General features: G+C 46.5%; 9 protein-coding genes and 1 pseudogene across 14 annotated transcripts; 2 read left to right on the plus strand and 8 right to left on the minus strand.

Annotated features, from left to right (window-relative positions):
* Window positions 1-2,120: 2,120 nt before the first annotated feature.
* Window positions 2,121-30,242, plus strand: PSKH1 (protein serine kinase H1). The gene is made up of 3 exons (XM_080937095.1): window positions 2,121-2,246; window positions 13,241-14,267; window positions 28,035-30,242. Exons 2-3 carry the CDS (start codon window positions 13,311-13,313, stop codon window positions 28,350-28,352), a joined length of 1,275 nt encoding a protein of 424 aa, XP_080793221.1. The 5' UTR covers window positions 2,121-2,246; window positions 13,241-13,310; the 3' UTR covers window positions 28,353-30,242.
* LOC308436245 (small ribosomal subunit protein eS17-like) lies at window positions 5,280-5,687 on the minus strand (the record flags this gene model as incomplete). The annotated part of the gene is made up of 1 exon (XM_080937106.1): window positions 5,280-5,687. The coding sequence occupies one exon, from the start codon at window positions 5,685-5,687 to the stop codon at window positions 5,280-5,282; it is 408 nt and encodes a 135-aa protein (XP_080793232.1).
* Window positions 30,243-30,488: 246 nt separating the features above from the next.
* CTRL (chymotrypsin like) lies at window positions 30,489-32,290 on the minus strand (the record flags this gene model as incomplete). Its single annotated transcript, XM_080937103.1, has 7 exons — window positions 30,489-30,650; window positions 30,731-30,864; window positions 30,936-31,116; window positions 31,242-31,323; window positions 31,432-31,511; window positions 31,601-31,704; window positions 32,239-32,290. The coding sequence occupies 7 exons, from the start codon at window positions 32,288-32,290 to the stop codon at window positions 30,489-30,491; spliced, it is 795 nt and encodes a 264-aa protein (XP_080793229.1).
* Window positions 31,688-36,476, minus strand: PSMB10 (proteasome 20S subunit beta 10). 2 transcript variants are annotated; one of them, XM_080937102.1, is made up of 10 exons: window positions 36,320-36,476; window positions 36,038-36,125; window positions 35,854-35,951; window positions 35,601-35,741; window positions 35,203-35,318; window positions 35,037-35,095; window positions 34,292-34,443; window positions 34,066-34,208; window positions 33,531-33,616; window positions 31,688-31,704 (listed from the first exon to the last, which is right to left on the minus strand). In XM_080937102.1, exons 1-8 carry the CDS (start codon window positions 36,373-36,375, stop codon window positions 34,097-34,099), a joined length of 822 nt encoding a protein of 273 aa, XP_080793228.1. In that variant the 5' UTR covers window positions 36,376-36,476; the 3' UTR covers window positions 31,688-31,704; window positions 33,531-33,616; window positions 34,066-34,096. The 2 variants fall into 2 exon arrangements, with proteins under 2 accessions (XP_080793228.1, XP_080793227.1); XM_080937101.1 differs by lacking the exon at window positions 31,688-31,704 and having other exon boundaries at window positions 33,530-33,616; window positions 33,972-34,208.
* A 1,522-nt stretch (window positions 36,477-37,998) lies between these two features.
* LCAT (lecithin-cholesterol acyltransferase) lies at window positions 37,999-41,161 on the minus strand (the record flags this gene model as incomplete). Its single annotated transcript, XM_080937094.1, has 6 exons — window positions 40,896-41,161; window positions 40,040-40,196; window positions 39,847-39,962; window positions 39,655-39,750; window positions 39,348-39,572; window positions 37,999-38,573 (listed from the first exon to the last, which is right to left on the minus strand). The coding sequence occupies exons 1-6, from the start codon at window positions 41,047-41,049 to the stop codon at window positions 37,999-38,001; spliced, it is 1,323 nt and encodes a 440-aa protein (XP_080793220.1). The 5' UTR covers window positions 41,050-41,161.
* A 104-nt stretch (window positions 41,162-41,265) lies between these two features.
* On the minus strand, window positions 41,266-62,420 carry SLC12A4 (solute carrier family 12 member 4). 4 transcript variants are annotated; one of them, XM_080937075.1, is made up of 24 exons: window positions 62,257-62,416; window positions 57,336-57,430; window positions 56,228-56,359; window positions 52,771-52,917; window positions 52,623-52,677; window positions 51,238-51,368; window positions 49,411-49,652; window positions 49,055-49,269; window positions 48,338-48,502; window positions 48,160-48,258; window positions 47,856-47,913; window positions 47,334-47,508; window positions 46,856-46,974; window positions 45,601-45,699; window positions 45,279-45,398; window positions 44,859-44,963; window positions 44,523-44,691; window positions 43,832-44,027; window positions 43,548-43,717; window positions 43,334-43,465; window positions 43,129-43,236; window positions 42,208-42,392; window positions 41,939-42,072; window positions 41,268-41,836 (listed from the first exon to the last, which is right to left on the minus strand). In XM_080937075.1, exons 1-24 carry the CDS (start codon window positions 62,375-62,377, stop codon window positions 41,745-41,747), a joined length of 3,264 nt encoding a protein of 1,087 aa, XP_080793201.1. In that variant the 5' UTR covers window positions 62,378-62,416; the 3' UTR covers window positions 41,268-41,744. The 4 variants fall into 4 exon arrangements, with proteins under 4 accessions (XP_080793198.1, XP_080793199.1, XP_080793201.1 ...); XM_080937074.1 differs by having other exon boundaries at window positions 41,269-41,836; window positions 62,263-62,420; XM_080937072.1 differs by having other exon boundaries at window positions 41,266-41,836; window positions 52,623-52,917.
* Window positions 62,421-69,666: 7,246 nt separating this feature from the next.
* DPEP3 (dipeptidase 3) lies at window positions 69,667-75,093 on the minus strand (the record flags this gene model as incomplete). Its single annotated transcript, XM_080937092.1, has 10 exons — window positions 69,667-69,921; window positions 70,863-70,998; window positions 71,350-71,425; window positions 72,113-72,197; window positions 73,053-73,229; window positions 73,349-73,418; window positions 73,688-73,829; window positions 73,919-74,048; window positions 74,502-74,628; window positions 74,816-75,093. The coding sequence occupies 10 exons, from the start codon at window positions 75,091-75,093 to the stop codon at window positions 69,667-69,669; spliced, it is 1,476 nt and encodes a 491-aa protein (XP_080793218.1).
* Window positions 75,094-82,851: 7,758 nt separating this feature from the next.
* Window positions 82,852-89,661, minus strand: LOC308436230 (dipeptidase 2-like). Its single transcript, XM_080937089.1, has 11 exons — window positions 89,584-89,661; window positions 88,509-88,823; window positions 87,926-88,052; window positions 87,550-87,631; window positions 87,276-87,417; window positions 86,976-87,045; window positions 86,679-86,855; window positions 86,050-86,134; window positions 83,872-83,947; window positions 83,279-83,414; window positions 82,852-83,161 (listed from the first exon to the last, which is right to left on the minus strand). Exons 1-11 carry the CDS (start codon window positions 89,586-89,588, stop codon window positions 82,916-82,918), a joined length of 1,461 nt encoding a protein of 486 aa, XP_080793215.1. The 5' UTR covers window positions 89,589-89,661; the 3' UTR covers window positions 82,852-82,915.
* Window positions 89,662-91,146: 1,485 nt separating this feature from the next.
* LOC308436248 (large ribosomal subunit protein eL8-like) lies at window positions 91,147-92,000 on the plus strand (annotated as a pseudogene). Its single transcript has one exon. The product of its transcript is annotated as a large ribosomal subunit protein eL8-like (transcript).
* Window positions 92,001-94,794: 2,794 nt separating this feature from the next.
* On the minus strand, window positions 94,795-105,718 carry DPEP2NB (DPEP2 neighbor; the record flags this gene model as incomplete). Its single annotated transcript, XM_080937135.1, has 2 exons — window positions 94,795-95,081; window positions 105,652-105,718. 2 exons carry the CDS (start codon window positions 105,716-105,718, stop codon window positions 94,795-94,797), a joined length of 354 nt encoding a protein of 117 aa, XP_080793261.1.
* Between the last annotated feature and the right edge of the window lie 685 nt (window positions 105,719-106,403).

Below are 106,403 nucleotides of genomic sequence, written 5' to 3' on the forward strand. Positions count from 1 at the left end.
TTTCCCTGTCTCAGTATAACACTGGATTATTGCCTACATCCTAGTGACAATTCCCAAATGTGGACCCCCTCAAAGGTAAAGGGTACGTTTTGTGACTCTAGCTCCCAATCTAAGAATAAAGAGTGCACCGTGGAGAATGAGGAATGAAAGAATCTATAACTTCAACACAGGCATTTTTAAACTCAACATCAGTTTGTACTAAAAATGATTCCAGGGCATGTCATCTTGGGACACCTCCCTCAGCCTGTGCGTATGGTTGAGAGGGATGTGCTGGGGCTTCAGATCCTGATAGTTTTCTAGACCTATTAAATGTCCAGGAACAGCATGCTTCTGAGAGCAGCAATGGCTGCTCTGGCCAGCCATTGTGGGGGGATTACAATCCTCCTATAGTGACCTACTTTTACCCTGATGTTTTGCTCCCTAAGTCCCTACTCTTCCATGGGCCGGGATGGGAGGATGAGTGGGGGAAGAATTTGCTCTCTGGCCAGGGGCTTAAAGGCTTTATGGGTTTTATCTCAGAGCTAGAGCAGAGGGCTGGGATGAGAGCCAAGATGCTGGTGCTTGGGCACAGCTGCCTAGGTCTAAGCACATGGCTACAGTGTTCTACAGCTGTAGATCTATAGACAAGGTGTAGTTTACTGTTCAGATAGCCTGGGTCCAGTTGCCACCACACCAGCACACTTTCTCCTGCCAGGCTAGTGCTTTTCCCTAGAGCCCAAACCAGCACCAGGATATAGGATACCATATTGACTTGCCAAATATCTTATCAAATGAAAGCATATAGATTTCCGAGTGTCATCAACTTTGAAATTCTATATTATTTTTTATTGTGAGGTTAAAATTATGGTTATAATATGTGTATAATCATTAGAAGGATAGGAAATATGTATCAAAAGGCTTGAGGGTGACATCTTCCCTAAGAATTCATATAACTGTGGAAATCTCAGAGCTGAAATTGAATCCCAGATTTGGCCCCAAAGTCAATGCTCCTTTTTTTGTTGTTGTTGTTGTTGTTATTAAATTTATTTATTCATTCACTTTACAACACAGTTCAACCTATCAGTCCTTCCCCTTGTCCCAGTGATCTGTCACTCAAGTCCTCCCCCTTTCCATCTTCCCTGTCTCTTCTGAGAAGCCGAAGCCCCCCATCTTGTGATATCACCCCTCCTCATGCTGTCTTTTAGGCAAGGTCTTGTGCAGCAGCCCTGGGTATCCTGTTCTATAGACAGACCATGCTGGCTTTAAACTCAGAGGTCCATCTGTCTCTGCTTTCCAAAGCACACATGCCAGGTTAAAGTCCATGTTTTTAGTAATTCCATTACCCTTTGGGAAACAAATTTCATTGTTGCTATTTTGAGACATTGTCTTAATCTGTATCCCAAGAAAACCTAGAACTCCTATTACCCTGGCTGTTTTTGACCTCACTGCAATATCCTCTTAGATTCCTGAGTGCCAGGATTGCAGGAATGTGGGAACACACTGATAATTTGTTTATTTAGATAGGGCCTTAGTATACAGGTTAGCCTCAAAGTAAAGTCTTGCTGCTGCTTCCAAAGTACTACGATTACAGGCTAAAAGTACTAACAACATACTAGGCTTTGAAACAACTTTTACTTTTTTTGAAAGATAAAATACTGTTAAAGCTTTAACAAGCAAAATAGGCAAATGATTTCTTTTCTTTTCCTTTTTTTTTTTTTTTTTTTTTTTAAAGAGTCCTGCCTGAGTGCTGGGATTAAAGGCCACTATGCCCAGCTTGGTAAAAATCTTTTTTTTTTTTTTTTTTTTTTTTTTCTGTCTCATGATTCATTTAAATGTTTTTGCATCGATAAATTAAAAACAAATTATCCCGGGCGTGGTGACGCACTCTCTTTCCCTTCAAGAACCCCTTCATTTCTAGAATTTTGACATTTCCCCCCCCATTTCTCTCAGTCATTACATTTCCCAGAACTCTTCCCTCCCACAACCTGCTCCCCGCCGCCGATGAGCCGCTAATAGACCCACCCGCAGAGCCCTTCGCTGCCCCAAAGACGTCGATTGGCAGCACTCAGAGGACGCCCACCGAGTCCGCGTCCGGAGGCTCCGCCTCTCTTCCTCCCCGGGGCCGCCCAAGTTTGTTTTGGCGTCAGGCGCGCGCGGTAATGACGCCACCACGCTGACGCGGGAGGATGGCGGCGGCGCCCGTGGCCTGGGCTGGGAGACGGTGGGCTGAGCCGCCGAGACTCCGAAGAGCCCGCCGCCCGCGCGAGGTGAGGCCTTCCGGCTCGGGGCTTCGGCCTGACCGGCGTGAGGGGCCGGCGAGTTCGGCCGCGGCCAGGGCCTGGCGCGACTCCGAGCCTTCGACCCCTGTGCACTGGGGCCTGTGGGCTGGGGAGCAGGCCGGGCTGTGTCTACCCGCGGTCTCCGGGCATGGCCTCGAAACCTCCTGGCGCTTTAGGCCCGATGGGCTTGGCCAGCTGCCTGTCTGCTGCCCAGACGTCCCGCGTCCAGCGCGGGTCAGGTTGTTATAACGTTGTGTGCGGCGACTACTCCACACCCTTCCCTTGCGACAGAACGCCAGGGTCCTGCGGGGGGTCATCGATCGCTTCCATGTACTGGCTGGAAAAAGGGCCAGAGAGTCCAGCTGGGTCGCTTGCAAGGCAAACCTGTCATACTTACAAGGAGAACCCCGCTCAGTCCTCCGAAGCTGCTGCATGGATAATTCCCACCAGAAAAATCACTAGTTAAAATTGCCTCCTTTAGTCACTGTAGGGAAAAACTAAGCCTTGGAGCCTGCAGCATTCATAGCTCTTCATAATTGGATGTGGCCTGTGTAGCCCTACAGTGAACACCTGGGCACTTGTTGAGGCATGTGAGCCTCCTGTTAGGTCTGTGGTTTCACACCTTCCAGGTTCAGATAGCTGCTTTCTCTGTGAAACTTCCTTTATTTCCACCCTCACCCACCAGTATAGGAAGTTTACCTGTGTCCTTTTAAATCTACCATCTATATCTTTTCCTTGGAAAACTCTGCCCTGCGTTCACACAGCAGTAGTGTTTAGTTAAAGCTATTGGGACACTGACTTTTGTATGGATACAGATTAAGCCTTAGGAAACATCTGTCACAGCCAGCATCTGAGATAGTCACAGCAAACAACGACATGTCCGAGTAATTTTTCAAGATGCATATTCAAGAATTTTTCTCTTAGCTAAATATGGTGGCCTACACTTCTTATCAGTAAAGGCCAGTTTAGGTTACATAGCATGTTTAGGACAAACCTGGACTATATGAGACCCTGTCTCAAAAACAAAAATTCCTAAAGTCTTGGTATGGTAATGCTTCCCTGTGATCACCACACCCTTGAGACAGAAGCAGAAAGATGTCCAAAAGTTAAAGGGTAATCTGATTATAGAGGCTGTCTTGGGGAATTTTTTTTTTTCACTATTTCTTTTCTGTTGTTGATAGAAATTGAACTCAGGGCCTGAACCCTTTTCAGTTATCTACATGGTCAGTTTATAGTTTGATTTTGGAAGTTGTATGGTAGCTTAAATGATGTAACTCCAGCATTTGGGAAACAGGAGCAGGATTGCCATGGATTTGAGATGATCCTAGATTGCATATCAAGTATCAAGTCAGCCAGGACGACAGAGTGAGACCCTATCTCAAGCAAAACAAAGAAGGAAACAAGATATGAGATAGAAACCAGTGCTTTTAAGGTTGTTTTTAAGTCTCCTTCCTCCTCCTGTTTGGTGATTAACCCTGGGCATTTTGAATTCAACCAGCTGAGCTGTATCCCCTTTTCAGAAAAATTTGATAAATGACGAAGTCAGGGCATGGTTGTGCACACCTTTAGTTCCAGTATTTAAGGGACTGAGACAGGAGGATTGCTCTGAGTTTGAGGTCAGTCCTGCTTCTATAGTGAGGTCACCAGTCAGTCCAGCCTGGGCTATAGAGTGAGACTCTGTTTTGAAAATAAGATAGCATAAGCTAATGACATTACTGTACTTCTTGGATGAAGATTTGTTTATTGCCCCGGAAGCTATTGGTCTCATAAACTCATGTAATGGATTGTTGCCCATACCTTGGAAAGACTTTGAAAGATCTAAATATATGCCAGTTATATACTGTTGAGGAACACCCTGATCCCAGAAAACTTCCCTGTCTGTCTGTCTGTCTGTCTGTCTCTCACTCTGTGTGTGTACAAGCCAGTTCATAGATAAGTAGGTCAGAGATAATTTTTGAGAGTTGTTTCTCTTAATGGTTCTAGATAGAATTAGTTTGTCAGTCTTGGTAGCAGGTACTTTTACCCACTGAGATCTTTTGCCAGCCACATCATGGTTGAAGTTTTTGTTTTGTTTTGTTTTTTTCTAGTACTAAGGATTGGACCTATCAAGAACTAACTTTGCCACTGAGGTAGAATCCCAGCTATCTTTCTCACTTTTGATTTTGAGATGGGGTTTTACTATGTTGCCTAAGCTGGTCTTGAACTCACTCCGTAGCTAAGACAGGTCCTGGGATTTTCCTGCCTCAGCTTCCTGAGTAGTTTGGATTATGGGCCTTTCCCACCATTCTCAGCTAGAAAATGTCATCATTTTCCCCCTTTGGTTTTTTAAGGTAGGGTTCTTTGTGTAATTCTGGCTTTCCTAGAACTCACTCTGTATACCAGGCTGACCTCAAACTCACAAAGATTGCCTGTCTCTGTCTCTTGGGTGCTGGGATCAAAGGTGCATACCACTACTGCCTGGCAAAATGTCTTTTAAAATTGTTCTTCATATTGAGCTATGTGTAGGATGATGCCTTGTGTTTGGTGTTTTCTTCAAGGTTACTTGTAGATATCAGAGCTCTGAAAACAGCATTTCTTAACAGATAGATGCTGTTGATTACTCCCCTAAAGGGCTTTGGGATGCTAATTTACTAGTGGATGAATTTGCTGAATTGGCAAGTTTTCTAAGTCTAATTTTTTTTTTTTTTCCTCTCGGATTTTTTTTTTTTTCCTAAGTCTAATTTTAATCCTATACTTAAGTTGAATAGATGAGCCAGAGAAAGTGCAGCCTTCAGGAAACTTGCTTGTCTCTGACACTGAGGTATAGTTTCACATCTCAGATCTTCTTGTTACTTGGAACAGAATGCCTTTGAAGATCCGAGTGCCTGTGGAATCTGAAATGGATGCTAAAGTCTTGAGTCAGTCACAAGGTGATAGTTGAATGAGTGAAAGTTTGGTTTGGCCTTTTTTTTTTTTTTTTTTTTTTTTTTTGTTTGTTTGTTTGTTTTGTTTTCAAGTTTATTGAAAATATGGCATCACAGATTAAACAGCTCCACGTGGCGTTTTCAAATTCATCCCAACTGTAGGCTGAGTGACCTGGAGGTTAGAGAGACTGCCAAAGTCCAGAAGCTTCAGCATTTCCTTGGTGTCAGGATCTACCTCAATGATCTCCTGATCTAGGGCAGAGACCTCAGGAACATAGTTATCTCTCCTCTTTCTCTCCTCTTCCTGCATCTTGATAGAGATACCTCTCACAGGACCTCTCTGAATGCGCTTCATCAGATGCGTGACATAGCCAGCTATCTTGTTCCGAAGTGTCTTGCTGGGGATAATGGCCATTTCCTTGCACATGCGCTTGTTGGTGTGGAGGTCATTGCCCAGACATGTGTAGTACTTCTCCATGATGACCCAGGCCGCCTTCTTCACAGTCTTGGTGCGAACTCGACCCATGTTGACGGGTCTCGGTAAAATAGTTGGTTTGGCCTTTCATTTGGTTTTGTTAGTATTAGCGTGTTCTATGGGCAACTCTGACCTTTCTTGGTGCTTAACCAGCTCTGTGGTGATGTGACTGTGCTGTAAGCAGTTGACACTATTAATCCTTAAACTTGAGGAGAGCTGAGAGCAGCTGTCTTCATTGGCCTAGGGCATCATACAGAATTGTTATTCTCTGTGCATATCTTGGTATATGTAGAGAATTTGAGAAGTAATACCCTAGAAAGAGGTAAGGAATTCTGAAAACTGAGAGCTGGAAAGAGGCTTTTCCTAACACCTTTTACTTTCCAAAAATCTTAGTATCATATTGGTTAGGTCATCACTGAACTAATTCTTGACACAGTCTTTCATTGTCAGCATATGTAAAAACATATGTGATGTTTTCCTTTGCTGTAAGAAGATTGCCTGACAGCAGTTTTTCAGCCTGAAAATTGAAAGTGGCTTTCAGGGTATCATAAGAGTGATGCACACCTTTAATCCCAGCACTTGGGAGGCAGAGGCAGGCGGATCTCTGTGAGTTCGAGACCAATCTGGTCTACATAGTGAGTTCCAAGACATTCATAGCCAGAGCTGTGTAGTAAGAACCTGTCTTGAAAAGAAAATTAATGGGTCAAAGGATTTTATGTTGCAATGTCCAGACTTTAAATCCTTTGAAAGCAAAGACTATATCTTCTTTTTATCACTGTCCTAAGAGTTTTTCCAAGGCAGGAAATTGGTAAACATTTGTGGGCTAGAAAGGAAAACTCAGAAAAAATTACTAGATCTGTATTTCTGAGGGTGGGATTAATAAAAATAATTGCCAGGCAGTGGTTTCGTGAACACACACACACACACACACCCCTTTAATCCCAGTACTGGGGAGACAGAGGCAAGCAAATCTCTGAGTTTGATCAAGGCCAGCCTGGTCTACAGACTGAATTCCAGGACAGCCAAGACTACACAAAAACAAAACAAAGCAAAAGGTTGTTTTCTAACCTCTATATACATGATATGACATAGTGAATGTACCTGTACTTACATATACATCATATACAGAATAACAATAGTAATAATAATAATAATAATAATGTTTTTGAGACAGTAATCCTGGCTAGCCTGGAACTTGCTACATTACCTCCAAAGTGCTGGGAATAAAGGTCTGTGTATATATACACACACGCCATATATATATATATATATATATATATATATATGTATATTCAAGATAGGGTTTGTTTCTCTGGGTAGTCCTGGCTGTCTTGAGCTACAGAGCCTGAACTATGCTGGCCTCAAAGTTAAGAGATCTACTACCTCTACCTCCCTAGTTTTGGGATTAAAGGCATGGATCACCACTCCCTGGCTAAGAAGTTTTAAAACCACAACCACCAAAATGGGGCCAAGATATAGCTCAGTGTTGAGCCACCTTCTTTGAGTGTGTGAAGCCTTTTGATCTAATGTCTTGTATAACAACAACAACAAAATCATATCTAAGAAAGGAGAAGAGCTGGAGATACAGCTCAGATGGAGTGTTTGCCTAGCAGTCATGAAGCCCAAGTTCAGTCCCTAGCACCTCAAAGGACTGGGCATGGAGATGCAGGCCTGTGGTCTCAGAACTTTGGAGTAGAAGCCGGAGGATCAGGAATTTAAAGTCATCTTTACATAGCAAGTTCAAGGTCAGCATGGGCTATATAAGACCCTCTCAACAAGTAAAATAATCAGTGAAAAAAAGTCATTAGGCATAATAGATGCACACACTTAGGTTTATTCTACAGTACATCACAGGTATCGATCCCGGTATATAGTATTGATGTTGATTTACATCATTTTGCTCTCCTTCCTGTTATACTGAGGGCTGGGCTGGCACATATTAGGCAAGTTCTCCACCACTGCACTATACTGAAAGGTTGTAATGTATCTTTCCATTGCATCACTGGAGAGAATTCTGTTGTATGAATTATTTTAATTAATTTTTATGCCCCCTTTTGTTTTTGTTTTGCTTCATTTTTTAGGGTCTCATTGTGTAGCTCTGACTGGTTTGGAATTAATACTCTCATTGCTGACTATGTGGGTTGTTTCTAAGTTTTGCTTTAAAAAACTTTTCTTCTCTTACATTTGTTTATTTACTTTGTGTTAGAGTGTGTGCCCACGTGTCACACGTGTACATGGTGGGGGTCAGGGGACAACCTGTAAGAGTGTGTTGGCTCCTTATCCCATGTGGGTTCTGGTGAGTAAACTCAGAGTGGCATGTTTGAGCCAGCACTCTTAACCTTTTGAGCCATCTCGCTAGTGCCTCTCCTCTGTGAAGCAATCTCGTGTGCCTCTGAGTGGCTTCACACTTGCTGTACGTCCTTCCTCAGTCTCTCAAGTGCTGGGATTACAGACATGTGCTAAGCTACTTAGAACATTTTTTACTTATAGTTTTTTGTTTGTTTCTCTATGAAGCCTTGACAGTCCTGAAACTAACTATAGACAAAGCTGGCCTCAAACTCCCAGAGATCTGCTTGCCCCTGCCTCTTGAGTGCTAGAGTTAAAGCTAGTTATGTTTTTAAAATTTATTTGTTTCGTGTGTGTGTGTGTGTGTTTATATGTGTGTACATGTTTGTGTGTAAGCATGCATGTGCACGTGTTTGAGGGTGCATACACAGATGTGTGCACCTATAAGTAGATGGAGGCCAAAGGTAAATGTCAGATGTTGTCTCTGTTACTCTCACTCTTGCTTCAGAAATATTTTTAAATTTGTTAATTTTACTTTATGTGTAAGATTGTCTACATATGTGTCTGTGGACGTCAAAAGAGGGCATTAGATTTTCTGGGACCAGTTAGGGGTAGTTGTGAGCCACCGTGTGTGTTGGAAATGAACAAGTTCTCTGCAAAAGCAAGTGCCCTAAATCTCCGAGTCATCTCTCTAACCCCTCTGCCTAATTCACTGACACAGGATCTCACTGAGCCTGAACCAGGTGGGTAAGGATTGCAGGCCATGAGCTCCAGGAATCTTCCTGCATCCCCTGTCTTCAGCGTGTTGGCATTACATTTTTGTTTCATAATGCCAGCTTTCCACATGGTTGTTGGGGACCCAAATTCAGGCTCTCGTGGTTTTAGGACAGATAGCTAATGATAGAGCAGTCCCCATGCTCTAATTCTCCAACTTAAAAAGAATTACTTATGTTGTGCTGGGTAAGAACTTGGGTATAAGTTGTATTTCTGGCCCCTAATTTTTCATTGTGTTGATGAATGTACCATGAGTTTTCTCATAGGGATATGTGTTCCCTTGTGAAAGTGGTTTTGCAGTGTTGTTTCTAGAAATGGAGTTGCTGGGTCAGTCTCCTAGTTGTAGAGAGACAGAGTTCTCCCCATGTCTGCAGCTGCTCCTGTTGAAGAGCCTATCTAAAGGACAGAGTCTTCGGTGTGTGTTTTGTGTGGTGATGATGAGAAGTACAGTTTAGCCATCACCTGCTCCTGAGACCACTGCCTCCCAAAACAGCCCAGGGTCTTCTGGTTATTTATTTCTTTGTAGCTCTAGCTGTCCTTAAACTCAGAGATTTGTCTGCCTCTGCCTCCTGAGTGCTGGGTTTAAAGGTATGTACCACTGTACCCAGTTTGGTTCAGGATCTGTAGAAGTTTAAAGGTTATCTTGCTTTACTGTGGGGAAAAATGGTTGGTGGGTAGTATTGGAGAGGGACAAATGCTTGTTTTTTACCATTGGGAGAGATCCACAAACCAGGCTTCTGTTGCTAGCTCTTTACTCCTGGCTTTCCCCATAAATAAAATTAAGTCTGGAAGCTTGTGGACAGACTTACTTTGAGGTTCAAGTAACCTTTAAAACCCAAATAAAACCTTTAAGACCATTGTTGTTGAGGATGATGAGCCACCATTGTGGCTTCTTTCTAAGTCTTAAAAATAACTTAGAACCTTTCATTGTTGACTCACAGCAAATAGGAAACCAAGTGTCTACCATTGTTGACAGACTGAATGCTTCCTGAGCTTCACACTTTGCCAGGTCTAAGGGTGGCCCTGATTGCTGATAATCAGGCTCAAGGAGCTGACAGTGCTGTAATGAGAGGCAGTAGAGAGTAAAGCTATGCAGCAGGACTGAGGGCGCATTCCTGCAATCCCAGCACTCGAGTGTTTAGCAGGATAACTGCAAATTAGAAGCCAGCCTGCCTACATTGTGAGTTCAAGGTCAATTAGGGAGACATAGCAAGACTTTTGTAGAAAAATAAATCTTTGAGCTGCATTATATAGTTGGTATTTGGGTTTCTGAACATAGGCTCTTGAGAAAAGGGCTCAGCGGAGGTGTATTGACTCAGTACCTTAGTGATATAAGGAAACAGTTCAGGCTTTGATCTGATGAAGTCAAGTTCTGCTAGGCCTATATACTTCTGAAACCTTTACTGTCCAATGAAAAGATCTTTGCAAGGAGAACTGGGAGCCCAGAGTCCATGATTGGCCACTACTACTTGAGTGGCTTTGGATAAGTTCCCCCTAGCTCTCTTGGCTGGTCATGTCTATAGCGTCAGGTATCTCTTCACAGTAGTAAAACCCTAATACAGTAGACATGATTGGAGCTGAGCATATGAAAAGCATAGACAGTGAATTTCTATGGGTTTGAAGCTAGCCTTGTCTACATAGTGAGTTCTAGGCTAGTCAGGACTACATAGTGAGACCCTGTCTCAAGAAACAACAACAAAACAGATGTGATTGGAATGGGGAGCAGTCTTCATCTGGAGGATCTTGCATGTGTCCCCTAGCCTTCAGAGCTGGTACCTCTTCTCTTCCAGTTTCAATCTCTATTTGAGTTGCTAGAGTATTGATAGCAGCCTTCTAATTGAAATAAACATGGTGCCTTATTGCTAACTTTATTTAAAGGGAAAATTTAGGGCATTTCCTAAACCTTAGTTTTTATCATCAAATTTGTTTGGCTAGGTATAGCTAATTGTTGGTAAATCTAGAGTTGCTCTTCCTCACCAGATAGAAGTGACTTCTGAGTGGCCCATGCTAGATATTCATGCAGTTTGCATGTCCTCTCACCCTCTTGTCAGTGGTAGATATTGCTTGAAGATCAGGGGCCAGAGGCCTGTTCTCTGCCTCAGAAATGCTGGCCCAAGAATGGTCTTCCTCCTGGGTTTCAATACATTTGTTTTCCTGAAGGAAGAGACAAGTCTGCAGAATTTTTGGTTCACAGTTTTAATCTTTGCCTTCAATCAGAAGGAATCTACTTTCTAAGTGTCTTTATTTAAATATGATGTTCTGAATTAGGAGGACTGGTCCAGTGACCTGAGTTCAACTCGCAGAACCCACATGGTTGCTTGAGACTTGATTCCTGCAGAATTACTGCAACTCACCTCCCCACACACACAGATGCACACATGCACAAATAAACACATATGTAAATAAGTAAATAAATGTAATACAAATTTAAAATTTTGAAGACTACACACATCGTGTAAGTTCATGTGGACTTACCTTTGCAGTTGGTAATACCAAACCCGGAAGATGAATTGTTTCCTTTCATGTAAGGAAAGGTAAACTTTATTTTGCTGAGTATCATATTGGCATACTAAATGAAATCTTAACTCTTGAGTTGTGCTTATCAAAGTCTTTCTTTATATCTGATGGATTTGTTTTGTTTTGTTTTTCCTTTTCTCTGTGTGTGTGTGTGTGTGTGTGTGCGCGTGCGCGCGCGCGCGCAAGCATTTTACCTTTTTTTTTTTTTTTTTTAATTCCCTCATCCTGACAGATTTCCTCTCCCTCAACTTCAACTCATCCCAGCCCACACACCACCCTCATCCTTTCCAATTCCTACATCCTCTCCTCTGTTTTCCTTCAGGAAAGAGCAGGCCTCCCAGGGATATCAGCTCAACACAGCATAACAAGATGCAGTAAGACTAAGTACAAATCCTCATATTGGGGCTGGGCAAGGCAACAGGTAGAAAAGAACAAGGGTCCCAAGAGCAGACAAAAGGGTCAGAGATACTTCCACTCCCACTCTGAGGATTCTCACAGAAACACAAAGCTAACAACCATAACATATATGCTGAAGACTTAGTGCAGACCAGTGCAGGCTCCGTGATGAGCCCTGTTTAGTTGATTCTGTGGGAGTTTTATGAGTTCTAGTGGGTGATGATGCTGGAAGAGGTTTTTAACACTCTACGTCAGAAAGATGACCCAGAATAATGAGGAGTGATGTTTAACATTTAGGAAATATGAAGTTTCAACTAGAAGGGCCCAGGAAGACTAGAGGGGGGAAAAAGAACCCAACAATGGTGTCTGGTGAACATTCTTGCCCCTCTTAGGCTTGAAAAACAACATGAAATTTGATCTAGTGAGATCAGACCTGGGCTTTTTTTGTTTGTTTGTTTGTTTGTTTGTTTTGAGACAGGGTCTCTGTAACCTCTCAGAACCTATTCTAGCCTCACCTGGTCTTGAACTTATGATAATCTTCCTCCCTCAACCTCCTAAAATTTGAAATCATAGGTGTAAGTTATTACTGTACCTAGCTTCTGTACTCTAACATCTTTGTTTCTATTTGTTTTAATTTTTTGTTTGTTTTTCTGGGCAAGGTTTCTCTGTGTGGCCCTGGCTCTCCTGGGACCCGCTCTATAGACCAGGCTAGCCTCAAACTCAGAGATCTACCTGCCTCTGCCTCCTGAGTGCTGGGATTAAAGGCATGAGTCATCATTATCTGGCTTTGTTTTTATTTTTATTTTACTTGAAATTTTTATGTGTATGGGCGTGCTGTGTACCATGTATGTCTATGTACCATGTATGTGTGCCTGGCCATGGGAGGCTGGAAGAGGCATCAGATCCCCTGGAACTGGAATTACAGACAGTTTTTAGCTGCCATACGTGTGCTAGAAGTCAGACTTGGGTCCTCTGGAAGAGCAGCCAGTGTTCTTAAACTGCTGAGCCATCTTCCTATCTCCTACTATAACAGCTTGAGAGGTGAAAGGCATCCCTTTGCAGATAGGTTATTGTTGGTCAGTTTTTGTTTGTTTTTTCAGACAGTCTCAGTATGTAGCCTTGGATGGCCTACAAGTTGCTATGTGGATCAGAACTGGCCTCAAACTTGCATGATCTTCCAGTCTCTGCCTCCAGAGTGCTAGAATTACAGATATGCACCACCATGTCTGACTTTATTCTTTGTTGTTGTTTGTGAGTTTTTAATTGATTCTTTGTTAGTTTTACATCATGCACCCCATTCCCACTCATCTCCCTGACCCTTATCTTACTTCATTCTTAATTAGATTGTATTTATCAAGAAAACAGGAGGGGGCTGGACAGATGGCTCAGTGGTTAAGATCACTGACTGCTCTGCTCTTCCAGGGGTCCTGAGTTTGATTCCCAGCAACCACATGGTGGCTCACAACCATCTGTAATGGCATCCATTATGTCTGAAGACAACTACAGTGTTCTCGTATACAGAAAATAAATAATGCTTTTTTAAAAAAGAAAGAAAGCAGGAAAAGGGATAACAACTGTTCTTCAGGGGTGTCCCTGGCTGTTCTGACTTGCCCTCTTTTCTATTTGCATAGGTGTAGACGGGGCACTGCCTACAGAGCAGGTCCTGCCAGCCTCGCTGGAGAGGATGCCCCCGTGTCAGTGATGGGCTGTGGGACAAGCAAGGTCCTTCCTGAGCCACCCAAGGATGTGCAGCTGGATCTGGTCAAGAAAGTGGAGCCCTTCAGTGGCACCAAGAATGATGTATACAAGCACTTCATCACAGAGATGGACAGTGTTGGCCCCCTCAAAGCTGGGTTTCCAGCTACCAGTCAATATGCACCACCCTGCCCTGGTGTTCCCACTACTGGCCACACAGAGCCTCCCTCAGAACCACCACGCAGGGCCAGGGTGGCAAAGTACAGGGCCAAATTTGACCCACGTGTGACAGCTAAGTATGATATAAAGGCCCTAATTGGGCGAGGCAGCTTTAGCCGAGTGGTACGTGTGGAGCATCGGGCAACCCGACAGCCATATGCTATCAAGATGATTGAAACCAAGTACCGAGAAGGGCGGGAGGTGTGTGAGTCTGAGCTCCGAGTGCTGCGCCGGGTGCGCCACGCCAACATCATTCAACTGGTAGAAGTGTTTGAGACACAGGAGCGTGTATATATGGTAATGGAGTTGGCCACTGGTGGTGAGCTCTTTGACCGGATTATTGCCAAGGGTTCTTTCACTGAACGGGATGCCACAAGAGTGCTGCAAATGGTACTGGATGGTGTGCGGTATCTGCATGCCCTTGGCATTACACACCGAGACCTCAAGCCTGAGAATCTCCTTTACTACCACCCAGGCACTGACTCCAAGATCATCATCACTGACTTTGGCTTGGCCAGTGCCCGAAAGAAAGGTGACGACTGCCTGATGAAGACCACTTGTGGCACACCTGAGTACATTGCTCCTGAGGTTCTGGTTCGAAAACCTTATACCAATTCCGTGGATATGTGGGCACTAGGTGTCATTGCCTACATCCTGCTTAGTGGCACCATGCCCTTTGAGGATGACAACCGCACTCGTTTATACCGGCAGATCCTCAGGGGCAAATACAGTTATTTGGGGGAGGTGAGTTTGTCTTTGTGCTTGTTCTGGGGATGTTAGGAAGACCCCTCAGAATTAAGGTATAACCTGAAGCTCCTGGTCAGAGTTTGCTCTGAGAGTCATGTTCCTAGGAGCCAGGCAGATAGCATAGGCGTGACAGACTAGCAAAGTGTCTCAATTTGTATTCTCTTAAATGTAAGCCCTGAGGTAGAGACCTGGGAGCAACATCCTTATGTGGTAGGTTGTTAACTAGAGGAAGGGAGAGTGACCCATAAAGAAATAAAGTACATCAATAGATGGGCTGGCCAAGCTGGGCCACATAGCAAGTGTCCGGCCAGTTAGTGCTTGTCTTAGTTAGGGTTTTTCTGCTGTGAACAGACACCATGACCAAGGCAACTCTTAAAAAGGACAGCATTTAATTGGGGCTGGCTTACAGGTTCAAAGGTTCAGTCCAATAATAAGGTGGGGACATGGCAGCATTCAGGCAGTCATGGTGCAGGAGGAACTGAGAGTTCTACATCTTCATCTGAAGGCTGCTAGCAGAATACTGGCTTCTAGGCAGCTAGGATGAGGGTCTTAAAGCCACACCCACAGTGACATACCAACTCTAACAGGGCCACACCTTCTAATAGTACCACTCCCTGGGCTGAGCATATACATCACAGTGCTATATAGTGAGATCTGTCTCTAAACAAAACAAAAAGGGGGCTAGGGCAGTGGCTCAGCCAGTTGTGTGCTTGCCATGTAAGCACAGGGTTCTGAGTTCAGATCCCCAGAACTCACTGTAAAAGAGTTAGATGTAGTGGCATGTGTATCCTAGCACTGGGGAGGCAGTGACAGGAGAACCCTCTAGCCAAATTGCCTTGTTCAGATTCACTGACAGACCCTGTCTCAAAAAAATAGGGTGGAAAATAATAAAGAAAATTACCCTGGGGCCTCACACACAAGAACACGTGTACACCTATAAATCACACATACACACACAAGTGGACTGCCACTGTACTTAATCCTACTTTTAAGCTTATGAATGGTTGTGTGGAATGTGTCAAAGAAATGTGTCACTGAAGAGCAAGTGTGTGTTGTGTGTATTTTTAAGTGTAATAATTAAGAGTTAAGAATTTTTTTTGGCAGGTCAAGGGTTGGAGAGATCACTCAATGGTTCAGAGTTCATATTGCTCTTGTAGAGGTCCTGGGTTCAGTCCTCAGATCCCATGTTGGTTAGCTTACAACCACCTATATAACTCCAGCCCCAGGGATCTACCACCATGGTCAGTGTCACAGACGTGTACATACTTCTACACAAACACACACATAAACATAGTTAACAAATAGAACATTTTTAGAATTTCTTTGGGCATTAAATACCTTGTGTTTCTTGCCTACCTTGAATGTTAATGAGAGCCCTCAAGTAGGCAGAGAGATGCAGGCCCTGGCAGTGGGAAGCTGTGACTAGGTTTAGTAGCTACTGCAAGTGAGCTCAGAAGTAGATGTGACCTAAGGGCCTCTCGAGTATCTGTTCCATTGGGTACCACATAAGCTAGGATTAATATGCCCAACCCAGGAAGTTTCTTGCCTCTATTCAGTTCTGCTGTACAACAGTAAGGACCCTATATATCCACATTTTTTAAATCTTATATCCACATTTTTTAAATCTTTCGATTTTTTTTAAAAAGAGAAACTAGATCTAGTCTTAAGATGTTAAAGTTAATTTACTTTTGTTTTGTTTTGAGACAGTCTCATGAAGCTCAGATTAACCTCACACTCAATAACAAAGGCTAGCCTTCAACTTTCGTTTTTGTTTTTTGAGACAGGGTTTCTTTGTGTAACAGCTCTGGCTGTCCTGGACTTATATTGTAAATTAGGCTGGCCTCAAACTCACAGAGATCCTCCTGCCTCTGTCTCCTGAGTGCAGGGATTAAAGGCACATGCTACCATGCCTGACTCTACCTCTATTTCTTGAATGATGGCATTGCATGCATAAGGCCAACAAATGCTAACCTGTGTGCCAGATTCAAATAGCAAGCCATCAAGTTTGAAGATCTAGGCCCATGGATACTTTAATGCTTGGAAAACAGTTATCAGATGTTAGCATTGCTGGTTGCTAAAGGAAAGTGTGAAGAGAAGAGTGTCACTGCTAGTTGATTGTCAGGAGGGTACTGACTGGGAAGATGAGGCTGGCTGCAGTAAACTGCACGTGCTGCAAGCTGAAAATATTTGTGTGCTTATGGATGATTATACCATACTTTGTGGGGGACATAAGCTGAGTTTTGCAAGCCTACAGGACTGTCAAGACAGAGGGAAAGGTACAAGTTACTCCTCTCTAGGCAGCACCTGCCAGGGTGCTGCTGTTGTCTTTGCTTTTTTTTTTTTTTAATATTTATTTACTTTATGTATATGAGTACACTCTTGCTGTCTTCAGACACACCAGAAGAGGGCGTTGGATCCCATTACAGATAGTTGTGAGCTACCATGTGGTTGCTGGGAATTGAACTCAGGACCTCTGGAAGAGCAGTCGTTGCTGAGCCATCTCTCCAGCCCCCCCCTCCCCTTACATCTTTATATGGACTCTGGGAATCACAGATCAGCAGTCTTGAATGGCAAGCACTGTTACTATTGAGTACAATTCAGTGCACCTTTGCTTTGTTTTTTAAGAATATCTCATGTAGCCCAGATTGACCTGAAGCTCTATGTAGTTAGTCAAGGATGACCTTGAACCTCCCAAATTCTGGGATTACAGATGTGTATCCCCACTGTCACCTGCCATTTCTGCTGTTTTTGCAACCTACACAGAAGGGAAGGAGCTCTGAGTGTGAGCAGCTGTCTTCTGTGACCTGGTTTCTTCCCAGGGATTTGGGGCCAGGCCCTCTCTTACCTCCATCATCTGACTCAGAACCATGTTTCTTGTAAGTGTCACCCAAGGGCTTCAAATTACTTTGTTTCAGGGCTCGGGATCTCATACCCTCCCACACCCTCAGCCACACACACAGACACAATGTTAGCTTGCAGATGAAGTTGTGTGATTAGTTAAAGTCATCCTTTCTCAGGGATGGGTTTTCTCTTTTTTTAAGAGGGTCCCTAGGTCATACATTTCAAAGGTGACAATGACTTAAGGACAGAAGCTTTCCTTTTTTATGCAGCTCTGTCACGGCACTGGGGAGGTGACTTTTGCACTGTTTATGAGAGGGATGATAACTGCTAACACCACACCAGAAGAGGGCATCAGATCCCATTACAGATGGTTGTGAGCCACCATGTGGTTGCTGGGATTTGAACTCAGGACCTCTGGAAGAGCAGTCAGTGCCCTTAACCACTGAGCCAACTCTCCAGCCCTCTTTTGTATATTTTAAGGGAATAGTTATGATTCAAAAAAAAGTTGGTTCTTGCATATCTGTGTGGGCTAGTACTAAACAAGAGTATAGGATGCCACAGGTCAGCCAGAGAATCCTGTAGAGGCACTAAGAAAGTTCTGTGGTCTGGATAGGAGGCTTATGGACTTGAGCAGAAAGCTCTTGCAGGAGGTAGACTCAGAAAAGGAAACCCAACTGACTGAGCTCCAGGGTAAACAGAACAGTGGTGTTTATATATATATAATTTATGAGAGAATGGAGCAGAAGTGAAAACGACTAAGGGCTTGTTTTGGGAACTCTGAGCTGCTGAGGAGATCCCCAGCTTCCAGATAGTACAAATGCAGCAGAAAGTGCTCTGGGAGATGCCTATTAATTGGGTGGTGTTACAATTACCCCATCTTGCCTCTTGGCCCTGTTTGAGACAGATCATGGATTCTAGGTACTAGTATCACATGGTTAGGAAAGTGGTGCTAATCCTAGCTCTCTGCAGAAGGAGCATTGGCTTGGAGGGCAGATCAAGAGGCTTCTGGATCATCTATAACCCAAAGAGTATGAAAGCTTCATCCCTCACGTACCTGATTGGGCCCTGTGGTAGTTGTGTTCCACAGTAATGACATTTTGACACTTCAGTCCAAAGTCCAGGCCAAGGCTGCACCCCACTTGTATATATACCACAGGTCCCAGACATTTGCTACAGTCACTCAGCACAGTAAGGTTTTGCTCAAATTGTACCTTTTATTCTTGGTATTGACTTTAGAAATTTATCAGCTATAAAAGGTCCAATTCAAAGGTTGATTTTCTTTAGAATTAATGTTGACCACTGCCACTGTAGAGAGCCTGCCAGATACAGGGTATTGAAGTGGGTGTGCTATATCTAGCATTTCCAATCTCCATCCATTTTATGCATGGTGAAATTGAGACTAGTGTGGTTCAGTAGCTTGCCAATGGTTTCACAGCTAAAAGACAGAAAACCTATGATTGGCTTCAGGCACTATAGTCTGCTCTTCCAACATATGCTTCAGCATGTTGCTTATGTGTTTCAGTGCTTCCTTGTAATGTTGTGTGTGGATACACATCTCCTTCTCACTTCTACAGTCCTGTCTTAACCTAGCTCAACTTTTGCTGGGTTGAACTGGAGTACTGTAATGACTAGAAGGAATGTGCTTCTGGTTTCTCCTAAGGGAAGCGTGAGTGGTCACTGGTGATATTTTGGGAAAGGGCCCACATGCATCTGCTTTCAGGCAAGGTGAAGGAGAGGGCTTAGTGGTTGCATGTATAGGAGACTAAGATCAGAGCTGCCTGAGGGCACAGATACAAGGTTTCATGGAATGCCAAGAGTGAATTTGCTCTTCACACAGGACAAATACAGGACATTGGAAGAAGAGGAAATGCAGGGTGAGATAATACTGCAAAGAGAAATCTGAGAGAGCTTGTTTAGAGGTGCTAGAGTAGAAGGCAGTTTGGAAGTGGAGAGGAACATGTTACTGAGGGGCACGGAAGGCTTGTATGAGGGTGAGAGAAGATGAGACATAAAGCTACCCACAGAGGTGAACTTCCTGTTAAAGGAGACCTTAGGAGGCTGGAGGAGCTGTTTTTGAAGGAGTGAACACAGGACGTGAGTCATCCATCCATAGATTCGTGCTGAAGTACTGTTGGGTGTTTCACTTGACAAGAAATGTGACAGTCATGGCCTGATATCATTGCTTTTGTCAAGGGTTCTATTCCTAGAGGCAGAATGTATGAAAAGCCTCTTGGATTGATGGCAGAATGATGGTGCCATCCGCGGCTCTGCTGTCTTTTGAATTTAGAAACCTGAATTGCCATCCTCCTCCACTTGGGCATTCTGAGCCAAGGATGAGCTTGGGTGACTGTACCAGAAATAGGTGGGCTTGGGCAGAGGCTCACTATAAAGCCTTATTCAGGAGAATAAGTGCCTCTGAGCGGGTGGCAGAGCTGGTGGGAGAAAAAAATCCACTCTGCTTCTGCCTGGGAAATAGGGGCTGGTAGGAGGTAGCCTTCCAGAGATGGGCCTCTAGGCTGTAGGCCAGTGGGCTATCCACCTGGGGCCAAGGGTTATTGAGGAGCAGTGAGTTGGACTAGAAGAACCATTCTGCTCTGATCACCTTGTAGGAAGATGAGTTCCCAAAGTCAGAGTTGGCTGGACATCCCCTCACCTCACTCTTTCTTCCTTGCTCCTCCTTCTTGCACTCATGGTTATATGATGGTTTTTCCAAATCTCTAGCTGCCATTACAAGCAGATACACCAGGACTTGAAGAGCTTGGGATGGCAGGAGAAATGAAGAGATGAATGTGACTTAGTATTCTCTTCCAAGTGATCTGGACCACATTGGACTATACCTCAGTTTTGGGCACCATACATGTACTAGACATAAACAAACCATGTTACCCTCAGACAGGCCTTTCTTAACACCTAGCAACGTGTCACTGAAAGGTGCCCTTGTTTGGGCCATTGAGTATGAGCAGTGGATTCTCAGGGGTTGGAGACCTATCCTTGGTTAGAATCCTCTTTTAGGGAGATAGGGGCTGTTCTTTCTGTGATGGGACAGGAGGCTGGCTCCAAAGGAAGAAGAGCAGAACCCCATAATGTGTTATCTCATAGGCTTCAGGCTCCCAAACTCTAGTCCTTTAGGCATTCTTCTGTTGCTGCTACCCTGGTTACACATTCCCCAGAGAGCTGTATCTTCCCTGTGGTGCTAGAAGCAGCTGCCATTCCTAACACAGCTGCATTTAGCCCTTCCTGTGGAAAGACATTGTTCCAAACACTTCCAACAGCCTGCCAGCCTTGGCCAGACTTACGTTCCCTCTCTGCCATTTTCCACTTTCAGCCCTTAGAGGCCCTCCAACAAAAGGGAACAGTATAGTTGTGTTCAAAGTCATTCCCTGTGCACAAGTGGGTCCCTCCTCCTCTTTACACTCTGACGTCACCTGGATAGTTTTTCTAGGATCCCTAATTGTGGGAGCTGCCAGGCTGTCATCTCTCCCGCATTCTGACTTCTTGAGATCAAGACTGCATGGTCTCACACTCTCCCTCTGCCTCAACTAAGATGTCAGTTGTCTATTGAATGGATGGTTCCATGACCTACCTGGTCCATCTGTCCCCTACTAACCATACCTGTGCATACTAACCTTCCCCACTCAGTTTCTCCATCTCACAGGGCCACTTTTCTATCTGCCTGGAATGCCTTGTTTTCTCTGTGTCCCAGTATATGAATGGTACACCAGATGGAGCTCTGGTCCAATGTGGTCCACATCCCTTGAGCAGAAAGCTGAGTTACCTTCGTTCCTTAACTTATCCTTCTATTCAGTGTTGACCAAGTACTGGACCTAACTATAAAGGCTGCTATGCCTAGGGCTCTAGGGATATAGACCTGAAGACAGGGACCACATCTGTGAGGGAATTTCTAATAGCTAGTGGGCTCCATACCACTTCAAAGTTAAAATGGGGGACTGGGAATGTATCCCAGTTGGTAAAGTGCTTTCCTAGCATACCTGAGGCCCTAGGTTTGATCCTGAGCATTGCATACATCAGGGATTGTGTTTACCTCGAGAAGTGGAAGCAGGAGGATCAGGAGTTCAAGGTCATCCTTAGCTACATAGTGAGTTTCAGTCAGTGTAGGGTCCATCTAAAAGTTTTAGATGGGAAGAAATTGTTTAAAGAAATAAGGGAGAAGGCTAGCTCAGGCTCTGAATGCTTATTGGCTTTGGCAGAACCCTTAAGTGAAACTAAAAAAAAAAAAAATTTAATAATAATTTTATAGCATTCATCTTTATCCAGAACCCTCCGGGGTTGCTTCAGGACATTGTTAAAATAGGCAGTGCTTGGTCAGCTGGCATAGGTTGCCATCCTTCTGGGCACTTAGGTTATGCCCTCTTCTGTCTCTCTTCTTTCCTATTTCTCTGCGCCTCATGAACTCTGAGAAGGAGTATGTGAGGGCACAAGATTGCGTTTTATTCTCATGAGTCAATCTCTTCTTCCCTCACTCTCTCTTTCCCCCTTTCTTGCCCACTCTATTTTAATGCTCAGAATTGAATTCTAGGCCTTGTATAAGCAAGCATTGTATCACCCCTTTACCCCTATTTAATTCAACTTAGTTTTTAGAAATAAGTCTTGAGACATTGGCCTTTATGTTGCCAGGCTAGTCCAAACTCCTGGGGTCAGTCATCTGGGTAGCTGAGATCTGTCTTTTTAAAACTCCTATTGTTTCTTAACATTTTAGCTAACACAGTGGTTCACAGTGCTGCAATTTAAAAAAAAAAATTATTTATTTATTTTGTAATGCAAGTACATTGTCACTTTCTTCAGACACACAAGAAGAGGGCATTGGATCTCATTACAGATGGTGGTGAGCCACCATGTGGTTGTTGGGAACTGAACTCAGACCTCTGGAAATGCAGTCAGTGTTCTTAACCACTGAGCCATCTCTCCAGCCCCAGGACTGTGATTCTTAATGTTTTGAACCTTTAGTAAAGTTCCTCATGTTGTGGTGACCCCCAACCATAAAATTATTTCATTGCTACTTTATAACTAATCTCGCTATGGTTATAAATCACACTGTAAATTTCTGATATTTACAATATCTGATATGTGACCCCCCCACACACACATGGGTTTGACCCACAGGTTGAGAACCTCTGGACACAAATTGAGAACTGCTGAATTAAGATAAAATGCAAACTTCAGAACTGGAGGCATACCACTTGCCTGGTATGCTTGAAGCACTACAGAAACAAAACACCAACACTCTATTTTCTGCTGAATCTGGTTGAAGATGGCCAAGTGGTGGGGTCACTTGAGCTTAGGGGGTTTGAGGTAGACTTGGGAAACACATAAAGAGCCATGTCTCAAAACAAAAGCAAAGACCATCAGGGCATGATGGTCCATCCACTCTTAGAATCCCAACACTCACAAACCTGAGACTGATTTATGAGACCTTGGCTCAACAAACAAACTCCTTAAAATCCTCTGTTCTCGCTTTTTCTGTCTTCAGACTGTCTTTCCAAATCCTCTTCTGTGTTCCTCAATCCTTCTCTTATCACTGAGGAATCTTAATGAGGGAGGGTCAGAGGCTTTGCTGGGTCTACCAGTGTCCAGTTGCTATATATTTGATATATATATAGCTTCTGAGTGTGTTGTCCTTACTGTTACAATGAGAGTTCTGCTCTCCTGAGTAAATCCAAAGCTCTATTTCCCAGAATTTCTTCTGTGCCCTTTTCTCTCTGCTTTCATTCAGGCCCACGTAAGTACAGAAAGGAGGCCTTTGAGGGTGGGAATACTGGGTTTGAAAATATAAAAATACATTTGAGACAAAGCTAAAGGAAGAACTGAGTCATGGTAGCAAGCCCAGGTTTTTCCTTCCTCCCCCTGGCTGCTCTACAGAGGGACTATCTTAACCCAAAGTCATGAGCTGTGTAAGGAACTTCAGGGGTCAGGTCAGCTAGAATATTACATTCTATGCTCCATGCCTTGCATGTAGTCAAGAAGTTAAAATTATGAGAGACTTAGAATTATGATTTATTTAGTCTTTCCATGTTGAAAGTGAGGAAGCTATGAGTTCTCTTAGGTCATACGCAGAAGTGGAATTGGTCATCTGGCTTATAGCCTGATGCTTTTATCTGTCAATGTTATCTAGAAGAGACGTGGGTCAGTTTTTCTCTTCTAGCCTTACTTGAGAGTGGTCAGCCTGCTGCCAGAGGAGGTCTGAGGTAGCAGATGAGCAGGGTTTGCTGCCAGAAGGAAGCAGCTTCCTTAACCCTATGCAGCCAGGGCTGATCAGATGCCTCATTCCTCATTCCCTTTCAGGACTTACTTTCAGGCTTGAAGGGAGACTATATAGTAGCCTTGAGAACTGTTCTTGCCATCTCCTCCCAATCAAGTAGAAAGGACAGGGAGAAAAAGGAAACAAGTCCTCCGATCTGGAACAGAATGCCTTTCTATATTGGTACCTTTTCCTCTAAACATAATTGGAGTCCACGGAGGAATGGCTTTGGCCCAGGAGAAAAGTAGGGGATGAAGAGGGAGTGGTCCCTCTCCACTCCTAGCAGTTGTCCTCTCTGCCAGGGAACAAGGTTTCTGGGGGCCTGTGTACTAGGGGAAAAGCCAGCCAGCTTGATGGTCAGACTTAGAGTGAAGGTGATTCCCTTCCTCCCTTAGTCTCAGCCCAGGGCCAGCCCCACCCATGCAGATGTCCAGAGATTCACCAAGTATGGATTAGTAGCATATGTATTGACGCTGGCTTCTAATCTCTTAAATGTCTACAGGCAGAGCTAACTGACCTCTTAACATTTCCTGCCAGCCCTCACCCTGTCCTGTGTTTCATTCCAGATTCAGTTAGAAACCTCTGGGAGACTAACCAACTGTTACTTGGGACTTGTCCTATCTGCCAGCCACCTGAGGCCCATGAATGCCCTGTCTGATTCCAAGAATTATATACTGAAGTCAGAGTTATGTCCTTCAGCCAGAGAAAGCAGTTAAAACTTTGGAAACTGAAGCACATAGCTTGTTTAATCATTTTTCTTTTTCTCGTGTCCAAAATGCCTCCTGACCAGTCAGTCATAGCCTGGTAGACATACTCAGTCTCCAGAGAAGCAGATGGAATGGGCTGTAGGTACTGAGCACTTTATGGCCAGGTGCTGGATTGGACTTGAGGCCAGAAGTGGAACTGTGGAGGGTGTGGGAGGCCTTACATTTCTGAGCTATGTGGGAGGCTACTCAGCTGCGGTCAGCCCAAACCCCTTCTCCACTGTCTGCAAGCTGGATGCAAACCACCTCCCTGTATTCAGCTTGCTTGACTTCTAACTGCAATTTTTTCCAACACACCAAGATATGGCTTGAGTCACATTGACTTGGGAAGCACTACCAGCATAGCTTGCTTCCAGCTCTTCAAAGATGGGGAGCACTGGGGGCCTTCCAGAGAGCTGTGCTGGCCCTCAGATAAATGAGTTCATTGGCATTCTGTACACAGTGGCACGAACACAGTAATTGGTAAGGCGAGAGTCTAGGGGAGTAGGAAGGGTGGATCAATCTGGCTTGGTTTAGCACTAACAGGCTGACTGTCTGACAAGCAGCAGGGGTCTGTGCCTGGTGCTCTCCCCTGCCTGCTCTAGAGATGGAGATGTTTACACTCACTGTGCGGTCTGGTGAGAGGCCTGTCTAAGACTGTATCAGACAGGTTTCAAGCTGGAGGAGTCCATGATTTAACTGAATAAGTATCTGAAGTGAGGAAGCACCCAGTGCACCCATGTTCAGATTCCTAGCTGTGAATCCAGCTTTACTACTGTCCCACCTTCTGCAGAGAAATTGCTACTCTTTTGTTTGGTGTTTGAGCTAGAGTCTCAAGAGGCCTAAACTAGCTTCAAATTGTCTATGAAGCACAGGACAGCTTTGAACTCTTGATCTTCCTGCTTCCACCTACCAAGTATTGTAATCTTTTGTTATCGTTATCATTATTATTGTTGACTTTTCAAGACAAGATTTCTTTGAATGGTCCTGGCTGTTCTGAAACTCTGTAGAGTGGGCTGACCTCAAAAGATACTCACTTGCCTCTGCCTCCTTGATGTTAGGATTGAAGGTGTGCAACACCACACTCGGCTGAAGCACTGGGCTCTAATGTGTATCAAAATGCCTGACTTAGGATGTTTGGAGTCCCCTGGTCTGCCTTGGAGCTGTACTCCCAAGAAGCCTGGCTGGACAGCAGTATGTTTTTTAGTTACCATAGAGGCCCAGTAGGGCAGCACAACACGGGTATTCTGATCCAGTCTGTTCAGTCAGCACTGGGCTTGCCATGTTCATCAGACACTCTGATAGGCCTGCAGCTTCCATCTTGTAAGTGAGAAGTAGAGGTTGTGCTCAGGTGGCACCAGCAGCAATCCATGGGCTTTCTTTTAAAAAATTATTTTTTTGTAAATGGATATTTCTTGCCTATATGTCTGTCCAGGATGTGCATGCCCACAGAAGCCAGGAAAGGGTGTCAGACCACCTGGAACTTGAGTCACAGATGATTGTGAGCTGCCATGTGCGTGCTAGGCATCGAACCCAGGTCCTCTTAACCATCTCTTAGCCATCACTCCAGTCCTGCATAGATCCTTCTTTCTTTGTGAACCAAAAGCTTTTCTGGCAGTCATCCATTCATCCTCCTCAGTCTCAACACTGGAACCTAAGCTACACACACCCACAGGTCGCAGGACCTGCTGGTCTGATAGGAGGGCGACTCTTAGCACACTGCTCTCCTTCAGCAAGGCTTCTCTAGACCACTGTGCCTACAGGTCCTCAGCCTTGACTTTTTCCTCCTCCTGAATGCTTGAATCACTAGATGCTGACCTAATGGTGATTGTGGCCCTGTTACTTACCCAATCCTTGTTCTAACTAAGCTCAGTAAAATCTAAGATTTTCTTTCTAAAATGTAGGAGAAGACAGTGACAAAAAGACAAGATCCCCACCCCCTTCCTTAGTCCAGATGAGACTTCTCTCCCCATCACTTCTGTCAGAAGTCTGCAAGGGAGTGATCTCTTGTCTAGCAAGAGGTTATGGGAATCAGCAGGTGTGTGCATTTGTTAAATGGCCACATTGCTCCCTGGAGTGTAGACTCTTACAATATGTGCCTGAACACCCTGGAGAACATTTTAGAGGCTCCCCAAGGTGAAGGGTGCCATGGACAGACCTACCAGTAAAGAGAGCAGTGGTACCCCTGGCAACATAGAATCTAGATAGCAGAATAGGGAATCATCTAGTTGCCTATTCTAAGTATCGGAGCCCTTTCTAGAAGGTCTCTTAAGAGATTCAAGGCCCCAGAACCTGTCCTCCAGTAAGGCATCTTAAAGATCCACAACACTTAGCTCCACTAGGCTGAGTTCTATTAGACAGCATCCACTGGTCCTTAACTCACTTTACCTATACCTATTGAGTACCTCCTACATGTACTGTACCAAGCACTAAGGCTCAGTACTGTAAGCATTAGAGGGCTGGGGAGTCATCTAAGGAAATGCCCTTTACCCTAAGAATTTAAGTTCAGCCAGGTAAAGACAAGCTAGGGAGGCTTAGACCAGGGGTTGACAGCTGCTTGGTAAGTATCTAAGACAAGACAGCATTGCTTACTTGAAGCAGAATAGGCTTTCAGTAGAGCTCTGTAGGGGCAGAATGTACTAAAAGGAGGCTTCGCTTAGATATGGTACTTATAGGAATTGTTTGTTTGTTTTGAGAGAGTCTTACACAGACCACACTGGCCTCAAACACACAGACATCTGCCTCTGTCTCCTAAATGTTGTACCACTTGGCTAATCACTGGAGCTTATGTGGCTCAAGACATAGAGCCTCTAAAAAGAGTTGTTATCTATCTGGCCCCAGAAGTCCCTACCTGTCTTAGGGTTCTCTAAAGTCACAGAACTTATGAAATGTTTCTCTATATTGAGGGAATTTATTTTTTAATTTATTTATGTATATGAGTACATTGTAGCTGTCTTCAGACACACCAGATCCCATTACAGATGGTTGTGAGCCACCACGTGGCTGCTGGGAATTGAACTGAGGACCTCTGGAAGAGCAATTGGTGCTCTTAACCACTGAGCCATCTCTCCAGCCCAAGGGAATTTATTATAATGACTTACAATCTGTAGTCCAACTCCCCAATAATGGTGAGCTGTGAATAGGAAGTCTAAGAACCTAGCAGTAAGGCTGAAACGTTCCTCTCTGCTTGGCCTGGTACAGACAATGGTTGTTGGAGCTTAGACATGGTGAGAAAATTTGGATCATTCTCTAAAAATCTATGAGCAGTTAAGAACTATTCTCACAAAGTACCTAGGTTCAGTTCCCAGTATTCACGTTAGAGCTCACAGCTGCCAGTAATTCCAGTTCTATCTGTCCTCCATTGGGTGACACCTGTGTATATGTGGTACATACACATGCACTCAGGTACACACACATGAATGTTAAAAAAAATATCTCCTATCCAGGTATGGTGGTGCATGCCTTTTATCTCAGCACTCAAGAAAAAGGGGCAGGTGGGTAGATCTCTAAGTTATAGGCTAGCCTGGTCTACATATTGAGTTCTAGACCAGGTAGGGCTATACAAAGAGACCGTTTCAAAAAACAAAGTAGTCCCTAGGATAGGTTAGGGGTCTGGTGAGGGGGCCATCCTCTTTAGCCAGGCTTTGGGTGGTACCAAACACTTACATTTCCTTCCAAGGATAGACAGGTCCTTTCTTCCTTGCCAGACTCCTCACCAAGCATCAAGCATCACCTGCTCAGTAGCCTGAGTCAGCATTGAAAGGTAGGGAAAGAGGTTTCAGTGTGCTGCATGAGAGGAGAAGTGCTGTTCTCTAGACTGCACAGATGCCGGGTGGAGCCTAATTCTGTGGTATGGGCATCCATCATCCAGATGGGAGGGCAATATTGGGTCCTCTCACACTAATGCTTATCCTTGGTTTATAGCCCTGGCCTAGTGTATCTAATCTGGCCAAGGACTTCATTGACCGCCTGCTGACAGTGGACCCTGGAGCCCGGATGACTGCACTGCAGGCCCTAAGACACCCATGGGTAGTAAGCATGGCAGCCTCTTCATCCATGAAGAATCTGCACCGATCCATCTCCCAGAATCTTCTCAAGCGTGCTTCCTCTCGTTGCCAGAGCACCAAATCTTCCCAGTCTACACGTTCCAGCCGCTCCACACGTTCCAACAAGTCACGCCGTGTTCGGGAGCGCGAACTGCGGGAGCTTAACCTGCGCTATCAACAGCAGTATAATGGCTGAGCCACCAGCTATGACATGGATACAGTATTGCCTCATTCTGGACACTTTCTGCCATGTCACCTGGGCCTAATACCTTCTCTATAGCTAGACCTCATGCCCAGCAGTATGCAGAGCATGTCTGCACCCAGCTCCTTTCTATACCTTTAGTAGCCCCTACCTCCTCCGATCATGGGCCTGGACCAGTTATGATGGAATGGTGGCTCAGGGCCACTTGAACTGGGAACCTGGTAGGCAGCTGCTGTATTTGAGTTGGAAAAAGGTGCAGGACTGAGTCCCCACTGATCTCCTTAATTTTTGCCACTTTCTTGGACCCAGGTGGGAGGGGCACTACTGTGTTGGGTAGAAAGGGTCCTATGGCTCAGGACTATTAACCCACTACTTATATAACCCCCTTTCCTCCACAAAGCATTGATTGGTCTGGCTCCCACATTCTCTGCCATGCTAATCTTTAAGATTATGCTCCAGTGGGAGGTCTGGCTTGTGCCATAGCTAAATTGCCTCATTAGTCCCTTAGCTACAGTTCGATTCAAGCAACTCTGTTTCCCCCAGACTTGCCAGGACCTCTGGCTGTAGAGACTGTGGCATGGACCTTAATCTCAGGCTCCAACCTCTCTATGAGAGGGATCCTGTCTGTCACCCTCAGTGCCTTCGCAGAGCCCACTGTTGTCTGTCTCTCCCACTTGGATGCCCATTTCACTCCCCAGCTGCCTCCTTCCCAACAGCAAGGGGTTAAAGGGCGCTCCGCTGCTGCTACCTGGGGGATGGATATGCCTGAAAAAGGTTCTCGGAACCTCGGAACCTCGGAACTTTGTCATCAACCTTTGTTCGGTCTATTGCCCTTTGCTGCCTCCCTTCCGGAGCTGCCAGAGCCTCCTTTATAGCTCCATTGCGCCACCTCGTGTCTGATCTGGGTATAGGTGGCCAGGGGAGTGGGTGGTGACTGATGTACAACCTTACAAACCCACAGCCCTCCAAACGGAAGAGGAAAGATAAGAGAGTTGCTGAACTGGGGGAGAGTCCTGGGCTGCTCAACTCCCCTTCTGCTCAGTTTCTCCAAACCTCACCCTGGAACTTAGCCGTACTGTGTTACCTGCCTCTGAACCCTGGGTGCCTTGGGTGCTGACCTTGCTGTAAGAGCTGGCCTTGCCCTATTTGCCCTGTACCTGTTTCTTTTCATAGCATTAACTTTCTAGGCTGGCCCCACTGATTCTCAGGCTAGAGGGAGTCCTTCTGGGAGGTAAGGTAGGGTTGCAGGGGCTGCTTTCCCAGAGGACTGAGCCACAACAGTCCCTATAGCTGTCATGGTCTCCCCTACCACCACGTTAGGCTAGAATACAACCTCCGTCCCTCTGTAGCTGCTTTCAGTGGGTAGGAAGGGGCCAGACAGAGCCTAGCTTGGGCCTTGGCTATATTAAGAGCCTATCAGCAGGAAGAGTCTGGCCCCACTCAGCTCCTCTCAGGAGTTAGCTTTGGGTGAGGCACTCTTTCTACATATGCCACCTCCACTGGGAAACCAAAGAGACCACTCTGTGCCAAGTCAACTGTGCCTTTTATATGCTCTCTTCACACACCCCCTCTCCCTGGATAGGAGGCAGCGGAGAGCTGAAGCCTCACAGCCTCAGAGTTCCTCCACCTACCAGTTCCCCAGGAATCTCTGGGGATGTGAACCACTGGGGATTTATTTTCTCTCTTATCCAAAGTAGGTCTGGTTGTGAGGATAAGACAGAAGGAGTTTAGTGTTTTGGGCCTTTGATAGGTTCACTAGGCCTTCATGCCATGGACTATGGATGGAGAATGTGCAGTTATTTATTTTGTGTACTCTGTAAATGTATCTTCTGTATCCAATAAACAGGCTGCTCTCCCTCGGGGAAGGCTGCCATTTTTTTCTGACCATGCTGACTGTGTCATGGGACTAGTTGAATGTTCAAAAAGAGGAGTGAAAAACACCCTCTGGGCTGATTGTTGTAGGAAGATCCAGGCTCCTCAGTTGGTGCTATACTAGAAGACAAAGTCCAAGTCAGGGGTAGAACCCTCAAGAGCCTCTCCACCAAGCTAGTATGAAAGATGAGGGTACACAGGAGAAACTGAGGCTGGTGTCTTTATTGGATTAAGATGGGGAAAGGATCTGTGGACAGTTTAGTTGTAGGCCATGACTTGGTTGATCCAGGTGTTGAACTTGCTGACCCGAGTGTACATGGCTGGTGCTTGTACATTGCAGTTCGTAGTGCCCCAGGAAACAACACCAATAAGCACCCAGCTATTTCCCTTCTGGCAGACAAGAGGGCCTCCTGAGTCACCCTGAAAGGGAAGAAAAGAGAAGTCAGCATGGCAGTTTGGGGAAGTGTACCACCGGACGGTGCAGAGGACAGGGTGCTTACCTGACATGAGGAGGCACCTGCGCCACCCGCACATATCATGGAATCAGTAATGCGTGAACCCCAATACTGCCGACACTGATTCACAGTGACCAGGGGTAGAACTACTTGCTGCAGACGTGCTGGTGTCACATTTCCTGTGGGGAAAGGAGAGGTGGTCAGGCTGGCCCAGGGTGATCTTCTGGTGTCCCCTCACCCAAGTTCTTACCCACACCACTGATTCGGCCCCAGCCAGTGGTGACGCATGTGAGGCCTGCAGGTAGTGCCTCATTTGAGGAAGCCAGGCAGACTGGTGAGACCTGTGTTGTGTACCGGGCTGGTGAAGCAAGCTTCAGGAGAGTCAGGTCATTGTTCATAGTGTTGGAGTTCCAGCCAGGGTGTGTGATGGCCTGTGGAGCCAGTCAAGAGCCACGTAAAATTGGAGTGGGAACAGGCACCAACCTCAGTACTCAGGCAGATAAGTCCAAACACCCGCAGCCCATTTTCCCTTTCTACACTTGCAGCCAGCACTTACCTTCGAGATGGAGAGTACCTGCACAGGTTCAGCATTGGAAGATCGGTCATATTCCCCCAAAATGACAAAGTGGCGTCCGGGCCTGCAAGGATGATGAGAATGGGTAGCTGCTAAGTGGCTTCAGAGGGGGCATCCAAGGGAGGGGAAGTGGGAAGAGATAGATTGGGCAGGGCAAGTGGAATACACTCACGTGACTTGGCAGTGGGCAGCTGTGACCACCCAGTTCTGGCCGATGAGAGAACCACCACAGAAGTGGAAGCCGGTGCTATCCTAGGGTCAAACGTCAGATTCATGAGTGGGCTTAAGTTACCCATAGGCCTAAAGCACCTAGGACCCCAACCCACCGCTAGGGTGTGTACCTGCAGAGACACTTGCCAAGGCCAGGAGCCGGGCACTGCATTCTCCCCGTTGACAATCCTCTGGTTGTAGCTCAGTGAAGGTGAGATGGTGGGAACACCACAGCCTGAACAAAGGGCTGGCTGGTGAGGATACAATCCCGGCCTACCTCTCCCTATCGTCTTTCTCAAGGTACCCCCAAGCTATGTATTTGTTGGGGTTCAAATCAAGAGGGTTACTCACTAGTCCTTCCCCTGAGAGCCTTTTGGGTATTCAAAGCTATCTTGGTTACCCCATCCCACCATCCTTCATGTCTTGAGCATGTTATCACATCTATCAACCTGGTCCAAATGTTCTTTAGGCCACTTTTCTCTAATTCCTGGTATCATCTCCTTACCTTCTATTTTTCTAGGCTTGAGCAGTCTACCATGCAGCTAGAAAGTTTTGTTAGTCTTGAATGTTTTCTTGAGCCTTCTCAGCTCCCATCTCATTTGTGAGACTGGTTCCTGGTTCTTCCCTTACTCCCAGCCCTGAAGGTTCCTTCCTTTGCTTACACTGTCTGTTCCCTTCTAGCCAGGCTGGCTCCTTGTCTGGGCCCCTGAACAGGATCTGGGAGCTAAGTTGTGCTAGGTTCAGTCAAGGTCAGTCCCAGCCCACTTACCCCAGGAGGAGCCAAGGAGGATCAAGCTAAGGGTTAGGCTGAGCAGTAGCATTGTGGAAAATAAGAAATGACGTTGAGATGGTCTGGCTTTATTTATGGGTATCCTTGTCCTTGGGCAGAAGTCTTGGGCCTGAGACTAGGCCAGCTGTGTGGTCTGGCATAGCCCCACACCTGCTTTTTGGAGAGGACTTCCCAGGCCAAAGTCCTTGGAATTATCGAGTACCCAGGTGTTAGGTTCTCATCTCCACCTTCCTTGGCTTCCTATTGACTTTCTGAACCCCTCCTACCCCAAGTGTTGACCACTAGGTACCAAGGACATATGGCTGAACTGGTTTAAAGTGTCAACCTGGTTGGTGTTTGGGACCTATGAAATTTCCCAGGGCTATCAGGAATACTGGACTCCCAGAGAAGCCTGTTCAAAACATAGGGGTGTTATGACTCGTGGAGGGAATGGCCAGATGTGGCACACGTCTGCCAGGAAGGCCAGGGATGTAGGTTCTGGCAGGTTGTACATCTTAACAGACATCATCTTGGATTTCTCATCAGTATGGAACAGGAGTCAGAGATTTGCCCAGAGAGGGCAATTCTCTTACCAGCACAAGGCAAACCACATGCGTCTGGCTCTCTGAGACTTATATTACTGGTAAGTGTGAGCTCTCAGTGACTGAGAGACCCTGGGCTGAAGTTGGTAGTAGAAGTCTGTTTCTAGACCTCAGACTACTATAGGCAAGATCTGTGCACAGTGCCATTTGTTAATGAGCTCCGGGCTGAGCTTGAACCGATGAAGAAAGGGTGCTTCTGTATGCAGAGATGCAAAGGTGAGTTGGCTTAATTTTTTTAGGCTATCAAAGGCTTTGATGGGCTCAAGAATACCTTGGTCTAGCATGTGAAACTGGTGAATGGATGCATAGAGGAATAGACAGATACAAGATCAAATATGACAAAATATGAAGGCTGGTGGATATATGGATGTTTACTAAATAAGTTCTTTAGCTTTACTATTGTATATACAACTTCTTATAATAAAGTCTTAGGAGAAACACACAATCAGGGGCCAAGGGTGCCCAGCCTGGAGAAGAACCTCTATAGAGAATGTACCTTATCAGTTCTGAAGCCCCATTAGAGCTTAGCTACTCTGAGGGCAGGATATTCCAGTACCCAGAGGGCCTGGCACTCAGTAAAGAAACCTTACTAAGCAACCTTAGCAAAAGTATTGTTAGCTGTGTCATCTTTCCCCATGAGTCCACAACCCCTTCTAGCCCAGAGAACTTGGAGTTAATTTTCCTACTCACAGTCCCACATGTGCAGACAAGATCCAGCTTTTCACAAGCTCACACATGCGTGATCATCTGAAGTGGGGAAGGGATCATAGTAGGAGCTGTAGGTGGTGAAGGGTACTTGGTGAGAACTTGCCCTTAAGAGTCAGGAAGTAGTTGCTCTATCAGCATTTTAGCCTCTTAAGGACCCAGGATAGCTGGTAGAAATAAGTACCTACTGATAAGACAGGGAAAGGGCTAACAGTGGGGGTTGTCCATTGGGCTCTTCCTAGTCAGAGTACCGGTAGGGTACATCTCTACCATATGGAACTATAGTTTGGGGATGACGGGATATAGCTTCCCATCCCCAAGTTTATAGTGCTGGCTAGGGCTGGGATTCTGTATAGATTGATCCCTGAGGTGCTAATGAAGAGCAACTCAGGCCAGACACTGAGAATGAAGTCCTCAGATGGGTACCTCAGCCACAAAGCTCATGTAGCTTCCTTCTCCCACTCCTCTCAAGAAAGACAGTCTTCCGTTTTAAGTGTTTGTATTTCCTGGATTTATTCACCCTTGTTCCAAACTCTATAACTTAGGCCACTTTATTCCACCTCCATGGCCTGCACAGTTTCCTCCAGAAGTTCCAGGGTCAGGGCTCTCACTTCCTGGGTCAGGACAGGTGTGGTTCCAGGAGCAAAGTGGTAACGGCCAGCTCTAGAAGGGACGAGGGCCAGCTTTTTAGAACACAGCCTGTCCCATACACACACACACTCAGCCCTCCCTTCCCTTGCTCCTACCTCTGCACCGGCTCTGTGGGTGAGCTCAATGCTTTCAGCAGTTTGGCACCTCCTGCAGTGATCACACAGGCATTCACACAGCCTCCAGAGCCCAGGTCACCCAGGATCCCCGCTGTGATGGCTTCCACCAACAGCTCCTGTGCAGCCTCCAGCTGTGGTAGTAGGAATGAGGTTAAATGGATCTAGTATTACCTCACTCTAACCTGGGGACTCTGTTAATCTTGAAGTCTAGACAAGTTGTTCTTTATGTAAGATCAACCTCCTTACTCTTCCCTCCATTCAAAATTCCAGTCCCTTGGCCTCTGACTCCCTCTCCCCCAAAACTGTATGCCCTCTACCCACTGTCCTCTGTATCGCTTACACGTGTAGCACCTTGTCCCCCATCCAGCTGACTCCCGACCCATTGTCATGAGTTTCTCTCTGGGCCCTGGTTATATCTGAAGCACATAGTCACTTACTTCTATCCCACTCCAAAGTCCAGATCTCAAACCTCATATATCACCCCACTGAGCTTTACCTCTTCCCTCAGTAATGGTCCGCAGTGAGCTTCGGCTTCTCTCTATGGTCTAAGCTTGGTTACTGACTGGACCTTACCTCTTCAACTTTACTTAGTCTCTACTCAGTAGGCACTTTTACCCCTACAAGCCTTCGCCTTCATTGTTTCTATACTTGGCCAGGGTCCCCCCCCCCTCCCCCCCGGCACTGCCTGCCAGTGAGCATGAAGTATCGGGCAGAAGTCGCTCACCGTCATGTTTGGCTGGAACCGGTCCTCCAACAGTGCCACAGCTGCATCCTGACCAGAGCCTGCAGGTGGAAAGGGGCATCTGAAGTCAGTTGTAGCTGCTGAGGTACAAACCTTGAAGGTAGGGTTGCAGGAGCAGGATTCGTGTGAAAAAGGTAGAGACGCTCACCAAGGGCAGTAAAGGGCAGACGGCTATAGGAACCGTGTGGGTGCACGCTGTAGAGCTGCGGTCCATTCAAATCAACCCCGCCCACAATCAATGATGCTCCCACGTGGCCTTGGTATCTGTAGAGGAGTGGTCATGGTGACTGTCAGCAGGAGCCAGGTCCGCCCATTATACTGCTTTTTGGTCTGAGTCCCACCCCTTCCTTTGGCTGGGAGTCCTACAATTGACGTTGCCTCTTCCGGAACTCAGCTTGATCTGTCTTCTTCCGGTCTCCCTAATGGTCCCAGCCCCGGGTTTTGTTTTTTTGTTTTGTTTTGTTTTTTTTTTCTGTCCCACCTCCAGTCAACTCTACCCATCTGCAGATACCCCCTCTGGGGGTCACCTTAGCCCTACTTCCTCACCGGAAGAGCGTCTGGCGCAGGATACGGGTGACCGTGGCCACCCGAGGCTCGCGGCCGGTGGACAGCGCATGTAGTTCCATTTTGGAAGCTGCCATCCGTGTGGTCATCTCAGTGTCCGCAGCTACTCCAGCCCCACAGCAGCTAAGGGAAAAAGGGATGATGGATGGGGACAAGGAATTGCAGGGACAAAGTAAGGCGTGAGCGACAGTGCAGCTTATGTTTGAATATGGGGACTGGCCCAGGAGATACTGACTAGATTTTGGGAGCGATGAAGTGGATCTTCTCGCAGCTTTTGTCCGCCACAACCGAATCTTCAGTAGCCCGTGTGTCCGCGCCCAGGATGACTCCATCCTGCAGAGGAAGAGCCCAGCCTTAATGCCCACCTGATCTCCACAGTGGCTGCCCTTCTAACCCTCCAGCCCTATCACCCCGCTTACTCGGAACACAAGTCCGGCGATGGTAGTCCCGGTCTTGCGTGCACGAGGTACCCGAAGTCCCGGAAGGGCATGTTCCAAGGACGCATTCCTGGAAACATTGGGGTGATTCGCGTTTCAGTTCTGCATCTAGGGAGGGTCCTTGAACCGGTCCCCAAACCCACCTATTTTCCTCATCTCCTGGGTTAAGCCCCTGCTTGGTCACCCAACATAGGTTCCCCAACTCCACCAATAAAACAAGGCACCAACAGCTTGTGACTAGAATTCCACTCACTCCCCCTTCACCTCTGGCAGTTCTCGAAAGAGAAGCCTCCTCTGTGTTCCACTGCCTGCTTCAGCATCCCGGAGCAGGAAGGCCGATTGAGATTCGGGGGTCTTGATGGGCGGATTAAATAAAAAAAAGCAATGCCAGGGGGAGCAGAGGCGTCTGTCGCAGCTTCTGTGGGGCTTTTCGGAGGACGCTTCCAACTTTCGCTTTCACCCCCAACCCAGTTCATAGGCTGCTGGCTGCATTGTACATCTTCTCTTTCACTTTCGCCTTTGCCTCTAGTCCCAGGTAGCTTGAGGAAGGGGATCTCATATTCCTTGCCTGGCCTTCCTTAGTCGCTCAATCCCCATCTCATCTGACACTCGCCTAAGCACTGCATGCACATGCCTTATATTCAGGTAAAATACTCACACAGATAACTCCTAAAAAATAAGTAGAAATCAAGCCTTTTTAGGCTTAATTATGTGTATGAGTGCATGTGACATGAACATGCCAGGTGCCCACCAAGGTCGGAAGAGGGCATCAGAGTCACTGGAACTGAAGTTGCAGATGGCCGTGAGCCACCATAAGGGTATTAGGAACCAAACCTAGGTTCTCACCAAGTACAAGAAATGCTCTTAACTTCTGAGCTCTCAATCTCTCTAAGGTATCAAATTAAACCTTCTTTAGATGAATGGTCATCCCTTCAGATCCTAAACTTTTTTTCAGTGTTCAGTGCAGCCCTGTGTGTCCTGGAACAAGCTCTGTAGACAAGGATGGCCAGGATGAAGAGATTAAAGGCATGTACATTACCACCTGGCTCTAAACTTTTAAATTTTTTATGACTTATTTTTCTGTGCATTGGTGTTTTGCCTGCATGTCTGTGTGAGGGTATCAGATCCCCTAAAACCAGACTTACCTCGTTTTGAGTGGCCATGTGAGTGCTGGGACTTGAACCAGGGTCCTCTAGAAAAACAGCTTCAACAGATGCTGAGCCATTTCTCTAGCCCCCCCTTTTGTTTTAAGATTTATTTATAACAATACACGATTGCTATCTTCAGACACACCAGAATAGGGCATCAGATTCAACTACAGATGGTTGTGAGCTACCATGTGGTTGCTGGGAATTGAACTCAGGACCTCTGGAAGAGCAATCAGTGCTCTTAACCACTGAGCCATCTCTCCAGCCCTCTCTAGCCCCTCTTATTTTTAATACTGGATATAGAATCCCAGCTGCCATCAAAAAAATTCTGCTTATTTGTGTTTTTGAGACAGGATCTCTGTGGTCCTGGCTATCTTGGAACTATGTAGATGAGGGTAAACCACACAGAGATCTGCCTACCTCTGTCTCCCAAGTGCTGAGTTAAAGGTGTGCACCACCATGCTCTATTTTAAATTTCTGTATCCAACCAGAACTCAAAAGTGGTTTCAAATCATATTTCTCTGTGTTCCCATTCCAACAGCTATACCCAGATCTGAATATTGGCACAGTCCATGAGAAGGAAGGCACAGAGCAAGCTTTCTGAGCAGCTCAACCAGGACAATGAAAACCTATTTACACATCTCAAAGTCAGTCCAATCTGAGACCTTACCAAAGCCCATTGTAGCTCATGTTCCCCTAAACCTGGGCCAGGTGACGCATGGATCAATCTAAGGATCCTAGTAGTGCCTTCCCCTTAACCATAACACACTGAACTTATTTATAACAGCTAGGTCTTTATTCAGGGGGTGGGGGACCTAGGCTGGCAGCTGGGGACTTTGGAGTACCATGGCGGTAGGCACCCAGTAGAATGGCATTGATAAGTTCCAGTGTCTTATTGCTGAAGACCATGTTGAGATGATCTGTCCCGTTCATGGGCAGCAAGTATACAGGCTGTGATTGGCGGCCCTGCCACTGGCCACAGAGCTCAGTGCTCCGTGTGGCTACTGTGTCATCCCCATCTTCATAGAGTATAGCCACAGGGTCTTTGTAGGGAAAGTTGTGGTCATAGATGTAGGTGTAGGGTGTGGGCCTGCCCACACCGTATAGACAATATACTTCTACACCAGGTGCTGGGAGGCCTTCCAGGAGGTCACGAGATTGTAGAAACATATACCAGCCTTCTTCAAAATGGAGATCTGCAAAAAACCGCTTGAAGTCCTGGCCTGTGTAGTTGAAATTTGGTGTGGAAATGAATACGTGGTCTTCAGGCCACACGTGGTGGGCTGGAAACATCCAGGGGGATGTTGTGGTCATGCGCTGCTCCTCTTTCAGCTTTATGTTGGACATGATTGGGATGCCCTGATTGTCACCTGTAGGACGGGGTGGGACAAGGTGGGACAAGGTGGGACAGGGAGCAGGGCCCGGTCCAGTTTACCCCAGTGAAACACTCAACTTTCTCTCTAACCCATCTTGACATAGCTTGATTCCAAGACACAGACAGAGCAGGCCTGGTGTTAAGTGCTCAGTACGCTTACTTAATAAGAGGCTATGTTGGTAAGACAGAGCTATAGGGCCTATAGCATGTATGGGAAGATGTGTGTGTGTGCATCTGTATCTATGTGTGTGTATGTATGTGTGTGTCTGTTTGTATGTGTCTGTGTGTATACGTATATATGTGTGTGTGTGTGTTGGCTATTCTTCTTAGGCCTTCTGCCTATGCTGCACCGTGGTCACAGGATTGTACTTTTGGAGGTGTAGATGGTATGTGTTTTTCATTCAGTCACACTCTGGTGGATCGCTCACCAGACTGTAAATTTCACCGTGTGTTAATGAGGCTTCTGCTCAAAAAGGGAGCAAGAGGGAGCCCTGGGAATTAAAATGTAGCTAAAAGCCTTAGTGTACAGAACTTGGGGCTATAAGGAGCAAGTCTGCGGTTGGCAGACAACAGGGATTGGCCTCCTCCATCAGCACTCAAGGATTCTGGAAGGAGATGTCCCTAGTGGACATGCTTTAAAGGAGCTAAAGGACAGCAGATATGCCATATGCTCACACACAGTATCCCCTGGAGTGACAGCTAGCTCTGTGATCTGTTTCATCCCTCTCTTACCCAGACACCGGATGACAGTAATCAACAGGCTCCTCACCTGAGGCCAGGATCCTCATGGCCTTGATGGAGCCACCCCACGGAGCCCCGAGAGAGATAAAACCATCAATGAAATGGTCCTTCCAGGACTGTGACTGATGCAGTAAGAAATGGAGCACATGTAGGCAGCCAAGGCTGTGCCCAATAAGGAAAACAGGCTTTCCATAAGCATCATACATCTCCTCTACCAGTTCTGCTAGCTTCTGGTAGTATTCGTCCTGCTGGCCTGAAGATAGGTAGATAGGTCAGGGTAGTTAGGGTCTGGGACCACCTGTCACAACCCCAGCCCATCACCTGCAACCACTTACTGGGTGCCAGACGCCAGTCATAGGGTGCGGCCCGCACTGTCTCATCCCTCACATATCCATTGTTAACCAGATTCTGCACCAGTGTGTGCAGGTAGCCTGTGGGGAGGCAGAAACAGAGGGGTCTCTGTCCATTACATCTGCAGGCTAGCCTGATGGCCAAGAAGAGCCCTTGCTTTTCCCAGGTACACACACCTGCTAGTTTGTTGTCATCCAAGTACTCAACAGAATAGGTCTTGCCAAAGCCAGGGACACGGATTTGTACACCAGGGGCATTGGACATGCGCCCAGAGCTGCGGTTGTAGACAACCCTGGGGGTGGTGGGACATTTAGCAGTCAGCAGCCAAGGGTCAACGTGTAGGGGTTGGGTAGACCACATGGGACATACCTGGTATTATCAATCCAGCAGTCCACCCCAAGGGGTAGAAACATGTTGATATCCAGCCAGATGGTGAAGAAGTCCTCTGTCTTGCGGTAGCATAGCCAGTTCACCACATCTGGTTTATCCAGCTTAGCTTCTAGCCGATTCCCCATGCAGCCAGGCACTGTGGGCACCAGCTTTTGTTCTGAACTTCTTGGCTTCTCTCCAACCCCCCAATCCTACCACCAAAAACATCCCACCCCTCCATCTCCTACACCTTCAAGGTTCTAACCGGTACCATAGATTCCAGGCTCCCTTCAGGCAGGGAAGGTTCCAGGAACCAAGGCCACTGACCCCTGCCCCCACAAAACAAACATCCAGCCTGGCTTTCCATTTTTGCCAAAGTCCAAGGGGAGAACAAATAGGTAAGAGGGGGAACAGGGGCCGGGCCTTGAACAGGGGGCAGGCCTTTATGGACCTCTCTTGCTATACTGCTCTAGGATATCTAGGTATCTGGCTGGATATCCTGTTCTTGGTAAGATAGAGGCCAAGGAAGTAGTAAGGCTTAACCCAGTATCCAATGTATCTGGAGCTGGTCATGGCTTGTAGTGCCCTGGCCAAAGCCTCAGGTAAATCTCATCCCATTCGCTGGCCACCATCCCAACCCCAGACTCCCGGAGAAGACAACTTGGAGACAGAAGAGTGTGAAGGAAAAAGAAGCAATGTCTCTGTAGGACAAGCCTCTGGTCCTTCCCCACGCCAAGTCAGGCATGAGTGCGAATACTGGTGTAGGAGAACCTCGACAGCATCCGCTGCTGTCAAGCTTAGGACCCAGGCTCCCCAGGGTCTTGCTTGATGTATCGGGGACCTAGTGGGGGCTTACCGAGGATGACAGGCCGTGTGTGGTTACTGAGTTCAGCCTTGGGCGTGGTGTGCGGGGGGAAGAGCACATTGAGGAGCCAGAAGGACGTGGCATGAGGGAGCAGTAGCCCCAACAGCAACAGCACCCACTGCCATGGGGAGCCAGGCAGCCCCATTACAGCCCAGTGCCTAATGCCAGATGAGGCAGTCCTGGGCTGGTCTTATCTAGATCCGGGAATGGGAGGGGACCCAGGGCCAGTGGGAGGGGCAGAACCGCCAATGGGGGTGGCCAGAAAGGGGCATAGCCTCTGGGATCTGGCTCTGGACTTGGGTTCAGTTCCGTCTTTCTTCCCTTGGCGCCAGGAGAAAAAGAGCTGGGGCAGCAGGAGGCCCAGAAGTACACAATGTTTTATTGAAAAAAGTCAGGCTCAGCTTGGCCAGCTCCATTCCACTTGGCTTGATGAGGGCCTCTGCCCACAGCAGCCTGAGCCAGGTCTTCCTGCAGGCAGGCCCAGCTCAGCTCCCCTTCTTACTGCCCCCTCCTTTCTGTAATGATGGCACCCAAACAATAAATATACAATAAATAGCACTCATGGGCCAGTCTGGGACTTCAAATCCCATATCAACCCTCACCAGTCTTCTCTAGTCAGGATAGGCCTCCAAGTATGGGAGGGAAAAGTCCCTAAATCCTCCAGGGTCCCGTGGGCCCTCGGATCCATTTCCATTGCAAGGCCCAAGCTTGGTTTCCCTGGAGACCTAGCAAAGCTGGTCCAAAAGCAAGGCTGGGCAAAGCAGAACTGGCAAGTAGGTGCAAATTCTGGGCACTGTTGTCCTAGACACCCCAACTCCAGGCCACAAGACTCCACTGGGCTCAGGAATAGATGGTGATGACTTCCCGGCCACCACCACGCACCAACAACACCCGTTCAAGGCCCTCAGTTAGGACTTCAAGGAATTCCATGTCTGCAGGGTTGTCAGGTCAAGGAGGCAACCACAGGACCAAGACCACTTTCCACTCAAGAAGAGGATAGCTCGACACTGTCAGTCTTTACAAAAAAAGGATACAGTTCTCATCGCCCTCACTGTTCTTAGGGGGGCCAGGCATGTTCAGTAGAACCAGGCGGGCATCATGGGAACGTGTGACAATGACTTCATTGAGCTTCACAGCAGTGTGCATACGCCGCACGTTGGACTGGTCCCTGCAGACCAAGTGGCTGGTTACAGGCCAGAGAACTATCTACCTAGCAAAGAGGTCTCTGTCCCTGGCCCTTTTGCACAGCATGCTTGTCCCAGTTCTCCCTCCATTCCAGTGCTCAACATAACCATGTACTTACGGCTTAATGTGCACCAGCTCCCGGAAGTTGTCAGGGGCGTGGCTGGGGTCCCAGGGCTCAGCCATGTACTTGTCTCTGGTCCATGTCATCTGGATCTTGTCGGCCCCTGCTGCAGACTCATCCTCCTCGTCGGAGTAAAGGCTCTCCAGTCTCAGAGCTGAGTGCCGGTCCTTCACCAGCTGGGCCTGAGGACAACCAGGAGGCATCCATGGTAGCCTGAAAAAATGGGGGCCTGGCTGGCCCAACATGACTACCCTGCCTCTAAAAATGGTTCTGGTTTAGGCAGAACAGATGAGGCTCTTTGTTAGTCTAAAGACAGGCTGGTTCTTGCCTCAGCCTCTTTTTGTTGTTGTTGGTTTTTTTTTTTTAAAGATTTATTTATTTATTATATGTAAGTACACAGTAGGTGTCTTCAGACACACCAGAAGAGTGTGTCTAATGGCATTAGATCCCATTACAGATGGTTGTGAGCCACCATGTGGTTGCTGGGATTTCAACTCAGGACCTCTGGAAGAGCAGTCAGTGTTCTCTCCAGCCCTTGCCTCAGACTCTTTTTTTTTTTTTTAAACGACTTTATTTTACAAAACAAAGATAAATGTAAAGATTTTAAACATTTTTTTGCTTAAAATTATACATTTTTGTCAGTACTGTTTTTTCATGCCTCAGACTCTTAAACAATGGAACTATATACCTTTTTGTTTTGTTTTGTTTTATTTTGTTTTTTGAGGCGGGTCCCTTGGCTGGTATAGTACTCACCAGGCTAGCCTCAAACTCACAGGAATCCACCTGCCTCAGCCTACTGAGTACCGGGATTATAGGTATGACCCACCATGCTTCATTCTTAATCGTTCTGTTATATCCACCAGACAGGGTCTTTAAAGGTGTGATCTGGCCCTTACCCGAACCAAGATGGCTACTTACCTCTCGATCCCGCTCGGTTTTGGTCAGCCTCATCTGACGCAGCATCTGAGACCGCTGCTCCATCATTAGTGTCCGCTCGTAGGTATACGCAGAGATGTCACTGTTGTGCTAGGGAGGAGGGAGGTGCAGAATGAATACCAGGCTGCATGATCCTGGGGCGGGCGGGGTGGTGGTCCTCGGGGACAGCGCAGGACAGGCAGCTCACCATCTCTACCACCTCCACTTCAGCTTCCAGGCGGAGGTGATACAGGAAGATGGCCAGATCCTTCTTCATCTGGATGCTGTTGTCGTCCATCTGGGCCACGGTGAAGATGCGCATCCGGCACTTCTTCCAGACCTGCGGCGGTGGATCAGGTTCAGTCCCACCCGGCTTCCCAAGAGCCCAGCTGCCCTCACCCGTGCCCGGCCAGCCGGCACACCTTATGCTGGCGCAGCAGGAAGGGCAACAGCATGAGCATTCCTCCATCGTGCACGATCCACCACACGTCAATGTGGCCCTCCAGGTAGCGCTCGTGGTTGCTGGGGTAGAGAGCTATGTTCTTTGGCACCAGCAGGGCCAGGTGGGCAGCTGTGGTGCAGCGCACAGTGTCTAGGGAGGAGGGGCACCGCTGACTGCCAGCCTGTGACCCTCTGGTCTCTGCCACCTCACTTTAACCCTGGCCCTTGGCCCCTGGCCCAGCTTAGACGCCAGACCCTCACACACCAATAAAGGTCTTCCAGGCACGTGGGTCCTCACTCTGTCGCCAGCCATAGGGCCAGCCCAGCACCACGGTGTTATGTCTCATGCCGCCCAGGCCGCAAGACTGGATGAGGTGGGCCAGCCCCTCTCGAACCTTGCTGGCCACTACTACCTGGCAGAAGCCTTTTACTTTCTCAATCTCCATCATGTTCTTGATTGTCTGTGGGGAATACAAAAACATCGAAAAGCAAGGCCCACTAGTTTCCACCCTAACTGGGATCCCTTCAGAAACCTGGGGTTCACAGGGGAGACCTTGGAGCAAGCTGCTTCACACAGGTCAGATTTACAGAACTTTATTTTATTTTAGTGTGTGTTTGTGTGTGTGTGTGTGTGTGAGTGAGTGAATTTGAATGTAGTGCAAACATACTACATCCTATGGAAGTCAAAAGACAACTCCTGGAAGTGGGTCTTGTCTCTTTGTAGAATTTGGGAATCAAACTTAAGTCATTAGACCTATACATGAGCGTCTACCTACTGAGATGTTTAGCCGGCCCAAGGGCTATGGTTTCTATGTGGGACAACCATACTTATTCAAGCTTCAAGATAATGACAGTGTTGTCCATCTGACCGACCAAGAATGGTTAGGTCCACCCCTCCATGCCTGCTGCACCCCAGAAACCACTGATTTGGCTTCCCACCACGGGGCATTCATTACCTGCTCAGCAGCCTGGGCTTCCCCATAGCTCTCCAAAAAGCTCCCTTGGATGACAGAGCCAACAATTGTCAGACCCTTCCCAGCCTTAAGCTGGGAGGCAAAGGTGAGGAGACGGGGGTACTTCACGTGAAGATCTTCGTCTAACTTCAGCAGCACCAGGAGCTGAGGCCTACGGTAGTCAGATAGTTAGGCGGCCTCTTCTTTCCTTCTCAGAATGTGGTCTCTCACAAGTTTCAGTAGCCCAGACACCCAAGAGCAAGAGGGTCCCCCTACAGTCTCCTGGGGGAGCTGCAGAACCCACCCTGAGAGGTCCCGTCAGTCTGGGCGCTAGCTTACCGCCAGTTCTTGGTGTGAGGAGGCCCTTCCTCGAGTCTCAGCAGTGCATAGCGTGCAGCGCTCAGGGACAGGCCTCGGATCCCATCGCCCCACTCCTTCTCAGCCCTGTGGATGTCACCACAAGCCACTGAGCCGCCGGTTCACCCCCAGATCCCCCAGCCTTCCTCCCTTCCCTCCCTCTTTTACTAAGTGAGTACTTTACTACACTGCTAGCCCTTTACCCAGGATTTCTATGTGAACATAGGCTGCAGGAAGGCCAGGCCTTGAGTCACAGCCCCCAACCACAGACCAAGCCTCCACTGCAGAAGGAAAGCTGATCCAGCCTGCCACTGCCAGCCCAACATCAGACTATCCTAACTCTTCAGCCAGTTGCCTGTAATGTTATATAAGCTATCAACAGGCTGGAGGGCCTTCACTCACCCTTGGTACTCGATGTACTTGTAGATCATGCCGGCAATGAGCATGGCCACTAGGGCATAGTACCAGGAGGAGACAAACATAAGAGCCAGGCAGAGACTCATGCCGAGGAAAGACAATGTCCTGGGACGGGGCGAGAGGACAGAAATCAGGAATCCAGGTCATAGTCTGTCCCATACCCTGGTGGCCCTTTCAGGTCCCAAGTCACAAGCTGCATGTATGAAGCAAGTCAAGTCTCTATTCAGAGAATCTTCCCCCTCATACTCGGAGACCCAGTACCACCAGTATCAGAGGACTTGCCCCAGGCATCCAGCCGGCAACTCACCAGTGATAGTATTTGAACCGGGGCCGCCAGTTGGGGGTCCTCAGAAGTGTCTGCACAGCGCAGGCCAAGTTCACAAAGAGGTAACACATCAGAAAGAACCTACAGGAGGCAGTTGGTGCAGAAAAGCTTCCTTGGTCCCCGAGGCCACATAAACCATGGCTCCTAACTTCAGGAACCCACTCCTATGGCCTGATGCAGACAGATAGCAGTACTAAGAAAATGTCCTCAGAGCCAAGTGGCAGAGAATGGGGAAGTATTCACCAGCAGAGGGGGTGACAAAGGGACCAAGTCCAGGGCTGGAATGTGGAGAAAGACTGGGGGAATGCTCAGTGTGACAGATGATAAGATGCTATATAAGCCCATGGCTCAGACAATCAGTTGAATGGGGCTATCAAGCATTTGGAGGCCAGGGAGTAAGTCAGAAAAAAACAAGGAACAAGGACCACGTAGTTTTTTTCTAAGTGGAGGAGACAAGATGCTGTGTTTCATGTGGAGTTGGGACACAGGCAAGGCAGGCTGTCCTTCTGAGGGATGAGGGGACAGGGTATCAAACTCCATCCTTAGTAATGAAAAGAAAGGGCAAAGATAGAAGAAAGAGATATCAGGAGGCAGGAACTCCTATGGGGGAGTAGGTCCCAAAAGAGCCACTCTCAAGATGTCTAGGGCAAGAACAGCTTGAACAGTATACACACATCTATGGGGAATGGTGAATGCTAGGAAGACAAGAACTCAGATGTGGCAGGCCTGGCTGTGTGGAGGGCTGGAAGGCAGCCCTGAAAGATCTATGAGCTGAGTTAGTGATGAAACAGAGACCCTTCATTACTGAACAAGTAAGGACCATTGACCATGGAGCAGAATGGGTGAGGACCCCAATAAGGGCAGAGGCAAATATAGAAACCAAACGGTCTCAGGGATCCCTAAGGAATCGCGTTGACCAGGACCTGCAAGGTGTTAACACACTCCTTTCCTCAGCTTGCAGGACATTTCAATGACGGATGAGGCAACAGACCAGGCGCTTGCCCTGTTCAGAACGGGCGTCTCTGGCCTTCTGCTCTAGGGAGGTTCCTGCCATGGGACTTAGGATCTGTGGGTTTCTTCAGTGCTGTGGATGTACCAGACTGGCTTCTGAAATGAGGGTAAACAGCCCTGCCAGCTCCCCATTTAGCCCAGCTGATCTCCCAGCAAATCACTGGGAGGAGCCGGGAAACCCAGGGAGCCTTTTCCAGGACGACCCTCTGCCCTTCCCCCAGCTCACATGGAGAGAATGGGGGCCACCATGTCAAGGGAGGCGATGAGGATGCCCAGCTCAGCGATGAGTGCCGTCAGGAGGAGGGCCCACGTTGGTTCACCATTCGCTTTCCCGTGGCCAAACACCTGTAGGTACCAGAAAAGGAGTTGTCCCTACCAAACAAAGCCACTAACCCACATCTGCAGGCCCAAGTCACAACCTGTTTTCCCATCATCCCTCTGGTCCCAGTATTACGCCTGTCCTTTCCCTGACTCTCCTTCTCTGGGTCTCTCTGCTTTGGACGAAGCATAGACAAGCCACAGGATTCAGGGGCTAGACAGTAGTGCTAACAGCAAGCAGGGCCAAAGATGCTCTCAGCAGCTCCTGGATAGCTGCCAAGCCTGGGGCCCCTGTAGGCAAACCTCACTGCATCTGAATCGGCCTCCTCCCTTGCTAGGAAGTGGGCCAAGAGCATCAAGGCTACAAGACATACAGGAGGGCTTACCCGGAGGAAGGGGATGATGTTATCCTTGGCAATAGCTTGCAATAAACGTGGCGCCCCAGTGAGGCTTTGGAGGCCAGCACCACATGTTGAGAAGAAGGAGCCAACCACGATGACCCAAGGCGAAGGCCAGGCCAAGGTGCCCACCACCAAGTTCCTACTGACACCGTCACCATACCTGCAGAGGCCAGGATCAGACCATGCTCCTGGTAAAAAGCCCTCCAAGAATAAAGGGGGGGTCAGGGGTCAGGAAAAATGGAGGAAAGGAGAGGTTCTAGCTTTTAGGGGAGACCAGTTGTCAGCTCTTAGCTTTGTATCTTTGCCCTTTAATTCATCCCTGATCTTAATGTCACTGTCATCTCGAGAGCAAAAGTCAGAGAGGGGCCTGACCTAACAGGTTACACAGATTGTTACTGGAAGCCAAATGTCTTAAGATATGTAGGACCCTCGGGGTGGGGTGGGGGTGAGGGATGGGCTAGAGTGAGGGCAGGAAAAGCTGGCAGGGAAGGGACAGAGCTCACTCACTTGTCCCGGAGCACCACACCGTCGATGCAGGCACCGAACAGAATCACACTGCTGAAGTCTGGACTGTATTAAGGAAGCTAGAATCCCACTAGACCGTATCCCCAATTCCTTCCCCACATTGCAGCTCTGGAATCTTCACAGCCACTGCCTTGACCTGCAGACCTCAGAGGGTCCCATGGCGAACACATGCATATTCTCAATTGTGTACAGGTGAAAAGGGGGTTTAAGCTGCATGTGTGTGGTGCAACTTATATACAGAGAAGGACCTTCTGACACGTGCCCCACCATGCCTGGGAAAGGATACACACGAGAGAAGTGGTAACAATAGCCAGAATGGTCCCCACCGGGATAGACTTCTGGGCATCACGGAGGTCCCCGGAGCGGTTTGAGCCAGCCATGATGCCTTCAGAACCAGACAAGATTCCCTCAGGGATTCTCCAGGATTTGGGGTAGGGCTAAGTGTGTGGGCATGAAGATCTTACCAGTTACAGAAGGGAAAAAGATGCCAACCAGCACGGTGAAGGACGTGGCAATGTCAGCCACCACATACAGGGATAGGCTCTCCTTCAGGCCGAGGGTATCTGTGGATGGCAGCCCATGCTTCTCCACGACCTCACCCTTCTCCAGGTAAGCACTCCATAGGTTTTCTGTAGAGGTAGGAACATCACCACTACAGCACCACTGATGTCCCCATGGAAATTTGGGGAAGCCCAGCAAGATCCTACAGACACACTGAGTCTCTGGCAACTCTGGGGACAGCCTGGGTGACTACGGTATCTGCCATAGAGCTGCTTTGGCCAGAGAGGAAGCTGTTCTGCTAGAGCTATACCAGCTATGACCAAACCTGCATCAGCCCAGACCTCACTACGGCATGATTCTCAGACAGAGGCCCTTTATGACTCTTGTGGGAACATCTCCCACAGTGTCAGCAGGGGCTAGTAGCCAGGGAAAGGGGAATGCCAGAGCTTTATAGGGTATGCTGCAGGCCTGGGATGCTGGCCAAACAGGCTCCGTTCACTCAAAATTCAGTTCCAAGGAGGCAGGCTAAAAGGATACAGCTGAGTAGGGAAAGCAGCCAAACCTGACCCCCACCCCCACCCCACTTGATCCGGGCACACAGGGACAGCTCTGTGCTCTGCTTTCCTGTTCAGCCTGTGGGCTGGGGCTGGGGGGTTTAGGACACAGGAGGGAAGACCCACCCTGGAGCACACCAGCGGCTGCCCCAGGTATGCCAGGAATCTCTGTCACATTGTTGAGCAGGAAGTAGGGGTCACAGGAGTCAGCAGTAAGGTTGGGGCTGTGGCAGAAGAAAGTCCACAGCCGGGTGGCCACTGTCTCATTGTCCACCACAACTGTCTTGGCACAGATGTCAAACTGGTCCCGAGACAGGGTCCTATTGCCCAGCATGCACACCCTGCAGGGAGAGAAGAAGGACTAGTACATGCTCGACTGGAGCCCTAACCTATTCCCACCCAAGCAATCTGAGGGATACAGAGCGTCAAAGGCCTAGAAAGGACGTCAGTGCAATGGCTGAACAAATGCCCTAGTTACTTACGGAAACACGGGAGGGTCAAAAATGGACTTGATGCCTCCCGCATAAATGGAAAGAATGGAGATGATCACACAGGCCAGGAAGAGCGAGGCGAACTTGTTCACATACTTGACACCAACAAACACCACCAGGGTCATGAAAGTCAGGAAAATGGTCCCGTACACCCGCATATTATTCAAGGTGGCACTTGACATGTCATGGGTGCCTGATGGGTAAAAGATGGCAGCTGGCGGAGCAATGTAGGTCTGAAACAAGAGGACAGAACTCCAGTTCCAACCTTCTGTTTGGGGAGTGAAACCTGTCATTTTGGTTTTCTTTTAAAAGTCAGTCTACAAGAAGCCAGTCACAGAAGACCAGCAGTACATGATTCCATGTCTATACAACATCTAGAACAGCAAACCCACAGAGAGAACACAGATTAGTGTCTGTTAAGGGGGAGGGGAGAGAGAGTGTGTACTAGAGAAGTTTTTCTTAGAGTAGTGAAGATGTTCTGAACTGATTCTGGCAATGTTTACATCCCTATAAATATAATAAAAAACAGTAACATGTAAGCTTTCTTCTTCTTCTTCTTTTTTTTTTTTTTTTTTTTTGGATAGTGTCTCACTTTGTAGCCCTGGCTAACCTTAGGAACTCACAGAGCTGTCTCTGTCTCTGGTGGGATTAAAGGCATGCACTGCCACTGCCCCTGAGCTGTGTGCTAACAAAGAAAACAAACATTGATTTATTTGGGGGATATAGTGTGCAGGGGTGTAGGTCAGAGGACAATTGCAGGAGTTAGTTCTTGCCTTCCAGGAGGGTCCTGAGGATTGAGCTGAGATCGGCAGGCATGGTAGCAGGTGCCTGTACCCACCTCATTGGTCCCAGACTTGTACACTCTCAAATGCATAGTGAACTGCTTGCCACGCATGTTGTGGCTCAACAATAGCACCATTGAAAGAAAAGGAAAAAAAAAGAAAAAAAGATACAGACACAGGTGCCAACCTGTGGAAGGAAAGGCCAAAAAGCACCCGTTTGGGCAACAAAGTAGTGACAGTATTGGATTATACCCAATAGCCCAGAGAACAAAATAGGACTTCAGAAGCCCATATAATTACATGGTTGAATAAATAAATACCCTGGGGAGAAGAGACACATTTCCTTACATAATTTCAAATAACACAGAAGAAATGTGAGATAGAAAATAAAAACTCAGAAGATCTAGACAAAGGCTTCTGGTTTGCCGTGCCACTCGGTATCTCTAAACATCTCTTCTCTGGATCTTCAAGGAGGCACCTGTCACCCTGTGTTACTCTCCTTATGTTGCTGTGCCCCTCCCCCACGAGGCCTCTCTCCCATCCCCCAGACCCTTCATTGGTGAGTAAGGAGCTGGACCTAAGACAGCACCCATGGGACCCAAGGACCTCTAGATGGCAGTCCATGACTGTTCACTCTGACTTAAGGACAAGAAGAAAATAGGTCTAAAAGACCCTGACACAGAGTCTGGGGGAGATGAAGCTTGTTAGGGCCACAAAAGGTCAGGGGGCAATCTCTCTGTCATTATCAAGATCTGTCATTCATCTCAACACTTGACAGACCCCCTGCCACGACCCAAAACTGTTTAGGTAGAAGAAACATTTGGTTCAATGAATGTAAAGGCAACCAGGCCTCTTTCCTGCTTGGCCCAAACCATCAGAAGTGTAAAAGGGGTGCGGGGTCAAGGACATAGATCTATCTGAGCAATGAGCCTTCTCCCTAGATGCCTCCCACTAGAAAACCCAAGATGCTGGCCAGGCAGGAAGTACTAGTGGCCTCTGGGGTCTAGGAAGACTGGATGCAACTAGCCCAACTCACCAGCAAGATCTCAATGGCCCCTAGGATATACATGGCTGCAGCAAATGTTGTCCCCAGGTAGAAGCATAGGCCCACAGCACCTCCAAATTCTGGTCCCAAAGAGCGGGAAATCATGAAGTAGGAGCCACCAGCTATAATGGGAAAGTGTACACAGGTCAAGACTAACTTTTCAGTGAGATTTCCCTTGTAGCAAATCTCTACAAGCACCGAAAAGGGCAGACTGCTTTTCTTTTTAACAGACCAGTGCAGAATCTGTCTTGACTGGTTTCTTGTCCCTGTGGCTCAGCCTGAGTCTTTGCTTCTATTAGAATAGAGCACTCCTAGAAAAACGGGCAGTCAATACCGGGCCCCAAAATGGTAAGAGCACAGAGAAAAGACCAGTCCAACACTACTGTTAAATCCTAATAGGCATCAAAAAATGCCAAAAGGTAACACCTCGCTCCAGGAATTCCCTAAAGGAAGCATCAGGGTATTCCAGACTGTTCATGACAACAGAGATGGAAAAAAAAAAAGGGCTGGTGTAGCCCAGCGCATGCCTATAATCCCGGCACTTAGGAAGCAGAAGAAGATCGCTTCAAGTTCAGAGGCAGCCTGGTCTACATAGTTTCAGGCCAGCCAGGGCTATGTAGTGACACCATATCACAAAAGACCAGAAAAAAAAAATGTTGAAAAAGAATTCATAAATAGGACTGTTTCATATACAAGTTATATCCTAGCATAGAATAACCTGCTTTAAAAATTTTTTTTCAAATCTGGGGAAATACATAAACATATATAAGTGCATATATATGGAAAATATCAATTATATATATGCACACAAAGAGACTAAAGTTTGTATGTACCTAAGACCATGTACCTTCAAAAGGCTAGCAGTAATGAGCTCAGCCTGGTAAGGCGGTGGGTCCTTTCGGTTCTCTGTTCTATTTCCTGCCTCTTAGGCTCTCGTGGTAAACATGCACCATTCTTTTCTTGTGCAGGGCACATTACTCTTATATTAACAAAACACAACAGCACTTTCAAAGTCTGTTATGTAGGAATGCTCCTAGCAGGTACTGTCTTAAGAGTCAAGGATAGGAGCTGGAGAAATGGCTCAGTGGTTAAGAGCACTGACTGTTCTTCCAAGAGGTCCTGAGTTCAAATCCCAGCAACTACATGGTGCCTCACAACCATTTGTAAGGAGATTGGATACCCTCTTCTGGTTTGCCTGAAGACCACTACAGTGTACTCATATATATTAAATAAATCTTTAAAAAAAAAAAAAGTCAAGGATAGGACTCTATCAGATATTGCCTGAGGAGGAAGGACAATGGAAGCTAGCAGGCAGATGGAAGTGGACTCTGAGCATGTCCCTTACAACAGGCCCCATGGATGTGGCATTTACTCACCTGGCACCACACCGTTGGTGGCGATGGCACTCATGGAGATGGCTGTCAGCAGGGTCTGTAGGAGAGAAGGCCTGGATGAGCAGCTCAGCCCTGTGGACTCCGCAGAGCCATCTGCCCCATGCCCAGCCCAGTGCACGGGGACACTCACACAGCAGCAGCAGATGAGGACAATGAGAAGAGCCTGCAGCACGCCAGCTGTGCCCACCATCCAGGTCAGCCGAAGGAAGAGGATGACCCCGAAGATATTCTGCAGGCAGGGCAGATACACGCCCATAAGGGTGCCCATGCTGGGTGCCTAGGTGGGCAGGAAGGGAGGGGCACATAGCATCAGAGAGGTCCAGATATGCCACAGGAAGGAGGCCCTCACAGTGGAGCACAGGAAGTAGAAGCAGATACTAGGATGTCTCTACAGGCTCTCCCATAGGAAGAGCTCAGGCTAAGGGGGTAAGAGAGCTGATTTTTCTTCTTCTTTTAGTCATTATCGTATGAGTGTGAGTGACCACAGTGTGCACGTGGTGGTCAGAGGACAGCGCTCAGCATCAGTTCTTTCAGGCCCCTAGGCTCATGCCTCACTTTTACCTACTGAGCCATCTCTACAGTCATGACCCTATTCTTGTCCTATGTGTAAGGTTCTAAACCTTATGCACAATGTTTATGTATAAAGCTTGGCTCTTCCCCCACATCAAAAAATTGCCTCTCCTCTTCTGTTTTTGTTCATTTGGTTTTTTTGTTGTTGTTTTGTTTTGTTTGTTTTTAAATATAGTCCTAGAACTCAATGTAGACTAAACAAGCCTCGAACTTCCAATGATCTCTCTCCTTCAGGCTCCTGTGTGCTAGGAGAACAGGTGCACATGGTTACTTCTGGTCCTTCTCTTCTTTGAGAGAGTCTCGCTCTTTAGTTGGGCTATCCTGGGATTCATTATATCAACCATATTGGCCTCAAACTTATAGCAATCCTCCTGTCTCAGCCACTTGGGTACTGAGATTACAGGAATGCACTTCAGTGCCTAACTTCTCATTTCTGCTCACCTTCTGGAAAGCAGAGCTGGTCTCAGGTCACTACCTTCTCACCTAGCAGGTCTCATTACGCAAGCCAAAGCTCAAAATGTTGTTCCTGTCCCTCCTTCTCTCTAACCCCCATCTCTAGCTCAAGTAGACAGATTCCTGCCTCCCTAGCCTCCTGGCTGCCCTGACACTGGCCTGTTTCTTACCGAACTTTACTGGGGACACAAGATGTCTGCCAATCTCTCCACACTGAAAACCAACTCCAATCCCATGATTCCTTCTGAATATCAGCTGCACTGCCCACTAGTGAAGTGTGGGATATGTGGCCCAGACTCCTTGGCCTCTGGATATATACTTCGCCACTGTCAGTACCAGCTTTAACTTGCATTCCTCTGGACTACAGACCAGCTTACTGGACTATCCATGACTGTGTTTAGTAGACTTGGCTGTGTGAAGGCTATTTCTGGGTCTCAACTAGACTACATCTAGAATGAACTAAGACTCAAATAGCTGAGGGATTTTTCCCCCTTAATTAAATCATCAGAAGTGGGAAAACCCATGTCTAGTCCGGATCTTTGAGGTGAGAAGAAACACCTTGGTCTGGGCCACACCTTCTGCTGGTAGCAATATTTAGGACACAGGGAAGGAAGCTTGGTTCCTCTCTGCCTACTTGCCTCATTCTCACAGGTGAGTCCATTCCTTCCCTGGCATTAGAGCCTCCTTCTTCAGGACTCTGAGGTGTACTGAGGACCTGATGAGACATCCAGCCTCATGAACTGAACAACATTGGATTCTTGAACTGTCCCTTGATAGAGAGGCAGTGTTGAGCTAGCTGGACCACAGCCTGAATGTCACTCTAGCAAATTACTTATCTATAACTATATATTTATAATTATACATACCATATATATGACACATAAAATATATAATTGTATTTATTTACATAATTCAAATGTTATACATTTCATATATTTGTGTATTAAAAATATATTATACATATTATTATACTTATATTCTTTAATTTCTATTCCTCTAAAGAACCCTGACTAATACAGCCTGCTTACTGTTCTAATACCAACAGGCCCAACAAGACTCGCAAAGTGTTCCTGAATCCGTTAGGTAGTGCTTTCTAAGTCCCTTCCAATTCAGGTGAATCCCACAGTCAGAACAGAGATGAGGCTGTCAGCAAGTGAGAACGCTCTAGCATACAGATTGGTAGTTTCTCAACTCTGTAAGGGCAGTGAGGGGCTACCCAGGAGGCCATGGCAGAGGCTGTGTGTACAGAGGCAACACTGATGCAGCCCAAGCCAGTGATGTCTTGAGAGCATCCATAGAACCCCAACAAAGCCTCTTCTTGCCTGAAGTTGGGCCAGGGCTGGGGCCGGAGGATCTTCAAGAGATCTTGGACAAGAACACACACTCCCACACACTGTCCAGCACAAGGCTGTATAGGTGAGAGGTAACATTACTGGGGTTTTGGAACCCTTCTCAGACACCACCTACTGGGCAGAGGTAGTAGCAAGAACTACTCCTACCCCCATCCTAGGCTGAGTCACTCTAAGAAAAGGGCGGTGTGGGAAAGGGCTGGGCCGGAAATGCTTTTTGCATCCCTAAATAATCCCTGGCAGCCTCAGAAGGTCATTGGGTTAGAGCAGAAGTGGCTGCCAGGGAAGGCTGACTCTCAGTTCAGGCAAGGGCTGATTGGAGACCCTCCTTCCCTGCTTCAAGTCTTCTTCTCTGAGGCCTACAGCTACCTAGTTTTTTACACCATTATACTAGAATCAGGTGAACTGGTGGCAGAGCATTCACAGGCTCCTGATCAAGCTAAGGGTTAACTCAGGTTTCTCTCCCATAGACCTTTTTAGGAGGAGTTTTTGTTCCTAGCCATGGGTCCCCCAGCATTGTCCAAGGATCCTACCAGCACTAAGCAATGGATGGGCTGGGCTGGACAGGGATGGCTACAGACAGGCAGAGTTCTTGCTATCTTTAGTTCACAACATGCCAACAAAAATCACAAGGGGCCAGCTGCCCTCTCTGAAGAGTGGGCAGATGTCTACAAGCAGAAGGGAAAGGATACATTTTAGCCCCCTTTCTCTCTCTCTCTCTCTCTCTCTCTCTCTCTCTCTCTCTCTCTCTCTCTCTCTCTCTCTCTCGGATCTACCATCAGCAACACTTATATCTCATAAGCTGGTCTGAAGCTGCTGATAACCTGGCTTCTTTCAACCAGGAATTACTGTGGTTTGTGCTAACAATGAGAACGGCACAGCCAGGATCAGACCCCAGCTCCTTCCAAGTACAGCTATTTGCCCAACCTCCGGGACAGTTGATCTGTCTCCTTTAGCCCCTTTAAAATTTCTAGGACAAGGAGCTACTGTTCTTTCTGTTGCTTTTGAGGCTCTTCTTCCCCTCTGCCTTCAGCTCTTCCATACCACTTTAACAGTTCCTTCAGCTTAAGGTGCTTTTTTTTTCACCCTCTGTGCCTACCATCTACTGGTCCCATATGTTTAACACCACACAGGAAAACATCTATTTCCAACATCTACTTCCATGGTAATCTGACTTCCCAGATGTGGTCTCTCTGCTGACCCTGACTTGCTCACCTTAACAGTTCTCCGACGACCACCTTCTCCACTCTCAGCTTCCTCGTGCTCCTTGGCTCCTTGGGTGAGGTTGGTATAGCTGACAAGCTTGCCCAGGAGAGATGACACCTTTGGGCGGATGTCCAGCTCCTCCTGTAAACACAGCCACGGGGCAAGATGGCAATGGGCCAGGTTAGACCAGTGTCAAGCTACCTGTGTGCCAAGCCCTGAGGCAAGCCTGGACCTGATCCCGGTTCTTGCTTGGGGAAGCCCATGCCAGCTAACTGGGCAGGTGTGGGCACCACACCCCAGAAGGCAGCATTCAAAGGCCCAGCCCAGTGGCTTGGTGTCTCTGCACAACCTTGGCTGTAATCACCGCCAGCTCATTTGTGAAAATCACCTACCTCAGGGGAGAAAGAAAGGCAGGCTCTGCTGGCAGGCAGACAGATTGCACACTTCATTCTGCCTGTCTGGCCGCCACTTTGAAGCTACGGCTGGGTCTAGGATCCACATCAACACACACACACACACACACACAAACACACCACACTCATCTTCAGGTGGGGGACAGAGTATTAGACTTCTAGCACTCAGAAAGGTCCAAGGGTTCCCTGCCCCTGTGGCCTAAGCACTGTGACTCTGCCACCTGCCCCATTGCCTTAAGCCTTTGTCAGGTCCTTTCTGACCCTATACACAGGAAAATGGGTTAGGAGTAATGAGTGAAGATGTAGGCCCTTTATGTGTATGGAGACGGAGAAGCCAACATTACTTGATTGTGAGGCAGAAGAATGTACGAGTTCAGACTTTAGGAATCTGAACCATGTCTTAAATCCAGATCTTACTTCTCAACTTGGGTCTTGAAAGGGAAATTTCCAGTTAAAAGACACAAACATGGGAATCTTTCCAGAATGGGACAGATGCTGGAGGAAAACAAGCCTCTGTAACCAGCGAGCAACAGTTGGAAGAACCAATAGGAAAGAAAAGAAAGATTCTATCCACAGCAGAAAGCAGAGCCATGGGCTTGGAGAAGCCCTGGGGATAGAGGGAAGAAGAAGCCGGTCTAATGCTTAGCCGAGAGGTCCGGAGAAGCCTCTGCCAGCCTACCACACCTGAATGGCTCCTTTGATACCTCAAATAGTGCCAGGTTCCGATCATAGTAGTCATTTCCTCTGGAGGCATCCAAAGGGCAAAGGAAAGGACTGTTCTCTCTGTGGTTACCCTGTCCTGTAGAAAGAGAGGGAAAGAATTCCAATGAGTTGCTACCACCCAGGGCCCCAGCCTATATCCTAACTCATAAAGCCAACCCACAAAATAGCTCTGCACTCAATCTTGGCCGAGAGGCTAAGAAGCGGCAAACACACACTATCTCTAAAACGCTTTTGGAAGCCGCAGCGTTTACAGGTTCTGCCTCTGTTTTCCCATCACTTGTCTGCCTTCTTGAAGGACCGTGAAGAAAGTACCCAGGAATCAAATCCCAGGTCGTCATTCCACCTAGTAGAATACTCCAAATCTCCACATCAGTGCCACAAGCGTGTACATGAAGGTCGGGGCCTGCTGAGGAGGCGGGGCCTGACCGTGGCCAACCCTGAGGCCCCACCTTCCTTCTTTCTGAGGATCTGGCACTCCTCGAGTACAAGGCACCATTTCGCCATCCAGGAAGATAAAACAACACAGAACGTCTTCCGCTGCCATGTCCTACAAGGGATCAGCTAAGTACCCCACCATGCACTGCGTCAGGTGTCCCGGAGGGTGACCCAGAGCATGCTGGGAGATGGAGCCAATCTCCCATAGGTACAAGAAACCAGAAAAAGCCACTGGGAAAGCCAGGGCACCAAGTGGATCTTGAGCATAGGAAATACAGGGGCACAGACTGACGCAGTGCCTTTTGGTTCCCAGATCTAGCAAGTTTGCTCCAGAACAGATTAACTCCAACTCAATCTCAGGCTGATGAAAATGTGCCTTCAAAACTAGAAAATCTCACAGGCCAGGAAGGAGCCGGTGCATCTGTTTTTGCTGTGTTGGGATCAAACCCACAGACTCATATTCTACCACTGGGCCACAAACACATTCTTTATCCCCCTCCTTTTCTTCCTCTGAGACAGGTTCTAAATGTAGTCCAGGTTGGCTTCAAACTTGTGCCAATGCTCCTATCCCAGCTTCCCAAGGGTTGGGATTACAGATAAGCACCATGGCCAGCCCTCCTACGCTTTTGTGTATATGTACTGTACAGTGGATGTTCACATACACGTCTACATATGGAGGTCAAGGTCAACATCAGGTGCATTCCTTTCCCATTCTCCACCTTAATTTTTGAAACGGGGTCTCTCACTGAACCTGGAGCTCACCAATTCAGTTAGACAGGCTGGCCAGCAAGCCCCAGGGCTCCTCCTGGCTGTTTTCCCAATGCTGGGATCATAGGAGGTCCATATGCCTGGCTTTGTACACCTGGTTCTCTGTTTCATGTCAGAAGGTTGTGCAGATTAAGGGCAATGAAGGTCAGTGCCAAAGCCAGAAGTCATTTCAACCCACCAAGTCCTGTTAAAGCCTGGTGAGGTCAGGCAGCTCCTCGGACCCTCTGGAATTTGTGGTATTATCCCTGCTCATTCAGGATAAGGAATCACAGGAAAAATCTCAAGATCCAGCCACAGCTGCCATTTGCATTGAAAACTCTTCACCACCACATAAAGAAAATAACAGAAAGTTGAAAATGTTGCCTCCACAGCTCATCTTACTTCCCTTTCTGCCTTTCCTGCTAGGAGTCTCCATAATTTATTCACAGCTCTTATTCTCAATTCTTACCCTCTCCCACTGCATCCTTCCATGAAGTTGGAAATAAATATCAATTATTCTAAATGCACACACTGCATGCAGGCTGTCCCTCCACTGATACTAAGTGTTTCTAAGAAGAATCTACTATTATCTAGAAACTGTAGAGCAGGGGGTCCTCGACCTTTATGCTGCAGCCCTTTAATACAAGTTCCTCATATTAAGGTGACCTCCCCATCATTAAATTATTTCATTGTCACTACTGTTATGAATCATAATATAAATACCTGTGTTTTCCAATGGTCTTAGATGACCCCTGTAAAAGGGCTGTTAGACCCTCCCAAAGGGGTTGTGACTCACGGGTTGAAAAACAGTGCTATAGACCAAGTATGGTGGTATAAACCCGTAATCCTTGCCCCTGGGAGGCTACAGAAGAGTCTGAGTTCAAGGCCAATTCAGGCTACAGTGATTTCTAGGGCAGCCTGGGCTGCATAAAGAAAATAAACAATAAAACTAGGAACCTAGCTTAGGTGGGAGGGTGTTTGCCTAGGATGCACAAAGCCCTGTGTTTGAGCCCCGGTACCTCATGAAGCTGAGCTTGGTGACACAGGTGCTAACAAGAGGATCAGAAGTTCAAAAATCATCCTTAGTTCCATATCAAGTTCAAGGCTAGGCTGGACTACATGAGACCTAATGTTAAAAAGGAAACCAGAGGGAGGGGAAAAAGTCCTACCAACTGCTGAGCACAACAGTGCTCCCCTCTGTGACTCACCTGATGCTTTGTCCCTACAAGCATCGCTTGCCGATGGCTCGGGATTCTTCTAAATCTGTCTCCAGTCCTTACCTCTGGTACATGTCAAAACAAGACAAAGCTGTCTAGTGAGGAGGGGCAGACCTGGGTCTGGGGTCTATCAAGCAGGTTCTCTTTTCACCTTCTAGAGTCCATTTAGGGAACACTCTGGGGTGCAGCAAGATACCCCAGCATAGAAAAGACCTCTGGTCCATGTCACTTGGCCACTGTGTACGTACCCCAGACTCTGGGTTTTCAGAGGTCCAGCAGGCTGACTTGAATTCCTGCCCTTTGCTCTGTGCCTCCACACTGCTCTGTCATCTTCTATGAAGCAGAGACAATAACTCCCTCTTCCAACTTCCCTGATACACCAGAAAAGGTTCAGGCAGGGCACTCTGAAAAGCTTCACTTAAGGACCCCTCCCATAGGATTATGGGATATGAAAGGGTCTAAGCAGAGCCTCAGGTCTGTACTCCCCTAAACTTCAAGCTACCCGCCCAGCCTCAGCTATTCCAAAAATTCCAGAGCAGGTTTAGACATGCCTGCCTGCCTGCCTGCCTGCCTGCCAGGCACAAGCTTTTCAGACACTACCTGAGACCCCCAGAGAACCAGAGCATAGCTCAGGCCTGGGACTTCCTATGAACAGGTGTGTTCCTACCAGCAACTGTGAAAGCCCCAATGATAGGGAGTGACCTGGGTGACCTTTTTTGTCCCTATGTGTGTGACATCTACTTATAATGTCCTTCCATGACCTTCTTACTCCTGCCACAGGTCACCTAGATGAGCAGGCCCATGTATGCCCCTCAGAGTAGAGGGGCAAGAGTGAGTGTGTGTGTGTGTGTGTGTGTGTGTGTGTGTGTGTTGGGGAGAATCCAAAGAGAGCTGGACCTAAGATAGTTCTACGGTCTCTGATCCTTTGCTATATCTACAAAGAAAAAGCAAACTCACTCACCCGGGTGCAGGGTATCCCCCATGCTGTAGACACACACCAGTCTAGATGAGAAGGAGTAAGTAGGAAGAGAAGAAAGAGGTGGGTGTGGGAGGAGCTGGCCTAGCCTGGAGGGATTTGGCAGGACCTAGCCAGCAGCCAGCACAGCTCCAGGTTACTTCTGTCAACCTGTGAGGGACCAAGGCGGAGCCAAAGAAAAGGCTCAGTACTGCCCATTGGTCCAGGCTAATCTCAAGGATGCAGTTCTGCACATCATCTGGACACAAACATCCTTCCAGTCCCAGGGAAGAAGTGAAACTATTCTTATCCCTTGAACCAGGCCAGGGGCAGACAGAGATGTTGGACATAGGGTTACTTACACATATGAAACCTGAGAAATCTCTGTGACATCTTGTGGTCCATGCCCTTGACCTGTATCACATCTACACATGGCAGACAGGTGATGCAGCCATCATTCACGTTAAGCACAGGCTACCCCCCAAGCACGTCACCATTACAGACCTATCAGATAGCCTCGGATACCATCACCAGACACAACACACATCCCCTACATGTTTCTGCCACAGTCAGCCCCAGACATCAGAGGCATTTGTTATCATAGCGCCAAGTTCATCTCTGGCAGCCTTGCTGGAAACAGTAGCCATGAGGACACCCTGACCTGACCGTGCCTTCACCCTGTGATACCCAGCTACACACGTGCATTTACACATGCCTTATATATAAAGCTTTGCAGACAGACACATGTTCCCGGTATTGTTCCCATTCCAAGTGTGACGAGTCTCCATGGGTAGAAGATGGAGAAAGAGGCACTGGAAAGGAGAAAGGGTTTCCCTCTATGACCAGCCCTAATACTTAGGTAAAGTTAAGGCACTACACACTTCATATCCGGGTTTGAATCCCACTGGAACAAGTTACATAACCCACCTCCCTTCACTCCTTCCCTAAATTCGAGTAACAGAACCTGTCCCATGGGGGAGGTTGGGAGGATTAAAACGAGTTGCTTCATGTACAGTGTCTAGACAAGCCTGGCCCCGTGTGACTGCTCCCTAGATGTCCACGGTACCCACAGATCTACACCAGGGCCAACATAGGCCCTTCAGCGAGCACATCCTTTGCTCCTCCCGAGCCAGTGTGCAAGGAGGCAGGGGCAGGGAGAGGACAAGAGAGGGGCAGTGAGTCATAGGGGAAGAGAGGGTGACACTCAAGAAGATGGGGGCGAGTCACAGAAAGTGAGGGAGCTGCAATCCAGGCTTCCATTGGACCCGGACCTGAGGCGCGTTCGGCACCAGCCCGAGTGAGGCAGCCCGCTAGCCGGCCTCCCTAGGCGGCCACGTCTGCAGCCCCCGCCCGCGGAACTCGGGGGAGGAGCTGGGGGTGGGTGGAGGACGACCTAGCCCCGGAGTCCCGGACCAGAAAGACTCCTCCGTCTGAGCGCGCAAGGAGCAAGAAAAGTGGAGTCCCGCATGGACGTCTGCGCGCGCGGTCCGAAGGCGCCAGTCCCGTGTAGACGCCCCCCGTCCCGGCCACAGCCCCCGCCGGACGCACCCTCACCGTCCGAGTCTTCCCGCTCGGCGCACTCCCCGTAGTCCACCCAACTGAGCCCCTCGAGGTTGTCATAGTCGCCACGTCGCGGCCCGTCCACCGGCACCACGGTGAAGTGAGGCATCGCGCGCGCTTGGCCCGCAGTCCCGGCCTCTAGCCGGCTGTCCCCGCCGCCCCAGGCTGGCCCGCCCCGCCCGCTCGCATTCCACCCCGCTGCGCTCACTTCCTCCACCCGCCCCCCGGGCCGCCCCTCGGGGGCGGGGAGCAGGAGGGGCTCGGGTCGGCTCCTCCCCGAGGGGGGTTGACGAGGTGGCGAGAGGACCCCGGGAACGAAGTCCTCTAGCTGCTGGAGGGTTTGGCTCCTGTGTGACTTTGGTTAAGGGTTTGCCCTCTCTGAACCTCAGATGCGATACCTAATAAAGTGAGGAAAAGTTTTAACTTTTAGGGATTTTAGGATGTTGAGACAGGGTGCACTGGCGCCCTGAATCTAATTAGCTCTCAATCACTTTCTGTTATTTAGCGGGAAAGCTAGCAGGGCCTGCCCAGTGTCTCAGTGGCCACCCCAAACCTCCTAAAGTCTCTCATCACCCCTACACACATGCTCCTCCATTTCCATCATTTCTTTCTAACGCTTCTCCAGGACTTTGGTAGCCAAGTACCCTAGAACCTACAGTCTCTGCCCTCAGTCCTGCTCGCTGCAGCCTCCTCCTACGGGAGAAGGAGGTTAAAGACTGTAGCCCCTCCCCATACCACCCCCCACCCCCGCCAGGAATCCGCTGCCTCCACGGTAGAGGCGACACCCGCCCGTCCCTCATCTTCCCTTTGGGATAGCCCAGCTATCTCATTTGAATTTGTTCCTTTATAGCCTCACCTCCTGGTAGTTCCTGCACCCTTGTTCTTTCCTTTCTTGGCGCTAACTTCTTTCACACTCAGATAACTTATCTAGTCGCCTTTACTAGAGAATTTTTATCTTTCTGAGTTGTTCTTTTTGGCCTCTTCTCTCCCCCGCCCCTCTTCCTATCAGAAAGCCCCAGGGCTTATTTTTCAGGTCTCTCTCCATTCTTCCCCCTTTCTGGCTTAGTCTTTTGAACTTGGGCTGACTCTAGGATCCGCGCCCTCTGCTGCCACCTCCCAGCTCCAACTGCCTGGGTGGGCCGGTCGACTAGGACCTCCCTGGAGCAGCTCAACTTATAACCCTTCCCAGTCAGCTCTTCCGGGCTACTCCCCGGCCTCCCTCTCCTTCTGGCATCTTTAACTGCTTCAGAGCTGCAGTCTCTGCGTCTCCTACGCTGCACTCTCCTCTGTATAGAAGGCACAATGGTTCCCAGCGTTTGTTGTTTTTGCAGCAGACCCAAGTTCAGTTCCCAGCACCCACATCAGGTAGCTCATGACTGCATATAACTCCAGCTCTAGGGGATCTGATGCCTTCTGGCCTCCTCAAACCGTAGGAGGGTACACACACACACACACACACACACACACACACACACTAACATAGTTACATTTAAAATTTAAAAATAAAATGTGCAAGCAGAAATATAAAAAACAAGCTGCAGTGGCTATTCCTGGTTGTCAACTTGACTATATCAGGAAGGAATCACAATCCAGAATTGGAAGGTTCACCTGTGATCCTGATTTGAGGCTGGAAGATACAAGCTTCCAACCTGGATCTTGGCCTGGAGATGTAGAGGCATAATGAGTATGAATCCCAGGACACTAAGGCAAGGATATCTCTGGGTTCAAGGTCATCTGGGACAAAGCAAGTCCCAGATCCAGGCACGGAGGTACACACCTTTAATCTGGGACACACCTTCTGTTGGACATTGGAAGAAGGAAAGTTCTCTCTTTTTGCCTGTTTGCCTTGTGGGACTGAGCATCTGCTAGGTCCTTGGCCTTCCATTCACAGCTGCTGCCAACCATTGTTGGGGACTTGGGCTACAGACTGTAAGTCCTCAACAAATTTCTTTACTATATAGAGACTACCCATAAATTCTGTGACTCTAGAGAACCTTGACACAAGCTATGAGTAATAAATAATAAAAATAAGAAAAACAAGGTATAACTAATAACATTTTCCCAGTCAAACCAAAACCAAATAAGCAAACAAACAAAAAAACAGGTGGGTGGCTACTAAGGAATAACACTTGAAATTGACCTTTGGCCTACACACACACACACACACACACACACACACACACACACCAGGCATAACAACAACCATCTTTTTTATTTTTCTTTTTTTTTTTTTTTAAAGAGTTATTTTTCTTCTTGCTTTTGTTTCCCCAGACAGTCTCACTATATACCCCTTGCTGGCCTTGATCTTTATGTAGACCAGGCTAGCCTCAAACTCACAATAATCCTCCTGCCCCTGCCTCTGAAGTGCTGGAATAAGAGATGTGTACCACAATGCCCGGATGTTTTCTTTCCAATTATGTTTCCATGTGTGTCTCTGTGTGAGTGTACAGGTGCTCTGGAAGGTCAAAGGTGTCAATTCCCCTGGAGCTGTCGCTACAAGTAGTTGTGAGTAATCTGATGTGCATTGGGAGCTGAACTCAGGTAATCTGCAAGTGTCTACTAGGGCTCTTAAGTATCCAGCCATTTCTCCAGCACTAGAGAGGGGGAGGCAGGCCAGGGGGGAAAGATAGATGCAGAAGATTACAACAGATATCCTAACATCTGACTACTAGAAATCCCAGAAAATGAAAAGGAAATGGATAAAATTTTGAGCATCTTGGGCCATCCTGCACACCTAGAACTCAGCTAAGATAAGAGGATGCGTTTGAGGACAGCCTGGGCTACATATAATCCCTGTCTCAAAAAAAAAAAAAAATAAAAAAATAAAAAAATAAAAAAACAAACAAAATCAGAGGCTCACTCAAGATGTAGCTCAGTTGATAGAGTGCTTGCAAACTACAGAAAACCGAATTAATAAGTACTGCATGCCTGTAATCTCAGCTCTTAGCTAGAGGTAGGCACAGAAGGCTCCAAAGTTCAGTTACCCTTCTCTATATAAGGAGTTTGAAGCTGGCCCCAGGATATGTGAGACCTTGTCTCAAAACCAAAACAAACAATCCCCCAAGCAAAGCCCCACGGGGATGAAGTTCACAAACGTCCTGATAAAGAAGCCAGACGTGAGTCACAGAACATAAGATTCCAACCTTAAGGAAGAGGAGACTCCACAGAGACCAAAATCAGATTGGTGGTTGAATGGGGATGAAGGAAGGATTAGTAACTGTGTGATGGTAGACTTCCTTTTACTGCGACTAAAATATTACAGAACTATGATTGTACCAAACGCTACTGGGGACACTGGAGAAATAGCTCAGTTCTGTCTGTAACTCTAGTTCCAGAGGATGGATACCCTCTTCTGGCCTCTGTGGACTCTGGCACAAATGTGGTGCACATAAACTCAGTATGCAAACACACAATGCACATTGAAAGAATAAATAAGCCTGGACCCTTGTAATCTCAGTGATATAAAGACAGACAGAGAACCTTGGAGCTTACTGGTCAACCTAGCTCAATGTTTCTTCCTTTGTGTGATGATAGGTGGCCAAAGATGGTATGGCAGGTAATCCAGATGTTTAAATAGGTATGACTATATCACCTCAAGTACTTTCTCATTGGATTTCTGTCTTCCTTTCTTTCTTTTTGAGATTTATTTATTTTATGTATATGAGTATACTGTAACTGTCTTCAGACACACCAGAAGAGGGCACTGGATTCCATTACAGATGATTATGTGTACAATTATGAGCGACCATGTAGTTGCTGGAAATTGAACTCAGAACTTCTGGAAGAGCAGTCAGTGCTCTTAACTGCTAAGCCATCTCTCCAGCCCCCCATTCCGGGTTTCTTAACTGCACGTGTGGCCAGGGCCCTTCTTGGCGGCCTTGGCTGTTAGTTCTTGAGTTGCTTCTGTTTGTTCCTGTTTCATTTTTACTCAAAAGCCTTGTCTTCCCCCATCTTGAGTAGCCTGCTTCTTGGGCTGTTTTATGGATCTCTTTTACTACCTTCGTGGCTGGACATGTCATCTTCTCCAGACCGATCTGTATTTTTTGTTTTTGAGACTAGGTCTTTCCTTGAACCTAAAGCTCTCTGATTCAGCTAGACATTTTACTCACCCATCTCCCCAGCTCTGAATTGGCCTTTTGCATAGTTAACTTCATATTATATAATGTTCACCTCAATAAAGAATTTGCTATAAGCTATAGAAAATACCTGAAAATTTTTATAAGCAGGTGTGGAACACACCAATGAGGCTGGAATCCTCAGGAAGTAGGGGACCCTCAAAAAAAACATGACAAAAATTGAAATGGGCCAACAGACCAAGCACACTTGCTCCTTCTGTGGCAAGACCAACTATGCCAACTGGAACTGTGGTTCCTGTATGAGAACAGTGATGGGCAGGACCTACATGACGACTCCTGCTGTCACTGACCAGTTGTTGGTCCAGACAGAAGCAATCTAAAGACCAGAAGAATCAAGACTGTTTGAGACATCCTTGGCCTGCAATTAATGTGTTAATTTATGTTAAAAAAGAAAATAGATATAAAAGGGTTCTGTTTTTGTTTTGTTTGTTTAAGACAGGGTTCCTCTGTGTACCCCTGGAACTCTCTCTGTAGATCAGGCTGGACTTGAACTCACAGAGATCTGGGTAAGCAGAGGCTACGTGCTACCACCACCCAGTGTGATACAGAAGGTTTTTAATGTATTAGGTCCTAGGCAATATGAGGGTTTGTTAGTTTAGGGTTTGGGAATAGAAATTTATTAAGAAAGGAAAGGCTCTCTGCAGGTGGAAGAGGGCTAGTGAGCTAAAGAAGGAAGCTCCAAGGTGTGGTATGAGTGAGAATGGCCCCCAGGGATTAGAACTATTTTTCAAAGAATGAGGTGTGTCGCTGGAGATGGGCTTTGGGTTTGTTTGTTTTTTTTAAAGATATATTTATTTATTATATCTAAGTACACTGTAGCTGTCTTCAGACACACCAGAAGTGGGCATCAGATTTTATTACAGATGGTTGTGAGCCATGTGGTCGCTGGGATTTGAACTCGGGAAGAGCAGTCAGTGCTCTTAACCACTGAGTCATCTCTCCAGCCCAGCTTCGAGGTTTTAAAAGCTCTTATCAAGTCCAGTCTCACTTTCTGCTGGCCGCCTGCAGATCAGGATGTAAAGTTCTCAGCTACTGTTCTAGCCCATGCCTGCCTGCTTTTCACCATGAGGTTGGTGGACTAACACTGTAAGCAGCCCTCAAACTCTGTCTCTTGTAAGAGTTGCCTTGGTCATGGTGTCTCTTCACAGCAGTAGAACAGTAACTAAGACACTGAGGTTCCCCCCCCACCCCCCTTCTGTGTTGGGGCCTCAGCCTAAGCTCGACAACCCCAGTAATTTAGAAGTTTCATCTTGCAGTTTCCTAATGACTAATACCTTTTTATATGGTTCCTTGAATTTTTTTATTTCTTTCCTTGCGAAGTTTCTATTCAAACGTCTTTTAAAAGTCTGTAGCCTTGTATGTATGGTGTATGCAAGCAGTGTTAGGATTCTGTAAATCCCATCCCTCAGTTACCTAGCAACAGCCAGATATACCCCACCCCTCAGTTACCTGGCAATAGCCAAGTATGCTTTGCCTCAGTGACCTGACACTATAAAAGGGGCTGCTTGCCCCCTCCTCTCTCTTGTTCTCTTGCTCTTGCACTCTTGCTCTCCTCCCCCTTACGCATCCTCTTCCCCTCCTCCCCACATGCTCATGGCCAGCTTCTACTCCTCTATTCCTCTCTTCTCTCTGTCTCTGCCTCTACTACCCTCTTAACTCCCCCATGACCTGAATAAGCTCTAATCTGTACTATACCGTTGTGTTTGGTCCCTCAGGGGGAAGGGATTCCCAACATGGGTCCCCCAGAGGCATCTCCCTTGCCCCCAGGCCTCTCCGCACTTCCATGGGCCATATTCCCCCACTCTCTTCATCCTTTCCTTAACAATGGTGCCAAAACCTGGGACGTCATCTTCTAACAACATTGGTGCCCCCTGACTTTTCCTTACATTGGTGCCCCGTGTGAGGAGATTAGATTTCCTCATGACCAGATGTCTCTTTTTCCTTTCATTCCGTGACTTTTCCTTTCAGTCTTACTGTGTTTACTCCTAGCTGGTCTGGAACTAACTATAGAGACAAGCCTGGCCTTGAATTCCTGGACAATCTTCTTGCCTGTAAGATTGAAAGAATAAAAAATATAGTCTAACCCCTCCAAGGACCCCAAGCTAAAGGAGCCTTAACCCCCCCCCCCGACTAAGAACACCCCCACCCTAGTGACTTCTGACCGCCATTGCCACCCCCACCCAGGAGACCACGCAAATACAGACCTCTGAGACTATAGAGAAATGATTGGTTTGTGATTTGCGGGTGTTGCCATGATTGGCGGGCTTTGTTGTGAGTTATGTAAAACCTGTCCCGATTCTGCCCTCGTGGTCCGAAGCCCTCTACTCCAACATGGCATACAGGTTGTGGGCCCAAGCACGCTCGGAATAAAAATCCTCTTGCAGTTTGCATCAAGACCATTTCTCCTGAGTGATTTGGGGTGTCACCTTTCCTGGGAGGTGCGGAGAACCTGCAGTTTGAGGTCGGAGGATCCCTGACCCGGGAGTCTGGCCTTTCAAGATCTGAGGCTTAAGTCAGCACACTTAGACCAGGAATGATATTTATCCACTTATTTATTTCAGAGATTCTTTGTGTGCAGTCCTGGCTGGCCCAGAATTCTCAAATCTCCGAGTCACAGAGATCTCCCAGCCTCTGTTTCCTGAGTGCTGCCAAACTGATTCTTTTATGGAGCAAGGAAACAAAGAAAGCTAGCCACTTGCTTGAAATTCTAGTTCTTGAATGGCAGAGGCAGGGTGATCACTTGAACCCAGGAGTTCCAGGACAGTCTGGACAACAAAGACTTCAAAACAAGATTAAAAAAACTCATAAACCAGGGGGGCTGAAGAGGTGGCTCAGTGGTTAAGAGCACTGACTGCTCTTCCAAAAGTCCTGAGTTCTTCCAGAAGTCCTGAGTTCAAATCCCAGCAACCACATGGTGGCTCACAACCATCTGTAATGAGATTTGATGCCCTCTTCTGGTGTGTCTGAAGATAGTTACAGTGTACTTATAATAAGTAAATAAATAAATAAATCTTAAAAAAAAAAAAAAAAAAAAAACTCGTAGACCAAAAAAAAAAAAATACAGCCTTTTACCAGGAACACTGTCATGGTGAATTCCCTGACGCCGTGCTATGGGTTCTGCCTTCAGGTTCTCACGGAGTCCTCCTGACCCAAACCCCAACAATAAAGAAGGAAGCAAACACCTGGCTTGGTGTTTCAGGTATTTATTCTTAACATAAGCTGGGGCCCCACACAAATGAGGAGGGGAACTTTGTGAGTTTTGCTAAACTGACCTGTGGCCAAAGCAACAAAGCCAAAGGATGAGGGTCAGGGAGGTGACAGCAGCCATGAGGCCTGGTAAGGGGCGTGGAGGGGCTTTTGAGGCCTTCTGGAGGACCTGGCTATTTGGCAGCTTCAAGTGTGTGTCCAGTTGTTTGTCCTGAGGTTGAGGCAGCAGGTGGGAGTGGCAGGTGCTGCTCTGTGGCCGCTCTGGAAATTTGACCTCCACCGGGCTTTGCCCTAGGCTTCTGTCTCTCACCTGGGGGAGGGAGTCAAAAATGAGATACTCCAACAACCTACCAGTGAGCCACCCATGTGTGATAGGCAATCTTGATTGTCAGCTTGCCTACACCTGTAATCAACTAAAACCCAAACAGCTGACCTTGCCTGTGAGTGATTTTCTTTCTCTTTTTTTGTTTCTATTTTCTAGTCTGGGAGTTTCTCTGTGTAATTTGTTAACGACCTCCCCCCTCCCTTCCACTCCCTCCCTGCCCCCATCCTTCTCCCCTCTCTCTGTCTCTTTCTCTCTCCCTCTCCCCCTCCTCCCCCCTCTTTTTGTTGTTGTTGTTTTGGTGACAGGGTTTCTCTGGATAGTCCTGGAACTCAGAGATCCCCCAGCCTCAGCCTGCTGAGTACCGAGGGGCGTGGATTACTGTGCTGCCACCACCCAGGCTGGCCTCAAACTCATAGAGATCCATTTGCTTCCACCTCCCAAGCGCTGGGGTTAAAGGTGTGTGCCAGGACGACCAACTATTTTCTTTTTGTGTGTGTGTTTTTTTTTTTTTTTTTTTTTTTTTTTGGTAGTGGGATGTACCATGAATCTTGGCCACATCTTCTGGTGGCAACCCAATTAAAAGGATGTGGAAGAAGAAAGCTTTGGCTTTTTGCCTGCTTGCTCTCTTTCTTGGCGGGAAGTCCGTTTATCCTTAAATTCTTAAACAATATTAGAACCTACTTCTTTGGGATTCTGGTGGATACTGAGAACCAAAAGTTCTCCAGGAGTCCTCTAGGACTCCAGCACTGGTTTGGAACTGCTGAGGTATCCAGTCAGGTGGACTAAGTAGCCACTCCATTCTTGGCCTCCCGCTATTGTTGGCCTACCCGGACCACTTCCTGTTAACACCCCATATAGTCTCTATCAATTCTCTTCTTTTAGAGAGGCCCAACTAACACATTATCCTTTCTCCATAACTTGTGTACCTGTTCTACTTGTCTGAAGACCCGAAGCAGGTTTCCTCGAAGAACACCTTGAAGTTCTTGTTCATCCCAGCCACGACTCAGCAACTCCTCAATCAGCACTGGGTATGTAGACACATCCTCCAACCCCTGAGGGAACCTGTGCAGACAGCCACCCTGAGACCTCGGTCTTAATCCTGTTCTAGGCCCTGCTGTCCCATTAGCCTCAAGCATATATGGCTAAAGCTAAGGGTCAAGTTCTTTAGATTAGTGAATACAGTGTTAGAAAGGATGGATTCAACCTGTGGCTCTACCCACACAGATCTTAGGGCTAGGGAGTGGTACATGAATAGAATTCCTTTAACCTGGAGATGGGGAGAGAAGACAGGGCTGGAAGACCAGAACTTAAAGGTGAGCTCTGAAGGATGGTCAGACTTTTAGATGGGGAAACTGAGGCTAAGAGATTTGCTGCTGCTGCAGCCTAGCCCAAGATAAAGCCCAGGAGAAATACCTTCCAGATCCATCATAACTTCCACCGATCCCAATGAACTCAGACCCAATGACTGTCCTGATGTGGTCAAAATGATCTAGAAAGTGGAGGTTGGTAGAAGATTTAGCAATTGGGGGCATTTCTAATCTGAGCAAGTTTGGTCCTGCCCAGTTACCCTGCCCTCTGGGCTGTGGCAGCTGCCTGTACAGGACTCCTGCACGTGTATGAGTCTGAATGTAATGACAACCGGGACCAGGCTCCATTAGACCTTTCCCTTCCTCTAGGTCCCTTGAGGACCTTGTGGGGATTCTGCCCGTGCTGTCTAGAGGTATGGAAATTAACGGTGGTTCAAGGATTGAGAGCAAAAATGGAATTTAGAGGCATCAAACCCACCAGCACTGACTAGTCTCACATCCAGGTGGCAGTGCTGAGCTGAGTTTAAGGTCCCTGGAAGGTCTGCCATTGTCTACCATGTGCTAGAATGTTAGAGCTGTCTGAGAGCCCTGGTGGCTACAGTCCAAGTTGGAACTTCGAAAAGAGTTGAGGTGTGGGTGCAGCAGGGCTGGAGAGATGGCTCAGTGGCTAAGTGGTTGTCCTTCCAGAGGGTCCAGGTATAATTCCACTCTAATTCCAGGGGAGGTGACATCTTCTGTCCTCGAGACCTCCATGGGGCACCAGGGATGTACATAATACATATAAACATACATGCAGGGAAAATACCCACAAGCAAGAACTGGTTCTGGCTTTGGTTTTTTTAATTAAGAAAAGTTAAGGAGGGACTTACCTGCTACAGTGGACACATTAGCAAACAGACTGCACTGTAGCACCCCCATGGACAGTGTCACCATCACGATGCCACCATTCTTCTTCTACAAGGACAGACAAAAGGGCAGTCAGTCCAGCCCATTTGGACTGATAATATGCTTGCTTCCCTTGCTGTGGGGACCCTTGAAGGACAGCAATTCTGGAAGAACCTTTTCTCTGGGGTTTTGGAGGTCCCTGGGAGAAGTTGATTTGGGTCTGGATTTCAGGGGTGGAGGAGGCTTAACCAGCCTGATACTCAGGGTCAAGAACCTCCCAGACATGGCACCTGCCTGTAAGCCCACCGTTGGGAGGCTGAGGCAGAAGTATTATGAGGTCCAGGTCAGACCGATTTATGCAAGATGTTCTACCTCAAACAAACAAACAAGAATCTAATTCTTTGCATCCCTTTTGGAATTTTGAGACAGGACCTTGCCAAATAGCCCAAGAGCATGATCTTTGCCTCAACCTCTCAAGTGTTTGAATTACAGGCATATATTCTAATTATGCCTGGCTTTAAGACCCTCTAGATAAACCCTAATCCTAGCACCTGAGAGGCAGAAACAGGTAGACCTCTTTGAGTTCAAGGCCACCCTGGTCTACAGATCAAGTTTCAGAACACCCAGGGCTACATAGAAAAACCCTGTCTGGGTGGGAAGGGTGATAGACTCTTTGGATCGGTTGTTCTCAACCTTTCTAATACAATTCCTTATGTTCCCCCAACCATAAAATTATTTTCATTACTACTTCATGCACTAGCAAGAAGTAGCATAATTTCGTTACTGTTATAAATTGTAATATAATATTTTTTGGAGACTTGGAGACAGATTTGCCAAAGGATCTTGATCCCCAAGTAGACAGCTGCTGGTATAGATGAGTATTTTAGTCGTGGGTTGGAGGGTCACGGGTGGCACTCCACTTACCAGAAGCTGCAGTATGTCATCAGGAACATTCAGCAAATTGTCACACACTGCTCTAGCGGCTGAGTGGGAGAAGATCACAGGAGCCCGAGACACCTCCAGGGTCCGCTTCACTAAGGTGTCTGAGGCGTGGGACAAGTCTATCATCATGCCCAAGCGGTTCATTTCTTCCACTACTTTCTGCAGGGATAATTGGGTTTGGGAGGGAACAGAGTGTGTCAGGGAACAAAGGTGTGTTCAGGTATCTGTAGGAAACACATAGGGTAGAGGATATGGTTGGTACATACAAGAGTCCTCACCTCACCAAAGCTTGTCAACCCACTGACGTTGGTATAGAAATGGTGTCTGAATTTTGTAGCACTTTCTGCCCTGCAAGACAGACAAGTGAAAGCAAATCTTGCTGGCTATAGCTTAGCTATCAGTGACTGGGGCTCTGTTTCTCCATCCTACATCTAGAACAGATGAAGACCAACACCAGCTACTTTCTGGAAGTGTGAAGGACCTGGGAGGGGTCCAGCAGCCCCCAGTGGGCCCCTTTGACTTCATTTCCTTTGTCAGGACCATGGTGGGAAGGGCCTCACCATACCATTCCCTCACCACAAGTCCCATAGACCACCGGGGCCAGGCACTGTGCTCACCAGGGTGTGCTACAGGTGAAGGTAAGTGTCAGGTATCGCACTCCTAGCTCGTAGAAACTGCGTAACACAGCGAGACTGGTGTCCAATGAGTGACCGCCCTCTAAGCCAATGAGGCAGGCCAGTTTCTGAGTGTTATTCAGACCTAGAAAAGTTGGCGGGAGGGGTGGAGTCAAAGCGCCACATCCCAAAAAAGAACCACTGGAGTCAATCCCAAGCTATTTCCTGGCTCACCGTCAGCTGAGGTCACAAGCTCCAGCCCAGGGTAAGCAGAACACATGCGTCGAATGAGGTCAATCTGCTCCAGGGCGAAGCGCACAGCATCTCGATCCTGAGTTTGGCATGGGATGTAGGCTGACCAGAACTAGGAGTAGGTCCAGAGGTCCACAGTGAGGCTAGTACAGGCTTCAAAGCCTCAGGCCTGCCCTTCCTGCCTCAGCCCCCATAGTACCCATTTAAATCAGTGACTATCCATGGTACCCTTGTGATAATTAAGCCTGATAGCCAGTGAACATGCTGGGGACGAATGACACATAGCTGCTGTTTGTCCATGATCCTGTGTGAATGTCCCAGACAAGGTTATCATATCCTTTGTGGATCCAGTAACCCCACACACTGACAAGGGATTTTCTGATTATTTTATATATATTTCCACTGATCCTGAGCATCTAAGTAGCTTTTCTGTATTGGCCTTTAAAGTTTTTCTATGCTCTTGCATAATGGTGTATTGCATGCTCCAAATACCTAGTTATTGAGAGACTGGCCTACTCAGGTTTCTGTGGCCACAACATTCTTCATCATTTTGGAGTTCCATTACCTGGGCACCCACAAGGCCGTCCCTGAGCCTATCCAGGCTGGTCTGGCCACGGGTGAAATTGTGCAGATCCACATCCTGCAGCTTGTTCTGGAAAAGTTCTCTCAGGAGCAGAGGCAGGTCGTTGTGGCTGGAGATGTTGTGGTCAGCGTGAAAACATGGCCTCCAGACCAGAACAGTTTCATAGGCAATGGGCCCAAAGGGAGAGGAGGTACCCGTGTATGGCAAAAGGGAAGGTGTGTGTGTGTGTGTTTGGGGAGGGGAGCTCCTCGACAGTATAGCTTAGCCCACAAAGCCTCACACCCACCCATACGCACCCGTCCACAAGTGGGAAGTCTCGCATCAGGGCCAGTGCTTGCTTGCGAAGGCGAGGGTCCCTGGTCATGCCTGATGTGGTCGTATCGTTAGGAGTGCCTGGGGTGGTTATGGCACTGGAAGCTCCCGGTGAGGCTGGAGCACTGGAGGGGCCAGGAGTAGTCTGGGTGCAGGTTACCCACAGAGACGGAACTAGAAGTAGCACCCCAAGCAGGGACAGCCGGTGTCCCAGAGGCCGCAGGCTGAGCGCGCGTGGACCCTCAAGACCCGTGGGCAGCATGTTGCTCAGTCTTGAACACAAAAGCCTGAGAAGGGCAGGGATAGGGCAGAGGGCGACAATGGGGTTCGGACCTTCGATTCAGGGTACCTAGGACGTCGCCTCACTTGGAAGGGCTTCCAGTCACCCTGCTGTGCAACGGACGCTCTGGAATTTTCCACTCCTACAAGCGCAGTCGCTAGAGGGCACCACTGCCCTTCCGCTCCCCCAAGTAGAAGGGCGCCCCCTTGGGCCTGGCGGGTCTCTGCTTGCAACATACATCAGTTACCTCATTGCTGTTCCTTTGTGGCTTTGTTGAAGAAGTTGACTGGGAGGGCTGGGATGGATAACATCCAGAAGCCCAGAAATCTAACTAATCTCACTCCCGCCAGACCTATGTGTGTTAGTGCCTGAGAGTGCCCGTGCCCTCCGTGGGGTTAAATATTCACAGAATTGTGATATGGTTATTTCCGCTTAGAGAAGTGCATTAGATCTGTGTGGGGCTTGTTAGGTTTTTTTTTTTTTTTTTTTTTTCTAGTCTTATTTTTGTGGTGAGGTCTTGTTATTTTGCCTGGGCTGGCCTGGAACTTCTAAGCTCTATCTACCTCAGCAGTACTGCAGTCTTCTAAGGATACACCACCACTAACAGAAGAAAGGCTGCCTGGCCAGGTGTATCCTAGAAGTCAGAAGGCAAAGCAGGGCTGTGAGTTTGTAGCCAACTTGGGCTACATAGCAATACCCTACATCAAAAGAAAACAACAACAAAAACCATCAGGTCATGTGTAGTAACTCACATGCTTAATTCCAGTACTTAGAAGATTGATGCAGGAGGATTTCGAAGCATTCAAGGCCAACTTGTACCACACAGTTCCACGCCAGCCTTAACTATACGAAGATCCTTCCTGTCTCTAACCAACCAGCTGACAAAGAGCACGATTCTTTGTTGAGAAACCTGCACCTTTATTTGACAATGAGTTACCTTTTCTAAGTATCCCGCACCCTCCTGAACACATCTTTCAATATACACTAAAACCATTTCTTAATACATTTACAGAGACCCCGAGTTCAATTTCCAGCAACCACATGGTTGCTCACAACCACCTATAATGGGATCCAGTGCCCTCTTCTGGTGTGCAAGTGTATGTGCAGATGAAACATTTATACACAGAATAATAATAAATAATAATAAATTTCTACTGTTCTCACAAAGAAAATGAAGGGTATCAAGATGACTCCGTGGGTACAAGCATTTGTCATACTGGCCCAATTATTTACGTTTTATGTCCAGATGTTTTAAAGTTTATTTATTTTGCTTTTTGAGACAGATTTTTCCTGTGTATCCCTGGCTGTCCTGGAACTTGCTCTGTGAGTCAGGCTGACTTACTATCCCACTAAGTTGCATCCTATAATTTACTTAACTTTTTTCATTTTCTTTTCTTTTATATCAATATTTTTTATCTTATATGAGTATACTGTAGCTATTTTCAGACACACCGGAAGAGGGCACCAGATCTCATTACAGATGGTTGTGAGCCATCATGTGGTTGCTGGGAATTGAACTCAAGACTTCTGGAAGAGCAGTCAGTGCTCTTAACCACTGAGCCATTTCTCCAGCCCTCATTTCTTTCTTGTCTTGTCTTTTCTTTTCTTTTAATTTCATTTTATTAGTAGTACTATGTGTGTGAAAGAGAAGGGTGGGGTGCCTACATGCTGTGGCATTCAGATTGAGGTCAGAGGACACTTTTTGGAATCCTGTTCTCAGCTTCCACCTTGCCTGGACAGGATATTTTTTTTGTTTCGGTTCTGTGCTTCCAACCATTCTAGCTGGCTCCAACGCTTCCCAGAGACTCTGTCTCTACCTCCCATCTTCCTGCAAGCATGCTGGGATTGCAGATGCATGCCATTGCTTCTGACTTTAAAAACAGTGAGATTTGGGTCTGGGTGTTGGTGGCACATGCCTTGATCCCAGCACTAAGGAGGCAGAAGCAGGTGGATCTCTGAGTTTGAGGCCATTTGGGGTCTACAGAGCAAGTTCCAGGCCACCCAGGGCTGCATAGTGGGACCCCGTTTTTTCAAGACAGGTTTTCTCCGTGTAGTTCTGGCTGACATGAACTGAAATCACATTGCTTAGACTCCTTGCCAAAAAAAAAAAAAAAAAAAAAATCACTCACACCTGACACAGACAGACAGACAGACATTACAGCAGGGGGAGGGTGGGCCGTCTTTCCAATGTTCTGGCTCCTCTCATAGTCTCATGAGTGGCACCTGGTTCTGCTGGCCAGTGTCTTGGCTTTCACAGACTAGCTTTAGCATTCAGAGCATTTCCACCTGTAGGGCTGACTTAGAGCCCCATAACATGAATGTGGTGGCACATGCCTATAATCCCAGCACTCGAGGCTGAGGCAAAAGGATTGTCACAAGTTTGAGAACAGCCTAGGTTACATAGTAAGATCGTAAGTCCCAGCGCCATAAAGCCCCTTAAGTATCTACTTTCCACAAGCACCTGCCTTTTCCTTTGTTTTTACAGCCTAGGAAGGCACACACAGCTTTTGGAATTTATCTTCTGAGCTCACTTTGCTGTCATCTCTGTATCTTTCCAGCAGCTACACAATCACAAAGATCATGTCTATAATTGTAACAATGGGAAGGCTGGAGCAGGAAAAGTGTCTTGTGCTAGGAGACATTCTGTACTACCCAATGAGTTTAGGCCAACCCAGGAAATCAAAAATTAAAGGTAAAGATAACACTTTAAGAACTACTGATGGACAGGTCAGAACAAAGCCAAATTGGAGTCTGAGGCAAAAGGAAAAACTTTGTTCCAATAGGATGCACAGGCTATGTGAGTGTGGCTCGTCCATTAGCCGACCCCACCATCTATCTACTTTTGATTAAGAGTTTATTGAGATCTATTGTATGCTAACCAGTGAGCCTTAAGTAGTGCAGAAACTAAGAGATGAAACAGAGGGACATGATGGAGTTGTAATGTCAGACCCCTGGATTCAGAAGCAAGATGGCCGGAAAGTTTGAGGCCAGCCTACCAGCCTAGTCTATAAGCTGAGCTCCAAGATATCCAGGGATACATAGTAAGGCTCTGCCTTTTAAAAATTGTGTATAACTAGGGATGGGGCTCTCCGAGACTGAACCGACAATTAAGGATCTTGTGTGGGTCTGACCTAGGTCCTCAGTATATATTATGTAGTTTGGTGTTCTTGTGGGACTCATAAAAGTGGGAGCAGGAGCTGTCTCTGACTTTTTTGCCTGTTTTTGGGACCCTTTTCCTCCTACTGGGTTGCCTTGTCCAACCTTAATATAAGGGGAGGTGCCTAGTCTTATTGCAACTTGATATGCCATGTTTGGTTGGTATCTCTGGTAGGCCTGACCTTTTCTGAAGGGAAACAGAGGAGTGGATCTGGAGAAGGGGATTGGGAGGAGAGGAGAGAAGGGAAACTGGTCAGGATGTAGTATATCAGATAAGAATAAATATAAAGAAAAAAATAGGGTAATCAAAGTAAGTAATAGAATATGCAGGTACCTGCGATTAGAATTGTAGCTTATTAATACAGTACTTAAACAGCTTGTGCAAAGATCTGAGTTTGACCCTCAATAAAAGCAACCACACAGGCACACATGCTATTATTTCAGAAAATTATAGATACTATGAAAACAAAGTTCTGTGTGGTAGCTTATGTCTACCATCCCAGCACCTGTTAAGCCAATGGAAGAGAAACACTGAGAGTTCAAGGCTAGCTTGTACTCTGTGATGGTTTGTATATGCTTGGGCCAAGGAATGCCACTATTAGGAGGTGTGGCCTTGTTGTATTAGGTGTGTCACTGTGGGTGTGGGCTTTAAAACCCTCAACCTAGCTGCCTACAAGTCATTCTTCCACTAGCAGCCTTCAGATAAAAATATAGAACTCTCAGCTCTGCCTGCACCATGCCTGCCTAGTTGCTGTCATACTCCTACCTTGATGAAAATGGACTGAATCTCTAAACCTATAAACTAGCCCCAAACATATGTTGTCCTTCATAAGACTTGTCTTGGTCATGGTGTCTGTTCATAGCAGTAAAACCCTAACTAAGACAGACTCCATAATGAAGAGCCATATAGCCCTGTCTGCAAGAAAGAAGGATAAAAAGGAAAGAAAAATAAGTGGTCTGTTAGAGAAAGTGGTCGAGGGAAGGCTTCGGCAGAGATGGTAGTGAGGGAGTCAGGGGAGCTGGGGGAAAGTTTTCCTGGAGGAGAAAGCTTTCCGTGAGACGGAAACAAGGCTGACATATTTCAGCCGCAGTGGAAAGGACTAATATGACCAAATACAGAGGAAGAATGGTGTGACTGGAGTAGGTGCTGGGTGGGCGACAGCAGGCCTTGTCAGCCATGGAGAGTAGCGCTGTGCTTGTTTTAGGTCTGAAGGGAAGTGATAGGAGGAGAGAACTGATGTAGATGCTGGAAAGGTTACTCTGGCCGTAGTAAGCTTAGTAAGGTGGTGGATGTGACCAGGGTAGCTGCCATAAGTGAGTCTCTATATTTAGTACTAACCAGCCTGCCCCATAGACAGCATACTTGGCTTCAGGGACCAAAGAAGCAAGACTGATGCTTCTTCCTCAGGTCAGGTCAGGAAGTCCCTAGAAGCTAAGCTACAGTGTGGAGACAACAGCTCTTCTCAATGAAAGTCTCTATTAGCTTACCACAGTACCTCTGACAATTGGTGTGACAGAGATCAGTTTGTGGTTACTGGAAAGATCAGACATGTGGCAATTCTGAGACAGGAGAACAAACAAACACAAAACTCACTTAGGGCTCTTAAGAACAATAGATCTTGAACTGGAGAGATGGCCCAGTGGTTAAGAGCACTGACTGTTCTTCCAAAGGTCCTGATTCAAATCCCAGCAACTACATGATAGCATACAACCATCTGTAACAGGATACAATGCCCTCTTCTGTTGTGTCTGAAAACAGCTACAGTGTGCTCATATATATAATATAAATATATATATAAGTAAAAATATGTATTATATGTCTAATGTATAAAATATTATATATAATATATATAATAAATAAAACTTTTAAAAGATAACAGAATTGTAGTACTTCCTGTTTGTTATCTTCAACAAAATTTTTTTAAATCAATAAAACAAGACAAAAAACAAAAAATATCAAGGACAGAACCAGCAATCTTTTTCAGTATTAATTTTGTCCTAAGATTGATGGTGTAGGCGTTTAATCCCAGCACTCCACAGAGCAGTCAGTAGCAAGTGAAACTCTGGAGCTAGAGGTCAGTGAGATCTATATAGCAAAAGCAAAACAAAACCAATTTTGAGGAACTATTAATTCTTTAAAGAGGAACTATGAAGGCTTGACAACTGCAGGTAATAAGGAGTATCTTTCTAATGATAAGATTCAAATGATCAGTTATAAAAATTGGGCCACTGGACAGTGGTCCTGTCCATTTTAATCCCAGCACTAAGGAGGCTGAGGCCAGGGGATCGGGAGTCTAAAGTCAGACTGGTCTACAGAGCAAGTTCTAAGACAATCAACCAGGGAATGAATGAATGAAATTCAAATAAACAAATAAACAGGACAGAAAGATTGCTGGGGCTTTGAGGCTGCCAGCCTAGCTGAAAAGACAAGCTGTAGGTTCAAGTTGAAGAATAAGGTAGGGACAAAAAGGGTAGGGCACTGGCTGTTGTCTTCTGCCATTTGTCTCTGTGCTCACCTGCACAGGCACATGTACAGAAATCAACTTTATACAATACAAATAAATATATTACATTTACACGTGCATGTGTGAGCGCATGCACACACGCACAAGTTTGAGGCCACTTTCAACTATACCCTTTACTACATTGGGGCAATGTCTCAAAAAAAAAAAAAAAAAAAAAAAAGAAAGAAAGAAAGAAAGAAAGAAAAAAAAATTAAGATCTAGCTTGAATGCTTAGGGTTTCATTAAGTGTGGTTGAAACACAGTCTGAATGAACATGTCTTCAGAGGCGCTGCCAGCCAGGGTGGGACCAGTTCTTAACAAATCTATCTTACACTGTTTTTTCCAAACATACTCATTAAAGCTCAGGAAAGGCAAACCTTTAAAAACCCTTCTCATTTGTGGGAGGAGAAAATGAGGGGTCTCAACTGCAGCTAGCTCAAGGCTCTACCATTCTTATGGACATGGGCCACACATGCTGGCCTCCCACGACTCCCACGGGCTCCCCAGAGGCCAAGTCCTTTAACAGAGGCAGCCCTTCGAGGGGACCCAGAGCAGTGGCAGAGCAAGGCAGTGTCTGGGTGCCAAGCAGAGAGGTGGACCTCAGCCAGAAACAGAGAGGGATGAGAGGAAGGACTCAGGAGCACAGAGGAGAAAGCAGAAGTGACTGACGAGTTCTGGTTTTCCCTGCAGCGTCCGTGCCTCCCACAGCTCCTTCTTCCCCCGGATACTACCACGTCCTCTACAGAGAGTGTGCACAGGCCCAGATGGCCTGGCATGGAGAGACATACTGCCTGATTGGAGGCTACCGTGTCTATGGGGATGCTCCACTTCCCACACCTGCAAAGGCTGAGGAAGAGAAGCCAGCGCCCAGGCGGGCTCCCAAGAGACAGCGAGTTCAGGAAGAGTCGGACCAAGATCTAGGGTGTCCCAGGGCGAAGATTCCTCGTCTGAAATTGAAACATGGTGGCAAAGGGTAGCCCCACAGAAGAATGCTGCCTGAACATCATTGCAGAGAGGACAAACTGGTAGCTGCCTCAGAAGGCCCTCTTCAGCAATGCCCTCCACTGACCACCAATGTAGACAGCCTTAGCTGCTCTGCCTGCACTCTGTACCACCAACACCTGGTGCAGCCTGTTGCTAACCACTGAGCCACTTCCAGCTCCTGGGCTTTTTAAACGTTGAATATGGAAGATGGTACTCAGGTCCCCATGCCTGTATGGCAAGCACTTCACTGACAGAGCCACCTCCCCAGCTTGATTTTTTCCTTCGGAGTCATGAGCCCATGTACCACAAGCTTGAAATATACCTTGAATATCACAGACCTTGAAATGCCTACTCTTTCTGACTCTACCTCTTGAGTCCTGGAGTCACAGATGTGAATCTCCAAGACTGGTTTTATGTAGTGTTGGGGTGGGGGTATCAAATGCAGGACTTCCTGCATACTGGGCAAACTCTCTACCAACTGAGCTTTTATCAGTAGCCTAGTATTAATATTACCTATTTTCATCACAGTTGTTATTAATATCCATTCAGGGCCCGGGGGTAGGATGGAATAAATGTGGATGCCTAAGTAGTTTGTACCTGGTAGAGAGGAACTTCCTGGGGTCTGGAGATCACCATATATATATATATTAGACTGCCATATATATATATATATATATATATATATATGGCAGTCTAATCACTGGAGGCCCATGACCTATTTATGTCCTGGCAATCTGAGCTTTGTCCAAATAAGAATGAAGGTTATCTGTGATCCAGTCAGATGCCCTTCTTATGAACCTAAGGAATTCTTTGAGGAATTGTGAGGTGGGAGTCAGTGGTTCATTTTGTGGATCGAGATAAAATACTAAGAAGGACCCCAAAATTCAAGACCACTTTCCTGAAGCCAGACCCACTGCATTGGCTTCATCTTGTGCCAAGCCCAGTCATCTGGGTTGTACAGGTCACTGCCAACTCCCTTGAGCAAGTGGTGGTCGAGATGCCTAGACAACCCGTGTTAACCTACTCTATTGCAGGGAAGAACACTCACATCTGTTTCTATGTCCAAAACATTTACTTCCAGGAAATACTTGCCCCTGCACAGGTGGAGAGGTTTTTGGGGTACCAGATGATATCTGAGAGGACTAGGCATCCTCTAAAAGTCACACAATCAGGCCTAAAAAGGTGGCAATGATGGCAAGGCTTTGGACGATGTGGGGAGAGGATTTTGAGTGTGACAACTTGGATGCTAACTTGAGTGTATGATATTTTGGAGTCTCTGATTGGTTCTTTCCTGGATACTGTTTCGGATGTTTCGGACGCGGCAAGACTGTGTGACAAGCACTGGCCAGCTGCTCCTCCGGAATCATGTCTTCCAGGGGACTTTGCCATTTGTTTTCCTCTCGTACCTGGAGGTGACAGTTGGTGGTCAGCGGCTCTCCCAGGTCTCCTAGAGCTCATTAGGTATGTGAGCATGTGCTCAGGCCCTTACACCTCTGCCTCGCCCATCTCCCATCTCGGTATACCTGTTCCACCTGTCCAAAGACCCGAAGCAGGTTTCCTCGAAGGATGCCTTGTAGTTCCTGTTCACCCCAGCCTCGTCTCAGCAGCTCCTCTATGAGCACTGGGTATGTAGACACATCCTCCAGCCCCTGAGGGAACCTGTGCAGTCACCAGCAGGTGAGCCTCAGACCTGGTATCCTAATCCCAATTCCATACTCAGCCAGGTGGTGGTGCCACATGCTTTTAATCCCAGCTCTTGGGAGGCAGAGGGAGGTGGATATCTGAGTTCCAGGCTGGCCCTGTCTACAGGACAGCCAGGGATACACAGGGAAATGTTTTGGAAAACAAATAAACAAACAAACAAACAAAAAAAGAGCTTGTAGAGAAGATAGTCATCCCACACACTGCTTTGCCAATAGCTCAGAGGGGATGGACCGGCAGGGGCTGGACATGAGATTTCTATGCTTTAGTAGAGGCCTTGAGCTAAAGACATACAGGAGAGCACAGGAAAGAGACCCTGGGGATGGAACAATGTTGAATGGGCAAAGCCAAGGCTATGAGGACCCTGGTGTAGTGACAGCAGCTTCAGACAAACTGCAGAGAAGTAAATACTCACTGCTTGGTGCCGTCATAATCTCCACCAACTCCAATGAACTCGGATCCAATGACTGCCCTGATGTGGTCAAAGTGATCTGGGGAGACAGACAGCAGTTTGGGGCTTTTAGGGAACATGGCCCCGGAAGTAGTCTTGGCTGGTCCCACTCCTCCTTTGTTCACAGTCTAGTTTAATCTAGTCTACTTTATTTCTTCCTGTACATTAAGCCATGAATTCACAGGGAATGGGTTCCAGCAGCTGGGGCTCCTTCCTGAAGTGTGCATCCTGGCTGGAGTAAGCTGGTGCTTCTGTTGACCTTTCTCTTTGGCTTCCTTCCCTTCTCTCTTCTCTTCCTTTCCTTTCCTTTCCTTTCCTTTCCTTTCCTTTCCTTTCCTTTCCTCTCCTCTCCTCTCCTCTCCTCTCCTCTCCTCCCCTCCCCTCCCCTCCCCTCACTCCCTCCTCTCCCCTCCCCTCCCTTCCCCTCCCCTCCCCCTCTCTCTCCCTCTTTCTCTCTCCCACTCTCTGTTTTTTCTTTGCCCAGTTCAGGAAGCTATCTTGGCTCTTAGAATGCTTAAAATGTTCAATCTAAACATTTTCTTGGCAAGAAACTTGCTTGTCTACAACAATGTTATCAGCATGCTGAGGGAAACTATAGATGGTCTTGCCAGGGTAGCTTTAGGTGTTCCTGTTTGAACACTGCCCATCTCCTCGATGTGTACAATATCATTCTTATAGATTTGTGTATATGTGGCCAAAGGAACAACTCTGTATTCCTTAAAAGGTCTCAAGAAAGCTGGAGAGATGGCCCAATGATTAAAAGCATTATCTGATTTTCCAGAGGACCTGAGTTGAGTTCAGTTTCCAGCACTCATATGGTAATCTATATTTCCAGTTTCAGGGGATCTGATGACCTCTTTTAGCTTCTGAGGGTACCAGGAATGTATAGGGTACATAGATATACATGCAAGGAAAACACCCACTCATATAAAATAAATTAATAAAAAACAAACAAAATGCCTGGAGAAATTATAGAGGGTGCCCCTACCCTTCCTTTTGTTTCTTGTTTTAATAAATTACTGGAAGATGGCTTCCATGGCCAAAACAGATCCCCCTACACCCCCCCCCTTTTTTTTTTCAAGATAGGGTTTATCTGTGTTGTCCTGGCTATCCTGGAGTGGCTTTGTAGACCAGGTTGGCCTCGAACTCACAGAGTTCTGCCTGCCTCTGCCTCCTGAGTGCTGGGATTAAAGTCGTGTGCCACCATGCCCAGCATCAGATTCCCCTTCTTGTAGCTGGTACTTCATATACCTGGCACCTGAACTTACAAGCAAGCCCTAGACTAGACTTCAGTTTGGAATGAACGAATTTGAAAAGCCACTGATTTAGGTCATATCCAATCTAATCATGATAGATTCCAGCCTGAAAAACCTGACGGGGCCTCCTGTGGACAAGAGTAGAGATCAAGACAGAGATCCAGGCAGGGGCAGGGTAGATAGGATGCTTTGGTAATCCACAATACTTGGGACACTGCTCTAGAACTGACGGCTTACAAGTCAGTTTGGATTCTTTGACTCTGTTCCAAGAGCATTAGGTGCTGCGTATACTGCCCAGATTGGGACTTTGTTGTTTTTTTGGTTTTTTTTTTTTTGTTTTTGTTTTTGTTTTTGAGACAGGGTTTCTCTGCATAACCCTGGGTATCTTGGAACTCATTCTGTATTATCAGCTGAGTAGATCAAATCCAGGCCTTCCTAGGAGGCAAGCGCTCTACCAACTGAACCGCATCCTGAGCTCTCATCATGGCATTTTTGACTAAACGATTAAGGCTGTGCTGTCACCCCCAAGGCTTCAGGTCAAACAGTGCTATCCAGAAAGCCTAGGAGGAACTTGTTTGTCATTCTCTTGAACGCCAATAAAATTGTCTTTGAGGTTTTAAAAAGAAAAAGGAAGGGCTGGAGAGATGGCTCAGCAGTTAAGAGCACTGACTTCTCTTCCAGAGGTCCTGAGTTCAATTCCCAGCAACCACATGGTGGCTCACAACCATCTGTAATGGGATCTGATGCCCTCTTCTGGTGTGTCTGAAGACAGCTATAGTGTACTCATATAAATTAAATAAATACATCTTTTAAAAAAAGGAAAAGGAAAAAAGGAAAGAATAAAATGAATGCATAGAAAGGTGGGTTTCAGGGGAGAGGGCCTCACCTGCCACTGTGGACACATTGGCTAATGGGTTGCAAGGAAGCACGCCTACAGAGAAGGTCACCATCACGATGCCGCCGTTCTGCTTCTGCAGGGATGGTCAGAGGGACATTCAGCCTTGCTCCCCAACAGAATTATGTGCCTACCTCTAATCCCTGTGAGAAAGCTTTGGGGGGCTAAAGAGGATTTCACCTCCCTGGTTTTCTGTTAGGGAGGAAAGCTTGACCTTGATTTTGATGATGTCTAGACCCTGAGTTTGAGAGGTATAAGAGTTTTATCTTGGGGCTAGAGAGAGAGATGGCTCAGTGGTTAAGAGCACTGACTGCTCTTCCAGAGGTCCTGAGTTCAATTCCCAGCAACCACATGGTGACTCACAACCATCTGTAATGAAGTCTGATGCCCTCTTCTGGTGTGTCTGAAAACAGCTTCAGTGTACTCATATAAATTAAATAAATAATATAAAAAAATAAAAGTTTTATCTTTAGCAATCTCCCTACCGCAGGTTCAAGAATTTAGAGGCCATAGTTTTATGGTTTTGTGGGGCAGAGAATGCTCAGTCTGAGGGCTAAGGGAATGAAAGGACAGGGGGGTTCAAGTCCTGATTTAGGTTCCAGGGCTAGGAAATTTCTCACCAGAAGCTGCAGAATATCGTCAGGAAGATTCCGAGCATTTGGGCACACAGCCCTGGCAGCCGAGTGAGAGAAGATCACAGGAGCCTGTGATACTTCCAAGGCCCGCCGGGCTACAGCATCCGAGACATGGGACAAATCGATCATCATGCCCAAGCGATTCATTTCTGCCACCACCTTCTGCAGGGACAGGTTAGGAGGAGGATGTGGGGGGTACATGCTCGTGCGCACACACACACTTTTATCATTCAGAAAAGGGGTGTGCATTGGTGTGGAGTATCTATCGCTCAGAGTTCTCACCTCACCAAAGCTGGTCAGTCCTTTGACACTGCTGTAGAACCTGTGGATGTCCTTAGATGAGCTCTCTGCCCTGTGGGACAGGCAGGAAGCAATCTGATTAGTGGTCACACCCCTTCAAACTCTCTCCCTCTGTCATCCCACACAGCTAATTCAAAGATCCGGCTTGGCAAAAGGAGGACTCCCAGTCTTGCTTTTACAAAACCAATACCAGCTCCTGTATGTGAGTCTCAGAATACAAGAGCAAATCTTGGTCCTTTGTCCACAAGGGCAGAATTCTGCTTTGGAGGGTTCTGTGCTCACCAGGGTGTGTTGCAGGTGTGTGTGAGCGTCAGATAACGCACCCCCAGCAGGTAGAAACTTCGAAGCACAGCGAGGCTATTGTCTAGTGAATGGCCACCCTCCACACCAATAAGGCAGGCCAGTTTCTGTGTGCTGTTCAGAGCTGTAGGCATAGGTCAGGTGATTATTTTCAGGAGCTAGAGCAGTAGCTTCATCCATCCCCTATACCCTGAATAAGTCCACTTAACTTTAACTGAGGTCACAAGTTCCAGCTCAGAGTAAGAGGCACACATACTGCGAATGAGGTCGATCTGCTCCAGTGTGAGGCGCAGCGCATCCCTGTCCTGGGTCTGGCATGGTACGTAAGCAGACCAGAACTGGAGGCAAAGCCAGGGGTTGGTTTGTGTAGGAGAGCTATCTTGGCCTTTACAACAGACAGACTTGTGGGTTCAAAGGCCACATGTAATGAATGCATACTTGTTCTTACTGACCCCTCTAGCCACAGGCTCATATTATGGCCTTTGTATTTTTTCTTGTTTATTCCCATCTGAGTAACTTGTCATTTCAAGAACACCAATTTCTTCAACCTTCCCCAGCAGCCATGCTGTGTGTGTGTGTGTGTGTGTGTGTGTGTGTGTGTGTGTGCGCGCGCGTGCGCGCGCGCGCTGTACCTGGGCTCCCACAAAGCCTTCTTTAAGCCTATTCAGGTTGGTCTGGCCATGGGTGAAGTTTCTCAGGTTAACATCTTGTAGTCCATTCTGGTAAAATTGCCTCAGGACAAGAGGCAGGTCATTGTGGCTGTAGGAGAGTCAAAAGAGAGGTTAGGTTAGGTCAAATAAAATTTAGTATTTCTGCCTGTGATCCCAGTACTCAGAAGGCTAAGGCAGGAGGATGATTTAGTTTAGGCTACTTCTGGTGAGATCCGGAGTAATCTGGACACACACACACACACACACACACACACACACACACACAGGACAAATAGCTGTGCCTCTTTGGCTTCCAAGTCTAACAGAATAATTCTGACAATTACTCCCATCCTACATTGTTACCCAGACCATACTGAGATCCTCTGAAACCTGGGCTGGGCTAGGCTAGGGCTCCTCGGACTATAGAAGTGGTAAAGTCCACTCCCTGGGAGCCAGCATCTAGGGGTAGGTATTATTAATCCAGCCGGCTCAGAACCCTCTGCATTCCAGGTGTATGTTCAGCCCTGTTTCATTCTGACCGTCCCCCCAAGCCGTCCTTACGCACCCATCTATAAGCGGAAAGTCCTGCATCAGAGCTCTCGTGTGCTCTCGCAGGCCTGGGAAATTGGGGTTGCCAGGGGTGGTTGGAATGCTGAAGATGTCGGGTTTGGTGAGTGTTCTCAGGGTGCTTGGTTCGGTGGAAGCACCAGAGATGCCTGGTTTTATCTGGGTCCGTATTAGAGGCTGTGAAGGCCCTAACAGCAGCATCACCAACAGGAACACTGAAAGCACTTGGCTAAGCACCCAATGACCCTTGAGGCCCGTGAGCGACGTCTTGCTCACGGCAGAGCAAACCGGCACGGATGAAAGTCGCGAAAGCCTGAGAGGAACAGAAGGCAATGATATAATCCTGACCCTCAACTTAAGCCAGGCAGAGACCAAGTCTGGTGAGAAGTTTGAGGTCACCGGATTCCAAACAGCCACTCTGTAGATAGCAAGGTGGCGCAGTACAGCCGCCAGGGGGAGCTACAGCCCCATTATCCCAGGCTCCAAAGGCACTTCCGTGGCCTGGGCAAGCCAAGACCTGCAGGACCCAGTCAGCTCCTGTCTAGGCTTCCTTTGTCCCAAGTCCTCTTGTTTACTGTTCCCAGGGGATCAACCCAGGTGGCTTCCTAGCTGCTTCTAGAGATTCTTCTCCAAGAAAGTAGACCAGTGGTGTTTCTTGAACAGTGTAAGGGCCTCAATCCCTTTGCAGACCACCTTATGTCCCTGACTACTTGCACCCTTCCCTGAATTCTTCAAGGGACACAAGCCCCAAGACACTGACCTCTCCATCTTATCTACTATCCTCTGAAGACTCCATCAAGCAACTGGAAACTATGAAGAGCCCCAACCCTATTCAAGGTGAGGACTGCTCTCCTTCCTCAGCAGATACTGTACCCGCCCAGGACTCCCATTGCTGACCATCTGAGGTGAGAACAGAAGGAGCAACTGAGTGCTTAAGGGAATACTTAGTACCAAAGGAACAAAAGTCTGTCAGCTAGGGAGATGGAAGAAATGAAATACTTTCCAGGGCAGTAGAGAACCCCCACCACCCCATCTCAGCACCTTCCTCCCAGGGCTGCAGGCTGACCTCCTACCTCATTGTGGAAGCCAGGTCAGATGTATGAGTCCTTAGGCCTGGTACTTGGGTCCGATGGCTCCACTGGTATCTGAGGCTCTTGTGGCCTGAGCTCTCCCAGAAACCTCAAGGACTTAGTTCCTGTCCTTGTAAGCCCCACCCTGTTTCCAACTTGAGCCATCACCCTCTCTGCTTTCTCCAGGAACAGCCCCAGCCTCACGCATGTACACACTCATAACACACACACCACATACACATATAACACAGATACCACATAACACATATATAACACATAAACCCCCATACATATACACCCCCCCATATAATACACATCACACACACACACACACACCACAGTACATATAATCCTCCCAACACATACACATACACATAGTGGCCATGTATTCTACATGTTCTTGTAGACCCATGGCTCCAGGTATATATTCAGCAGAGGATATTATTCTCTGGCATCAATGAGAGGAGAGAACTTTGGTCCAGCAAAGGTTTTCCCAGTGTAGGGAAATGCTGAGGTAGGAGAGGGAGGTTGGGAGAGGGAGCTCCTTCATGGAGGCAGTGGATGGGGGGGATGGGTGGAATGGGGATAACACCTGAATTGTAAATACAGAGAATATCCAATAATAATAATAATAATAATAATAATAATAATAATAATAATCCCATCCCTTAAAGCAGATTCAGGATCTGTGCTTACACTCTCTTAGATAACTATTTTTGTTTTGCTCCCTGGTCCTGACTGAAGAGGATCCAGTTTTTGCAACCTTCCTTGGGTACTATGAAGACTTAGAGAGGTTGAGAAGCCCTCTTTTAAAAATGGAGTTGGGATATGATGACAAATGTCTCAGAACTTGAAAGTCATAGGCAAGTGGATCTCTTGAGTTCAAAGCTAGCCTGGTCTACATAATGAGTAAGTCAGATGAGTTACAAAATGAGCCCTGAATTCATACAAATGAATACATATGTTTAAATTTAAAAAAGGAAATGAGCAAACTCTTTAAACAGGAGACAGAAATCTTGGACTACCCAGGATAGATGTATTTGTGTTTTCAGGATAGTAATGTGTGCCTCCTGTAATAGCACTGGGCTAAAAGCAGCTCCTTCTCTGCTACAGCTAGTAAGTAGGTTTCATTGGCCGGCCCACAGTAGGATGTGTATTCCTTTGGGGCTGTGTTTCAGACCAAGGTGTTCTTTACAGGATTCAGACCTAGCTCCTTTCCTTCCCCTCCCCCACTGCCACTTTCTCGTGCGTCCAAGTTGACAAAAGGGAAGAGAAACTCTCAGGTTTCCTGGTATCCATGTTACCATTGTGGGTTTGAGAGTAAATATTACGCTTGTTCTGTTCCTATTCCTAATAAGCCCCAGGAAGTTGAGGGGTATATAGAATACAAATAAATACAGGGGTGGGGGGTGGGGGAGAGTGAGAGAGGTGCTTAAGACACCTGCTGCTCTTCCAGAGCACCAGGTTTGATTCCCAGACAAAATACCCATACACATAAATAGAATAAAACCTCAAGAAAGAAAGGAAGGGACAATTCCTTCTTCTTTCTCTCTCCTCCAGCCGAGCAAGATGCCCAAAGGGAAGAAGGCCAAGGGGAAGAAGGTGGCCCCGGCCCCCACCATCATCAAGAAGCAAGAGGCCAAAAAGGTGGTCAATCCTTTGTTTGAGAAAAGGCCCAAGAGCTTCAGCATTGGGCAGGACATCCAGTCCAAAAGACATCTAACACGCTTCCGCTTCGTCAAATGGCCACGCTACATCAGGCTGCAGAGGCAAAGAGCCATCCTCTATAAGCGGCTCAAAGTACCTCCTGCCATTAACCAGTTCACCCAGGCCCTGGACAGGCAAACAGCTACTCAGCTGCTTAAGCTTGTCCACAAGTACAGGCCAGAGACAAAGCAAGAGAAGAAGCAAAGGCTACTGGCCCGTGCTGAGAAGAAAGCTGCAGGCAAAGGGGATGTCCCAACTAAGAGACCACCTGTCCTCTGAGCAGGAGTCAATACAGTCACCACCTTGGTGGAGAACAAGAAGGCTCAGCTGGTGGTGACTGCCCGTGATGTAGACCCCATGGAGCTGGTGGTTTTCTTACCTGCCCTGTGTCGAAAGATGGGGGTGCCCTACTGCATCATCAAGGGAAAGGCCAGGCTGGGGCGCCTGGTCCACAGGAAGGCATGCACCACTGTTGCCTTCACTCAGGTTAACTCAGAAGACAAGGGTGCTCTGGCTAAGCTGGTAGAAGCTATTAGGACCAATTATAATGACAGATATGACGAGATCTGCCGCCACTGGGGAGGCAACGTTCTGGGTCCTAAGTCTGTGGCTCGCATTGCCAAGCTAGAAAAGGCAAAGGCTAAAGAACTCGCCACTAAACTGGGTTAAATGTACACTTAAGTTTTCTGTACATAAATATAATTTCGAAATTAAAAAAAAAAAAAAGAAAGGAAGGAAGGAAGGAAGGAAGAGAGAGAGAAAGGAAGAAAGAAAAAGAAGTTGATGACTTCAAGGTGTCTTCTTTATTGTTCCCAATCTTTTTTGAAGCAGGGTTTCACTAAACCTGAAGCTCACCATTTCAGCTACCCTGACTGACCAGCAAGCCCAAGGATCTTCCTGCCTCCATCCCATCCTCCCCAATGCTGGGGCTAGAGGCTGCTGGGCCTGACTCAGGTCCATATGCTTACACGTCAAGCATTTTACCAACGTGGCGATTTCTCCTGCCTCTGCTACAGATCATTACGTTTACTTACTTCTTTCTCTGTATGTCTAGAGGTGTGGAGGTCAGAGAACTGGCAGGACTTGGGTCTCTCCTGTCACCATGACTGTCTCAGATCATCAAAGGTAGCAGCAAGCACAGTCACCTGCTGAGCTCAACAGAGTGTTTTGTTTCTAAAGTTTTTTTTTTTTTAATTTTTAATTATTTTACGTGTATGAGTTTTAGTTGCATGTTTGTCTGCCACGTGGATGCCTGGTGCTCTCAGAGATCAGCAGAGGGAATTGGATCCCCTGGGAGTTATAGATGGTTGTGAGTCACCATGTGGGTGCTGAGAATCTAACCCTGGTCTTCCTGAAGAGTGGCAAATGCTACTGACCGTCGAGCCATCTCTCTAGCCCTTACCCTATTTTGAAGCAAGTTACAAGGCTGGGCTCTGGTTCAGTAGAAGAAGAAGGCTTACCTAGAATGTGCAAAGCCCTGAGTTTGAGCAATAGCTTCAAGGGTAAGAAAAAATAAAAAGGCAATGCAAATCATAGACATGTGTTCTATTCTTATGTAAGCATTTTTTTCTTAGAAGGTCAGAACTCTTAAAAAGCAAATCACTATAAAGGCATCATTAAAGCTCATAGTACATTTTCTGACATTATTTTTTGATGGGTGTGTTTGTATTTGTGTATGTACACATGGCTGGACATGTGCTATGGAGTGAATGTGGAGGTCAGAGAACATTCCGTGGGTATCAGTTCTCTGCCACGGGTGACCTACGGATCAAACTCAAGCTTGGTAGCAGATGCCTTTACCAGCTGAGCAGATTGTCTCCCTCTGTAGCCCAGACTGGCATGGAAGTTATTATACAGCTCAGGCAACTCTCAAATTCATTGCAATTACCTTGTGTCAGCTTCCCAAATGTCACAAAACATCTTTATTGTCTTCAACTGTCATGTTCAAATCTCCACGATTGCCTTCTTTCTATAACTATGAGTTTTAGTGTGCAGTGATAAATGCAGTCATGGTTTACTGTGTAGTTCTGAAAAGAATTGATTCTTTGCAATTGACTTGTTGAAAAAAAAAAAAAAAAAAACAAAAAAAAAAAAACTAGTTTTTCCCTTGGCATTTTCCATGGTTTTGAGTTTACTAGTTATATTCTATGACATCTGATGTTTTCCTCAATTCCTTGTATTTCCTGTAAACTGGCATAGTGGGAAAGCTTTTATTTACTTGTCTATTTAGAAGGTGTAAGTTCTGCATTACCCACCCTGTTCTTAACTAGTAGCTTAATCAATCCTCCTTAGCTAGTCAGCCCCATGACTAGCTAAGGTTACCTATAGGTATCTATAGGCATGAACCAATGTAGCCAGTTATAGGAAGGTTTTTGTTTTGTTTTGTTTTTGAGACAGAGTCTGTCTATATATCCCTGGCTATCCTGGAACTCTCAGAGACCCATCTGTTTCTGCCTCTCAAGTGCTGGAATTAAAAGTATGTGTCACTATGCCTGGACTATATGAAGCTCTTAAAACTGTATTTCCAGTTCTTCACCTTAAAAGCTTTTGTTGAGTTGGTATGGGTGTTTAAATCTCTCATTCTCAAAAGTAGTAGTCAGGCTGGAGTGATGGCTCAGAGATTAAGAGCACTGACTCCCTTCCAGAGGTTCTGAGTTCAATGAGATCTGATGCCCTCTTCTGGTGAGTCTGAAGACAGCTACAGTGTACTTATATATAATAAATAAATCTTTAAAAATTAAACTATGGGTCAGAAAGAAAGTGCACCCAAGGGTTCCTTATAGGCACATGACTTTAAACACTAGTTTCTCTGTGAAAGAATTTACTTTAAGGGAACAGGAAGGCTTGACTTGGTCTTTGGATTCAAGTCAAAGACTGTTACAGAAAATCACTCTGCTGGGCAGAAGGGACCTCCCCTGCCCCCAGTGTCAGCATGAGCTGAAATTAAAGGAACACATAAATCTTGGGTATGGGGTTGGGAATGGGTTTGCTGGACTTTGTCCACAGTGTTCTTGCTCCAGCTAGCAGGTCTCCCTGGGGTTCTTTATTCTGTCTCCTGGGACCTCAGGCATGAGTCTCCTTGATCAACTTCTGCTCGTTTCTTCTAGTTTTAGGAAGTCCAGCCACTCCTGGCTTGTGCTGGTGGCTTCTGGCATGCATCAGAGTAGAGTCTACTCAGAGAGGCAGCCCCCGGTTCAGTTCCTCTGTATCCTCTCTCTACACTTGTCTCCTCAACTCAACCACTCCTTTCTGCTGCACAAGAAGAGACTCTAGAGGACTGAGAGGAGGGTGGAATGGGCTGTTCAGAGCAGCTCTACTCTGAGCCTCCTTGCTCACGGCTAATTGGCATGCTGGTGGGTTCTTGACTGCATAGAGTGCAGGCAGAGCAGCTAAAGCTGTCTACATTGGTGGTCAGTGGAGGGCATTGCTAAAGAGGGCTCAGCCTTCTGAGGCAGCTATCAGCCATTCTTCTCTTTGGGGATGTTCAGGCAGCATTCTTATGTGGGGCTACCCTTTGCCACCATGTTTCAATTTCAGACGAGGAATCTTCGCCCTGGGACACCCTAGATCTTGGTCCGACTCTTCCTGAACTCGCTGTCTCTTGGGAGCCCGCCTGGGCGCTGGCTTCTCTTCCTCAGCCTTTGCAGGTGTGGGAAGTGGAGCATCCCCATAGACACGGTAGCCTCCAATCAGGCAGTATGTCTCTCCATGCCAGGCCATCTGGGCCTGTGCACACTCTCTGTAGAGGACGTGGTAGTATCCGGGGGAAGAAGGAGCTGTGGGAGGCACGGACGCTGCAGGGAAAACCAGAACTCGTCAGTCACTTCTGCTTTCTCCTCTGTGCTCCTGAGTCCTTCCTCTATCCCTCCCTGTTTCTGGCTGAGGTCCACCTCTCTGCTTGGCACCCAGACACTGCCTTGCTCTGCCACTGCTCTGGGTCCCCTCGAAGGGCTGCCTCTGTTAAAGGACTTGGCTTCTGGGGAGCCTGTGGGAGTCGTGGGAGGCCAGCATGTGTGGCCCATGTCCATAAGAATGGTAGAGCCTTGAGCTAGCTGCAGTTGAGACCCCTCATTTTCTCCTCCCACAAATGAGAAGGGTTTTTTAAAGGTTTGCCTTTCCTGAGCTTTAATGAGTATGTTTGGAAAAAACAGTGTAAGATAGATTTGTTAAGAACTGGTCCCACCCTGGTTGGCAAATCTTCTTAGGACCTGTTTATTCAAACTTCCTATTTCAACCACACGTGACTCTAGCCTGATTTTAGCTAGATCTTGATTTTTTTTTTTTTTTTTGAGACATTATTCTATTGAAGTAAAGGCCATAGCTGCAAGTGGCCATGCACTAACACTCTGTCTGACTCTCTCTCTCTCTCTGTGTGTGTGTGTGTGTGTGTGGGTGTGTGTGTGTGCGTGCAGGTTCACAGGCCAGAGGAGTGTGTCCAGTGTTCTTTCCTGTCATTTTTCTTCATGTCTTTGGGGCAGAGTATTACCTTGAACCTGGGACTTGCTCCCTCCCACCAGGCTAGGAATCAGCGAGGCCCACAAATTCTCCTTTCTCATATGCTACACACCTCATATTACAGGTATTTATGAGCCCCCATACCCATTTTGTCACCTGTGATCCAAACTCAGGCCCCCACGAGTGTACAACAGGCATTTTTAAACACCAAGCCATCTCTGAAGCATCCCCTACCTCCTTCCTGAGGCAATCCACGTTGTCATGGTCATAACTACTCTGCAACTCTTAGGTTCTAGCTGTCTTCCTGCCTTAGTCTCCCAAGTAGTGGTGTCTATGGGCTTGATCCACTGTCCAGCTCTGATGCCAAATACTAAGAGCAGACAAGAGGTCCAGAGACGAACTCCAGGGGCTAAGTTTACTCCCAAAGACATTTTTCATATTGGCCCAAGTTCTGGGACACCCTTTCCTTATCTGTTGGAATAACCATACCAACCCCCCATTCCCTTAGGATGAGCTAGACTGCTGGCTTGTATGCTTGAGAGAGATACACGCCCCTTTATGTTATGCTAATTGGCCCAGTCACAAGCCTACTCCGCACCTGGTTCCCGTTTCCAGTTGCCCTAGGTTACAGACTTCACCCTAGGGAAATTGCATACATCCTCTGTAATTACCTGAGTGTCTACACTGAGACTGGAGTCAGTGGTGACAGACTGCAGTTCAAGATGGAGTAAAGCATTTCTGGGAGTGTCTTTCTTTCAAACCCTTAGGCCTGTTCGGTCCCCTCCTCCCTCCATCTCCGAAGCACCTGCAGCTCTCCATTCTTCTCATTTGTGTAACAACTTCCTTTCCTCTGGTCCTCACCCGCTCAGACTGGCATGTTTGATGGTGGTCGACCTGTGGGTTTTCTATGATGGCATGGTTAAAGCGCCTGGATCTGAATGAGGTTTTATCAGGAGCCTTTATCAGCTCTTCTCCCGGTGCTCTGTTTTTCGTTTGACAAGTAAGCACGCTTGGTTTTCAAAGTTTTTGTTTGTTATTCCAAGACAGGATTTCTCTGGGTAGCCTTGGCTGTCCTGAAACTCTTGAAGACCAGGCTGGCCTCAAACTCAGAGATGTCTGTTTCTGCCTACCAAATTCTGGGATTAAAGGAGCACACCAAACCTCTGCCCAACTATCTAATCTTTGAAAAGAAATCAATTATTTTTTAAAAAGATTTATTTATTTTATGTATATGAGTACACTGTAGCTATCTTCAGACACACCAGATGAGGGCATCAAATCTCATTATAGATGGTTGTGAGCCACCGTGTGGTTGCTGGGAATTGAACTCAGGACCTCTGGAAGAGCAGTCAGTGCTCTTAACCGCTGAGCCATCTCTCCAGCCCCCAACCTTTAACTTTTTAAAGGGTTATTTCATTTACTTCTAGTGTTTTGCTTACATGCGTGTCTGTACACTCCATCTGTGCCTGGTGCACAAGTAGGTCAGAATAAGGTATTGAATTCCCTGAACTGGAGTTAATGAGTTGTTATAAACTACTGTGTGGGTGCTAGGAATCGAATCTGAGTGGTTTGCAAGAGCAACAAATGTTCTTAAGCACAGAGCCATCTCTGTACCAAGACACTTGGTTTTATTCTGAGTCTATTCAAGAATCTTGGAACTGGAGAGATGGCTCAGAACTGAAGAGTTTGTAACCTTGCAGAGGACATGCTCTGACACAGTGGCTCACAACCACCTGCAAGTCTGCTGCTAGGGTATCTAGCTTCCATGGACTCCTATATCATGTGGTGCACATAAACTCATGCAAGCAGTAAATATTTTTATCTTTTTATATCTATTTATCTAGCTAGCTAGCTACCATCTATCCATTTATCAACTATCTATAATTTGCTTATCTATCTGTCCATGCATTTATTTATCAATTATCTATCTATCTGTATGGATATCTTGCTTGCATATATGTCTGTGGGTGACCAATGACTGAGAAGGTTAGAAAAAGGGTATCAGATCCTCTGGGACTAGATTTACAGACTGTTGGGAGGTGTCATGTGAGTTCTTCGAACTGAACCAGGTTCTTTGGAAGACAGCTTTTAATTACTGAACCATCTTTATAGCTCCGGTAATAATTATTTTAAATGGATTTATTTTATTTCATTTTTAATTGTGTGTGTGTGTGTTGCAGAGGCCAGAGTCTTCACAGTCTCTGGAACTGGAGTTACATGCAGTTGTAAATTGTCCACCCTAGATGTTGGGAACTACATTTTTGTCCTCTGTAGGGGTGGTATAAAGTGCAGGCCATGCCAATCAGAAGAACAGATAAGGTTTCTGCCTGCCTACCTTCCTATGCCCTCTGTTCTGTTCCCAACTTCCCAATCTGCTGCCACTCCTTCCTGCCACACTGTCCTCTACTCCCCTGCTGCTGTGCCCCTGCCTCCACCTGAAGTGGATATCTGCTGCTCAGGTGTGGGCCAGGCTAATCAGAAGAACAGGTAAGAGGCCTACCTGCCCTTGAAACCCTCTCTCATACCAAAGACCTGACCCACTGCCACCCCTTCCTGCCCCACTTCCACAACCCTCCCCCACCTCCATGGATGACTACAGCTCACTCAGGTGCAGACCACCCCACTCAGGAGAACAGTTCGAAGGCTACGCCAGTTATAAGAACAGATAGGTGAACTCAGGCAGACTCACTGATGGACCAGAGGCCATGCCAGTCACACAACTCTAGCTCCAAACTTAGACAGAGACTTCCTACTGGGACTACACCAAAGACTAGAATTTCAGATAGGTGGCCCACCCATGGACCTTTTCCACTCTCTCAGTGCCCCACCCCCACTATTCCAATCTTCTCATCATTATGTCCCATCCCCAGTTTAGGCAGAGATACCCTGATGGACCAAGGACCACACTAGCTACCAGAAATCTAGCCTCCAGCTCAAACAGAGATTCCCTGAATCAGAGGTCATGCTGGCTGCCAGGAATCCAGGCCACAAAGATTAGAAGACCAGGGATGGAGAGATGGCTCAGTGGTTAAGACCACTGACTGCTCTTCCAGAGATCCTCAGTTCAAATCCCAGTAATCACCTAGTGGCTCACAACCATCTGTAATAGAATCTGATGCTCTCTTCTGGTGTGACTGAAGACAATTACAGTGCACTTATATATAATAAATAAGTCTTAAAAAAATAAAAAAGATCAGAAGACCAAAGAGGAAATAGAAACCAAGGAACAAAAAACCCAACCAACAAAGACAAACTCAGAAATTGACACCTAGATCTTTAATTACTCCAAACCCAAATTCCTAGACACCAGTGTAAGAGCAAAGTCAACAACAGTCAGGGAAATATGTCACCACCAGAGCCCAGCTATCCAACTACAGCAAACCCTGAATATTTCAACACAGCTGAAGCACAAGAAAAATCAACTTAAAACAAACTTTATGGGGGCTGGAGAAATGGCTCAGTGGTTAAGAGGGCTTCCAGAGGTCCTGAATTCAAATCTCAGCAACCACATGGTGGCTCATAACCATCTGTAATGGGATCTGATGCCCTCTTCTGGTGTATCTGAAGACAACTACGGGATACTTATATATAGTAAATAAATAAATCTTTAAAAACAAAACAAAAATCCCAAACTTTATGAAGATGATTGAAGTCTTTACAGAGGAAAATAAATCCCTTAAAGAAATTCAGGAAAACAGAAACAATTAGAGGAGATGAATAAATCTTAAAGCTAAGAAGAAACAAACAATCGGAAGAAAGAAATAAAACCGTTCAATACCTGAAAATGGAAGCAGAAACAATAAAGAAAACACAAACTGAGGGAATCCTGGAGATGGAAAATTTAGGTAAGTGAACATGAACTACAGATGCAAGCATCATGAACAGAATACAAGAGATGTAAGTGAGGATCCCAGGCTTTGAAGATACAATAGAAGAAATAGATATCAAAGAAAATGTTAAATCTAAAAAATTCCCATAAAACACCGAGGAATAAAATAGAAGGAGAAAAAAAAAATCCCAGCTCAAAAGTCACAAAATATTTTTAACAAAACCATAAAAGAAAAATTTTCCTAAGCTAAAGAAGAACATACCTATAAACGTACAAAAAGCTTACAAAATATCAAGTAGATGGACCAGAAAAGAAAGTCCCCCACCATATAATAATGAAAACACTAAACATACAGAACAAAGAAAGAATATTAAAAACCTTGATGACTAAATCACACCCATAGGCAGACCAATTAGAATTACACCTGACTTCTTTTTTTTTTTTAATAATTGAGTCTTTTTTTAAAATTTCATATATGTGAGTACATTGTTGCTTTCTTAAGACACACCAGAAGAAGGTATTTTATTCTGTTACAGATGGTTGTGAGCCACCTTGTGGTTGCTGGGATTTGAACTTGGGACCTCTGGAAGAGCAGTCAGTGCTCTTAACCGATGAGTCTTCTCTCCAGCCCTACACCTGACTTCTTAACAAGGCTCTGAATGTTAGGAAGAAGACATCTGAATAGATGTCCTACAAACTCTAAGAGTTCACAAATACCAGCCCAGACTTCTTTTCCTAGCAAAGCTTTCAGTCACCATTGATGGAAAAACCAAGATAGTCCATGACAAAGTCAAATTTAAATAACAGCTATCCACAAATCCAGCCCCACAGAAGGTACTAGAAGGAAAACTCCAACACAAGGAAGTTAACTATACTCATGAAAACACAGGAAATCTATATTACACCAACAAAACCAAAAGAGGGGAAGTGTGTACACAAACACACATGCACCATCACCACCACCACCAAAATAACAGGAACTAACAATCTTTGGTTATTAATATCTATCAATGGGCCCAATTCCCCAATAAAAAGCTGAAGACTGGATAGGAAAACAGGGCATTCCCTCTGCTGCATTCAAGAAACAATATCAAAAATAGACATTACATCAGAGTAAAGGGTTGGAAAAATATTTTCAAAGCAAATGGATTAAAAAAGCAAGCTGGTGTAACTATTTTAAAATCTAACAAAATAGGCTTCAAACCAAAATTAGTCAAAGGAGATGGGGAATGACACTTCATACTCATTAAAGAAAAAATGATGTTGCAGTTTTTGATGTTGTTAAGGCAGGGTTTCAATATGTATGTAGCCTTGACTGCCCTGGAACTCACTCTATAGACCAGGCTGATCTCAAGCTCAGAGAGATTCACCTACCTTTGCCTCCTGAGTACTGGGATTAAAGATGTATGCCGCCATACTTTCCTTCCTTCCTTCCTTCCTTCCTTCCTTCCTTCTTTCATTTCTCCCTTCCTTTTAAAGATTTATTTATTTTATATATGAGTACACTGTAGCTGTCTTCATACACACCAGAAGAAGGCATCAGATCCCATTACAGATGGTTGTGAACCACCATATGGTTGCTGGGAATTGAACTCAAGACCTCTGGAAGAGCATCCAGTGCTCTTAACCTCTGATCCACCTCTCCAGTCCCCTTTCTTTCTTTCTTTCTTTCTTTCTTTCTTTCTTCCTTCCTTCCTTCCTTCCTTCCTTCCTTCCTTCCTTCCTTCCTCCTTTCTTCCTTTCTTCTTTTGAGACAGGGCAATTTTTTTTTATGTAGCTCTGGCTGTCCTGTCTACTCTAAAGACCAGGCTGGCCTTGAACTCACAGAGATCTGCCTGCATCTACCTCCTGAATATTGGGTTAGTGGCGTGCCACCATGCCTGGCTAACACTTCAATTCTTAACCTTACACATTAATAATGAAAGACTTCAATACCCCACTCTCTCAATGAACAGATAATTTAAGCAAAAACTAAACAGAAATATTGGAGCTAACAGACCTGATGAACCAAATGGGCCTAACAGAACATTTCACCTGATCACAAAATAATAATACTTTCTTTTCAGCACCTCATGAAACTTTCTCCAAAATTAATCACATACTCAGTCACAAAAGAGATTTCCACAGATACAAGAAAATGGAAATAACCCACTGTATCCTATCTGTTGGAGTAACCTTTTCTTCACCCTGTGTGAAGGTGTGTCTCTGTATGTTCAATTGTTAGTTCTACAGAGAGATAAGTGCTGGCAGGATCTTGGCGTTGCTATTTTAATGTCCTATTACCAGCTTTTTTATATTGTAAATATTTGTCTTTCCTTGCTAACCTAGAGGCAATCTAGAATTATATCTGGTTGCTGTATTAAAGAACTGATGGACAATAGCTGGGTGGGAAGTGGAGTGCAGAACTTGAGAGGGGGAAGGAGGGGCATGCTGGGAAAAGAAATGAGACATGCAAAGATCCCATGTTCACAGCAGGGACACAGAGATGAACAGATGGACCAGAGCAGAGAGGTAGAGCTAGCCACATGGAAGGATATAGTGCCAGGATTAGTCAGGTTAAACTAGATAGCTGGTTGAGGGACTTCCCTAGTAAAAGACCTAAGAAAATCTTAAAAAGCTTCTGTGTCATTATTAATCCTACTGGCAGGCCCAAAAGTCCTGCTATCCCCATCAGACTAGCACAGACTAAAGCTGAAGTTCAACTACAGAAACAACAGAAAGCCTACAAACTCATGGAAACTGAACAGCTCTTTACTGACTATGGGGTCAAGGCAGAAATAAAGAAAGAAACTGAAGGCTTCCTAGACTTAGGTGAGAATAAATGCGCAGCACACCCAAACTTATGGGACACAATGAAAGCAGTGCTAAGAGGAAAGTCCATGCCACTAAGTGCCTTCATAAAGAATTTAGAGACATACCAGCAACTTAACAGTACACACAAAAGCACTAGATCAAAAAGACACAAACACATCCAAGAGAAGTAGAAGGCAGGAAAGAACCAAACTTGGGGCTGAAATCAATCAATTAGAAACAAAGAGAACAATACAAAGAATCCATGGAACACAGTTGGTTATTTGAGAAAATCAACAAGTTAGATAAACATTTATCCAAACTAACTACAACAGAGAGAATATCTAAATTAAGCAAATCAGAAACTAAAAGAAATTGAAAAAGCAAAAAGAAATGGACATCTTGGTACATAACACTTATGAAGATTAAATTAAACAATTTAAAATAGACCTGTACTCCCTAAGGAAATAGAAGAAGTCATTAAAAGTCTTCCAACCAAAGAAGCCCAGGATCGGGCTTTTTTAGCATAACATTCTGCTAGACCTTCAAAGAACAGCTAATATCAATACCACTCAAGGTATTTCACAAAATAGAAACAGAAGAAACATTGTCAAATTCATTTTATGAGGTCACAGTCACCCAGATACTCAAACCACACAAAGATTCAACAAAGAGAATCAGACCCATTTCCCTCATGCAAAAAAAAAAAAAAAAAAAAAAAAAAAAAAAAAAAAAAAAAATTCAATAAAATACTTGCAAACTGAATCCAAGAACACATCCACCATGGTCAAGTAAATTTCATCCCAGAGATGCAGGGGAGGTGCATCATACAAAAATCTGTCAATGTGACCCACCATATCAATAAACTGAAAGAAAAACAGGATCATCTATCTCATTTGATGCTGTAAAAGACTTAGACAAAAATCCAAATAAAGATCGTGGAGAGATCAGAGATACAATGGACAAAATTAAACATAATAAAGACAATATATCACAAGCCAAAAGCCAACATCAAATTAAATGGAGAGAAACTCAAAGCAATTTCACTAAAATCTAGAACAAGACAAGGCTCTCCCCTCTCTCCATATCTATTCAATATAGTACTTGATGTTCTAATTAGAGCAATAAGACAACTAAAGGAGATCAAGGGGATACAAATTGGAAAAGTAGTCAGAGTATCACTATTCACAGATGATATGATAGTATACATAAGTGACCCCATAAATTCTACCAGTGAACTCCTAAAGCTGATAAACACCTTCAGCAAAACCTTCAGCAAAGTGGCTAAAGACAAGATTAACTAATAAAAATCAATAGTGCTCTTATATACTGTACTGGCTGGTTTTGTGTCAACTTGACACAAGCTGGAGTTATCACAAGGAAAGGAGCCTCAATTGAGTTTTGAAATGCCTCCATGAGATCTAGCTGTAAGGCATTTTCTCAACTAGTGATCAAGGGGGGAGGGGCCCGCCCATTCTGGGTGGTGCCATTCCTGGGCTGGTAGACCTGGGTTTTATAAGGAAGCAGGCTGAACAAGCCAGGGAAAGCAAGTCGGTAAGTGACATTTCTCCAGGGCCTCTGCATTAGTTCCTACTTCCTGACCTGCTTGAGTTCCAGTCTTGACTTCCTTTGGTGATGATCAGCGATATGGAAGTGTAAGCTGAATAAACCCTTTCCTCCCCAACTAGTTTCTTGGTCATGATGTTTGTGCAGGAATAGAAACCCTGATTAAGACATATACAAACTACAACCAGGCTGAGAAAGAAATCAGGGAAACAACACCCTTCACAATAGCCACAAATAATATAAAACATTTTGGGGTAATTCTAACCCCAAGTGAAATACCTGGATGACAAGAACTTCAAGTCTCTGAAGAAGATAACATAAGATGGAAAGGTCTCCCAAGCTTGTGGACTGGTCAGATTAATTTAGTAAAAATGGCCATCTTACCAAAAACAATCTACAGATTCAACACAGTTACCACGAAGATTCCAGTGCAATATTTTGCAGATCTTGAAATAATATTCAACTTCATATGAAAAAACAAAAAAACTCAGAATAGCTAAAACAATCCTATACAATAAATACTTCTAGAGTTATCACCATCTGTGGTTTCAAGGTTAAAAGCATAACATTAAAAACTTCATGGAATTGGCATAAAAGCAGACAGGTTGATCAATGGGATCAAATCAAAGACCCAGATATAAATTCACACACCTATAGACACCTGATTTTTTTTTAAATAAAGAATCTAGAAATATACAATGGAAGATGGAAAGCATCTTCAACAAATGGTCTAACTGAATCTCCCATGTAGAAGAATGCAAATAGAGACATAACTATTGCCCTGCACAAAATACAAGTGTAAGTGGATCAAAGGCCTCAACAACAACAACTAAAACAGTTACTCTAGACCTAATAGAATTTGGGAGTAGCCTTGAATTTATTGACACAGGAGACAACTTCCTGAATGGAACACCAATAGCACAAAACTAAGATTAACAGTAAATGGGAACTTTATGGAACTGAAAAGCTTCTGTAAAGCAAAGGACACTGTCAGTAGGACAAAACAGAATGGGAAAATATTTTCATCAATACCACATCTGACAAAGGGCTAATATCCAAAATACATAAAGAATTCAAGAAACTAGACATCAACAAACCAAATAATCCTATTAAAAGTCACGTACAGGGGGCTAGAGATATAGCTCATTGGTTAAGAGCACTGACTGCTCTTTCAGGGGTCCCTAGTTCAATTCCCAGCAACTACATGGTGGCTCACAACCATCTGTAATGAGATCTGATGCCCTCTTCTGGTGTGTCTGAAGACAGTGACAGTGTACTCATATAAATAAATCTTTTAAAACTGAGTTTGAACGTGCCACACATGGTACCTTTAATCTCAGCACTCAGGAGACAGAAGCAGGCTGACCCCTGTGTTGAAGGCCAGCTTGGTCTGCATGGTAATTTCAGGATAGCCAGAGCTACATAGTTGTGAGACACTGTCTCAAAAAGAGGGGTAGGTGGAATCATTTTATAGTCCAAAGGGAAAGCTAAGTTAATAAAGATTAGAAGCTTTCTAAATAAACAGTTGTCCAGAGATAACATGTTATTTGTCCTCAATATTGAGCATGAATAGTTAGTTGGTCTCTGGGTGAGTGTTAGACTATTTCTTCTTATCATGTCTAGAGAAATTCTGAGGGGTTACATCAAACCTAGGATGAACATACAGTCCCCAGTGAAGTTACATGTACCCCAAAGGCTCTTTGTGCAGATAGATATAGACTTACTTGAATAACATCCTTCACAGGGGACAGAGGACAAGTTAGAGTTAATATAAAAGATTCGATCAGTCATTCTCAAACAGGCCGACTTGTATGTCGTATAGAAACAATAGAAACTTTTTCCTAAAGGATCCAAGTTGCTGTAGTTATATTGCCATGGAAACTAAGGGGTGTGATGTCATCACTACCTACTGAGGTCACATATGGAACCTGTGACTTGAGGGATAGTCTTCCAGGCCTTGATGCTTAAGGGAAGCTGGGCAAAGGCAGAAAGAAATCCTGTCAGGGCTCTTTCACCTAACCTACTTAAGTAGCCTACTTAAGTACCACTGGGTGAGCACAGCCCCAGTTGCCCCTGGAGGGTACAAGGAATAGCAAAACTGTAGTTCCTTGCCCCTAAGCAACAGAAAAGGAGAAATTTGTGTGGAGTAGAGAGCCAGAGAGGGTGGATATGATGGTGCATAGCTTCAATCCCATCTCTTGAGTTTGAGGCTAGCTAAGGCAACATAATGAGACCCTTTCTCAAGTAGAAAAAAAAGTATACTAGTTACCCAATAAAACGCTGGGGCTGGAGAAATGGCTCAGCAGACAAGAGCACTGACTGCTTGTCTATAGGACCTGGATTCAATTCCCAGTATCTATATGAAAACTAACCACAGCCTGTAATTCCAATTCCAAGGGGATTCAGCACCTTTTTTAAAAAATATATATTTATTTACTTATTTTATGTACATGAGTACACTGTAGCTGTCTTCAGA

This window comes from Micromys minutus, assembly GCF_963924665.1.
Source record: "Micromys minutus genome assembly, chromosome: 24".
In the NCBI taxonomy this organism is placed as follows: Eukaryota; Metazoa; Chordata; class Mammalia; order Rodentia; family Muridae; genus Micromys; species Micromys minutus.

Excerpts from the sequence above, each read along its gene's own strand:
- PSKH1 (XM_080937095.1), top strand. The coding sequence starts at position 13,311 with ATGGGCTGTGGGACAAGCAAGGTCCTTCCTGAGCCACCCAAGGATGTG. Across the intron at positions 14,268-28,034 it reads AATACAGTTATTTGGGGGAG|CCCTGGCCTAGTGTATCTAA; the intron begins GTGAGTTTGTCT and ends CTTGGTTTATAG.
- LOC308436230 (XM_080937089.1), bottom strand. Across the intron at positions 87,046-87,275 it reads CACACCTGCAACACACCCTG|GGCAGAGAGCTCATCTAAGG; the intron begins GTGAGCACAGAA and ends CCTGTCCCACAG. Across the intron at positions 86,856-86,975 it reads GACTGACCAGCTTTGGTGAG|AAGGTGGTGGCAGAAATGAA; the intron begins GTGAGAACTCTG and ends CTGTCCCTGCAG.
- PSMB10 (XM_080937102.1), bottom strand. The coding sequence starts at position 36,375 with ATGCTGAAGCAGGCAGTGGAACACAGAGGAGGCTTCTCTTTCGAGAAC. Across the intron at positions 35,952-36,037 it reads TCGCCGGACTTGTGTTCCGA|GATGGAGTCATCCTGGGCGC; the intron begins GTAAGCGGGGTG and ends CTTCCTCTGCAG. Across the intron at positions 35,096-35,202 it reads TCTGCCCTTTACTGCCCTTG|GCTCTGGTCAGGATGCAGCT; the intron begins GTGAGCGTCTCT and ends TTCCACCTGCAG.
- SLC12A4 (XM_080937072.1), bottom strand. The coding sequence starts at position 62,377 with ATGCCTCACTTCACCGTGGTGCCGGTGGACGGGCCGCGACGTGGCGAC. Across the intron at positions 49,653-51,237 it reads GGGCCATTGAGATCTTGCTG|ACCTACATTGCTCCGCCAGC; the intron begins GTGAGTTGGGCT and ends CTCTTGTTTCAG. Across the intron at positions 44,028-44,522 it reads AAGCCCAGGCTGCTGAGCAG|ACAATCAAGAACATGATGGA; the intron begins GTAATGAATGCC and ends TATTCCCCACAG.